Source organism: Mus caroli, unplaced genomic scaffold, assembly GCF_978045245.1.
Source record: "Mus caroli unplaced genomic scaffold, Mus_caroli_1 scaffold_14, whole genome shotgun sequence".
Classification (NCBI taxonomy): Eukaryota; Metazoa; Chordata; class Mammalia; order Rodentia; family Muridae; genus Mus; species Mus caroli.
In genome coordinates, this window is record NW_028227269.1 from 29,287,387 (window position 1) to 29,431,565 (window position 144,179).

Below are 144,179 nucleotides of genomic sequence, written 5' to 3' on the forward strand. Positions count from 1 at the left end.
GACTGACCCTTTATAAAGAGAGAGTTCACTGGCCAGGGGCAGGGGAACCAGCAGGACTTGTCTGCTACTGTAGCAAATGCCAGTCTCAGAAAAGAGGAGTTGTGGGCTGGAGAGATGGCACTGTGGTTAAGAGCACTGACTGCCCTTCCAGAGGTCATGAGTTAAATTCCCAGCAACCACATGGTGGCTCACAGCCATCTGTAATGGGATCTGATGCCCTCTTCTGGTGTGTCTGAAGATAGCAACAATGCACTCGTATACATAAAATAAATAAATCTTTAAAAAAAAAAAACAACACCAGTGTTAAAGAAAGGAAGGAAGGAAAAAAAGAGGAGTTGAATGTCACCTGCAACTTGGGTAGATGTAAACCAATATAAAACTATTGTCCATGGGCCCTAAAGGTTGAGCAAGGAGCATAGGTTGGCATTATATTACTCTTTTTCTTAACGTCTATAGACACCCATTGCAGAATTAAACCCTTTCAACTGTAGGGTACTTTCAACCCCTTCAGGCTGTGCAGCTAGCCCTTGGGAATCCCAAGCGTCTGCGGGGCCAAATACTGGAGAAACTGCATCGGGGCACGGGCTGATTTGGAGAATAATTAACACAGGTTTCTAAACTCCAAGAACAGCGAACTCTATGGTCTAATGATTATAAACTTCCCTAGGCCCAATTTCATTTCAGCTGAGTTAAAAACTGACCAATCAGCCGCTTAATCCCTTCTCCTTGTGATGGCTGGAAAGTAGTCACATCTGACTGGTCTAACAACTGACTTAAACTCCCTCATTCCAGGGTCAGACTAAGGAACGCTTTAAGGCAGTCGAGTTGGGCTCCTACAAAGGTTTGTTTGGGGTCTAGTCCCCAAGCTCTTTTTCCTTTCTAAGGTTCCCCCAGTGACAGAGACCCTCTGTTTACCCCCACTTAACCTTGCAGTGCTAAGAGAGGCTTCTTTAGAGCCCCGCCCCCATCTCCCCTCCCTGCGTGCTTAAGGTGGTTGCAGGATTCTGTTTGTAGTGTGGAGAAGGGTGTCTCATCAACAGTCTCCAACTTCCTGGCTGTGTCAACCCTTCCACCGTGAGATGGGAAAAGGAATTCAAGAAATTACCTGGGATCAGGTAACACAGGTTATTTTGTGTATATTTTAACAGAAGAGAATTCAGAGCCATAACCCCCTGGGTGCCAGAGACTATAGGTACGTCCCGAATAAATTCGTGCGCAAAGAATGTGCAGCCAGTGGTGTCCTTCCTATGAAATAGGAAGACACCACACATGTAGCACCCACCCACGCAAAGCTCTAGCTCTTTGATCCTGAGTCGTGGTGTAAGGATGCTTATAGGAGCTCCAGTTCCTAAGAGCCAGACAGGTTGACCCTCTTTCTAAGGGCTTAACCTAGCTCACCTCCCTCCAGCGCTTGTAGCCAGAGTTCCTAGCCTTGGGCACATTTCGTGACTCACTTCTTATAAACGTAGATGTGTGAGTCCGCGGTAGGTCCTACCGGCCCCCTTTGCCGGCCGATCTACACACCTACCTCCCGGATCAGCCCCGACGCATCCCTCCCCAACTTGCTCCACTTGGGAAGCGCGCCCAGAAACGGACCCGCAAGCCCACGCTGGGAACTCAAGTACCAATGCCCTACAGCTTCAGCAGACGCTGCCTTAAAACAAAAGAGGCGCCTGGGGAGGTGGGACCTGGACCTCAACCCCCACCCCTAGCCAACTTGCTGTCCTCCGCCCCCTCCGCCCCCGCTCTCCATGTGCGCATGAGCAGAGACGCCTCCCTCGGTTCCTCCCTAGGCGAAACTTTCTAATTCCCTTCTTTGGGCCGGTGGGCTGCCAGGAGCGGGTTGAGCGCTCGCCCAGTCGGGTGAGGAGAACAAAGTAGCTAAGCGACTTGACCCCCTTCCTGGGCCCAGCCCCCGCTTCCGTGGGAGCGGCAGGAAATGGAAGGGCCCCTCTCCTCTCTCCCAACATTTGCCTTTTCTCCCCGCTACCTCTCCAGAAAGGAAGACCCGAAGAAAAGACAGGCAGCTTGCCTGCTGCGTCCTCCTTCCCGTGTCGCGTCCCCTCGGCTGCGAGGACTGCACATGGGGCTGCTCCAGGTGTTCGCCTTTGGTGTCCTAGGTAACTCAATAAGGGTTGGGGGGAGGGGTGTGCTCCGGCGTTAGGGAAGAAAACCCCAAACCGGTTTGCCCCCGCTTTGAAGGCAGTCTTAGGGGGTCGGGGGAGAGAGAGTGGTTGGAAATGACGCCGTGAGATCGCCACCGCTCTCGCTTCGGTGGTGGCCAGGGACCGCGCACGCGGAGCTCCGCGGACCCGCATCCCCTGGGTTCTGCGCACAGAGCTCGCGCTCCTGCAGGTTTCCGAGGTGATCGCTCCAGGGCTTTGCACCTTTTACCAGTTAAACGCTGTTTCCCTACTGGGAAGGCAGGCTCCCTGGTGTGACTGGGCTGACTGCGGAGGGTCCTGGAAAAACCAATTACGCACAAAAGTGTCGGGGCCCAGAGCAGGCTTCGACTTGGGAACAGATTGGAGCCATGTGGCTTTAACTAACCATCCTTGTTTGTCTCGGGGTGGCACCATGAACAGTTGGGCCGGGTGCTTTGCTGGAATGGCGAAGCGTTGAAGCCACTACAGAGACACACCAGCCATCTCTAGCTCAGGGAAACAGCTTCTGTGGCAAACGCGATGCTTTACCCGGCGCGATCGCCGGTGACCCTGGCGCGTGCACGCGGACATATTTTTGTGTCCCCCCCCCCCACGCCCACAGATTAACCACACTCACACCGAGGATGCACTCACTGTCCTGTGCACGCGGGTTTTCATTAGCGGGTGTGCAGCGCGTGGCAGGGTTAACCTCACTGCGCCCTGGTCCAGACACTTCGAAGTGCCTGGGTCACTCAGTCCACCTTTCATAGAGGGGCAGATCAGAGTAGACAAAAGAGTCAGTTGGATTTTCTGGGTGCTGCGCTCAGCTGACTGCTAGTCAGACCTAATGACGAGTCTGAGTCTTTTTTTTTTTTTAATTTCATCCTTCTCTCTTTTCCTTGCCCCAGCTTTCCAGGCCTTTTCTGCGCCTCTCTCTCCACCGTGTTTTTTCTATGTAGTCTCCTTTCTTTTTAATCCTCTCTGTCTGCCCCTCCTGCTGTTTTTCTTTTGCCCTGGCTTGTCGGTTGCTTTCTTCTTCGTTCTTCCTAACCTTGTTGCTTTTCTCTTCTGTAGCCCTATGGGGCACCCGAGTGTGCGCTCAGGAACCGGAGTTCAGCTATGGCTGCGCGGAAGGCAGCTGCTACCCTGCCACTGGCGACCTTCTTATCGGCCGAGCGCAAAAGCTCTCAGTGACCTCGACATGTGGACTGCACAAGCCAGAGCCCTACTGTATTGTCAGCCACCTGCAGGTAAGACGCGAGTCTTGAGAATGCATTGTGGGCTGCATCCTCCTCCTGGCCGATCAAAGGGGCTTGCCCAGGAGACTCCACATCCTGCTGTCAATCCAGATAGGAAGTACAACCAGCAGAGGAGCCCCGGGATGAAGCCAGTAGCTCAGTCCCAACCTCCATTTGCACAGTCGCATCCGCCAAACATTTCCTGCCACCTAACACCACCATCAGTAGGGGAAGCCCGGGGCTGCAGATGAGCTTAGCCTCTGTCCTGTGCCCTGTACGGTCCCCTGTATTTTGTTTTGTTGTTATTTATACTGTTTGATCAAACCCTTTTGAAATTGTGTATTGAAGAAGGTTCAGTCCTCTTCTTGCATTGTTGATGTTGGGTTTTCCATCTTTGGCTTAAGTATAAGGACGCCCCAAGTGCTGAAGGCTTTCGAGGTGATTCAGTTATGATCCGACATACTTTCTTACTGAAAAATGCCCTGGTTGTCATGGCATCATCATAGTGGAAGACGGAAATGAAATTTCTGAGCTGCATATGCTTCTGAAAGTGGTCTCAGGTTTTAGATTTCATTGGTCATGTTTAGATAAGAGCTAAAGTGAGAAAAAAAGTCAGTCTTATCCCTCCACCACCCCTACCTCACTCTCCGGGGAAAATAAAAAGACGCTCGAAATGGAATGGGGCCTCTGACAGTAACAGGTGTTAGTCTGTGGGTGACCTGGGCTTTGCACATGTAATATAATGGCGTCACAACATGGCAAAGTGGATTCCACTCCTCTGCTTCCAGGTTTATACAGAGCTGTCTAGACTGCTTCCTCCTGATTAGAAGGGAGGCTATAATTAAACTTTTTTTTTTTTTTTTTTTTTTGTAGTTCTGGTAATTGTTCTTCAGAACAAGTTTCCTTGGCTACAAGTTAATGAAGGCAATTCATGTTACCTTTTCTAATGTTAGCATTTTAATTTCTCCTAAAACGTCTCACTAACATTTACTTCAGAGGTCAGGGTGCTCTCTCTGTCCGTGAGTCACCAGATCCTGAAATCAGCTTTGTCCACAGTGAAAACTTCACTTAAAAGCAAGGAGAGCCAAACTCCCGGGTTTGTATGGTTAGCTGTGACACTGTAGAATGCTGGTCTGAGATCTCAGGATCTCCCCTCTCTGTGAAACACTGAGGAGTAGAGAATGAAAACATGGTACTGTAGTTCCTGATCCCTTTGTACCCCAGCCCTGACTGCCCCAGGGGTCCTGCCCCATCCCCCATCCTCGAATTTTTTGGTGAGAAGTTAATTAAATAGATGCAAATGTTAAAGTACAGTCTATATTGGCATTGCATTATCTCTGACCAAATTCTGATTATAAGATGTGCATTGGTCTGTAGCTATTTCATGCTTAACATCATTTTTTGATGTAAAAATAATCTGTATTCTAGAAAATGTAGGCATAGAGCCAAGCTTCAAATGAGAACAGAAGTCCTAAGTGTTGTTTATGGTTCACTGTGACATGCTGTGAAGAGGAGAGATCTTACCCTCCAGTGGCTATGCTCTCATTTAGAAAAAAAGAAAAAAGAAAACAAGAAATGAATTTACTTCTATGGGAACCAAAGTCTGTCCTCATTCTAGCCTGTGCTCATGTGGGATCCTCAGAAGTGCCCTCCGTTCACGGTGATCCCAGCACAGGACTTCCTGCCCCAGATACTCTGAGCAGTTTGCAGGTCAGCCTGCTCCCTCTCCACCATCCTTGGAGAAAGCAGAAGCTAAGAACCTGGTCCTTCAGGATGCGGTTTTTCATCTATGGTTCCTGCCTCACGTAGGCTTTAGAAAATCAGGCAGACAGTTTTGGGTTTTGTTCTTGTTTTTGTTTTCCTTTCCTTTCCTTTTGCACTATGTCAGCAAAAACTCTCCGTTACCTCTTTTGCATGTGACTTCCGAGGAAGCTGCACACAGAGATCAAGATGTAAGCGGAGACATTTAATTTTGATTAAATTAGTAGCTTATGGAAACAATGCCCTATTTTACTCTTGATCTTCAGTTGCAAGAAAGGAAGAAATAGTTTTCTGGAGCATTTTGGACAGTTCAGTAAGTTTAAAAGTGAGAAATAGGCCATAATTTTTCCACATTCATCTTTCTTGAAGGTGGTCGTCTGTTTTCTGTTCTGTGGATTTAATGACTTTTTTTTTTAATGACATTGCTTCATGGACCCATGCTACTGTTGTGTTTTTAGGAGGACAAGAAATGCTTCATATGTGACTCCCAAGATCCTTATCATGAGACCCTCAATCCCGACAGCCATCTCATTGAGAATGTGGTCACAACATTTGCTCCAAACCGCCTTAAGATTTGGTGGCAATCTGAAAATGGTACGTGATGAGTGTGGGAGCAAGTTCCATGGAGTGTGTCTGGGAACTGGGAAGAAGGTCACATGGGTATTTGTGACTATGATTCGCTTCTTGGTTCTCTGATTAGAGCCCTTGACAGAATTACTGTCTGGAACACTCACCTTACTTAGTTAAATCTGACCCTCCATCCTGAAGTTCGTGACCTGTTAGGAAGCAGCCTTTGATGCTAGACCAAAGGAGTTTGCGTAGGCCTCACCCTGTGGGGGCTTCTGGGGAGTGTGTGTGTGCTGAAGGGAGTCAGGAGAGAGAGAGCATGGGAAGGCTACACACCTCAGGCCTGTCACCTTTTTTGTTGTTGTTACCAGTCCTCAAGGAAGAAGATGGATAACAACAACAAAAAAAAAATGCATAGCCCCTCCCCCACCTTCCAGCCACAGAAGATTCCTGAAACAACTGATCGTCCCATAAAATAAGAACTGTGACAAGACTGGGCAGCTTGTCTCCTTGTTTAGCAGGGATGTGAGTGTAGCCTAAGCAAATCAAACAGTCAGATATGGTAATGTTGCTAGAAAACCAAGGCTATGTGAAATCTAGGGAACAAAGGTACAGTTGGTGAACCGGTTACTTTAACTATGTAACTTGGATCTTAGTGGGTTTTTTTTTTTTTTTTTTTTTTTTGAACAACTTGTTGCTTTATATGAAACACAGGTTGGCTTCAAACTTGAAACCCTCCTACCTCAGTCTTAAAATTGGATTCCCAACCTGAGACTGCCATGCATGCTGGACTTCATTACATCCTCTTATTTTTTAAAATTATAGGAGCCCTTGTACTGAACGTAAGCTTCCATAAACAACCTGGAAACTTCTAGATCTGCCCATTAGGTGTCCTGTATCTTTGGCTGGCACTTGTCATTTTCCCACCCTGTTATGAGGAATTCCTTTATGGCTTTCAGTAACTGGCAGGTTTTGTTTTTTTTTTACAAGAACTCGGATTCTAGTCTAGTTTATTGGTCAGTCTTGAGACTCCTATTGGATACAAACTTTGCCTGAGAGAGAGATGGGCCCTCTGGAAGCATGTAGCTAACTTTTCAGAATTGGTAGTTTCTACAAGGGAGTGCACACCTGAGTCACAGAGGTCTGCAGAAACAGCTTCAGCCTTTTTGTGAGCAGAGTCTAGGCGCTCTTCCTGACCTCCCACGCTTTGGGGTGACCCCTGCAATGAAGTAGAAATACATTGCATTGCTTCTGGGACATTGGGAAGATGGCCCCATTTTAGCTAAGAAATGTTAAAATAGTTTTCGATGTGGTTAAAGGTTTTCTTAATGATGTCAGGAGTTCATTTGTTTCAATAGCTTTGAGGGGAACAAAAGGACCCAGATGCCAGAAAGATTTTGCAAACAGTGGAGCCTGAGCTCTGTCATAGAGAGAAGATGAGATTAGACAGATGGGGTTTGGCATCCAGAAAGTCACCCATTGTTACTCTACCTTGTCATCTGGGTTGTCTGATAGCTCACAATGGAAGACTCTGTGATTCTGACTTTATCTCCTTTCTGTGTGTTGGGTGGGAGCTGGGCGGTTAGAGGGTGAGGTTGAACCCAAGGCCTCGGGCTCAGGGCCTGGCCTGGAATCCCCAGTGACTTTTAACTCACTCTTAGATATGACAAGTCACACACCATAAAATAATCTTGGTCTCTTCTCTGTGGATTTTGTTTCTTCCCATAAATAAGAGGAAAACCTCAAACCACCCTACTTTATCAGGCTGTGAATCTGAAAGGAATGCGCTTTGGGGTCGCAGTCCCTTTGTTACAGGAATGTTGCTAGTCTTGCTTTGTGCTTTACCTGGTTTCATTATTTCTCTCTTAGTTCTGAACAAACGTCACAGGTTTTCAAAAGCCTAGAAGAGGAGAAACGTATAGTTGCTCAGCTAATACTTCACTCAAAAAGAACTGCCCAGCGTGGTTTTGTCCGGTTCTTTTTAGCGAGTTAGATAAGGCTCATTGCTATGATTGCCGTGTTTTTCTTTAGCATTCCAACTAACTCATATCCGTTCCAGTGACCACTTTTCCCCCCCTCAGTCGGCTTGGCCATTTTCCAGCAGGCAAGTTTATTTCAAAAGGTCCTACTGACTTCCTGAGAATATACCAGCTGTAGCATGATTCATTCTGACACATTCCTGTCTTCCAGACTTCTTTGCTTGGGAAGATGGACCCTGGGGGCATCTCCTTACAGGGACTGTAGAACTGTCCTCTTAACCCAGGGAGGCATCTTCGGGGTCTCTGGGGGGTTAAGGGGAGGAGTTTCTTCTCCCTGGAATTCCAGTGGCTTTTTTAGTGTGTTCAAGTGGGTCTCTGACCCTCAGGGCACCATGCGCCGTACAGCTTTGTTTGCGCAGGCTTTTCCCCTGGAAGGGGAGAAGTTTGTGTTTGTTCAGGGACAGGCTGATTTATCTGATGGGTTCTTGGCCTCAGAGGCAGAAGTGTATAGTGGAAGGTCGCTTGCACTAAGGATGAGTTTCCCTGACTTGGCACACGTCACCAGGTGTGATGCTAACCTGCTTTCTTTGCAGTCAGTTGGGGGCGGGGACGGACGTAATTATTTGTATTTCTTCTGTGTCTCTGCAGACTGACCCCCTATTGTGCACTGCAAGTGTGTGTCGGGGGAGGGGGTGCCTTTGGCTTGGAGGGTTGGGGGCAGTGGGTGTGGCTTCCTGAGCAAGCAGTATTGAGAGGGGCCTTCTGCCAGATGTCTGCGGCAGTGAACAGATCCAGTAAGCAGAACTCCGGAATGATTTGTGGGGAACTAAAGAAGTGCAAAGGACCCCCCCCCCAAGTCCCACCCTCACACTAATAACATCAACTCCAGTTTTAAGACACAAGGGGAATCTTGTATGAGGGTCTTGAGGACCATTTAAGAAGAGAGTCAGCTGTTCAGAGGTGTTCCCTGTTGGTCTTACCATTTCCTTTACTGCTTATGAAAATGCAGGTGTGGAGAACGTGACTATCCAACTGGACCTGGAAGCAGAGTTCCACTTCACTCATCTCATCATGACTTTCAAGGTAAAGGAAGCCCTGCTGCCTCGGATGCAGGCTCGAGAGCTCGGTGACTGCCACATCCAGAGACAATCTTTCTTATATGAGTTGGCCTAAATGAGAACTTAAATGTTAATTGTTGTCCTAATTTGGGATAATTGTGATGCTTTCAAAATAGGGACATGAGTAACTGCCCTTCTCACGTGCTAGCTTCATGTCAGTAAGTAGATACTTCATCCTAATTTATCTATAAACTTTTAATTAGAGACCCCTTTCTTTCTCCCATTGAGAAAGGCAGCACTTGACTCCCTTCCAAACCACAATAAAACATTTGCAGAGTACATCTCTGATCCTTCATGGTCATATTCTACGGCTGAATTTGGTAACTGAAAACGAAGTAATGTTTCAAGTCTTAGGTTCCAAGATTTTGCCAAAACTGTGGGACGAGTTTTACAGTTCCTAAAGAAAAATGCATGCCTTCTTGAATGCAGTTAGTTTTTTTTTCTCTCCATTTTTCTTTTCAAGATGTAGAATGACTCTAGGACTAGGGAATGTCTCTGTACAAAGTGCCTTTGTTTCTGAAGCAGCTGCCTGAAAATGACAGACTTCACATGGCTCAAAGTACATGTTGGCACACATAAAACTCATAATTTAATTATTGCTCCCCAGATGAAGATCACCTTTGGGTACTTTTCAGTTGGAGTTGGGGACTTGCTGGCATCCTCTCAGATTAGGAAAAGGGGCTGGGGATCAGTTTATCTTGCTGGCAAGGAACCATGGAAATCTCGCTTCTGTCTGGTACCCAAGTATGAGAAGCAGAGGAGGAGCAAGGGCAGGCGTGGGGGTCAGAATGCAACTCGGAGGGGCATCAAGCTCTGTGGTTCCCAGGCCTGTGTACCTCACCCCTTTGCTGTCCCCCAGTGGTCCACTGTGACTGATGGGGCAGGCAGGGTGATGGAGACACCAAATGCAGACAGTGGTTGGATAAGGGCTATTACTAGCTGATCAGGGACTCCTTGCTGCCTGCGGTCTCCTTTCATGGGCCACACTACACCTTAGTGGTTAAAATTAAACTCTGTCCCACATGAAGATGTCATTTTTATGTTTTGTGACCTTTAAAATATTTACAGTCCTCTTTATTGATGTTCGTGGCACCGTCTTACTTTGGAGAGAGCATCTGCTACACAGACGTGGATGGCTCTGAGTTCATTTACGTTCAAAATCCTTAGAGTGCATATTCTGTGGACTAGTGGGCCAGAGATGAGATTCTGTTCTACACCTAGGTGCTGAAGGTTAGTCTGAGAAGGTGCTGAGGTGTGGACTGTAGGTATAGGATGTGGACCTCAGCATGAGGGAGAAGGTTCATCCTTCCAGGTTCCAGCTTCTGTGAGACAGCAGAACCCACGCGTTTGCCATGCTCTGGGCCAGCTAGTCTGTTAGCTTGTATTGTGAGAAGACTTTTCCTGGGGAAACAAAACCCATTCATCTACTCCTACCCCAGATAGGAAACCCCTGACAGACCAAAGTACCCGTGCTGATGCTACCAGAGTCCAGCGCATTGGTGAGCCAGTGAGTTTTATTGGAGTTACAGGAATTGGTGGTATAACAGTTACTTATAGAAATGTGGGTGAGGGGTTACTTATAGGAGCAGAAATGACTCAGATAGTTGCAACTCCAAGGCCCACTACAGCATTGATGACAGCTCACAAAAGCTGGGAAACCTGGAACCCTCTGCATAGCCTGCAGGCCACTCAACAGGTTAGAGAGTGTCCTTTCTGTGTGCCTCGGTTGATCTAAACCTCTTTCAGGCAGCTCAGCTAATTACTGCTTGTCTCATAGTTGGTTTTGTCTGAGAGTTTTCTTTGCTGCTTGGCTTCCTCCTCTCAGCTTATATTTGGGACCTAGAGAATCTGGTCAGTTTCAGGGACTTCCTGGAGCTGTTTTGAGTTGTTTCCCTTCCTGCTCAAGGAGCTTCCTTCAGGATGGAATCTTTAGTTTAAATCTTGGGAGGAAAGTATTACATAACAGCCTGGCATAAGGAAAAAACTTCAGGAGCGGAGACCAATCGTACCCTTTACCTGGGCCAGGAGGGATGAGAAAGATTTCAGAGGGAAGATATAAAGGAAAACTGCCATTGGTCTGAGAACAGTGACACCTTTGCTGTGCTCTTTGGGCAAGACTTGTTCAATAAGTACTGCATCCATTTGTTTCAAGGTCAGGGAGGTGAAGAAAGTAAGTATGGAGAAGCAGGCCCCAGTCAGCAGGACCTTAACTCTTTGCTGAGGAGTGGAAACTTTATAGGCAGTAGGGAGCCACAGACTTGTTGGTCACAAAAATAATTTCGCAAGGAAATCAGACATGATGGCACAAAGCCCGAACTTCAGAAGTTGGGTCTCGGTGGGTTCAAGGCCAGTCTGATCTATATAGCAAGTTCCAGGCTAGACTGGTGTACTGGCTAGTTTTGTGTCAACTTGACACAGCTGGAGTTATCACAGAGAAAGGAGCTTCAATTGAGGAAATGCCTCCATGAGATCCAACTGTGGGGCATTTTCTCAATTAGTGATCAAGGGGGAGAGATTCCTTGTGGGTGGGACCATCTCTGGGCTGGTAATCTTGGTTCTATAAGAGAGCAGGCTGAGCAAGCCAGGGGAAGCAAGCCAGTAAAGAACATCCCTCCATGGCCTCTGCATCAGCTCCTGCTTCCTGACCTGCTTGAGTTCCAGTCCTGACTTCCTTGGTGATAAACAGCAATATGGAAGTGTAAGCCGAATAAACCCTTTCCTCCCCAACTTGCTTCTTGGTCATGATGTTTGTGCAGGAATAGAAACCATGACTAAGACAACTGGGATACATAACCACAACGTGTTTTGTTTTTGTTTATTTGTTTTTTTTTTGAGCTGTAGATTATAGAGCATTTTAAATTTCCAAATGTCAGAAGCTCACCGGTCCTTGGAACACTTTACTGTGTATCCACATTGCTTCTATGCCCCACAACTCTTTGCCCTGGCTGCTCTGCACTGCAGAGGAGACGAGGCCCCTACTTCCTGTGAATGGTTGCTTGGGTGCTTTAGAATCAGAGGCTGACCTTGAAGTGGAGAAAGCGCGGAGGCAGGTCAGGGGAAGGAAAGGGTTGTGTCCAAGATAGCCGGGAAGTCGAAGTCCTTAGGAAGATGTGGGTCTCCCTAGTAGTACTGTAAAGGAAAGCGGGGACAAAGATGAAGAGCTCATGTTTATCCTCAACCAAGCTGGCTCTGGAGGTGGCTGCTTACGAGGTGGATTGGGTTTTCTTAGGTTAGAAAAGCTTGTTTATGTGCATGTGCCAGTATGTGCCAGTATGTTTTTGTTATAGACAGATGTTTCCAGTCTCTTCTGTTTATTATGCATTCAGCGGTCCCTGTGCAGCCCAAGAAGGGGCCTGAGAAGGTTGGTGACTAAGTAAGGAGGTGGGAGTGGGGAGAGGCTTCCGTCCTTTAGGTGAAGTGTGTGGTTCCGGTTTCCAGCAGCTTCTTAACTCCACAGGAAGTTGGATGACTAGGCAGTGTCCCTTGGGATTTAGAAGTTTCCAGAAAGCGAGAGACAAGGCAGCAGAGCCAGGACAAGCAGGCTTCTGTGTGTTTCTTCTCTGCTGTCTAAGGATACAGAGATATCAGACTAGGTGTGCCCCGCCCAAGCCTCTTAAGCCTTCCCAACTGGGAGCGTGGCCTCATGGGATTGGTCATGCCTGCACACCTGCCATACCAGGTTCAGATGGTCAGAGCAGCTTCTCCATTCCCCTTCTAAAGTCCTTAGTCTACGATTCTCTGCAGTTTGATAAAAACATTGTCGTCTTCTGCCTTGCCTTCATCAGACAGGGTTATCAAGGATGCTAGCAGGTTATCAAGGACATTAGCGGAGTTTTGCTAGTTCCCAACATCAGGCTCTGCAAAAGCTCCGTCTGCCAAGCGATGATCTTATTTAATTCAGGAATTCATATTTACTTAAGCTCTGTTTTCTAGGCTGGCTGAACTTTCCTTTGACTTTTCTCCACGGCAATCTGGCTTCCTCTTCCTAAAGTGCGCACAGCATGTTCATGGCTGGGAAGCATCTGCCCATGGCCCATTTCCATCTGCAGTCTTTCTTATTTACTCTTGACTGTATCCTTCATGGCCTCCTGAAGTCTTCGGTGTGTTTTGAGGGGTTTGTCTTGTTCCTATTCCTCCCCAACCTTCTGCCTGATCGCTTTTCTGCTAGGCCACTGGCTGGGGAGGAGGAAGGTACGCATGTGTGAGCACACAGTCAGAGCTGAAGCGAAAGGTTCCTGTTCTTCCATGTCCAGCCTGTTGGGCATTTTCCTAGAGTGCTGGCCTTTCTCTTGCCATTGGCTTTGTTGGAGGGAATTCAAGTATTAAGTGATCACCATGACTTCCAAATCCACACCGCAAAGCTGAATGCCCATCACATATGACTGCCCTCAAACGAGGTTGAGAGGCTCGCTGCTCGCGCCATTTTCAACCGCCCCACCCGTGCTTTGGGGCCTATCTACTTTTCCTCTAAGATCTAATAGATAGAGTGTATGTAACTCAGTGCAGTGTGCTGTCACTAACAGGCCAGTAGACTTCATGGCTCTCTGTCCATGTTATACCTTTAGAGTGTGAGACCTTCTTCATCTTTTCTTTGGTTCCTCTGTTTCTTGTCATCTTCCATGTTTAATGACAGTGCTGTCAGAGTTATTTTCTATGTATAAGCTTTCATTTTGTTAGGTCCCATAAATCTTTTAGTGTTCTCACTTATATGGCAAAAAGGCAAAGAAAGTCTGTTAGCATGTCAAACAATAATGCCTCCCTATGCTGCACTGGGCATTGAACCTGGGCTGAATCCCCAGCCCTTGAGATCCAGTTTGATGCCATCTCTCTGAAATAGTCTCTGGGTTTTTGTTTTTCCTTTAAAACTACTTACTTTTGTGGTACAGTATGCATATCAGTATTCCCCATTCTTACGTGTACCACTCAGTGATGTTAGACGTACTCAGGGTATCGCAAGTCTATCACTGCTGTCAGTTTCCAGAACTTTGTCATCACCCTAGATAGGAACTTGAACTAGTCACTAAATAGTCACCCCTGTTGTCTCACCCTTCTTCCCCATGACCCCTTTCCGTTCCCATTTAAAATCCTAGGTGTTTCATATACATGAAATCATAATATTTGAAAATTTATATGACTTATTTCATTTAGCACAGTGCCTTCAAGGTCCTTGTATGTTATATGGTATCCCTTCCTTCTGCAGCTAAATAATAGTCTATTGTATTTATCACATTTAGTTCTTTAATTAATTTATCTACTTACTCACTTTATATCCCATTATACACCCCCTCCATCCAGCCCTACCACAGTTCCTCCCCCCTTTCTTCCCTCACCTTCTCCTCTGAGAAGGCAGAACTTCCCCCCCCCCCCATCACCCTCCCCATCCCCACCCTTGGCACATCAAGTCTCTATAGGACGAGGTGCATCCTCTCCCACTGAGGTCAGACAAGGCAGCCCAGTTGGGAAATGGGTTCCACAGGCAGGCAACAAGTTCAGGGAGAGCCCTATTCCAGTTGTTGGGGGACCCACATGAAGACCAAGCTGCACATCTGTTACCTATGGGGGGTGGGGCAGGAAATCTAGGTCCAGCCCATGCTTGCTCTTTGGTAGATGGTTCAGTCTCTGGGATCCTGCAAGGGTCCAGGTTTGTCAACTCTGTTGGTCTTCCTGTAGAGCCCCTGTCCCCTTCAGGTCCCTCAATCCTTCCCCCAACTCTTCCATAAGACTCCTGAGCTCCACCTAACATTTGGCTGAGGGTCTCTGTGCTTATTTCATCGGCTGCTGGGTGGAGCCCAGAGGACAGTTAAGCTCGGCTCACATTTTGTTCTTTACCAGCGAATAGGTGCTTGGGCTGTTGTGAGCAGTGCTGCTTGTTTTCTCACATTTCCTGTGATGGTGCTGTGGTGCTTGACATATTATTGTACAATGACTATGATTTTTACGTGTGTGTGTGTGTGTGTGTGTGTTCCTTATTAGGCTGTGTGTAGCATCTGGATGTTATATAAGCCACTGGCTGAAGCATCTATGGAATGATTAAATGAAGAAGTGAGAAAGCAGCATTCAGAATGAGTTCTCTCCTGGGCATGGTGGTTAATATACCCAAGTGTGTTTGCTACCAGGGCCTGTTTATTATCAGCTTCAAACAGAAACAGTTTGCTGATCTACCAGGCGGTTGCCACAAGTGCATCCTTTCAGGAAGAGCCTCCACAGAAATACCAACCACACAGAGTCAGCTTAGGCACACAGGAGTGACAAAAGGACAAAGTAGCAACCAGAAACACGGAATGAGACTCTCCTCCTGCTTTTAGACATTCCGCCCAGCTGCCATGCTGATCGAGCGGTCTTCTGACTTTGGGAAGACTTGGGGCGTGTACAGATACTTCGCCTACGACTGTGAGAGCTCGTTCCCAGGCATTTCAACTGGACCCATGAAGAAAGTGGATGACATCATCTGTGACTCTCGATATTCTGACATTGAGCCCTCGACAGAAGGAGAGGTTTGTATGCCTCTGATTAAGTTCTCTACTTCCTAGTCTGCTTTTTGATCATTGCAAAAATACCAACCCTCTTATCTATTTTTAGGTAATATTTCGTGCTTTAGATCCTGCTTTCAAAATTGAAGACCCTTATAGTCCAAGGATACAGAGTAAGTTTGTTTTGAAATACATACTTAGGTGGAAACAGTACTTACGGAGGGTCTCGTCCTACCCAGTGCTGTGTGGCCCGATATCTTGATACTCAGTCCTACATCCACCTAGATCTTCTTCCTTTCTTTGTGGTCTTCCAAAAAACCTACTTCAAAATACCAGTAATCAGTCTTCACTGATAAGAAACACATTTTGACTATGTCAGCAGAACTCCAAAAATCAGACTGACCGTACCACCTTCTGTTTTTGATGCTCGGTATATAAATTAGAGTACAGATTAAACTGCTGTAATCAAACACCCCCTAAATATAGCTTCTGGAATAAAACGGATGTTTCTTTTGCTTGTATGAAGTCAGCAGGAGGGATGTTTAATTGTATGTCTGTGGGTATTTTACCTGCATGTATGCGTACCATGTTCATGCCTCATGCTCTAGTAGGCCAGAGGAGGGCATCAGATCCCCTGGACATTGGAATTACAGAGAGTTGTAAGCCACTGTGTAGCCTGGAAATCAAACCCAGGTCCTCTGGAAGAGTGGCCAGTGTTTTTAACTACTTAGCCATCTCTCCAGCACTTGGAAGGATTCTCAAAGAAGAACTACAGCTCAGTTGCCATAGTTAGTTGCATTGTATAAAATACAAGATGCTATCCAGTTAGATTTGAGTGACAGATGAATAACATGTTCTTTTTTAGTACCCATGTAACATTTTAACTGGCACAAGTGTGCCCCATCTAGTATTTTATGGTTTTATGGTTAGTATGATTTTTTTTTTTATTGTGTGCTATTTAGGACTGACACTAAAACTGAGGGTTTATCATCAATTCTGTTTAACTGAGCATCCTTTATTACTTACTGAATCTGACAGTCCTAGCTATGAAACTGTACCTCTTCCTAGGATTGTCTACACTAGCAGAATTAGAACACCGTCGCAGCCCTCATTCTGATCTGTAGCGGTCAAAAATGAAGATAAGACTTGGAGGTTGTCATATCACTTCTGTGCATTGCTATAATTAGTCTCCTAGCTAGAGAACAGAAGATACTTGGGAAATATCTCTGGCAAGCTGGCCTGTGCTCTGCTAAAACTCTTGGCAAGAGCTCTTATCCTCAGGCGATGGGAAACAACCAATACTGAGAAAAATCCGAAGTGCCATCATGACGAGGAGATGTAGCAAGGTGAGGCCCATGTAGGCTTTTGATGGATGCAGAGTCGTGCGTACCAGGTGATGGGGCGATGGAATGGCAGGCGATTCTGGAGCTCATCTGATACAGGTCTTGGTTCAGGGGCTGGAGAGATGGCTCAGCCCTTGAAGGCCAGGCTCACAACAGTTTCTAGTTCAGTGTTCTCTGTGCTGTTCAGCAGTCGCTTGTTACTGCAGGACTACTTGTCAATCCATCTCAGGAAGCAGAATCAAACTCACTGGCTTTCAAGTCAGACCTAGGTTTAAACTGGGACTCTTGTCATAGTGTAGCTCCATGACCTGGTGCCTTAAAACTTTTCCATTCCCTCTTCCCCCATCTTGACCTGGTGGAGACAGAAATACCAACCTGAGGGCTGTTTGAAGGAAAACGAGCAGCCCAGTGTGCAGTTGGCTGAAGCTCTGGGTACTGGTGATGTTGACTCTGCCAACAGCTACAGCTTAGGGCTTGTGTTGAGACTGTCCTGTCAGAGTGAAAGCCATAGTGTCAGGGTGCCGGAGGGAGCTAGCCTCCCTTGTTCGGCCTTGCTATGAGGTTGCAATCAGTCGAGTAGAGACACATCTGGTTTTTGTTGGTCTTTGTCGGCTGTGTGCAGCCCTATTTTTAACCAAGGTCTCATGGAACTTCCACACTTGCAACATGGGAGATAAAAGTAGAAGAAAACCCAGGGGATGTTTACAGAGAAGTCTGCTTTCCAACTTACATTGACTTTAGTGTGGCCCAGACTATTCAGGGTCTATAGTTCATTCATTCATTCTGTTGTAAAACCAATTTTTAATGGCATGTCTGTGCCGTCTCTGAACAAGCCACGAGGCTGTTTCTTTAGGTCTCAAAAACCGGTAGTGAAAGATACCCATAGGGGGTAGATGGCTCAGTGGGTAAGAGCACCCGACTGCTCTTCCAAAGGTCCGGAGTTCAAATCCCAGCAACCACATGGTGGCTCACAACCATCCGTAACGAGATCTGACTCCCTCTTCTGGAGTGTCTGAAGACAGCTACAGTGTACTTACATATAATAAATAAATAAATCTTAAAAAAAAAAAAAAAAAAAAAGAAAGATACCCATATCGGCTCCAGGACAAATGGCACTGGAGTCCCTCACAGGGCTCACCTGCTCTGCAGGTGACTGAGGAATGTACTCGGTTCATGACCTTACGTTTCCCTGGCTTTTGTTGTTTGGTGGCATCTGGAGACCTGTTTCTAGGAAGTGCCCATGTTAGCTGATCACGCCTTTGATTTACTTAGTAATCAAGGGAACAGAATTTCTATCGTTGAGACCTTGGAGACTCACTTCAAAGTGATGTGCCTCTTAGAAGAGCAGGCAGCCTGAGGCTCTGTTGTTGTTCCTTATGTCGGGAGAGAGTGGGGAGCTCTTTCCTCCTTGGAGGACTCTATGAAGTTCAAGGGTTTCCAAATACTCCAGCTGCCCTCCACGTTTGTTTTGCAGCCTCTAGTCAATAGTACTCTCTGTGCAGGAGAGGTTTGCAGATGTTGCCATTCACAGCTGCCATTCAGAGCAAGATTGTGGGTTCTTTGTTTTGTATTTGATTTTTACAAAGAGCCTAAGTTTAATGCATGGACTCTCCCTTTCCAGCCCCAGCCATTTCTATAGTCTTCATTGTAAACTGTGCACGTGTTATAACTGTTTGACATGTTCATTTGGCGTCTGAAACAACCTGATGTACTGGGCTGCTACCATTCTGTCTTGTATCCTAAGTTGACAATATGCATTAGCACAAACACAAGTCAAGCTGGCAGGCGATTTCAGAATTCAGAGAGCAATGGGCAGATGGGCTGACCAGCTCCGGTGAGGTCCACTTCAGTAGGAGCTGCTTGGCTATTAAGGAAAAACCACCAGAGTAGCAGGTTGATTGGCCCTTGGTCTATTTAGTTATATAGAATGTGACCAACAGCTTCTCAAATAAGCTTCGACCTACAGACCTAGGGAGGAGGAGGAAAGCGTAAAAGAGGACAAACTGATTACTAAGAAACTGTTATGTAGAAGAAATAATTTGCCTGGCCACCTAGAACGAAGCCCCTTTGTCTTCATGTCGCTATACGGAATTAATAAATATGAAAGTGTTTTGCAAAAATATATAGACTACACTGTTGCTTAAAACTTGCTAGAAAGAGGCAGTCGTGAATTTGAGAGGGATCTGGGGAGACTAGGGAAAAGATGGGGTGAGGAAAGGGGAGAATAATAGAAATACAGTACACATATATAAGTAAAAAAAAAAAGTACTGTAAGACAAGCTTGGTTGAGACGTTCTTCTCCTACAAAGGGAGCTTTTCTCTATTGTTAAATCTGTTCTTGTAACTTGTATTTAAGTTGAAGGAACTTTCAAATAGCGTTTTCTCATTCAAAAATAAACACAACTGTTCCTGTTACAGTTAGAATTGGCACTCAGGATAAATATCTTTTTCTACCTGAAAATAATTTCTGACTTTGACAGCAAGGGCTGTGGGAGCCAGAAGGTATAGTAGTATTTTAGACCAAGGGGCGTTGGGTTCTGGAACTCCGTGGAGATTCTGGTGGCCTTCCCTGCCTCTGGAGGCTGTCACGCTGTGCTAAACCTTACAATCATCATCTAGTTCATTCAGGAGGGCGAAGTTTTCTTAGGCCTCTGCCATTTGTCCAGTCCTTCACCTAAAAGAAAGAACGTAGAATTGCTGCAGCATGCTTGCCTGTCTGATTAGACCTTTTCTCTTGGTGACCTCTGTAGATCTATTAAAAATCACCAACTTGAGAATCAAGTTTGTGAAACTGCACACCTTGGGAGATAACCTTTTGGACTCCAGAATGGAAATCAGAGAGAAGTACTATTACGCTGTTTATGATATGGTGGTTCGAGGGAACTGCTTCTGCTATGGCCACGCCAGCGAATGCGCCCCTGTGGATGGAGTCAATGAAGAAGTGGAAGGAATGGTAAGTGTCTGGGGAGAGCTTGTACTGGAGATCTGGAAGGCAAGGCAAAAAAACCAAAAAACCTGTCCTTAAGGCTGTCACAGTATTTTTTTTTAGGGGTTTTAATTTACCAAAATAGACTTTGCATTTTGCAACCTGTTGGTGGTTGAATGCAGATTTCCCTCTCTTGGAGAGTTGCTTAGGTTATGAGAACGTGTCCTGAGACTACTAGTTTCTTAGATCCTGAATTCGGTTTTGGAATCTATTGGGACAGGCTGACGGTTGTTGACGTATTTTATTTACCAAGGAGTAAAAAGCTGTCTAAATAACAATCTAGACTGTATTTCCAGTAAGAAAGATTAAAAACCACAAATATCCAGTCTTCATGCTAGCAAGAGCAAGGTGGCCTCAGCCCAGAGAGACTGGAAGTTGTAATAACCCCCGACCCAGAGCCATTAGAGATCAAATGGAGTTTTCTTTCTGTCCTCTCTGTAGACTTTCTTTCTTTGCCATTTTCATATTGTTTGCACATCAACTGTTTTGAAATGTGAGATTTCACTTCCTTGCCAACTGTTAGACGTGCTGCTAGTAACTGTTAACTGCCAACTGCTAGCAATGTGCTGCTAACACAACTACTAGGTTTTGTCTAGTGGTTGACAACAAACTAGAGTCCCCTGGAAAGAGTGAACCTCCATCAAGGGATTGCCTCATCAGATAGACCCGTAGGCAAGCCTGTGGGGCATTTTCTTGATTGATGGTTGATGTTCAGAGGGCCTAGCTCACTGTGGGAGGTGCCACCTATGGGCAGGTGATCTGAAGAAGGCAAGCTGAATGAGCCACGAGGATCAAGCAGCATGCCTTCATGAACTCTGCTTGAGTTCCTGACCTGACATCCCTCGGTGATAGACTGTGACTTGGAAATGTAAGCCAGATAAACCCTTTCCTTTTCCCAAGTTGGTTTTGGTCAGAACAACAGAGAAGTGAGCTATAGCAATTAGAGAATCAAGAGTATTGTACTCTAATCTACTTAAATGGCTGCCAGAAAAATTCCTCGAACCCTTGGGAATTTAATACCAGACAGAGTTCTGGAGCTTAGAGGACTCTGCCAACCTTGAAAGAGACCTAAAAGTTAGTGGTTAGTAAATGAGTAACTAGTGGTGGGCATCGAAACCTAGTCCCTACCTCTGCCTCAAGCACCTCCCCATAGTCTCAGAGCCTCTCTGGGTGACAAGTATACCTTGCTTATTTGCTATCTGTCTCTTCAAGACTTGTTAGTCTTTGTCCAAAAGGGTACAAGATCCAAACACTCTGCCCTTCTAAAACCTCTGCCTACCCCTTTCCTCCAGCTGAAAGTCTTCATGGGTAAACAAGTTGGCTTTTTAACAGCCTGGAGGGAGGGATGTGTTTCTAATCAGTACATCTTTCTGAGAATTCCAGACAGACTTGACTTTACAGCGTAACAAACCTTTGTGACCTGACACCAAGCCATTCTCAGATGCTGGGTGTCTTGTGTGGGCTGGGAGACTGTCTGCTCTTCAATTCAGCATGACGGCTGGCAAAGAAAGGATTTTGAACTCCACCTAAATGCACTCCTGTCAAGGCAGGTGCAGGAGAGGAGGGACCTGTCTGTCCTGTTCCCGAATTCCAGTCAGTAGAAATGAGGGTTAAGGTGGAGGGCTTATGTATGTGCGCGCTTGCTTGGTAGAAGTGACGTATTGATTCTTCACAGACTGCAAGGGTCTTAAGCACAACTTGCCACAAAAGGACATGCAGTAGTGTACCTTAGGTCTTAAAAAAAATTAATTTGTGTCTTTCTCATAGTTCCATCGCTTTACTTGAAGGAAAACAGATGGTAAATGGTTAAAAAAATGGTTTTATTTATGGTTAAGAAAAATTAAGAGCTGGGATTAAAGGGGAGAAAAAGCAGAAACCTTTCAAGGAAAATGACGGCTTGGCGCAGAGGAGCGCTCACATTCGTTAGAGCCTGTTCTCGCAGAGCAGTGCGTACTGAGTGCTCCACTAAGACTTACAGGTTTCTAGTACAGTAGCTTTCAGAGATTATTCTTAAATATTACTACACTTTGAAATCCCTTTATTCTGTGTGTATGTGTGTCCTCACACGTGTGCCACTGAGTTTGTATGGAGGTCAGAGCATAACCGGAAGGAGCCAGCTTCTATGTGGTACTAGGGTTCAAATGCGGGTATTCAGGGCAGTAGTTTTTGTTGTGGTAGTTGTTGTAATTCTTAAATAATTACTTGTAAATTATTTATTTTAGATTATAATTTATCTCACTTCACTCTTTCCTCCTTCTAAAACCTTCTCACTCTTAACTATGTAGCCTCTTTTTCATTAATTGTAGTTATATTTGTGAATGTGTGTATATGTATACATACACGTGTGTGTGTGTGTGTATGTATGTATGTATGTATCTATGTATGTATGTATATTCCTAAGTGTCTGAGTACAGCCTGCTCAGTCTGTATAATGTTAACTTGTCTGTGTGTTTTCAGGGCTGATCATTTGGTATTGGATAACCAATAAGTGTGTCCTTCCCTGGGGAAGACCAGTTTCTCCTGTTGTCAGCATTCCCTAGTTGCCTGCAGTCCTTTAAAAAGGGAATTCTTAAGTTGTTAATTTTGCTCATTCGATTCTTTGCATTGATATTCAGTTAAGTGCCCATTACATCATAGAAACTATCCTGGAAACAAGGATGATAGCCATCAACTTATATGGCTAGAACTTGCTCAGTTGGCGAAGGAGGATAAAGCCAGTCCTCACTGTGAGGAGGGCGTATGGTCTGCTGACTGTGGAGAAAGGGTGGCCATTCGTAGCTTCTGACTGGGCCCGTGCTGGTTGGTTAACTTCCCAGGTTCACGGGCACTGCATGTGCAGACACAACACCAAAGGCCTGAACTGTGAGCTGTGCATGGATTTCTACCACGATTTGCCATGGAGACCTGCTGAAGGCCGGAACAGCAACGCCTGCAAAAGTAAGTTGTCAGTGGGAGGGCTGCTGGAGGCCGGGGTTCCAGGCTCCGTTTCCTGGGGAGCTGCGGTCTGCAATTGCACTCTTTGCAGAAGGGAGGAGGATTGTGCCGTTCTCCTGGCTGTGTCTGTTCCAGAGCTATAATATGTATGCACTGAAGCCAAGTAAAAAAAATTAGTATGTTTGGCATTGACTCGGGGAAATGGCAACGGGGTGTTCATGACGTTATATCTGCCTTTAAGACAAGAGGACGACAGGGCAACTGAAAGGCAGATACGGTGCCTTTCATGCACTGAAGGCTTGGTCCCCAGCTGGTAGCACTATTGAGAAGTAATTGGGTCCCCAAACAATCACGCGATCAGTGGGGTAGCTCACTGATGGGTTCCTAGATGACTGGTTGACTAGGTTAGGCCCACTTGGAGGAGGTGCTTCTCAGAGGTGGGCCTTTGATGTTGCTTCTTGTTCCCAACCCTTTCTGATTGTTGTTCTGCTTCCTGGCTGCGGTTCCATGCCTTTCTGCCATCACATTGTGCCTTAGCGCAGAGCCAGCAGTGAGAGCTAGCCAGCTGTGGAATCTAACCTCTCAAAACTGTGACCCCAAGGAAGCCCTCCTTGAAGTCATATTCCTCAAGTGTTTTGTCACAGGGAGGGAAGAAGTCTGGCTCATTGTTAAGCTGCCCATGTGTCTGGAGTACAGGATATGTCACCTGCCTGTCACTGTCATCCCCCCCACATCCTGTCATAGTCTTCAAATACGAAACCCCTAAAGGCTTCTCTAGGAATACATCAACCTGCAGAGTAGAGAGGACGTCAATCAATTTCTACCCTGGGCGGGGCCAAAGCTACCTTCAGGGGAGTGGCATCCCTCCTAGCCAAGTAAATCAACATAAAGCAGGAGGGATCCATCAGACCATGGTCACTTGGCTGTGCTGTTTCAGATCTGTGGGAAAGCAGAAGCATCATAGAAGAAGATAGCAGGGTAAAGCAGGGAGACAGAGCTTTCAGAGGTCACCCCAAGGACCTACTCTCTCTAGCCAGACCACACCTCCTACTTCCCACCATCTTCCAGTAAGGCCTTTATGAGTCCATCAGGGGATTAAGCAACCCATGGACCAGGGCCTGCATGATCCCGTCATTTCCCAACCAAGTCTTTTACACATGAACCTCACTCATCCTGATTGGGGATTTTGTCCAAGAGTTTCCCGTTTATGATAACAGCATTTGTTTATTTATTTGGATTTTTGAGACAGGGTTTCTCTGTGTAGCGCTGCCTGTCTGCCCTGGCTGGTTACACTATAGATCACCCTGGCCCCAGACTCAGAGATCTACCAGCATCTGCCTCCCAAGTGCTAGGATAAAGAGTGTGAGTCACCACGGTCCAGCCTAGCAATATCTGATTATCATATAGAGTCCACGTTTTAAAAGTTGCTAACCTGATTTGAGGTCTCGGTCAGGATCAACGAGAAAGGCCAAGCCACACACACACACGCACACGCACACGCACACACACACACGCACACGCTCTGTTCAGTGAGCTTCCTTTCCGCCACATCTGCCCTGCATTGGTAGACAGGTTTTAAATTCTTGTTCTTGACTTTGGTCTTGTCACACAGAATGTAACTGCAACGAACATTCCAGCTCGTGTCACTTTGACATGGCAGTCTTCCTGGCTACTGGCAACGTCAGCGGGGGTGTGTGTGATAACTGTCAGCACAACACCATGGGGCGCAACTGTGAGCAGTGCAAACCGTTCTACTTCCAGCACCCTGAGAGGGACATCCGGGACCCCAATCTCTGTGAACGTACGTCGGGAAGCGCCGCCATTCTTGGGGCTTGTTTTCTTCACTTCTCACGGAGGGTAGTTTGTTGTTAGCATCCTTCTCTTGGAGCACAGGCTCTGAGCAGCGTAGCCTGTGTTGTAGCTAACTGCTGTTTGGGATACTGGGAGGGGCATTTTCTTGCTAGTTGGGTCTTCAGTTCTCTTGCACTGGATTTGGAAGGTAGAAGAGAGCATACGTGTTTGTGCAAAAGACAGCCTAATGTCTGGTGTGTGTAACCTGGACTTGTTCTTCCCAGCATGTACCTGTGACCCAGCTGGTTCTGAGAATGGCGGGATCTGTGACGGGTACACTGATTTTTCTGTGGGTCTCATTGCTGGTCAGTGTCGGTGCAAATTGCATGTGGAGGGAGAGCGCTGTGATGTGTGTAAAGAAGGCTTCTACGACTTAAGTGCTGAAGACCCGTATGGTTGTAAATGTAAGTCTGTGTGGGGAATTCTCTCAGGGATGCAGTTCCCATTGATGCTGCAATTCTAAGGCTAAACCTCAGCTTTGGACTAACTCACTCGGTTGGTGTTTCTTTGCTTCCTTTTGTTTTTTTCATATAGCATGTGCTTGCAATCCTCTGGGAACAATTCCTGGTGGGAATCCTTGTGATTCTGAGACTGGCTACTGCTACTGTAAGCGCCTGGTGACAGGACAGCGCTGTGACCAGTGCCTGGTAGGTAATCCTGATCTCTGCAGATGAGAAGGGAGTGACTCTGACATGTTTGTTTTGTTTTTGAGGTAGGGTCTCAGTATGTAGCCAAGTCTGGCTTTGAACCCACAATCCTCCCGACCCTGCCATCCAGGCCCTTGTATGTGCGTACCACCATACCTGGCAGATAAGGAATGTTTTTCCCATTTTTATTTTTTAACCCATCATTTTTACTTTTACATGTTAATGTTAAAAGACCCAAGGAGAAAAGTCAAAATGAGGGTTTCTAGTGAATCATTTGACAAACCGCAATGAATACTGCTTATGAAGACAAGTGAACAAGTTTGTCTTTTTTTTTTTTTAATTTTTAATGGCATTGCTAACAGCTGGGTAAGGACATGAGTTAGGACTTGTTAGCTTCTAACAGAAACATAGGTCAACTTACACTGTGAAAAGTGTTTCAGAGAGATGTCTCAGGAGCTAGTAAAAATGTAATATTCCTAACCTAGTAGCCTCACTTCTAAGGCTCCTCATGAGATCCTCAGAGAACTGGACAAAGGGGCATTCCTGATAGGCTCATTGCACCCTTATTAATTACGGCAGGAAACTGTAATCGATAGTGGGAAAATGCTTGCCTAAAGTTGGGGATTTCCATACAATGGGATATTCAGTTGTGGAAAATGACATTAATGCAAAGAAGTGTTTACTTCATTGCATTTACAAACAAAACAGACTCGAGGTGTGACTAACACTTTATGTAGGAAAAAATTTCATCAAGACAGACAAAAATCTGGAGGAAGCATACCAATAATACTGGCCATAATTGTTCTTTCTGCCAGAGCCATTTGAATGAGGAAAACTGATCCCCGTATGCTCACTCCGAGCCAGGCAGTCCTTTCTCTCACGTGGCACAAAGCTGAGTTTCTTTAGTAAGAATATTCCTACTCCGGGTCTGTTCCCTTGGTTGGAAGAAATACTTGGGCTAATCCAGGCAGGCTGCAGCTTGTTCTTTGCTGAGTCTCTTGTACAGTCAGAGGAGCCGTCCTTTACACGATTAATCTTCTGATCTGCAGCCGCAGCACTGGGGCTTAAGCAATGATTTGGATGGGTGTCGACCTTGTGACTGTGACCTTGGAGGGGCGTTGAACAATAGGTAAGTGGAACGTCATTTGAACTCTGACCCAGGCGCCAAGAGTTCAGGAAGTCTAAGGTTTTGTAGTCCTTTAAGAAAGTCCGATGCCGGGCGTGGTGGCGCACGCCTTTAATCCCAGCACTCGGGAGGCAGAGGCAGGCGGATTTCTGAGTTCGAGGCCAGCCTGGTCTACAAAGTGAGTGCCAGGACAGCCAGGGCTACACAGAGAAACCCTGTCTCGAAAAACCAAAAAAAAAAAAAAAAAAAAGAAAGTCCGTAAAGTTTGTTCATCTTTGGTTTGAGTACCTGCCAATCATTTTTCTTGATGATTTCCAGGGTCGGTTATAGGCTGGGAGAGTGAGTTTTGAAATCTTATATGTTGGCCCAGAGGTGGCTCAGTGGTTGCAGAGGACCCGATTTGGTTCCCAGCACCCGCATAACTGCCTATAATTCAAGCTCCAGGCTCCAGTGTCCTCTTCTGGCCTCCATGAGACCTGCACTCATATGTGCACGCACACACCTAGACACAACACACATATACATAACTAAAAACCTCAAAAAAGGATGATTTATTTATGTATTTATTTGCTGTGAACCATATTTAATAGAACTATGGAAATAGCATGAAGGTATGTTGATGTTAGAAATGTGGCATAAGTTTACATTTGAAGGTAGAATTAAGAAAGGCCCATGCAATAAAAGCAGAATATAATCAAATTAGCAACAAGTGTTTATTGATAGTCTCTGTTTCTTGTGATAGGACCAGTGGGTTTTTTTGGGGTTTTTTGTTTTTTGGAAGTTAAGTTCTATGTGTCATTTGCTTATTGTTTCATATCTTGTTTTTTTTTTAAATCTAGGAAATTTGTCTTGTTTTTTGTTTTGTTTTGTTTTGTTTTTAAATAACCCTGTTAGTCAGTTTTGTAGTTTTATTTCTACATATCTCTTAACGTATGGAAGCCATGCATGGCCACAGTTTACAGAAGAATGGTTTGGACAGTTCACAGAGCTGTAAACGGAAATGCAAACACATTTATTTCCTGTTCTCTTTTCCACGTTTCTCCTAGAAGCGCCACTATGAGCAGCTTCCTGTTGCTCCCTCAAACTTACTAGTAGAGTGGAGTATGCCTGTTGAAAATTAGTGTTGTTTTCTTCTCATTGGCTTTTGAATGTTAGGCTTTATCTGTTGTTGTTGTTGTTTTTTTTTCTTTTTCTTTTTTTCCGTGTGTATGTTGTGTGTATACATGTTTGTGGCAACCTGAGGTTTGACACCAGGAGTCTTCCATGAGCACTCTCCCACTCCATCTCCTGAGACGTATACTCCCAGTCAAACCCAGAGCTCACCTACATGGCTAGTGCCCTTAGCCAGCTTGCCCGGGATCCCCTGTCTCCCACTCAGGAGGCGAGGATCCCAGGTAGGTTGCCAAACACTGACATAGGTTCTGGAGATGCAAATTCATGTCCTCTTGCACAGGACGGAGCCCTGTGCTTCTGTTTTAATAGACAATTTCAAAGAGAAAACCAGCCTGTGATTTTCTACTTGCCTTTATTTTCATTGTGTCCACAAGTGTGCACACATGTGAAGGTCGGAAGACAATTGAGTGAGTTGAGTCTCTGACTCCAGTGTGGTGCTCAGGTCATCAGACAGGGTGGCATGTCCTTTAACCTATGGGACGATCATAGGTTAAACATGTTATCAGAAACTTGCAACGTTTCCATTTGTAAAACCTTTGTCTTACACTCATCCACATCTCTGTTTGCAATAGTGTTCGTATCTGTCAGGTGGGGAAACACTTGGTAATTTCCATCTTCCCTTTTTAAATGTGCTTCAGTGAAGCTCTCTGAAGACATGCCTTGATGAGTTATCAGTGACGAAACTGCTGAGCCGAACAGCATCCATGGTTTCATTTTCAGAGAGTGTCATATTATTCCAGACAGATTAAAGCAGCTGATTTCCCTTCTGTCTGTCAGAGAAGCACTGGCCCCCTGGCCCTAGCCTCCGCTAGTAGCAGCAATTGTTTTTCATTAATTTAATAGATGGAAAATAGATTCTCATTTGGTTGTGAGGATCTTTTCTTTTCTTTTTTTTTTTTTTTCTTTATAACTTAAATCGGTTCACAAGGTTTACACATTATTTTTAGTTCTTGAAATATGCTAGTGTTCTTGGAATTGATAAAACGTGTGAATCACTATGGAAATATATAATATGTGTTTAGCTGGTTGTTCTATGTCGTGGGAGTTGAGTTAACCACAGTTGAGTCCAAAAAGAACTCTGGTCTCTGTCACTGGATTAAACTCAACATCTGGCGGGGAGAGTGTGACTGCAGAGACAGATGTTTCCCTGTCGCCTCAGTCTTCCCTTAGAGAACTGCAACCTTTGTGTGCTCAAAAAACTTGACTCTCTGACAAGTTCATCTCCAACCTCATTGTCTGCTAGGAAAGCCTGAGACATGAGATCTCAAGAAGGTGTTCTCTGTGGCCTCTTTATTTGGGTTTGTTGTTTCAGAGTATACTGGGGATGCAGTATGGCCTATGGCCTCTAGAGTACTCTTTTCTTAGAAACTCCTGAGGGGAAGCAGCTGAGATGATTCGATTCCATAGCTGCAGGGAAGGAAGGCTCTGGTCCACCAGTGTGCAGTCCTGTCTCCTCCACTCACAGCTGTCAGCCCAAGTCCTTCCTGAACAGATAGAAGTGGCCACCATAATTCAGGAATGCCTGGTGTTCCTTTATCCTTCATGGTTTCTGTTTCCTTGCTTTTTTCTCTATTGCACATACACTTCTGGTCTTGGTCTTCACTCTGGCCCATCTCAAACACCAGAGTATGTTCATCAAAAAACTCTTAGTGAGGCCTTTAAAGCAGGTGGTCCCCTGAGCTAGCAAGAGTGTCGAGACTCACTGTTCTATTGGGGCAGGGTTGGGGGTGGGGTTCCGCCTTTATAGATAGATACCTTCCAGCTCCGCAGCCCTATGAAGTCCTGTGGCAGTCACTTTCAGGGTTCCTCCAAGAGGAGTTTTGAAGGAGTTGCTTAGGCTTGTCCCTTAAACTCTGCACATACGTGTGTAGGTCAGAAGATAAGAGGGCAGCCTTCAGTATGCTATGTCTCCCTCCACCATTAAGATCCCAGAAACGGATTTCAGATCAACAGGCACTCTACCCACTGGTCCATATGGCCAGCCGCCCCTCTCCCTTTTCTGTGGACACATAATCATACTGAATAAAGGTTGAGCGAGAGAACTTGAGAAGCAAAAGGATTTTAAGATGTAGTAACTATGTATATACTTCTTAGGTGAAGCATCTCTATGACTCAAACACCCTCAGGGTTACTTTAGCTAGGGGCAGAATCAAGTAAAAGAGGCTTTAAAACATCAGCTAGCCAAGTAGGATTTGAGTTGTACAGTAAAGACTTAGTCGTCCATGGCTAGTAAGTAATGTTGACAAATAACCTGAATTTTTAACTATTTTCAGAACTAAGATCTAATTGTTTTAAGTGATAGAACCAAAGCCAGGTTAATGAATTTTTGTCCAGACTGTTTGCTTTAATGAGTGAATAAGCATTAATGGCAGTGGTTGCTAGACAAACAGAACTTTAGAATATCTCTGTAACATCCTTCCAAATGTTCTAGGTTAAATGTTGGCCCTTGGGTCAGCCCTGGGCATCTGGCCTGTGGCCTGCTATGTCTTGGCAAGAGCTCAGAGCTATAGCTTCCGTCCTCCGTTGTGTCTTAGAAGGTGTATACTACTTTAAGCTCTTAACCTTCTCCTGATGTTCTTTTACATTTATTTATATTGCTTCGTGTCTCCCGTGGCACCAGCTCTGTGAGGCGTGCGGACGCTCCATCAGCAGGGGTGTGTGTGTGTGTGTGTGTGTGTGTTTGCTGAAATTTACCAACTGTGAAGCTAGAGCAGAGGTTACTAGATACTTCCTCAGCTCACTAAATAACTGCCATTTATCTAGCCTTTTGTTAGTTGCTATGAGGGATGGACACTAAGAGGTTTAGGGTAGCCTACCTTCCCGTTAGGAAGCATAGTTGCAGTGGAGGTGACACTACCCAGAAGAATGGGTAGTGTGGTCTCCCAGGTGAACCAGCTCTTGTTTGGAATCAATCGTGAAGGAGATGAAGGTGTTAAATACAGCTGTTGGCTCTTAACGAATGTTGTATTTAATACTTTAAAAGTTTTCATTGTTAATAGAGAAAAGCTGGACTTGAACTCTTCCTGTGCATTCATTTGTAACTGAAAGCAATTATGTTTCCATTAGAACTTTTAAATGTCTGCGTTTGTGAGAAATCTGTGCTAAATAATCTTAGCCTTGACCTATTGGGAACCCGAGAGGCTGTATTAGTTTTTGATTGCTGCCAGAACAAATAGCCACACTTTAGTGGCTGAAGACAACATAGATTATTTTGCGGCTGGGTGAGGCAGCTGTCTCTAGATTACGGGCACAAGAGGGTGTACTGCACTGCTTTTGAAGGACAATAGGGGCGAAGGTTTCCTGCTTATTCAGGTTTCGGGTGGTTTCCTTAAAGTTGCAGAGTGATCCTATTTTCTGCTGGATGTAACAGAAAGGCAAGGCTGTTCCCAGTCTCTAAAGGCATCCACATTCCATGATTCACAACCCCCTTCAAGCTCTTTCCTCAAAGCCATGACACCATAGCTTTCTAACCCACTTCTCTGAGCCCATGTAGCTGGACTGAGTCCACCTAGATAATCCATGACCGTGTCACATCTATTTCAGGCTTCCTGCCCTTCATCATATCTGCAACGTGCTTTTTTGCCAGCAGGTCCCTGGGAGGATAAACGTGGCTCAGAGCCTTCATTTTGTCTTATGTCATCTTTGTTACTGAGTCAACAAATAGACTCTATTTAGGTTACAGGAAAACTTGTCGTGGGAGTGTGAAAAACCATATAGTGTTTCTGACAGGTGATGTTTGTTTGTTTGTTTGTTTGTTTTAATATAGATTAGTAAAGAATTTGGATTTGGGAATGAGTTTTGAAAGCAGAATAAGGTTGATGGCCTTTTAGCTGGGAGGAAAAGGGTAAAGGTGGGGATTGGTGGGCCAGAGGGTAAAGGCTAAGGAGTGGGGAAGGGTGGGTCAGAGGGTAAAGGTTAAGGGGGTGGGAATGGGGGGTCAGAGAGTAAAAGTTAAGGGTCAAATTGTTCTACTTCTTTGCTCTCATTCACATCTTTCCCTTGCACATGAGAACCGTCGTCCTCCAAGCTTCAGGGCCACATATCTAGGAAGCCTCCCTTAATCTTCTCCATCAGACACCCAGAGTGCTTTGCTCCTGGCTACATCTTGTCTTAGTTAATTGCTTCATTGCTTCTCTTCCCAATTAAATTCTAAGTTGAGGAGTGAGACATTCCTCGCCGCTCCACCCCATATTATTTACCCATAAATAATGGCCTCACCCAGTGAACGCAGGGGTTGATTTAGAAGCAAATTAGAATGGAGTCAGAGCATGGGGCACCCATGCCAGCACACAGTTAGTTTCCAGGGACAATATTTGTTCAGTAAATATTTGCTGAAGAGTATGGGGAGTGTGGCTCGTCTGAAAGCACAGGGCCGTGCCAGGAAGACTAGCAGCTGTTCTACAGAGCATGGGCTGTGGAGCTGCAGCAAGCCAGGCAGACGCATCGTCCCCGGCATGACTAGGTGCAGAGAAACACTCGTGGGGCCTGCGGAGGCAGGGCCATGGGGAGGCGGGCTGTGTAGTGATTGATGGTTAGCACGGGAGAGCTAGGTGTAGGAAGATTTAGAATATGGTGATATTGTGGCCTAAGAGAGGAGGCTGCTAAGTGCAGGCACATCTTGAGATAAGACTTACATGTTTGGATTGAGAAAGAAGTGTTATCTCACACCACGAGAAAGGATTTAAGATTTGAGTGTTTAAGAAAGAAGGAGAAGGTGGTGCAAGTGAGGGAAGGAGCCGAGGCTGGAATTGCAGAAGTGGAATTTTAGCAGTTGGGCTCCTGAGCTGTAAGGATGAAGAACATCTGTGCAGAGACAGAGACAGCCTGGGGAGGCTCCGGAAACAGGAGTGTGGAATTGAAGCTCTGCTCGTCAGTAGCGGTGATTCCACTCTGTCACGAGTCTTGTGATCGACCACAGAGCTGCGAGAAGCAAGGTCTTTCTAGATCTTTCCTTGCAATCGTGTCTTCCTGGAATCGTTGTTCATTTAGAATTGTGCAGCCCAGAAACAGCCTCGTCTGTTCTCATTGCTTTTTTTTTTTTCTGATGAGAGTGGGAGCTAATTGCCTTTGGTGGTTCATGCGGTTCCTTGGGACACATCTGCAGCAGAGGAAGAGGGTCCATATGTATGCTGCAGTGTCTGGTGACTGGATTTCTGAAGAGTTGGTGGTGGCCAGAAGTGCTGGATCCTAATTAGAACAGGCTTTCCTTTCCTGGGAACTGGTTCTGTGGCTTTAAGAACTCCTAGTCCTTCGGGGTAATGACTTGTGGTGCAAGGGAGGGTGTCCACTGGCTGGTGACAGCTGGGTGAGATGTTTCAAGCAAGCTAGGGCCTGTTCGTTTGCTGGAGCTGCAGCTTGCCTGGGGCTTGAGGTCCTCTAGACTTTGGAGTGGGCTTAAGTAAGGCTATAAATCACATCTTGACTTTTACTGCAGTGGAAATGGATGCCTGAAGCCAGGTGTGGGATTCGGTCTGAAATCCCAGCAGTTAGGCTGAGGTAGGAAGATGATGGTGACTTCCAGACCAGCATGAACTATTTACTGAGACTCCCATCTTAAGGAAAATAAAACCAACAAGAGGATGCCTGTCTTTGGGTTTCACCTGACTTATAAAATACTAGTGTGGAAAGAATCAAAGAAATATAGAAAAAAAAAACAACGAAACAAAAAAAAGAAATATAGCAACGGAAAACATAAATACATCAGTTTATACAGATAAATTTATTATCTAAAATAATGATATATTGTAAGAATTTATCTACCTTAATCTCTATTTTTTTCTAACTTTCCTTCCTTCATTTGTCCACCCACTGGGCATACTCCCTGCACAGAGCACTAGGCTTGGGTGGATGTGGGCAGTTAGGGGTGAAAGCCCAGCCCCAGCCCTGATTTTTCCAGTCCAGCTGCTGGTTAGAGATCTGCTAATGATTAAGATAAGGGAGAGAAAAAGCACCCGGGTTTTATATGCAAGTAAGGAAGAATCACATTCTCAGAGCGAGTGGTAGGAGGAAACTAAGCCTTCTAGAAGTTGGTCTAGGCTCCGAGTAGGACCAGAAGGCTCAGTGCCTTCACTATAGGGAAGTGGCAGGCTTCGTTGTAAATAGTAAGCCTACAGAAGTAAGGCAGTGGCACGCAGAGAAAGCTTGAATTGTGCTGGGCACTGGAGGTCGGGAAATAAATACCACAGCAGGAAAGTTGAATCTGTAGACACTCTGCTAGGATAGAAAGGTCATCCAGGCTAAAGAGACAGCCCGAGCCAAGGGAGGAGTCACAGTCACTACTGCATTGAAAGTTGCAAGCCCTGCAGCTTGGTTGGTGAGGTCTGGGTTGACAAGGGCGAGATTTGAAGGTATAGCCCACCTGTGCAGTGTGTCAGGAAATTACATCCTTGGTGCCTCCTAGGAAGGCAGTGAGGGGTAGACGTGTGAAGGAGTTGTATTGAGGTTTGGTATTTGACAAGAATACCAATTAGAAAACTGGCCTTTGCTGACCGAGAGAACATAGCATGTCCAGTGGAGGGGAGGAACGCAGAAGTTGGTTCTTGGTGACTCAGTGTGGGGTGGGATGTCATCAGCCCAGTGGAGAACACAGGAGGGAGGGAGACCTCTTTGGATCCATTGTTCTAAGGAACTGCTGAGTCCAAGATGTCCATCAGGGAGTTGGGTATTCCGATCCGAGGTCACAAAAGGAATTGTAATTAAAAGCAGAAGTGGGCCTAGAAAGATGTCTGGGTGGTTAATAGCCCTGGCTGCTCTTCTAGAGGAGCTGGGTTCAGTTCCCACATGGCAGCTCACAGCTGTCTAAACTGCAGTCTCAGGGAATCCAATGCTCTCTGCTGGCCTTCTCCAGGACCGGGAATGCATGTGGTACGAACATACATGCAGGTAGAACATATGCATAAGATAAAGGAACAACAACAACAAAAAAGCAAAACAGCGTTTAAGATTCCAAAGCAAACAGTTTTGCAGTGTCTGCAGAAAGTGTTGACGTGGTGTAGCCGGAGCCTAAGGGAAGAGGGGAGAGTGAAAGTCCAGGCCGCAGAACACTCAGGATGATGTGTTAGTCAAATTTGGGATTTGCTTACAGATATTATTTTCCCCTGCATACCTTATTGTTTGAATGAAATATGAAAATATTGGCCCATGACAAGCCTAATAGTAAACACAGAAGGACTTATAGTGGGTTCGTCTGTGCCTACCGTAAGCCCTGATGAGCGCTTGCCTCCTCCTCAGCTGCTCCGAGGACTCCGGCCAGTGCTCCTGCCTGCCCCACATGATTGGGCGGCAGTGTAACGAGGTGGAGTCCGGTTACTACTTCACCACCCTGGACCACTACATCTACGAAGCCGAGGAAGCCAATCTGGGGCCTGTAAGTAGGGGAGCTTCCGGCAGCTTGGTGGAGAAGCACTTTGGGGGGGGGGAGGGCAGGCTGTCAGGGGATGCGCGTGCTTCATAAAGATGTCACTTAAGTGTTCTTTAGATCTTGTCAGCACAGAAATAAGGGTGAAGACATGCTGTGGTATTTAAATGTGAGTTGATCTGAAATTCACAAGGAGACTTTGGAGAGTTCTCTAATAAGCTTTTGGTTGGTGTGTCTATAAGAATAAGAATTTTCTATTCTTCTCTCTATTTGTGCTCCAGAGTAATTGTAGATCTGACATCCTTTAGACCCAGATATACTTTGCTTACCACCCAAAACTTTACTGATGTTAATGTATGTCTGGTCCTTACGCTTAACTGAAGCACAGCTGCCGTGGAGACTTTTTCCCCACATGACATGTTGACCTGATCATCCTCACAGCATGACTTCTGACTTGCAATAAGGAAGAAAGAAACTGCCAGAACTCTTAAAGACCTAGGCTGCCATCCCCTGATACTCTGTGTAGTCACCAGTTCCTGGGCTTGTTCGCAGGGAGTGCCTCTTGGTGAGGACTTGGTGGTGGCCATCTTTGTAGATGACCAGACACTGGTTCTATATAGTAACTGTGAATATTCTACCAGACTGAACTTATCATTAGGGAGGACTCACCAGCATATCACACTGCTTTTGTGTACTTGGCAAGAGGTAGGAGGAGAAAGAAGGGACTGCCCAGGACACTGCACTAGATGCTGGAGTATCTTACCACCTCCAGACATGCTCAGAAGCCAGTGCGGTTTTTCCCCTTTGTTTAGCCACTGGTATGTCATGGAAGGTACATCCCAGACTTTCGGCTTCCATCTCCAATGTTCCAAGATGACTCCAACAACAAATGTAAAAGCAAACCAATTACTTGTGTTTGTGAGAGGAAAGACTAACAAACCTAAAGACTTACTATCTTCAGGGAGTTTGCAGCTAGGAGACAGAAAGTAGGCATGGTTTTGAATCTTTAGACTTCGGCTGTGAGGTGTAGGTGAATTCCATTCCATACAAAGAATAACGAGTGTCCTCTTGTCCCCCAGGGAGTCGTTGTGGTGGAAAGGCAGTACATTCAGGACCGCATTCCTTCCTGGACAGGACCTGGCTTCGTCCGGGTGCCTGAAGGGGCTTATTTGGAGTTTTTCATTGACAACATACCGTATTCCATGGAGTATGAAATCCTGATTCGCTATGAGCCACAGGTGAAGAAAGCCATCAATATGCCTCATGGTTGGGGGGTGGGGGGGAGATTCAAGGGATTGTAACTAGAAAAACACTACTTCTGATAGCTTCTAGAACATTCTGTGAAGACAAGTTTGCATTGAAATAGATAACAGCCACTGTTTTCTCTAACCTCCTCCATGCAACTTTTTGAATCCAGCTTCTCATTCCACAGTCTCCTGTTAGGCCCTTAACCTGGCTGCTGAGTTAAGGAGGTAATGATGATGTATCAAAAGCTTTCCTCCCCCTGAGACATCGCTGCCCAATGACTATTCCCCCTAGTGTAGTAAAAGGCCAAAGGTGACATTATAACAGAAAAAAGTGGCACTGGGAGAGTCATGTACAGGGCTCGGGGCCAGAGCTTCTAGAATATTCCCTAAAGACCCAGATGCAGGGCAGGAGTGGGAATTCCCGATCTAGGCTTATTATGATGAGTGGGAATTTTTGTTAACTGGTTTTTGTTTAGTTTTGTGTTTTTCTTGAGAGACAGGGTCTTGCTTTGTAGCTGAGGCTAACCTTGAACTCAAATCCTGCCTCATTCTCTTGAGTGCTGGGATTAGAGATGTATACGAAGCTCAATAGCCCCCAAGGAGATTTTTGATCAACGGATCCAAAGGGAAGAAAGGAGATGTGAAGAGGGGTTTGCTGAGAATCACTCTTAGTGCCAGATACAGGAAATGGCCAGAGCTGCTCTTGGAGAAAGGACCAGGATCAGAAAAGGCTGTCTTGAGCAGGAAGTGGTCCTTACGTGAGCTTCACCGGGAGGAAGCTGGTGTTAGGTCCGCAGCTGGGTAGTAACAGAGGAAGCATAAGGGACAGAAGGAAAGCAAACTGTCTGTTTTCTAATGAAACTCAGTCACTGTGGAGAGGTCTTCCCAGTTGGACTGGCTGCAGTGGGCTAGCCCAGATACTCCTTTTAATTCTTTGTTTCCTGTTCTAGCTGCCAGACCACTGGGAGAAAGCTGTCATCACTGTACAGCGGCCGGGGAAGATTCCAGCCAGCAGCCGATGTGGTAACACGGTTCCCGATGATGACAACCAGGTGGTGTCCTTGTCACCGGGTTCAAGGTCAGTCGATGGGGTCTTAGAGACTGAGTCACTGGCTATGGAAGGCCCTCTGTTGGACGATCACCATAAGCTCTTGTTTTTTTTCTTCCTGTTGCTATTCTTGGGAGCTTAAACTTTGCTTTTTTTCCTTGTGTTTCTCCCTTGTCTGGGGGCAGATATGTTGTCCTCCCTCGCCCCGTGTGCTTTGAGAAGGGAATGAACTACACGGTGAGGTTGGAGCTGCCCCAGTATACGGCATCGGGCAGTGACGTGGAGAGCCCTTACACATTCATCGACTCGGTGAGTACCAGGCTCCTGTCAATCAGAGAGCCTAGTAGGAAGTGCCCAGCTGCCACCCCAGTATTGTGTGGAGGGACAGAGCTGGGCAGGGAGGCAGAATGGGCCCTCTCTGCCTCTAGAGCTTCTTTGTGTATAGCAATAGGGTGAAAGTTCAGATCCCATTTCCTGGTGAAAATCCTTGACCAGAACCCACCAGTCCTTGAATGTGAAAACCTACCAATTCCTGAGCATAAAAATCCTACCAATCCTCACCATGGAAATCTCTACCCTGGAAAACTCTCCCCTCCAAGTCCCTATATAAGCCTGTCTCCTACCCAGTTACCTGCTGCTTCTCCCCATAGCAGAGGCAGCCACCTTTTGGCTCCCACAGTACATCTCTTGAGTGAGGTACATTCTGCAGTATGACATTGGCTCCCAGCTGCCAGGATACCTTTTCCTTTAGAACTGTAATACCTCTCTATCAGAGACCCCTTTCCTTCAGAGTTGTGAAAAGCTTCCTCTGGGTAGCCTTTCCCTCTCAGAGCTAGAACACTTACAATAGGGTTCTACCTTTCTGGGTAGGTTGTGTTCAAACCACTTCCCCACAAATCGGTGAACCTCTTCAGCAACAGTTGTTTCAACTCCCCCCCAAGCAGTATGAAATCTGTCTCAGTATTTTCTGGGCAGAGTATTTATGACTGGGAAGGGTTCTCTAAGTCAGGAGTGTCATTAGCTTCTCTTCCCAGTGCAGAAGGCTGTTGTATGGTTTTGGCATGGGCACATCCATGGGGTCATTGTGTTATTCTCGTTCACTCGTAGCTTGTTCTCATGCCCTACTGTAAATCGCTGGACATCTTCACTGTTGGCGGCTCAGGCGACGGGGAGGTCACCAATAGTGCCTGGGAAACCTTCCAACGCTACAGGTGTCTGGAGAACAGCCGGAGTGTGGTAAAAACACCTATGACGGATGTCTGCAGAAACATTATCTTCAGCATCTCTGCCTTGATTCACCAGACGGGCCTTGGTAGGTATTGCTTGAGCCACTGCAGAGGCTACAGTTAGAGCGTAGTTACAGGGCCAGTGTTTCTGGCACCAGGAGGTACAGTGGGGTATACACCTGTATTTCCTGGGAGGCAGGTTGACGGACGTGAGATCTTAACCAAGTTTGTCTTTATTATTATAAATGTTTTAGTTGGCCTTTTAATCTCAGTACCCAAGACAGAGGCAGGCAGATATCCATGAGTTTAAAACCAGCCTGGGTCTGTATAACAAGTTCCATCCAGGACTTTATAGTAGATAGAACTTTGTTGTGAAAAATAAAATAACATGGAATCCACATTAAAGAAATTCACAAAGAGGGAAACGTGATGTGGTTTAGCATACACGCTGTTCTTGTAGAGGTCCCAAGTTCCATTCCCAGCACCCACTCCGGGTAGCTCACAGTCACCTGTAACTCCATTTCCCAGGCATCCAGCAGCCCTGCCTCCAGCAGCCCTGCCTCCATGGGCCCTAAACTCATGGTATTCTTAGCCATACCAACATACACATAATTAAAAATAATAAATCTTAAGTGTACACGTGAGAGGTGTTGTGTTTTATAAAAAGATAAGAGGGAAGGAATATGTTTAGTGTAGGTGCAGTAAGGTGTTGGGGAAGAGGGTGGCTCTGCCGTCCGTGCGAGGGCATCCCTTCCCTCTGAGGGATCAGCCACGTGATGGCATAGTATAGAATAGAGTTTATTCAGTGAATGGGAAAAGGGGAGTTGAGGTGGTAGAGACAGAGAAAGGCAGAGAGAGCGAGAGTAGAGGAGTAGAGGCTGGCCATGAGCGTGTGGAGAAGGGGGTGGGGGATGGAGAGAGAAGGGGAGCAGGAGCACGAGGTCAGAGCGAGAGAGAGAGAGAGAGAGAGAGAGAGAGAGAGAGAGAGAGAGAGAGAGAGGGAGGGAGGGAGGAGGGGGCGAGCAGCCTCTTTTACAGTGAGTCAGGCACACCTTGCTGTTGCCAGGTAACTGTGAGGCGAAGCCTCGACTAAATGCCAACAAGAGGTAACCAGACACACTGTATGAGGATGTAGCCTGTCTGTAGGCTATGAACATTGAGGACTGAGAGTCAGGGAAGCATCAGCTAATGGAAACTTTTCTCTAGGAAAGATCAGACCAGCTTCAAAGGTCACAGGAGTTTAATGTCATCAGAGAGTTGAGTTCTGGAGCTAAGGGGAGAAAACTGTAATGACTTCCTGCCTAGAAAAGTGCTTTGATCTGCCAGGGCAGCTGGTTTGTTCTCTCCCAGTCAGCACAGGGGTGATGTGTTTAAACCGAACTTTTCTGAGCCAGAGTAGAACAAGGGTCAGGGCGTGTTGAGGGAGAGACAGGGCCAGTTGCATTGAGGGACGGTGTTCTGCTCCTGCAGTCAGCCTAACTGCTCTCTTCCCTGCAGCTTGTGAATGTGACCCTCAGGGATCTCTGAGTTCCGTGTGTGACCCCAACGGTGGCCAGTGCCAGTGCCGTCCTAATGTGGTTGGAAGAACCTGCAACAGGTGTGCCCCGGGCACCTTTGGCTTTGGCCCCAACGGATGCAAACGTAGGTGTTATCGGAGACTTTGTAATGAATTCCGGTGATGGTCCCCGGGGGATTCCCTGGCTTTCAAAAGCAGAATTCTGCTCCGAACCGGATGGCATGAGCCCTGAGGCACAGTGAATGTGGCTGGGCACAGGTGAAGGCACGTCTGTCTAGCTCATGAGTTTTTGTGTGCTTTGTCTGCAGCTTGTGACTGCCATCTGCAAGGGTCTGCCAGTGCCTTCTGTGACGCGATCACTGGCCAGTGCCACTGTTTCCAGGGCATCTATGCTCGGCAATGTGACCGATGTCTCCCTGGGTATTGGGGCTTTCCCAGCTGCCAGCCCTGCCAGTGTAATGGCCATGCTCTAGACTGTGACACAGTGACAGGGGAGTGTCTGAGCTGTCAGGACTACACCACAGGCCACAACTGCGAAAGGTATGTGGGCACCACCTCGGCAAAGTCAAGATAATAGAGTAGGCATGGTGACTTGTGGGCAGAGGCAAGAGTATTGGGAGTTTGAGGCTATCCTAAGCTACATAATAAGGACTTGTCTCAGAAAGAGAAAAAAAAAAAGAGAATGACATCATCTTTGGCTAAGTAAACATTATCCTAGAAACCACAGAATTAATCTCCTGAAGACTCCAAATAGCGCTTTCATTTTTGACTACCCAGCATTTTCTAAAAGCTTACTCATTTATCCAGTACGTATGTGCATACCTGGTTGTGCCAAGCACTGCTTTGATGCTAGAGATTCAGCAAAGCACAGCCACCTACTGTCTGCCCTTTGGGAGTTGCCCTGCAATCCAGCCTTGGACCCAGGAAACCCCCACACTGGTGCTTTCTGGCTTGGATGAGAGTTGAGAAATCTTCTTGTCAAGTTTGGGTTAAAGCAGAAACCTCATCCAAGTTGGACTAGTCACGTTAAAAATGGCTTTGTTATTGAAAACATTATATGCACCCAGTTTCCTGGAGACATAAATTGTGCAAAGTAATGCAGGTCTCCTGTTGGCAAATGTTAATTTAATAATTACCATGGATACTAAACACCACCCTAGGTAGATTTTAAGACAAGGACGTGGGGTGTCCCTTCAGTGATGCAAGCAGTTTCTCTCAGTTCATTTGTAACATGTGAAAGTGCGTGCTGCCTTACATTGTCCGTTACAGACTGAGAAAGACTTACTAGGGCCTGCTTTATGGGGTAAGAGTTATTACCTGCCCAAAATAAAGATAAATAAATACCCTCTCCCTCAAAAAACTGGATGTGATATATTTGAAAGCTTCTAATATCTAACTTCTCTGCCCAGGTTTGGAACTCAGGGGTCACATCTGTAAAGAGCATTCCTATCAGCTGTGTTGGGTAAAAGCTAGATAGCAGCATGGCTTAAACTTGTGGCCATGAACTTGCTAACATAGTGTATCTCCTCTACTTCCCTCATTTATCATACTCATAAACAGGCTAAGGAGAATAAGCCATGTAAACAGAAACCGATGTCCTTAAGGCAAAGAGAACGTAAAGTCAGAGGCCCAGGGCAGGTAGTCAGGCTGTAGTACAGTGAGGTCCACGTGGAAAGTTACTTCTCTGAGGGACAGTCAAGGAGAGCGTCACACTAATTCAGGGGTGTCACCCTAAATGCATGGACTTGCAAGCATCTCCCACATCAGCCAACATCAGCATCACCAGGAATCTTGCTTGTCACAAGATTTGGTAGAGGAACCCAGCAAACCTGTTGAAACAAGTCTTTTGTGGGATTCTAACTAGAAGTTAAGAATGGTGGTTGTTCATGAAGAATCAGGTCCTCAAGCAGAAGAGAGTTTCTGAGCCTTTTCTTATGACTGGGCCATGGCTCATTGTGTCCTACACCCATGGCAGGTGCCTGGCTGGCTACTACGGTGATCCCATCATTGGGTCAGGAGACCACTGTCGCCCTTGCCCTTGTCCTGATGGTCCTGACAGTGGACGCCAGTTTGCCAGGAGCTGTTATCAAGACCCCGTCACTCTCCAGCTTGCGTGTGTTTGTGATCCTGGGTACATTGGTAAGTCATGCGCTTAAGAAGCAAAGAGGCAGGAGACAATGTGTCTTTGAGTTCACGGTTAGTGAGAGAAAGATGAAGAGCAAACCAGTTAAATTCACATAAGACTTAAGGGATTCACGACGATCTTGCCCTTTACCTGGTAGCACGTGGGGGCAGAGTCGGCCCTTGGATATAGAAGATAATGGAGTTAAAGCAACAGGATCACCAGCATTTGAACACATGACTCTCCTTAGGAATAATTTCTCACTTTTAAATACAAGTAAAATTAATTTCCTTTTAAATTTTTTCTTCTTATAACCTGACCTCTAGCAAATGTCTGGGAGCTATGAGGTGGCCCTGCGCTAGGCTAAAGAAAAGATCATATGGAGAATTGCCAAGAACAGGAAGGGTCATAGCTGAACACATCCTACCATGTATACTCCGTTATCTGAAGTCAGCCATTTGTGTGTGTGTGTGCGTGTGGGTGGGTGGGAGTGGGAGGGTCCTTTATTCTAGCCATGAAGCCGCTGATCGACTGCTAGATTGGCTTATGCACAGCTCGAGAAATACTTCATGCATGTATGTGATTTTAGGGTTTCTTAGGAAACTGGCTCAGCCCTGAGGAGCTCAGTTTCCTGGCTGTTCCCAAAGGATTCTTCCGTTTGTGTCTAATGCTTGGGTTAGGATTCTAACACCCAACTACACATACATGATCACATCTCTGTTTAGCTCCTAGCCTACTCCACCCAATATGACTAGAAGCTAAGGGTCTCCCACCCATTGGGCTGCAGCCTCTAAGGCTGCTATAGCAGTGTCGGGGAGCACAGAACACTTTTCTCTCACAGCGAGAAGCTGTCCCTCCTCACTGAGATCACAGACACAGGACTTAAAGGAGTGAGTCAGTACTTGGTTGCCCCAGGACTGAAATGCAGCGGACTATCTGAACATTTTGCTTGGTTTTATCTTCCCGTAGGCTCCAGATGTGATGACTGTGCCTCTGGATTTTTTGGCAATCCCTCAGACTTTGGGGGTTCATGTCAACCATGTCAGTGCCACCACAACATTGACACTACCGATCCAGAAGCCTGTGACAAGGAGACGGGACGATGCCTCAAGTGCCTGTACCACACGGAAGGGGACCATTGCCAGCTCTGCCAGTATGGGTACTACGGCGATGCTCTTCGGCAAGACTGTAGAAGTAAGACGCACACTACGGCGGTTCTCACCCCATCCCCCACCCCCTCCTCCTCTTATCAGGATTTTGTTGTTGGAGTGCTTATTTCACAGGGAGAAACCCTTGTTCAATGAGGCAAAATGACACATTCAACAGATGAAAGATGAGACTGAATTTTTTTTTTTTTAATCTCTAAATCCTCATTCTCTGAGCAAGACAAGTCTCAAGATGTGGCTCTGTGCCAGGGGAAATTGTGCCTGTCATCAAGATGAATGCCAGGCAATAGAGGGCATGGAGATGTGTTCTTCCCACGTGCTTGCCAACTGGGGGGTTCTTTAGACCTGGATTCCCACTGTGGGTGGCTTCGCCTCTCTCCTCAGGCAGAGACAGAAATAACAATGGTAAAAGCTTTCTTCCAGACCTTATTACCTCTGTCTTATCAGGAGATCAGCCAGGCTTTCTGGCTGCAAAGCCCACAGGCCTCTGTTTTTATTTATAAACGTGTGGAATGTTGGGGACTCGCAGGACTGGATTCCTTAAAGTCTTTTTAGCTGATAGAGTTTCTGGCTCCTGCTTCTGACATGATGCTGTGGCTGCTTCCTGCTAGGAGTTTAAAAATCACTGGATGTCTCAGTTTGCATTGGTGCGGTTTTATAATTTCCAGTTAAATTTTTAAATGACTCCCATTTGAGTCTGTGTGTCATGAAAACACACAAGCAAGCAAAGTCGGCCATAGCTTGTGCGAACATGTCCGCTGTCCGGGAAGTGCCAGATGCACAATGTGTATCATGAGAACTTCTAAAGGATGGTAATTTTAGTTTAGTTTTTTTTTTTTTTTTTAATTTTCATTTTTTTCTTGCATGTCAACATTGAGATTTAGGGAAGGAAAGGTCTTGGCTGTTTAGATGGAGCTAACCTCTGCGTGTTGTGTATTCGTGATGTGACCAGACTTGAATTTGATGATGCTGTTCTATTTCAGAGTGTGTCTGCAATTACCTGGGCACGGTGAAGGAACATTGTAATGGCTCTGACTGCCACTGTGACAAAGCCACTGGTCAGTGCTCGTGCCTTCCCAATGTGATCGGGCAGAACTGTGACCGGTGTGCGCCCAACACCTGGCAGCTGGCTAGCGGGACTGGCTGCGGGCCCTGCGATTGCAATGCTGCGCATTCCTTTGGGCCATCCTGCAACGAGGTGAGGGGCTGTGGCCAGGGGATGCCTCTGAGAGGCTCAGGTACAGCTAGCCCATCAGGTGACTCTGTTCCATTTGGAGGAAGGCCAGAGTGTAGACTGGCTGTTAGTCCTTGCTTGTCCTTCTTGGCTAAGGCAATACTGTTGTGCACAGAACCGTCATTTAACCCATTCATAGCATTTCAATACAGTGTCCAGCCATGGATGCAGACTCAAATGTCATTTCTTTCCCTATTTTGACCCCCAAATCAAATAGCTCTTATAGTCGCTCAGCTTGAAAGAAACTACATAGCCGCCGGGCGTGGTTGCCCACGCCTTTAATCCCAGCACTTGGGAGGCAGAGGCAGGCAGATTTCTGAGTTCGAAGCCAGCCTGGTCTACAAAGTGAGTTCCAGGACAGCCAGGGCTATACAGAGAAACCCTTTCTCAAAACCTCCTCCACCTCCCCCCCTCCCCCCAAAACAAGAAAGCAACTACATAGCCATTCTCAGGATTGCTGACCCAGGCTAACTTGCCCAGAGTGAGATAAGCCAGGGGTGGTGTAGGATTGATGTCAATCTCTGAAACTAAGGTTGAAGATGCAGAGATGCTACTGTGCCAGAGAATATTCCAAGCCCCTTGTAAGAGAACAGCTAGGAGGTGCTGGTGTGGCACCCTCCCCCGTCTACCCCCGTCTACATCACAGGCATCCAGGTTCCACTTCTGCCATGTAACTGGGTTGGGGCAAGTTACAACTGGCTTCTCCACGGAGACCTCCTGACAGGTCTGTGTTTGGACTGCAGTTCACAGGACAGTGCCAGTGCATGCCGGGCTTTGGAGGCCGAACCTGCAGCGAGTGCCAGGAGCTCTTCTGGGGAGACCCTGATGTGGAATGCCGAGGTGAGGCCAGGCTCCATACTGATGCTTTGGTTGGGTGGGCCTTAGGTCCACAGGGCTTTGGGTAGACTCTATAAAGTGTAGTCAAAATGACATCACACATTCGTGCTTTTTTTTTGAGAGGTGTGGCCAGAACTTTTAATCTAGCCTTGTGGATAAATGTGTGTACTAAACAGAGGATGTGCTCAATTCTTCAGCCCCACACCAAGGAGGCATTTGTCTTGGCACACAAACAGGCAGGGGCATGTGCACATCCTCTAGTGTACACAGACACTTTTGTTTGTTTGTTTTTGAGACAGGGTTTCTCTGTGTAGCCCTGGCTGTCCTGGAGCCCACTTTGTAGACCAGGCTGGCCTCAAACTCAGAAATCTGCCTGCCTCTACCTCCCAAGTGCTGGGAAACGGACACTTTTTATAGTCATTGTCAGCAAAGTGGAGCTATGTGGTCATGCCAGCCAATTGATTGTTTCTTTCTCTGAACGATGTACTGTGGGCGGCTTCCTTGATCATACATGTACAGATACGGTCATACATGTACAGATACAATTCCTCGTTAAGTTCAGCCTGTTACACAACTCAAGCAGACTCTGACAACAGGGTGCTAATACAGTGTTTACACCAGAGACTTGGGGTGGGGATGTGTTACAGAGCCTTGAGTTAAGTAGATATGGTTGGGGTTCCAAGTCTTAACTTTTGATGCGATTTAAACCCAGATTCTCATTTAGTCTGAGAGAAAGGGGACTTTTTGTAATATTTCTGCTGGGTGTGCCTGTAAATGCTAACACGTAGGAGTCTGAAGCAGAAAAGGCAGAAGTTCTGGGCCAGGCTGGTCAACATAGCAAGAGCCTCTCTTAAAAAGCAAAAGCAAACAAACAGCCCAACTACTAAACCCCATGAGCTAATTTTTATACTGTTACCGATGCTTTCACCAGGCAACTGATTTTATAAGCTGCTTAAACTATCTCCCATCCATCTCTCCCTTTTTCTTCCCTATTTTTAAGCATATCTTTGGGTAAACATTTCCTATGGTTCCTTACATTCTCCTTGGTATGTTTTTCTTGTAAGTCCTTGTTTAACTCAAAATATAAGAATAGCCTTTTCCTCTCTTGGCTATAATAACAAGAAATAAGAGGTCTCCAGTCTGTCGCTAGCTCATTCAGCAGCCGACAGAAGCTGGAGCCTTAGCAGCAGGAGAGGGAAATGGTGGCTGGGACCTGAACAAATTAAATTGCTTCTGCTTTTGATTTTTTCAGTGAGGCTTCGCAGGGGTTTGAATGGACATCTTAGGTCACCGTCTGTTTCACACAGGGATGATGTATTACACCCATCAATAAGTGCATTTCCAGTGATAGTTCTTGAATCCAGATGTGGTTTCCTAGGAAGGTTCGACTTTCCACTTCCATTAGAAGGGCCTGAAAGTTGTAGAACCAGCCACTTTAATGTGTCACCGGACGTACCTGCCCAGCCTCCTGTTCCCTGTGTATTTCCTTTTCCCCTTTAAGATAACCAGACTCATAAAGAAACTAGAAAGGTCATTATGCTGGGGTGGTCCCAGTGGCTACAGTGCACCAGGAAGGCAGACAAATGGAGTGATCCATGGCAGAGAGTGGGCTTATGGGGCCAGCTGCCTGATTTCAATTCATGTGGAGCCTCCGCATTAGGAGAAGAGAGTCCTGGCTCTTTTGCCTGCATGCACCTCTCTCAATATGGTTTTCATCTTCCTACTTCTCTAGTTCTGCATGGATATACACATCTTATACATGTATAGTTTTCAATATAATACACATAGAGTTTGCTTCTACAAGTTTGATCTCAGATCTTTCCACAATTTCACCCTGAGATTCCCACTCCTTCAGCCCAACATTAAAAAGTTTTCAAAGACTGATAGGACCTGAATGTAGAGATTCTATCTCTCCTTGCTTCCTCCTAAACCATACCATCCTTCCACCCTCTTTTTCAGATGTTTCCTGAAGTATTAAGGTGTAGGGTAAAAGTCCTTGATCTGCCTGTCTACATTTGGCAGTTTGGTTATAAAATGTCACACTTTCTTTAACATTAAGTTCTATACGGTTTCTCCTCAGTCTCTGAGACTAGACAGGGAAGGGGAGGGGGCTAGGAATTTGTAGAAGGGAGAACTTAGCTTGACCACCATGATGGCTTGGCTACTGCTAGACCTTAGTGTCCAGGAGCTGGAAAGTGTGTTCTAAAGAGCATAGGCCCCATTCAGGCAGGCCTTTAAACAAGAATCTGTTAGGCCCCCAATGCTGTTGAGACTCTGTGAAAAATGCTCAGACTTTACAAAGCCCCCAAAGAGAAGACTGGAAATTATAGGGTTGGGAAAGGGATTCATCGCTAGCCCTGGGGCTATGTGTGGCCTGGGCGGTAACAAGGCTGAGGACAGGGACTGCTACAGAGTAAGACATAGCTCAGGGTTCTGTTTGTACTGGAATGTTTGACAATAGGAGGACCCCAGAGGGCAGCAAGGACAAGAAGTGCCCCTGGGAGTTAAAAGCCACACTCTCTTGGAATTGTGTAATGAATCACCAGATATATTTTCAGTTGAAATGGTTTGTTGGAGGCCAAAAATACAGACTTTCTGCTGCCAAGAAACAGTGTGCTTATAGAAAGACTAAGGTCATAACCAAGTAGTCTCCTTATGGGAAAGAAATGTAGTTATGTGAAAGACAAATGCTCGGAGCTTCCAGCGTACAAATGGTTGAATGTTGCAATTGTCCAGGCAGCGTGGGGCTCTTGGCCTATTGTGCCAAGTCTGAACAAGCCCATCACTGTGCTGGGATGGAAAGTCTCATATAGCCAGTGCTGAACGAGCTGGTTCAGTCTACGGCCTGAAGCTTTGTTCCGTGCCCTGCAGGGGTTGGGGTCACAGGAGGAATCTTTCTGTCCATTCATAGATGGCAGAGGGAAGACCGCAGTGCCTGTGTAGGGCCACAGGCTCCCTGAAAGGTCAATGGCTTTCTGCTTGGCAGAAGTGCAATGTCAAGGCATAGGTGAGGGCTTGGGGTGGTGGGCTGGGGGACTCTGTACCTCAGCACTTGCCTCCCATATGGGAGGCCCCATTTCTCAATACCACACGAAAGAAAAGGAAAGGAAAGGAAAGAAAAGAAAAGAAAAGAGGGAAAGGGAAAGGAAAAGGGAAAAGAAAAGGAAAGAAAGAAATGCCATACGTTCCTTGCCTCCATATTCATCTTTAGAATGCCCACATTCTTTTCTTGGGGTTAACATTTCTTCCACAATGGCTCCCCTTCCTGCTCCGTCTGCTCTTTTGAGATAGGAATTCATGTAGGCCAGGCTGGCCTCGAATTCCTTACCCTCATGTTTTTTTTTTTTTTTTTAAAGATTTATTTATTTATTACATATAAGTACACTGTAGCTGTCTTCAGACACACCAGAAGAGGGAGTCAGATCTTGTTACGAATGGTTGTGAGCCACCATGTGGTTGCTGGGATTTGAACTAAGGACCTTTGGAAGAGCAGTCGGGTGCTCGTACCTGCTGAGCCATCTCACCAGCCCTTACCCTCATGTTTTGACTTCCCAAATACTAGAGTTACAGGCGTACACTGTCAAGCCTAGCCAATTGTCTTTTTATCGTTATTTCCATTGTGACTCAGGAAATCAGACTGCATTGGAGCTTTTAGAGAACTCTGACTTTAGTTAACAAAAAGTCCTATATAATCCTAATAACATTAATAAAGTTTTACCCTTGACAAAATAAGCCAGTTTAAGCCGAGTTAAAAGTATAAAAGCAGGTTTATTGGGGGCAGCTCTTGGGCGGGCTCACTGGTCTCAGAAAATGAGGCCAGGAAAATTACCGTGCAGACCGGAGAGAAAGACAGAGACAGCACGGCAGAGAAGAGGGGGTTGGGGGATCTGGAGTAGCCGGAGGGGCCTTTTATCCACAGCATGGATGACATGAGCAGTTGCTAGGTCCCTGAGAGCAGGCCAGTGGAGTTGGTTGTATACTGAGAAGGTTAGGTGTCCTTTGGAGCCTAACAGGCATGTGACCCACAGAGTGTGAGCTTTGTATTCGACTCCTGATAGGTTGTCTATGGTGCCTTTGATGTCCCAGTGCCCGTCTTGATAGTTGGGACAGGCAGGACCCAGCAAAGCCTAGCATGTGGACTCTCCCGTCTCCACTTAAAAGCTCGTGGAGAGAGGCAGGATGGGGGCCGAATCCACTGTCCTTCAGCTTTCGTTACAGAACTGAAGGTTTATTGCCAAGGCAGACAACAGGAAGGGACAGGAATGTCAGAAAAATGTAAGCTGCATCTAAGAGGATGAAAGTATTAAGATTTCCTTCCTATCAAAGCAGCTTTTAATATTTGGGGGCTGCTATGGCACACATAAAGTGAATGGAAAAAAAGGAAATAAAAAGGAAAGCACGCGAATGCACCAAGGTGTGGTGGAGGAGGAAGTTCATTTTAGATAAAAGGGAGCGCAGAGGCATAGACATCTGGAAGAGTCCATTGTGGTCATGACCCTGAGCCATGCAGGGAAAGGCAGGGAAGAAAAGAGAGAGGGAAACCAGGTTTGGCAGCCAGGAGGCCCAAGGTACCAAAGGGCGGATCACCAAGATGGCTGGGTTGTACGGGGAAGAGCCTGTGGGGGAAAGGCAGCAGAAAGTGGGGTGTGCCAGCCATATCCTGTGACATTAAGAACTGAGGGATGCAGGAAGAACCTGGAGGCCAGGTCCCCTGTGGTATGCCAAATGGGCACCTCAGCCATTTGTCCCAGATTTGAACCTAATAACAAGGAGGTCAGTGGATGATTCAGTCCTTCGGTCATGCCACTTCTGGTTATTAAACTTGTGGTCAGCCCTGTATTCCTGTCCTTTTAGTGAGATAGGAGTTTTTATGCAAACTCTTCGCAAGCAAGCCTTTGGCCTTGTGGCATGGTAGGAAGTTGGAGCCACAGATAACCCATGACCTCATTTTCACATTGCATCATTTCTGTGTTCAAAATCAGAGTTCAGTTTCCAAACACGAAGGTGAGCAGTCTTATTAGGTGTACAGTCAAAAGTGAGTGGGCTAGACCTGATGGTATATACTTGGAGGCAAAGACATGAGGCTAAGGAATTCAAGACCACTCTTCATTACATAATGAATTTAAACTATCCTGGGCTCCATGAGACCTTATGTCAAAGGGCACTTCTTCCTAAACCAGAAGCACTTAATGGGTTATTTGGGGAAAACGGGGCATGTAAATTTTCAGAGAATCTTTTTAGTACTGATCACTTTTTAGGTATATACATAGTTTTATGGATTACAACAAATAACCTGTGCAGATGAATGTAGCCTCCTCATCACTGCTGACAGATGTCAGGCTCAGAGGGTACGGAGCTTGCCCAGAGCCATGCCTCTGAGGAGGGCGGAACTAGGGCCCTTGCTCTTGCCTCGTGCCTGGCGTTCCTGTTGGCAGCTGGCAATGAAAGAGAGAAAATGACTGTCCTCGCCAGAGGGCAGGAACACCAGCCAGGTCATAGTGTGCCAGGAGAAGGACCCTAGGAGACAATTTTAGCTTGAGTCATGAGGACGTTCAGTTTCCCCAAATACTGAGAAGTCTTAATGCCAAGTTGGTGAGGGTGGACTCTGTTCAGTGGGCAGGGGAGACCCAGAGGAAAGGGGAGGCTGTGAGGAAGCAAGAACCTCACATGTATGTGTAAGCAACGGCCATGTAGGTGAATTCCCATTGTGAGCGCAGTGGGCTAGGGTTTCCTCTGGGTTTCAAAGGTACTGAAGTTGAGGCAATATTGTTTGTAAATTTACAGAAAAATATAAAAATCAGAATTTAAAAAAAACCCTTAGTGATAGAACAAAAACATATTTAGAAATAATAAGAGAGTTGGGGTTTTGTTGATGGTATTTACTAGTTTTTATTAATACATACATGATTAATACTTTTTGCATTTTTTTTAATAGTGGCCAGTTGGGCTTTACACACACACACTTCTCAAATGTAAGACAGATTACATCCTTTGGGCTGGGCAGGTTTTATTCCCGGAACATTGAAACCTTAGCCATGGCAGCAGCTAGCACGTCATCCAGGGCCATCCACCGCACGTTGTTTTGGCACATTCTCAGCAGCTTAGTCTTTCTCCCCGTGATAGCAGAGAGTGCTGCGGTAGTAGTTGTCAGCTAATACATGCTCTCAGCAGAGAACATGTGAGAGAGCATGCCATCTAAAACGTGTAGCAAAATCTGTGGAAAGCAAAAACCGCTAGATGACATTCCTTCTCATGGTGCAAAATGATCCTGGTTTTGTGGGCTGTGTGGGCTTCTCTCACTTCTTCAGTAGTGACAGGTGTGCAGTGGATACATACACAGTGCATCTGGGTTTCCTCTGTGGCCCCGCCCCTTGTCAAAGGAGAGGTAGCTGTTAACTGGTTATGGACAAAGTCAGCATGGCTGAAATAGCTACAGACAGCAGATACCTGTGCAGTCTAAATTCTCCCGTCAAGACTGTGGGCCACTGTAGTCGTTCTAAATGTGTCTTAAACTGTTTCATCCCGTACGTAGTACCACACAAGAGCAAGCAATCGACAGAGTTATTTTAAGAGTCAGACTTAAAGAGCAGTCGTTTGAGCAATAGCAGATCCTACCTAGAAGTGCAGAGCTCATCCGCTGTCTGCCACTTAGAGGACCATGTCTGCATGTTCCTCAAATAGGCTTTTGTGGTTTGCTTGTTTTTAAGAGCAGCCAGGTCAGATGTATCATAGGTGAGACCCCCTGCGACTAATTGACATGATACAGCCTATCTTTCATGCGTCATCACCTTCCATGAATCCACCTTCAGGTTTCTTTACATCATTCATCCTTTCTGGAGGAAAGGATGCCCTCTCTCCGGTGTCCAGTTTGTCATAAAGTACTCTTTGGAGCAGACACAAGTGTGTGCATGCATGTGGAAAGGGGCAACCTTCACTGCCCTCCCTCGGGCACTGTCCACCTTGTTTTTTGAGACAGGATTTCTCATTGGCCTGGAGCTCACCATCAGTCTCTAGGCGCTGCCATCTCTGCCTCCACGGACTGAGTTATAGCCTCTACCATCACTCTGGACTTTTTTTTTAGGGATCAAAAGTTGGACCCTCATGTTTATGCAGCAAGTATTTTACCTAATACACTTTCTCTCTGCCACCCTGGAGCACTTTTTTAAGCCTCTACAGAGAATCACACCTCTGTGTGGTGTGTATGGATTCTGTGTGGTTTTCTTTTAAAGGCCCTTAAAGGTATCCAGACAGGGGTAAAACTCAGATAATCTGAAATTTATCTTACAGGTGATCCGTTAGCATGTTTCATATGGTCCCCCCAACATCCTACATGGTGTAGTCTTTTCAAGAAAATTCAAAGAGGCAGCATGTATTCTTTCTACATACGGGAATAGAGATGTCCCATGTGCATCTCTAGCTGTGTTGGGAAATGCCAACCAATTTCTCTCTAAGGGCAAACTCCATTTACTAGGAGATCAGTCAACTGTTCAGAAACAAGAATTCTTAATGAAACCAGAGCCTGAAATGTCAACTGTTTGAATATAGCCATCATTTAGTGGGTATTTGGTGGTATCTCTGGCAGTTCCTCTCTTTGTTACTTAGTTTTTTGGACATCTGAGAAATACCCGTAACACTCTTATGTGTGCCTCTGGCCTGGGCTGTGACTTATTTACCATCAGCAAAGGACTTTCCCAGATGATATGCATCCTTGATGAGAAGTTGGATTTCTTGTAGACTAGGGGATGATGGTAGTCATCTGTTCATTGGTCTCTTCCTCTCTACTCAAGACTTTTGATACTGTAATTTAAACATTTTCTTCTTTACCCGCTCAGAATTAAAGCCACTAACTACTTTTTTCAGTAGAAACTTTCTGTTGGAGCAGCTGCACGGTCACCAGCCCATCCAAAAGCCACAGCTCATACGGTTCCTGTAAACACAAGGTCATTTTGCTTCTTGTGTTTTGTTTTACAGTTCTAGGCCGTTTTGAGCTTGGGAGACCACTGCGTGTTACCAAGTGAAATAAACTTGTTCTTAAACCTTAACAGCACCAGCTCTCTAGCCACAGTGTTATCTGAGCTCTTCCTGTTCACTTGAAAAGCTGACAGAGACTTGGCCAGGCCTTTCCCTGATTTCTCTGAGTTGTCACTACACATTCCCCTATAGTCTCCCACTGTGAACATGATGTAAAGTGAAGCTTGGCCTTTGTAGTCCTCTGTGACTTTAACATGCTGCTTGCCACCCCACCCCCACCCCGGGGGTGGCCTGGCTGGCCTGGAACTCAGCTATCTGTCTGGTGGGATTAAAGGTCTGTACCACCACGCTTGGCTGAAATCGCTTCTTAATCTTCCGAGGGAAGAGAAGCTCACAGAGTGACTCCGGCATGAGATGCTTTTTTGAGGAACAGAGAACAAATGGTCCACAGATCATTCACAGCTTCAGTGACTTCTGGCTTGATAAGTCACTGCCCTCCAAAAACAGTTCAAACAAAACAACAAAAAAAGTTCTTGCTAGAAAAGTTGTGACTGGGGGTTGTTGCTTTAATTTTGAAATCCTAAAGTTTTGTTCTAAAACATGGACACACCAAGGAAAAGTGTGCTTCACAGTCCTGACAGTTACTAGAATGTGCTAAGCTTTAAGCTTTTGAACAAGTTATTACTGGAAAATATACCAAAATAAGACCAAAACGAACACACACTCTCTTCCTGCCTTTATCCAGTGGAAATGTGATCAGGTACCTTGGAGCAGGAGACCACCAAACATGTAGGGACGGCAGGGACAAGGGAAGTGACTGAGACGAGTGAGTGAAGAGTTCTTGCTGTGTACCAGTGCCCCCACTAGCACTTCACAACTCTTCTTACAGATGTGGAAGCCCTGACTCCTTTCTAGGATTGAGTTCCCCCCCCCCCCACTTTTTGTCCTAGCTTCCTTTCCTTGCCCTAGGACATAAGGGGTTTGTGGAAAGACAAGATTTATAGCCTCCATCCATAATTGTTCTAACTGTGGCGCTGGGTTCCTTAACCTTGTTGTTAAAGGTGATAGACAGTTAAGTGAGCAATGTAAAGCCCCCGTGGCAAGTGTCAGTCAAACCCTTCAGGCTTAGGTTGGAGATAAGTGGCTGTCAGGACTGATCCTGGATGATGCTCCAGGAGAAAGCATTTAGGTGGCAAAGCAGAGCTATTGATGTAGCAAAGGTTGGGTTTTGTGCTTTGTCACAGAGGCACTGCCGCTTTAGCTGGCTATTTCTCATACTGATATGTAAACTGATAGGCGAAATGCCTCTTGAGTGCTTATAGGTGATGTTAGGAGCTCATTTGGTAAAGGCTATTGAACTCCCAAATATAAGTTAATGTTTTGCTTGGTGCCATGTAGAAAAATGCTTTAAGATAGTGTGCCTCTTCCCTGGGAGTCCATGCTCTGCCTAGGGAAACAAGAGGGAAAATTTGTCTTATGTTCACACCTTTACCCAGAATGGGCCAGGGATGCACGTAGAGACCCTTTGTTGTTCAAACTCTACCAATCCTGGGAAAAGGCAAGTACTGATGGGAAGATGGTTCTCACCTGTGGGTCAGAAGCCTAAGCAAGGGTGAGAGGCATTGGATTATAAGCAATTTCCGTCAGCTGTTGACCAGAAGTGGTAGTTTTCCCCTGTGCCAGGCAGGATTTTACCTTTTGCCATTTTTGCCTCTGGGTAAGGTACCAGCAACATCGAGCCAGTCATAGACAAACTGGCTTCCTGTGGTTCCCAAGATTCCCTGGGGTCACTTCTGACATTTTCATGAGTCCGTTGCTTATACTGTGAGGGTATTTAGTCACAGTGGCAGATACAAGGTGTATTGTCTGTAGTGGAAGCTTTTAAACCAGAGATTTTGATTTCTTCATATTTCCTTGAGATTTGGTTTTCTGTTGAGCTTCCCAAGCACAAGGTACTTTGCTTGGTGAGCAGGTGGCTTGATTAGCTAGGTGCCGGTCCTTTAGGATGTATCTTCTGGCAAAGGATGCAGTCTGAACCATCTAGGCCGCCTTGTTATATGGGAGCTCAGATTTGGAAGCAGAGGTGGGATGGAGGCCAAGATGGGCCCTGGAGATGCAGAGTACTAAATCATTTCCTGGCTGTGAGACTCTGAGCAGGTCATATAATGCCTCTACCTTGGTTTCTCCTTCACAGAAATAGTGTTTTGCCCAGACACAGGGATGGTGTGAAGGTTGAATAATGTTACACACATGTTACACATACGCAATGCTTGCCGCAAAATAAGTGGCTAGCAAGGCTTATCTACTGACTCTTTAAATTACCATTACTCTTAAGAAAGGGTCAGTGGGTTAGCATACTAGGGCAAGCCACTTGAAGCTCTAACAGTGATTTGGGGATATTAAATGCCAGATTTTGTCACTGGAGCTTGTGATGTCGTCAGTCAACTAGCATTTCTGTTTCCCTTCCAGCCTGTGATTGTGATCCCAGGGGCATTGAGACACCTCAGTGTGACCAGTCCACGGGCCAGTGTGTCTGTGTGGAGGGTGTAGAGGGTCCTCGCTGCGACAAGTGCACCAGAGGTTACTCGGGGGTCTTTCCTGACTGCACACCCTGCCACCAGTGCTTTGCTCTCTGGGATGCCATCATTGGTGAACTGACCAACAGGACCCACAAATTCCTGGAGAAAGCCAAGGCTCTGAAAATCAGTGGTGTGATTGGTCCCTACCGAGAGACCGTGGACTCTGTAGAGAAGAAAGTCAATGAGATAAAAGACATCCTGGCCCAGAGCCCAGCAGCGGAACCACTGAAAAACATTGGCATTCTCTTTGAGGAGGCAGAGTAAGTAGTTAATGAGCCAAAAATCACTCACGAAGGCTTTTCAGTATTTGAATAGCAAAGATTTCCTGGAGCGGTACGTCTGCTAGGTTTTCTAGTCTGTTACAGGCTTTGGGCCCCTTGTTTATCTACAGTGTTGGCTGTGAGCAGGGTAGATTGAGGCTCAGTGCTTGCAGCTGGACTGGACTTGAGGCAGAAGATCCATAGAGTCTCAGCTTTGCCATGTGTAAGGCTTTGAATTTGAGTGGCACATTGATTCCTCGCTCACCTAATGCCATTGCCCTACAGCGTAATGCAAGGATAACACACAGAAAAATTATACCCAAAATTGTCACTTTAAGTATTGCTACTCCCTGGGGAACTCGCATCACCACAAATAGGACACTCATTCCCAAATTATTTTTCTGTTGTCTCATGAAAAGCATCATTGATAACATCATGAAGTGTCTGTACGGAAACAGCTTCTTCACTGGGCTGTCTCTGGATAGTAATTTCTTTAATACTGCTTATTTTTACCAGTTGAAGCCCTGAAAGTACGTCAAGTCCTAGGTTTGCTCCAATCCAGTAAAAAATATTAAATGTATAGTAAAAATTGTTGATCTGTCCATGGATAGGCGGTAGGCACGTGCCTGCTATGGTGTTTACTTGTGGAGGACAGGACAGCTTGCATTGTCTTTTCCATCTACCGTGTGGGGATCAAACGAGGTCATCATCAGACTTAGCAGCAAATAGCTTTTTACCTGCTGAGCCATCTCACAGGCTCTAGATAGATAATGATAATTTTATTACTTGTTTGTTTATTTCATTGTTTTGAAGACAGGATTTCTTTGTGTAGACCAGCCTGGCCTCAAACTCAAGAGATCCTGCCTGCCTATGCTTCCCAAGTGCTGGGATTAAAGGCTTGTGCCACCACCGGCAGCCTGGACATTATTCTTAATTGTAATATTTTTGAGATCTGAAAAGAAATGAAAGCCTCTTTTGAATCAGTTCATTAATAAAAATGAAACTCTGGGGAAAAACCATCACCAGGAAAGCCACTGCGCATATTCAGTGCCACCAAATCCCGTAACCCTTTTTAGTGCCTGTTCTCTGTGTTGGGTCACTCGTGGCATCCTCTCAACTTAAGGAGCGTTAAATATGTGATGTGTGTCTGTATATTTGTGTGTCGGGGGCTTACTGCAGCTTCCTACATTCAGAGCTGGTAGCCTGCACTCACCCTTGTTCATTTTATATCAGAGGCTTAAACTCCCTCTCACCCCCCCCCCCCCCACACACACACACAAAGAGCTGAGGGTTCACTGGTATTTTTCTTCAGAGTATTTGAAGAAAAGGTGTTAGCTTCCGTTGTCTCTTTGGGAAGAAAACTGAAACACAGGAGTATAACTGAGCTAGTCTGAAGGTGGAGGGTGAGAGATTGTGCTCGTGGAGAACCCACAGGGAAGACTGACAGTTTGGGCCAGTTTTAGGTAAGCTTACTTTTCTTTCCACAGGAAATTAACCAAAGATGTCACAGAAAAGATGGCTCAGGTAGAAGTGAAATTATCTGATACAGCTTCACAGAGTAACAGCACAGCTGGAGAGCTCGACGCATTGCAGGCAGAAGCAGAGAGCCTTGACAAGACCGTGAAAGAGCTGGCAGAACAGCTGGAATTTATAAAAAACTCCGATATTCAGGGTGAGAAATCTCAAACCTGGATAATAAATGACCCTGTATCTACCCCCTTAATACTTTCTAAAAACAAACAAAAAAGTGTTCTAACAGTTTTAAATCTTTATTAATTGAGTCTTTGGCACAAGTGGGGCTTAAAGTTCTTGGTTTTCCAGTATGGGACTTGGGGACAAGACATAGTAGAGGCCCTACTGCATTAAAATGTGGTCTGTTTCTCAGTTTAACTCCCTGGCCTTAGCCTCTGTGGCTACTAAAATATTGTTAATTCTGCAAGTCCTTTTGCATCTGAGATTACTGCTTACTTAGTAACTCAAAAATATTTTAATAATCAATATTGCAGGCTATATCATACCCTCCCCCAAAAGCAAAGGTGACATACATTAATGACACAATTCCACATTATTCATTTTATAGGTCCCTATAGCCAAACTGTACTGTGTTCTTTATGTGTGTAATAATTGTTTGAATGGACCCAAGTAGATAAAGAGAAACAGTCACCTGGACATCTCCAGGCTGCCTGACACCAGGACTTAGATATTTGCCTAAATACAGAAATGGTGTGTGCATGATGGCTTGACTTCTTTCACACCAGTGCTTGACCAGGGGCTGATGGGACAGAAGAGATTTACTGTTCATAACAGGGAAACTCTACTTCCCCCCAGATTTTTTTTCCCTTGAATCCTAAAGCCTTACAGTATAAATCAGGGCTATAAAATACCAAAAATGGGCACTGTTTGGGGAGGACCCAGGGACAAGGAGGTTAACTGTGGGCAATTTCATTTCCTGCCCTAGGTGCCTTGGATAGCATCACCAAGTATTTCCAGATCTCTCTTGAGGCAGAGAAGCGGGTGAATGCCTCCACCACAGACCCCAACAGCACTGTGGAGCAGTCTGCCCTCACGAGAGACAGAGTAGAAGATCTGATGTTGGAGCGAGAGTCTCAGTTCAAGGAGAAGCAGGAGGAACAGGCACGCCTTCTGGATGAACTGGCCGGCAAACTGCAAAGTCTCGACCTGTCGGCTGCTGCAGAGATGGTGAGGCTTGGGGTTTGCTCTCATAAGCTGTGGGTTTTTTTTTTTAAAGAGACAGAGAAAACAGACACCTTCTGCCTTGCTCCAGTATTGCTGTTTGTAATCCTATAGGGGTGACTCCAGAGCTCAAGGTGCTGGGCTCCATTGTCGGTTAGCCATGATCAAGGCATAGGGAACAGAGCATGAGTCTGTCTCCCTGCCTGCTCCTGCCTCAACTGTTCCTCTGGGCAGCCCCTCCCCCACCTCCTGTATCTACTGAGGGACTTCTTACTGAAACTAGATCCTTTTTATACTGTGGCCTTCAAAACAAAACAAAAAAACAAGAAAAAAACCTTGCTTGTTCTGCTTTGAACTGCAACATCCAAGTGGAAGAATTCAAAATTGTTCCCGGGACAGAAGTTTTTTCCATCGGTGTTTGCTAAAATGTTCCTTTGTTCCAGTAATATTACCTGGTCAAGATTAAGGTCCGAGCTGGCCTCAAAGAGCAGATTAATTTCTTAGAAGCTTTTAAAAAGTAACTCTGGAGCCAGGTGAAATTGAGTAGTGAGTTTAATGAAAACCAGGCGGAAGGCCAAAGGGAAACCAAGCCAGGTTTCCCTGCGGTTTTCCTCTTCCTTTTCATGGGAGGAAACCTGAGACAACTGAGATATATTTTTATATATACACCAACATTATCTTCTAGTTTTTCTCAGCCTAGACAGAGGAATCTTTAAGAGTCAGGTGGGAAGAAAACCGGCAAAGACACTCATTTTATGGCCCTGGGCCCTAGGTACCTTGGATAGTGGCACCAAGTATTTCCAGGTCTCTCTCAAGGCCTAAGAGGGTGACTGCCTCCACCACAGAGCCCAGCAGCACCGGAGAGCAGCAATCCCCCTCCCTGTAGCAGCCATGTGTAGTGGAGACAGGAAAACCCTAACCATTCTGTACCTGCCACCGCCCCTCCTGCCCACGTCTGCAGTCAGAAACAGACAAAAGCATGTCACCTATCCTGAACTGGGGTCAGTTTTTTTGGACACCTGCACAAAGTTTGGGGGTTGGTATTATCTTCTGCTTTCAACAGAATGGATCTTAAAGAGTGGGTGGAAATGGGTGTGGGGTGGCAGCACCCTCTCTGTGCAGGCTTTTTTTTAAGACATGGCTTAGTGGGTTTTTTTTTTTTTTTCCCTCTCACTTTTTTTGTTTCAGTTATCCTGTGATTATTTCTGTGGGTTCTCCGCTGCCACCTTCTTGTGAACTGACTTTTTCCTCAGTACTTCCTGATCTTCACTGAGAAAAGCTCAGCTGTGCTGGCTCTCTGTTCTTGTTCGTGTTTGTTGAAACAGTGTGCTTGCCAGAGAGCTTGTAGAAAGCACTACTAAGACTTCTAAGTTCGCATCTTGAGTGGGCTCATTTTTTGCTGTAAAACATAGAAGATAATTACTCTAACATGCTTATGGGCTGTAAACCATTATTGTGGTTATTAATATATTTAGGATTATAGATACTTTACAAACATTTGAGCCAAAAGAGTTCACAGCATCTCTACTAAAAACGCTGTCTTTAAAATGATACTTTTATGTTGGGTGTATTCTGGTAACTGCTTTCCATTGCAGTAAATCCTGCTTGTCTCAGGATAGTATCCATAAAGTGCTAAATATAACTTAGTTCCTGCACAACCCTTTCCGTATCACACAGCATGCCTGTCATTTCCCTGTTTGCATCTGTATTCCATAGCCATGTGCTATGATCTTTAGGACGTTTCTGCTAAGGAAAAAGGACTGAGTGCTCGCTAGCTGGATGGGGTGGTTGAGGGAACTTGAAAAAGTTCTATTCCCCTTTGTTCACGCAGACTGTTCTTTCCCATCTGAAATGTTCTAGCGCTTTTCCTTACTCAGATCCTACCCTCCAGCTTCCCTGTCTGGATTAAATTCTCAGCTTTTCTCACTACACCTCCCCGACCGATGATGCAAGCTATGTCCAGGTTACATGCCAGCCAGCAGGCCATGATCACCAGAGCACTTGTTGCCCAGTCTAAACCAGCCAGGACGCTGAATTGGCAGAACTTGAGAAAGATATGTGTTTGGGTAGATGGTATTGGAGATTAAAGTTCAGTGGGAGCAAGCTGGGTGGTTCTCGCATCTCTGCGCACTCTCGATCCCTGTTCATGTTTGTTCAAACAAAGCAGCTCTTGTGTGCTGTACACTTTCTATATGTCCTGTCCACCTTCGTCCTCGGGCCACCCAGCCATTCTGTTGCGGACTTACCCGGAACCCCCGTTCCCGACCCTTGGCTTATTGCAGACCTGTGGGACGCCTCCAGGGGCTGACTGTTCCGAAAGTGAATGTGGCGGCCCCAACTGCAGAACTGACGAAGGAGAGAAGAAGTGTGGGGGGCCTGGCTGTGGTGGCCTGGTCACTGTGGCCCACAGTGCTTGGCAGAAAGCCATGGATTTTGACCGTGATGTCCTGAGTGCCCTGGCCGAAGTCGAACAGCTCTCCAAGATGGTGAGTCAGTGGGTGGGCTCAGGTTTTGCTGTTTGTTGGCTTGCAGTTGTAGGGAGGGTCTGAAAAGGAGTCAGTTCCACATGGCTGACTAAATTCACTGTCCAGTGTAAAGGCTGAGGTTTCTGTGTGGTCAAAAAGGTGATGGTGAGGTTCTTAATCACTTAGTCAGACTAGGAATTTGCTTTCTCTCCATGGGAGTAGCATGCATGTTAGGAGAAAGCAGCGTAAATCTTAGATATGCGTGAACATGTAATTATACTGCACAAAATTGAGCACGGTTCTAGAGTGACATTCCCCTCAGTCCACCAGCTGTTTTAGAGCCAAAACAGAGCTTTGAACACATTTCAAATGGTAGCCCTAAGAATATGGAACAGGGCTGTGCATGTTGAGTGCTTAAGTCTACATAAAAGCACCATACTTTAACAGACACATTTGCTTCTAAGTCTGTTGACATCAGCTTGTTTGACCTGCTTTAGAGAGAGAGCAAGCTGGTTTCATAGATGGCTTATTTATTCTTCATGTTTAGGTCTCTGAAGCAAAAGTGAGAGCAGATGAGGCGAAGCAGAATGCACAGGATGTCCTGTTAAAAACAAATGCTACCAAAGAAAAAGTGGACAAGAGCAACGAGGACCTGCGGAACCTCATCAAGCAGATCAGAAACTTCCTGACTGGTCAGTGGTGGCTCGGTTTTACTTGGGCTTTCAGACATTGGTTCCTGTGAGGTTCTGTTTGAGAGGCAAGAATTCCTGTCTGAGTTGTAGGTAAAATAAATTTCTGGCAAGAAATAAAGTAACAGAAGGAGTTCAGCTTGAAATAAAGCTGAACTTGTAAGTGCATGCCTGCAGGGCTGGTGAGATGGCTCAGTGGGTAAGAGCACCCGACTGCTCTTCCGAAGGTCCAGAGTTCAAATCCCAGCAACCACATGGTGGCTCACAACCATCCGTAACGAGATCTGGCACCCTTTTCTGGAGTGTCTGAAGACGGCTACAGTGTACTTACATACAATAAATAAATCTTTAAAAAAAAAAAAAAAAAAAAAAAAAAAGAAAGGCAGAAGCAGCATCAGTGATAAAAAGACTAGAGGAGACCTAGCCTGCCGTAAGGAAAACAATGTGTGTGTGCATGTACGTGTACAAAGGCGCCCAGAGATGCCAGAGGGATGTCAGATCCGCTGAAGCTGTCCAACTGAATGCTGAGCTCCAAACTCTGGCTCTCTGATAGGACAGTGAAGCTAAACCCTCTCTTTAGCTCTTCCTTTCTTGAAGTATATGTTGTGATTTACCTTCCAAATGTTCTGCAGGCACTGCCTCGGGGCTCCTAAGCAGCCTCTCTAGAAGTGAAGACATTTGCTCTGAAAACTGAATTAGAATTTCTGTCTTGAGGACCTTGAAGGCGGTGTTCCTTTGGCAATGCCCCCAAGGCAGAACCTAGCAGTTGGCATTTTCTGTGGAGAAATCTCTAGAATCTGGTTCAAATTTTAAGTTTTGATGATAGTGCACGTACAATCAATATGGATATTACTGGTGTAAGACACAGAAAACTCCCAACTGAATTAGAACTAAGAATTTATATCACGGCAGTCTCTAAATGGTCCATCCTTTCATCACAGCTATGAACTTTGTCTCTGTAACTCCTTCCCTGGGTGTTTTGTTCCCAATTCTAAGAAGGGGCACAGTGTCCACACTTTGGTCTTCATTCTTCTTGAGTTTCATGCGTTTAGCAAATTGTATCTCATATCTTGGGTATCCTAAGTTTTGGGCTAATATCCACTTATCAGTGAATACATATTGTGTGAGTTCTTTTGTGATTGTGTTACTTCACTCAAGATGATGCCCTCCAGGTCCATCCATTTGGCTAGGAATTTCATAAATTCATTCTTTTTAATAGCTGAGTAGTACTCCATTGTGTAAATGTACCATAAAAAAAAAAAAAAAAAAAAAGAATTTATATCACACTGGGCAGTGGTGGCGCACGCCTTTGATCCCAGCACTTGGGAGGCAGAGGCAGGTGGATTTCTGAGTTCGAGGCCAGCCTGGTCTACAGAGTGAGTTCCAGGGCAGCCAGGGCTACACAGAGAAACCCTGTCTTGAAAAAGAAACAAACAAACAAACAATTTATATCACATAACAAGTCCAAAAGTAGTGTAAGTTCATGGGACTGGGACTAGCTTACTTTGCCTCTTCCTCTTTTGCCAATATTAAGCCTATCAGCTTCATTCCTGAGACAGCCCCATCATAAGTTACAGTCTGACATGGTGACAGTGGCTGATGAGGAAGATGACCCCTCCCTCCCTACTCCTTTGCCAGCCCCTTTTTAGGAGGATAGAAACCTTTAGGCATTCCCATGCATCTTGGCCAGGAATGAGTCATGGTCCATACATAGATGGCACTGAAAGTGGAACGTGCCTATAGAAATTGGCAGACTAGTGATGATTTAGCGCTTATGATTTATTTTGCCTGACTTTCAGATAGATATTCTGTTGACAGAAAGTAGAAATGACTAATAAAAACTGTTTTCCAGTGACAACTGGAAACAAGATGTGGAAGCCCTGACGTAACCATATATTTTACCCCGCTTAAGTGCTCTGGGGTCCATATTTATGTTCTTAGTCAAAAAATGAAAACACCATGGAGAGATCTGCACTCCAGAGGTTTGCTGATGATGTTGTCTTGGCTCTTATAGCATTTAGTCCCTTCTAGAGTTCTCATAACTGGTAAGGAATATTGATACCCTTTTCCTTTTTGAGATAGGGTTTCTATGCAGTCCTAGTTATTCTCATTCACTTTGTAGACCAGGCTAGCCTTGGTCTGGGACGGTGTATATCAACCTCACTAAGTGTAAAGGTTTTTGTTCCCTTGCAGCCCCAGCTGTAAATGCTGGGCTCTTGTCTTCCATAACCTGAAACCACAGCTATACACATACAACATGCTGTCTGCCCTCTCTCCAGCCTAAAGCAAACTCTGCTGGCATCTACTTCTCCATGAGAGGGGCTTGTCTCTAGGTAGCAAGGGTGGCAGGTGCTTGCCATGCAGCTGCGTGAAGCAGCACTGTGGTGTTTGGTCTTTGCTTTTCACAGAGGACAGTGCTGATCTAGACAGCATTGAAGCAGTTGCCAATGAAGTACTGAAGATGGAGATGCCTAGCACGCCACAGCAGCTACAGAACCTAACGGAAGACATCCGGGAGCGAGTTGAAACCCTTTCTCAAGTCGAGGTTATTCTGCAGCAGAGTGCAGCTGACATTGCCAGAGCTGAGCTGTTGCTTGAGGAAGCTAAGAGAGCAAGGTATCTGAATATACACATGGCAATCCGGGGCGAGGGGTGGGTTAGATCTGCTGTAGCTAGCACCCTGTAAAAGCGACTTCTTTATCTGACAAAGGGCCTTTCAAATGGATATGCTTTCAAAGGAAATGCTGTTTTTCCAGTGGAAAAATGGTTTCATGTTAAAAGCAGTTGTTTATTCTTCTGCTCAGCAAAAGTGCAACAGATGTTAAAGTCACTGCAGACATGGTGAAGGAAGCATTAGAAGAAGCAGAAAAGGCCCAGGTTGCAGCAGAGGCGGCGATTAAACAAGCTGATGAGGATATCCAAGGAACCCAAAACCTGCTAACATCGGTAAGGCACTCGAGCTGGGCTGTATAGGGGGACACACATCAATTCCCTGTAACACTGAAAATTATTTTAACACTGCAAATTATCCCTTTAAATAAGTCAGAACTGTTTCTCTTGGCACAGGTGTTTTTCCCTCCTTTAAAATATGTCAGAAATTAAGCACTATTGCTTAAACAATTTTATTCATTTTAATTATTTACATTTTTTCCAAGTTAATGTTACACTTAAGAAACTGAGAATCTTTGGTCTGATTTACAAATGTTGTCCTGTGTCCCTACCAACATTAGCTTTGATAAATGTTTGCTAGTCAGTCAGTTTTGTGGAACATACCTATCCCTGAAGCTCATTTTTAAGGGAAACTAAGACAGTGTTGTCCTCCCAAGGAGACCAACTACAGGCATTCACCAGTTGCGCAGCTCTCTTTTCCTCTGGGATGACTTGCTATTTCTAGTACCCTGAGTCTTCACATCTTCGAGCTAATGCCCCATCACTGCCAGAATCTTAACACCAAGCTGACAGGACTGTCTGAAAAGATGGCTGAAGTTGCCAGTTTACTTTTCCACATAATTTGGAAATCCTCCTCACAGCTGGCTCACTTGTGAATGATCTTAAGCTAAACACAGCTGCGATCAGCAGAAAGTATGATGTGTGACGCAGAGTAACTGAAGCTGGGTAACTTCATCTCACCCAGCGCTTCTCAACATTCCTAATGCTACCCTTTAATATAGTTTGTGTTGTGGTGACCTTGAACCGTAGAATTATTTGTTGCTACTTCATAACTGTAGTTTTGCTAGTTATGAAAATATCTGACATGCAGCCCACTGGTTTAGAACCCCTCCTAAGCTGTCCCAATGCTGTCTGTGCTTCTGAGCTCATGCAGACGAGCATAGCAGCCTCTCTGCCCCTGAACTTGTACTAATGGAGTCTGGATGATTAACATTACACCTTTAGATTGAATCTGAAACGGCAGCTTCTGAGGAAACCCTGACCAACGCCTCCCAGCGCATCAGCAATCTTGAGAGGAACGTGGAGGAGCTTAAGCGTAAAGCTGCCCAGAACTCTGGGGAGGCAGAATATATTGAAAAAGTGGTATATTCTGTAAAACAGAACGCAGACGATGTTAAGAAGGTAAGTGGATCTTTGTAACTTCATAGCTAAGGTGATAAAACGGTAATTAAGTTTTTTTCTTTACCTTTCTTGACATTAATAAGATACAAACAGCCCAATGACCTATTTTAAAACAGAAGTCTTTTGGATAAATGAATAAAGAATGGAATATGGGAGGCTGGTGAGATGGCTCAGCAGGTAAGAGCACCCGGCTGCTCTTCCGAAGGTCCCGAGTTCAAATCCCAGCAACCACATGGTGGCTCACAACCATCCCTAACAAGATCTGACTCCCTCTTCTGGTGTGTCTGAAGACAGCTACAGTGTACTTACATATAATAAATAAATAAATCTTTTAAAAAAAAAAAGAATGGAATATGGGATAAAACTGTAAACATAGGCCCTTAGATCTCAACATGGGTATGAGTTTAGAAGAATGAATTATATCTGGGGTGGTACTCTAAAAGTATACACTAGTTATTTCTGTACTGTAGGTTCAGAGAGGGCTTTTTGACATAGCATTTAGCCACCCATTTGAGAATAATTTAAAGACAGGATGGGAAAAGCTTAAGAGTCCCTTACACAGAGTAGCTAGTAGGAAATCAGATTGGTACCTTTTCTCTCTCCTTAGAAGGTGATGTATTTAGCAAATTTATATTTCACATATATATTTCATTTCTAAATTTACTTCCAAAGACAGCTTTTTAAACTTGGAAGTGAAGTCAGGATTGTTAAATCTGTCATGTAACCTAATTCTGATTTCTTCCTACTGGAGAAGGAAAAAAAAAAAGTTGCCAGGCAGTGGTGGCGCATGCCTTTGATCCCAGCACTTGGGAGGCAGAAGCAGGCAGATTTCTGAGTTCAAGGCCAGCCAGGGCTACACAGACAGAAAGGAAAGGGGAGGGGAGGGGAGGAGGGAAGAAAGAAAAAACAAAGAAAGAAAAAGGAAGGAAGGAAAGAAAAGGAGGAAAAGTAATACACTTTATAGCTTCCCAAGTCTAACATAAAAACAATTTCAGTGCAATTGGGAATTGGGAAGACAGGCAACCTAAGAGAAACTCTTGCCAGGTCAGACTACGCTTCCCTGATCTTGCTTCTCTGCAGTCTGAAGGTACAAATCTCCAGACATTTTCATGGCACTGAAAAAAAATGACACTATAGAAAAATGTCAAAGCTCTAGAAGTGAATTTTTATAATCAGTTTGTACCTATTGGTCAACCCTGTGTTCTCTATATTGGGTGTGTGTGAGAGAGAGAGAGAGACCAGGCTGGCTCAAACTCAGATCTTCCGCCTGCTCCTTAAATCTGGAATGCCCAGATTTAAGTGTGTGCACAACGCATCACTTTGTTTTATGTGTATGCTACAGGAATTATAATTCCTAATTTTTCTTGCATTGTAAATTTTAAAAACAACTTAATATGAAGCCCAAGTACTTTGATATTCCTTAATCTAAGATGCTTGCTTGTCCAGAAAAAGCAACCTTCATCCAGGGCTCTTGGATGTTATTACTGACATACCCATTTTATCTTTCTGTCTTAAACTCTATCTGCAGACTCTAGATGGCGAACTTGATGAAAAGTATAAGAAGGTAGAAAGTTTAATTGCCCAAAAAACTGAAGAGTCAGCAGATGCCAGGAGGAAAGCTGAGCTGCTACAGAATGAAGCAAAAACACTCTTGGCTCAAGCCAACAGCAAGCTCCAGCTGTTGGAAGGTGGGTCTTTTCTTCCCACTGACGGTTTCTATAAAGGTGAAGGCTATAAGCAGTTCATACTTAACGTTACTTTTATTTCTCTCCACAGACTTAGAAAGAAAATATGAGGACAATCAAAAATACTTGGAAGATAAAGCTCAAGAATTAGTGCGACTGGAAGGAGAGGTCCGCTCCCTGCTTAAGGACATAAGTGAGAAAGTTGCGGTTTACAGCACCTGCTTATAACAGGAAGGGGCTGCAGAGGGGCTCAGTGACCAAAGTAAACCACATGCACAATCCGAGGCAGTCGTCTACAGATAACCCATCATCTATTTAATGTTTTTAACCACCTACTTTTGTATGGAGTTAAATAAAAGACATTGGTTTTGTATAAACATCCGATATGTCTCTTTTATTAAGTGTTACTGTCTCTGTGGAGATGGACTTGTGAAACGCTTTAGACAACACTAATTTCTCTTACGTGTGTGAACAAACTAAAAACACTCACCCATTTGTTAAGGTCAACAACGTTCCTCCGAAACTATATTCCTTTTAACACCCCCCACCCCGTGGGTATCCTAGGTAGAAGTTAAGTAGGGAGGATATGGGGCTGCTTGTGACATTTCTAAGAACCCCAGCTTCTACATTTTCCTTTAGAATGGGGCCAGGGTTAGTGATGGGCAAATTTTGGTGACTTAGGGCAGTGTAGTTTGGAAACTGTTCATGCCCATGGAGCAAAGCTACTCACACACACGACTCTTAGCTTTTATAGTATACTTTGGCTATATGCTAGGTTGTATCACGGACACAGCTAACTGAGGGGGGAACAGCCTGGCCTTTTTACACATTCTTAGATACCCGCCAAGCCCCAATACTCAACACAGGTGTAAATGAAGCTGACCAGAAATAAACAGCTATAATTAAAACATGGCAACTTCTAATCTAAAGCAATTACTTCTCCCTTTTACCTAAGAATCTGAGTACATACCAAGACGACCACACTGCTATGTTTGCAAAGACACTCCTCCTGTCTCTTTCCCACAAAGCCCTTCCTTTTTTATAGATAGTAAACTCAGTGACTAGGATCGCTCCTACAAGCTCCTTGCATATATCTCTATTCTCATACTTGATGAGAACCCTTCACTTGGACAACTGCTGGTTTTGTGTAGCTATATAACTAGGAGATTATAAAATTGTTTTACTATTTCTAAATTACAAACTTCCCAGAGAGGAGGGGGCACGCTTGAGACTTAAATCAACCATCACCCAACCTAAAATTGACATTTTAGATTAAAAAATACAGCCTTAACTTCCATTAATGACACATTAGCACATACAGCACCAACTCTCCTGTTAATTGCAAACTGGGAACAACAAAAAACCAAAAACCATAAAGGTACTGCAAATTAAACACCAACTTAGACTTGAGGCATAAGACAAAGGAACAATTTCAGCTGCAAAGTTAAAAACAGTTAAGAGTTGAGCCAATTTAACTGATTTTTAAAAATTGTAGACAGCCAGGCATGGTGGCGCGTGCTTTTAATCCCTGCACTTGGGAGGCAGAGAAAGGCGGATTTCTGAGTTTGAGGCCAGCCTGGTCTACAGAGTGAGTTCCAGGACAGCCAGGGTTATATAGAGAAACCCTGTCTCGAAAATTCCACCCCCCCCCCAAAAAAAATTGTAGAGAGAAGTAATTAAAGATTAGAAACAAGTAAAATCTTTGAACTACAATCGTGCAACAATATTAAAGCCTCTGAATGTCACTGATCTTTCATGTCTTTACAGATAATTAAATGTTTAGCCTGTACTTCACATAACAATACTCAGAGTCAATATTATTCCCACTTGGCTTAAAACTGTATCCTTTAAGTTGCAGTCAAGTGAATAACTTTTCTTTGTATATTTTTAAGTAGTTATCAATTTAGGAGGTACTCAATAAATCTGAAATGAAAAACTTAGATGTAACAAAGTACTAGTGTTTAGTTCATTGCCTTCGTTGAGATACTCAAGTCATTTTAACATTTAGACATTCAATAACATCAATAAATATAAACTGTAGCACTCTTAAAAAATGGCCATTTACTAAGATTAAAAACATAAAAAGATAAATAGACCATTTACTAAGCCAAGGAAATCCACATGGAAACTACACACACGAGCGCTTCCCTTCCCCCTCCTGAAGCACAGCTGGCTAAAGCACAGGTTAGTAGTCATCTGTACACACACGAGCGCTTCCCTTCCCCCTCCTGAAGCACAGCTGGCTAAAGCACAGGTTAGTAGTTATCTGTAAAGGAAATCAAAGGGCAGTGACCACACCAACACCTTAGAACTGTTGGACAGTGTGAACATTCAGTGCTGCAGACGTGACAATTCAAAATAAAAGGTAATCAGAGGTAGTGAGAATTAGAACAATCTTAATATACACTCAGAATAACCAGTAAATAAATATTTAAGACATGTTTATTTTGGTATCTTCATTCCCTGGTATAATCATGAGTCTCCATTTAATACTTCTGTAGACAAAAATCTTCATTTAGGTAACATGTATTTCTACCTCTTAAACTGCCAGGAATTTGGAAGTTAAATAAATGAGAGACAATCAGTTTTATTTACATAAGCTGTTTGTACATATTTGAATCTTGTTCTAGTCACTGACTCGTTTCCAATATGAAAACCAAATTTAAAGTAACTTTGCCAGTTTTCTTCAAGTTGTTCACACATATTCTCCAGCTCCTTCCTTGTCAACAGATTCACCTCCACTAAATTAGAGGTAAAATCTATTAGTGCTAATTCAGTGAAGTTGAATCTCGTAGACAGTATGAAAACAGGTCAAAAACTTTCCAGGATTCTTCTATATGTAGTTTTCTGTTTGCATTAATGCCCTGGAACAAGATACGTGACATATAGGTACATGGTTATCCCATTCTGTTCAAACCTACTAAAGACCTTCCACAAGTTTCATAATTTCATCCTGCAAATCCTTGGAACTGGAAGATTATCCTGTTCAAAAATGTAATGTTGACAAAAGCTTCCAGATTTTAAGAAAAACAATCTTCTAATTAAAAGTTGATTGGTTTTCCAAAAGCTGCAGCCAAGTTTGCTTCTCTAAAAGCCTCTGATAAGGTCTGCAAGGGAAAACAATTCACAATTAAACCTGGGTAGTTACAGATCAAAAGAACACGGGGGTAGCCATTAAGCCTGTGTGTATTGGTAATAATTACCGGATGCGCATGGCAGACTCGAGCTATATCTTCACAGGAAGCACCATATTCCAATGCCAGGGCCGCCTCATTCACCATTTCTCCAGCACCCTTGAAATGAAAAATTGTTTTTAAGGCAAAAGTAACTCCATGCTATGATTTAAAAAAAAAAAAAATCTGGCTTTTAGGCTTTCACAGTTTTTGTCTAAACCTCTATTATCACAACAGTTGAAGAAATCAGAAAAGTTTCCCAGTCAAGAAAACCCTAGGAGGGCTGGTGAGATGGCTCAGTGGGTAAGAGCACCCGACTGCTCCTCTGAAGTTCCGAAGTTCAAATCCCAGCAACCACATGGTGGCTCACAACCATCCCTAACAAGATCTGACTCCCTCTTCAGGTGTGTCTGAAGACAGCTACAGTGTACTTACATATAATAAATAAATAAATCTTAAAAAAAAAAAACAAAAAAACAAACAAAAAAAAAACCGTAGGAAAAAGTCTAACAAGAGAAAGTCTGACAGGAGAAAAGTCTGACAGGACAAAGTCTGACAGAAGAGAAGCTTGAGCTCTGAAGCCACTTTGCTATTTTTATGTGTGTATGCTTGTCTGAAAAACAGCACCTCTCCCACAATGCTGCCAAAGTAAATATGAACAGTAAGTTTTAAAGTCATAACAAGTGTCCCAGGAAGAACTGTTAACTTTACTGTTGTACCACACAGCAGGGAAATAGACTTCAGACTCAGTGATGTCTAAGTCTTTCCTCAGGAGGTGACAAAAGTCTGGAAGCAGAGTGGTTACACCAAGGGCACACTATGCACGTGTCCATGCCCCAAACTGCCTATCAAGCCTGGCCTACTAAGAAAAGGAGAGTGGGGCAGGAGAGATGGCACTGGCTGCTCTCGTAGAGGACCCAGGTTTGGCTCCCAGCAACCACATAGTAGCTCACAACTCTAGTCTCAGTGGATCCAAAGCTCTTTCCCAGCCTCTGTGGGCACTTTATGCACGTTGTGCACAAACATGAATGTAGGCAAACACCCATACACATAAAATAAAAATTTAAAAAGTTAATGAGCGAGGAAGAGCAGAAAGATGAGGTGAGAAAGGCAGGGAGGGCAGAGCACAGTGACAGCAGAGTCAGCAGGCTTCATCCCACCAGTCTGAGGTGTCAAACATCACTCGTGCACTAGTGGTGAACAGGCAGTATGCAAGTAGGTGATATGGCAGGCAAGACTGTGCAGGTGCTGCTGTGGTACCTTGCTAAGAGCAATGCACAAAACTCTCACTCACATTAGCAACAGCAGAATAGAGACAACAAGTGTACCAAATTCCATCTATGAAATGATTCCCAGAGACCTTACTGGGGCTCCTCCGACTGCGATACTTACTGGTCCTAGAATATGTGCTCCCAGAACTCTATCTGTTGACTTATGTCCAAGAATCTTCACCATGCCATCTGTGTCAGCATTTGTTTTAGCTCTGCTGTTTGCAGCAAAGGGGAATTTTCCAATTTTGAACTCAATACCCTGGGGAGAACATAAATGAGAGCATATATTAAGCATTCTATAAGTTTGTTCGCATTAGTGAAACCATCTCCCAAATGTTAAGAAAGAAAACCCCTGCAAGTAACTGTTCAGGGCACACAGAATAAAATTTAGTGTAGGAAGAAATGTAAGCAAATATAAATGCCATTTGGCTGTATTCCAAAGCCAAGTATACATAAGCTCTAATGTTCTACAGAGTTATTAAAGGCAAAGATAATGCTTTCTAGTCACTGGTGCCATTAGTTTAAGTCCCATGATGGAGTAAAACTGCCCATCCTTAGGATTACCTCTTCTTTCAACTGTTCTTCTGATTTGCCAACCCAAGCAACCTCGGGGTGTGTGTAAATCACTGATGGCACACAATTATAATCAATGTGCACAGCACCGCCTGCCATCCCTTCAACACAGATGATGCCTTCATCTTCTGCTTTGTGAGCCAACATTGGACCAGCAACCACATCTCCAATAGCATAGATACTACCAGGAAAAAGAAACTCACGTCAAAGGAAATTTAGTTATACCACAGAAGCACAGTCTAACTAGTAAATCACCAAAAGGTACAGTCAATCCAATCAGCTCTTTAGACACCAGAGCTAAATATCTAATCTTTGAGCCATAAAAATTCAATTACTTATATTTAATTTACACAGTCTTATTTTCAAAACAGTATCTAAAATAAATTTATAATTATTGAAAATGCCCAACACTCTCAAGCCTGAGAGAGATATGAGGATCACTAGAGTCTAGTTCAAGACTAGCCTAGACCACAGAGCAAAATTTCATCTCTAAATAAGATAGTTGAATAGCAAATAAAACATTTTCAACTAAGATATTAGTAACTAGAAAGGATTAATACAGTCTTTACTACTATCACTTTTACAACCTTGATCAAATTACTAGGGAAGAAATGCTAGGTATTTCTTTACAATATACCTGCCTCATCATGGGTCTGTTTTTATCTTTAGAGAGAGCCAAAAATATCATGCACATAACATTTTTAAAAAGAAAACATAGGTAATTATTCAACTTACTTTGGAATTTTAGTTTGAAATCTGTTATTGACTGGAATTCTACCTTTGGGATCTAGTTCAATTCCAAGTTCTTCTAGCCCCAAATTCTGAGTAAAGGGCCGCCGACCAATGCAAACCAAGAGTACATCACAAGTGATAACTTCAGCTTTACCGCCAGAAGCAGCTTCGACACTGAATAACAAACAGTGTTAACTGTAAACACATACCTGCATCAACAGCTGAAAGGAGCCATGACATTTCTAGTGTCTTTATTTCATTATACACACAAGTCATGCAAATTCTTAAAAGTTTATTCTTAAAATCTCATAAAACCAGGCAGTGTAACACAGAGGTAAGAACATAGTCTCATGGCTGAAGATGGAGCTTAGTGGTAGAAAACTTGCTTAGCATGCATGACATCTTTAGGGTTTTGTCCCCAGGACCTCAAAATAAACCAAAGATCTCAGAAAGATTCCATGTTCAAGCCTCTTACCAACTGTCTGATTGTGAAGTTACTTTGTTAAATTAGGTAAATATTTAATGAGTATCAGATACATGTTATTAATTTAAGTAAACCATCACCAAACTCCCCATGTTCTAACAATGCTAAATGAAAATTTCTAAACACAAGGGACTTTAAATTTTATGAATACATATATATAATGAAAATTATCACAAAGAAACTATCTGATTAAATTTTTTTTGCATCAACTAATTCATAAATTTTAACTGGCTAATTTGATGGGCAATACTGTGTACTACGAAGCGTTAAGATAATTCTGAGTTATAAAAAGTTTACACGACATTTACTAATCTGACGAGTACTTTTTGAGATAAGCAAGGATGATTTGCCAAAAACAAATGTATCATACTTACGACACATCAATTTTTCCATCTGACTTCTTGGTGGCACCAGTAACTTTTGTATTCAGTTTAAACTTAAATCCTTGCCTCTGAAGTATACGTTGAAAATTTTTTGATATCTCCATGTCAATTCCAATTCCACCCACATGACCCAAAAATTCAACTGCTGTCACATCTGCACCAAGTCTTTGCCAAACTGAACCCTAAAATTAATTTTTAAGAAAAGTAAATCACCTAAGTTTCTATAGCAACATTTACTAATGATCTCAAATATTGTAATATTTAGGGGAAGTTCTAGGGCTTAAAAGGAAACCCGTTTAGGATTATCTATTAGTTATCTATTCCACATTTACTTACTATAAGCCAGATCCATTGTGAATCATTAGGCATTTGTTACTAAACAATAAAATCTGGTGTCCCTGGGAACTTTACAATATGGTAGAGGAAGTCAACTGCCAATACATAAATTTCATGCTGGAGGATCATAAAGAGCTATAAGGAGGAGGAGAAAACAGATCCAGGGCCAGCTTAGATAGCATGACTGCACAAGGCTTCCTTCCGTCTATGTAACATTTACATGGGAGAGTGAAGGAAACCAACTATAGCACTGACTGAGAGAAGAGAGTCTAAGGCAGAGAAGAAGCACACAGGTCCTAAGATTAAAGAAGTATGATGTTAATCTTGCCCTGGCTTCAGCTGTAAAGCCAGGACCTGCCCTGAACCTGGATTAATGAATCTCTCAGCCTTCATCACAGCATCCTCTTTGTACAGTAGATGGTGACTAACACAGAAATACTGTACAGAAAAAACGAGAGGCTATGGTGCACCCAACTGTAAACGTATAGCACATCCCTTCCCCCAAGGCTCAACAATCATTGCAGAAATTAGGACAGGAAGATTGTAAGAGCCATCAAACATTCATAGCAAAACAGTATTTGCTGGCATGGCAGGGCACTGCAGACAAGGAACTCCTATCATGGTGGCTGTGCCTGCATGTATAAGACCTGTACAAGATTAAGACCACCATCATCTTCTCATGGACAGGGAGGGGCTGATAAAATCCCACCCCTAGATGAGAAGGTGCTGCAGAGGTTACGTTTTCTACAGGAATCCATGCTCCAAGAGATGGCCTTTGCCCATGCACACAGCACTAAAGGGACTCAGTGAGTTTAGAGGGAATACACGAAGGTGACAGGGCAAGTGGTGGGAGGGACAGAGGAAAATCTGGAGTGGAGAGAATGGAGGGTGGATGTTATGAAAATATAAGCGTGTAAGAAAGTCTCAATTAAAAAAAAGAAATCTGGGGCTGGAAAAATGGCTCAGCGGGTAAGAGTGCTGACTGCTCTTCCAGAGGTCCTAAGTTCAATTCCCAGCAACCACATGGTGGCTCACAACCATCTGTAATGGGATCTGATGCCCTCTTCTGGTGTGTCTGAGGATAATTACAATGTACTCACATACATAAAATAAATAAATAAATCTTTAAAAAAAAAAAGAAATCTGAATAAGCCATTAAAAAAAAGATAAAGCAGACGGTAGATGTAAATCCTGCACGAGACGGGAAAGAAAAGAAGGTGACTGGGTGTGTGTGCGTGTGTGTGTATGTGGGTGTGCATGTGCACATGCGCGTGTGCTCACAAGAAGGCTTTCTGACATAAATATAAGCATGTGTGTGCAAGAAAATGCACCTGAGAATGTGTGATACCCAGGTATAAACAGAGCATGTTCAACTATAAATCAAAAGGAAAATAAACAGAAACTCGGGTGGCAGAGGCAGGAAATCTGTTCAAGGCCAGACTAATCTACATAGCAAGTTCTAGGCCAGTCAGGGCTATAGGAGACCTTCTCTCAAAAAATAAGGGAGAGAATAGCAGGTAGAAAGCAGACCAAGTTTAAAGAAAGAAAAGAAACAAACACCACAGAACTGAGTCACTGAGAAGGCAGAAAAACACGTTATGAAGTACAAAGAAGAGGTGAAGATGTCACTCTTAGGGAAGACGTTACTCCCAGTAGCAGAAGAACAACAACAGGAGAACTGTGAGACAAAGTGCTTTCAAATCTGGAGCATGAGCACAAGGTGAGGAGTCCTGTCCAGCCCACGCTTTTTCCTGCCCGTTACTCAGGAAGTCATGTAAGGGTAGGAGAGACAGCGTGCCAGTAAGGTAGAGCACAAGAGAGGAAGTAAGCGGCCATGGCAGAGACTAGTACTCAGCTAGGGAAACAAAGGCTCTTCAGCCAGGCTGACACCAATCCAAAGGGTCTACTTTCCTGCAGGCGCAGATATCACCCTGGGGATCGCAGAGGAAGACTATTTTTCATATGTCAAGGGTTATCAGATAAAAAAGAGAGACCAGTTTCAATGCTCAGAAATGATGAGAAAACAAAGATGCAGACTATAAAACAAAGGGCATACTAAAGACTAATGATTTACCTAAATAAGTTATGTTAAAAGAAAAGGTGTGTCTGTTATTACTGGCAGTTTTAAGCAAAACTCAACGACTGACCTGATATGTTATACCAAAACAACAACAACCGCAACAAAACAAATAGAAGTAGGTTTTTTGTTTTGTTTTAAGACTCATTTTTATTTTACATAAATGGGTGATTGCCTGAATGGATGTCTGGGTACCACGTATATGCCCGGTGTCCTCAGAAGCAAGAAGAGGGCACAGATTCTCTAGAACTGGAGCAATAGATAGTTGAAAGTCACCATCTGGGTGCTGGGAACTGAACCAAGCTCTTCTGCAAGAGGTACTCTTGTGCTCTTAAGCACTGAGCCATCTCTCCCTTTTGAGATGACTGCCTAAAACCTTCCCAATCTTGTCCTTTTGAGTATGTGCTAAATAAATGTGATAAAATAGTATGTGCTGCTAACCATTAAGCTATCCCTCTAGCCTCCAAGAAGAGGTTCTAAGTCCCTTTCAATCACAGAGCAGCAAGAAAAGGAAAATCCAGGGGTCTGGAGAATTGACAAATGGGACCTCATAAAATTGCAAAGCTTCTGTAAGGCAAAAGACACCGTCAATAAGACAAAAAGGCCACCAACAGATTAGGAAAGGATCTTTACCAATCCTAAATCAGATATGGGACTAATATCCAATATATATAAAGAACTCAAGAAGATGAAATCCAGAAAATCAAATAACCCTACTAGAAAATGGGGTACATCAAAGGGCGTGGTGGCGCGCGCCTTTAATCCCAGCACTCAGGAGGCAGAGGCAGGCGGATTTCTGAGTTTGAGGCCAGCCTGGTCTACAAAGTGAGTTCCAGGACAGCCAGAGCTATACAGAGAAACCCTGTCTCAAAAAAACCAAAACAAAACAAAAATGGGGTACAGAGCTAAACAAAGAATTCTCACTGGAGGAATACTGAATGGCAGAGAAGCACCTGAAAAAATGTTCAACAACCTTAATCATCATGGAAATGCAAATCAAAACAACCCTGAGATTCCACCTCACACCAGTCAGAATGGCTAAGATCAAAAATACAGGTGAAAGCAGATGCTGGAGAGGATGTGGAGAAAGAGGAACACTCCTTCATTGTTGGTGGGATTGCAAGCTTGTACAACCACTCTGGAAATCAGTCTGGCGGTTCCTCAGAAAATTGGACATAGTACTACCAGAAGATTCAGCAATACCTCTTGTGGACATATACCCAGAAGATGTTCCAACTTGTAATAAGGACACATGCTCCACTATGTTCATAGCAGCCTTATTAATAAAAACCAGAAGCTGGAAAGAACCCAGATGTCCCTCAACAGAGGAATGGATACAGAAAATGTGGTACATTTACACAATGGAGTACTACTCAGCAATTAAAAACAATGAATTCATGAAATTCTTGGGCAAATGGATGGATCTGGAGGATATCATCCTGAGTGAGGTAACCCAATCACAAAAGAACACACATGATATGCACTCACTGATAAGGGGATATTAGCCCAGAAACTTAAAATACCCAAGATACAAGTGGAAAACACAAGAAAATCAAGAAGAAGGAAGACCAATGTGTGGATACTTCACTCCTTCTTAGAATGAGGAACAAAATATCCATGGAAGGAGTTATAGAGGCAAAGTTTGGAGCTGAGACAGAAGGAACAACCATCCAGAGACTGCCCCACCTGGGGATCCATTCCATATACAACCACCAAACCCAGACACTATTGCATATGCCAGCAAGATTTTGCTGACAAGACCCTGACATAGCTCTCTCTTGTGAGGCTATGCCAGTGCCTGGAAAATATAGAAGTGGATGCTCACAGTCATCTATTGGATAGAACACAGGGCCCCTAATGAAGGAGCTAGAGAAAGTACCCAAGGAGCTAAAGGGGTCTGCAACCCTATAGGTGGAACAACAGTATGAACTAACCAGTACCCCCAGAGCTGTGTCTCTAGCTGCATATGTAGCAGAGGATGGCCTAGTCGGCCATCACTGGGAGGAGAGGCCCTTGGTCTTGCGAAGATTATATGCCCCAGTACAGGGGAATGCCAGGGTTAGGAAGTGGGAGTGGGTGGGTTGTAGAGCAGGGTGGGGGGGAAGAAATAGGGGGCTTTGGGGATAGCATTTGAAATGTAAATGACGAAAATATCTAATAAAAAATTGCCTTAAAAAAGAAAAGGGAAGTCCTCCTTACCAGTTCCACACCAATCACTCCTGCCCCAATAACAACCAGCTTCTCGGGAACTTTTTTTAAGGATAAAGCTCCTGTAGACGACACTATAGTATCTTCATCGATCTATAAAGAGAGCAAAGCAACAATCACAATCACTTCTGAAAACCTAGTATGACATTATCTTGATGTCATCCAATAAAACTTTACATCATTTGTTTGCTTTGATGCTATCTATAGATATATCACAACTTCTTTAGCATTCAAAATGCTACTCTGAAATGTTATCACTTGACAGAGACAGTCTTACTATGTAGTCCTGGCTGCTAACCCTGCTAACCACTGACCCCATAACAATCTTCCTTTCCTGCCTCTGCCTCCCAAATGCTGGGATCACAGACACTCACCACCATGCCTGCTTACCTTTATGCTGAACTCAAATATATTATAAAGTGTTCTACATCTTATCATAATTACTACAAAATAATGAGAACTAACTCTGCAATGCTAAATGGTTGCCAAATTAGTGTTTCAGTCAGCATTGATAAACAGCATAAACTTATAAAAACCTGTTAGGTTGTAAGAGATGAATCAGAAAGCATAAATACCGTGATTCCAGGAAAAGGAGTAACTTCTGAGCCCGTAGCTACAAGGATGTTTTTGGTATCAATAACCTGAGTGCTGCCATCAGCTTTTGTAGCTGTAACTTGATTCTTGCCAGTTATCTTTCCAAATCCATTGACGTGAACAACCTTTATAAAGTAATATTTACAAATTCACAATGTTTCAATGTTTTTCTGATAGGAGTAACAGGAACAATACTCTAGGTAATACAGAACATAAAATTCCTTAAAAATATACAATACATGTAGCAGCAAAAAACACTATCTCAGAGATAGGTGTTTAAGGGTAGTGTAATTTTGGATTTTCTTTTGGTTTTTATTCTTTATAGGGTTTGGATTATAATAAATGTATTACATTAATTTTTCAATGTTTTAGTACTATTATAAATTAAATCAATATCCCACAGCAGGTCAAGATCATAAAACATGGCTATTAGCACAAAGCAATTATTTTATGTATATGTAAAATAAAACAGATCTGAGCACTGGACACCAACCTTATTTTGTTTGAATAAGTGAGCAATTCCCCCTGTTAATGCTTTTACTGCAGAATGCTTCTGCTCCATCATCTTCTCTAAATTCAAGCGAACTTCTGGTACTGTAATTTGTTAAATAAATCTTTTCATTATTTAAACTCTGGAAGCAATATGTGATAGTTCCCAAGATCTGAAAATATTCATCTTAATGTTGATAAAACTTTGTAAAAGATAGCATTAACTTCTAAAACTTAATGACTGTCATGACTACACCCAGCAAAGCCACATCAGGTCAAAATAACAGACCCTGTCAAGCACTGTTAAATGTGCATCTGTGCCAAAAATGCAGCCCAAAGCAGAAACATCCTATTTCACTGTGCACATCCTACAAATACTTTATGATGGTTATTAGTCTGGAAGATAGATAAAGTAAAAATGACAAAGTAGAACATCACCTGAAATTATAAATAAAAACAAAGGTTAAAACTTCATGAAACAAAAACAAGTATATATTTGAATATTCCAAAATATAAAAAAGCGTAATGAATTTAATCAACTAGGTTTTAAATTCATTTAACTCAGAACATTAAAGCAACAATGTAATTCAACTCAACAGAACTGCAGAGGTAAAGACATAGCAATCAGTCCATGAAGTCAACACATAGACAGACTCTTAGACATTTCTGACTGACAAAGGCCACCAAGCTAACAGGAAAAGCTTGCCTATCTATATTGCATGTTTCCTGACACTCCTATGTCTTCTAACATCAGGGTACTTTCACAGAGTGTGACATACCTGCTGTAACATACACACAGCATCTATACACTGAATGGACTGCCTACACAGCCTCTTTCAGAAACCTACTTCTGTGCAAAGGCATAGAAGCTGTGATGGTAGTCTGAACTAAACATTCTATGTAAATCTCTCCAAATTTCAAGATTTTTTTTATCTCAGTTATCCTTCAATAACTATCTGTTCACACACATCAGTATTTACCATAAAGGTCAAATACATATGGTACTAACTATAAAAGGTATACTTACTTTCAATTCCCCTAGATGCAAAATCTTTTCCATGGGCCATATGGTAATAATGAGAATTATTTAATAAAGCCTAAAAAAAGTAAGGCAAATTTACCAAATATGCATAAACAGGCTCTGTAACAAGAAAGCATGTACAAAATTACATTTCTATTTAAAATAGTACATACTACCATACAAATTCATCTTTCCTTCTCACACAATTAACCTAAGATAAATAATACTGACTAAAACGTCATAGACAAACAAGAATAAAAAACAAAACAAAGCTGCTATATTCTTTAAAAGTAAAACAATAAGAACACATTTCAAGGTGGCAGGTTAAAAGGGACCTGTTTTCACAGGCAAGAATTTTAAGAACAAAATTTTACTAATTATCTTTTCAGTAGCAATGGAAAGCTAAAGAGAAAACAAAAACAAAACCAGAACAAAAAAGTCTGGGACAGGAAGAACTTCCAGAATATATGACATTCAAGAGGGTGTCAGCAATAGAAGATTTACACAGAAAAAAAGTCGCATAAACATCTTCAGATTCCTTATAAGAACGGTATTAGACCACCAAGTTGGTCTCCATACATCTCTGCAGTCAGCAGCTAATAAAAAGCAATCTCTACAGCGTGCGAAACAAATGCTTACCTTTGAAGGAATACAACCAACGTTCAAGCATGTTCCACCTAGTGTCTCATTTTTCTCAATGCAGACTGTCTAAAATCAAAGAGAACATTATTTAATAACAGGTAACATGCATGTTTTATTTCACTAAGATTCCAAATATATGTCTTAATTGGTCTGTAAAGTAAGTTACTCAATCTGTGTTTCTTCAGACTCAAAGTACCCTCTGAGGGCCAATCCTGCAGATCCAAAGCTGCAGGAGCTCCATGACACAGGGCAACAACAGGATATCTGAGAGGAGTCTCAGTGAAAAGTCAGTATTGATGGTGTAGAAGCCAGAGGCTTAGAAGCAGACCGCTGATTCACTGCAACAAACATCTGCCAAGTAAAGCTGTGTGGACAGAAGGGTGGACTGTGGGACACTGGCACACAAGTAAAGCTGTGTGGACAGAAGGGTGGACTGTGGGACACTGGCACACAAGTAAAGATGTACAGACAGAAGGGTAGACTGTGGAACACTGGCACACAAGTAAAGATGTACAGACAGAAGGGTGGACTGTGGAACACTGGCACACAAGTAAAGATGTACAGACAGAAGGGTGGACTGTGGGACACTGGCACACAAGTAAAGCTGTGTGGACACAAGGTGGACTGTGGGACACTGGCACACTACATCTTCCACAGATGGTTTTTTTTATTCTTTTTTCAATTTCTTGGGGGGAGGGGGTTGCAAGGGCAGAAGAGGGAATGGAGAGATGAGTGGGATTGGGGTACATGATGTAAAATTCATTTAGAATCAATAAAAAGTTTTTGTTTTTTTTTTAAAAAAGAACCCTTTGAATTTTATCATCTGAATAATAGAAACTAGGCTAATTCTAGAGTGAGTTATTCTAAAAAGATTTTTGTCCAACATTACCACATTGTTTTACTGTTAACACTGTTATCTCAAATACATTTACAAACCCAAATGAAGTATTTCAGAAGAAAAATAGCTGGCTTTTCTATACCATGAGACTTCTACACTCAATAAAGCCCATCAGTATCAGGTTTACAAACAATCAATAGTTAAAAAGAATAATGTCCTGAACTTGAGAGGTGGCTCAGTTGGTTAAGAGAAGTAGCCACTCTTCTAAGGGACCTGGGTTCAATTCCCAGCATCCACACAGCAGTTCACAACTGTCTGTAACTCCAGTCCCAAAGGATCAGATGCCATCTTCTAGCCTCATGTGGGCACCACATGCGTACAGGGCACAAACATACATGAATGCATATAAAACATCCAAAGATAAAGATGTTTTTTTAAAAATATTTTAAAAATTATTTTCCATGTGTTTACCTGCAAAGTATTTTGTGACTAAAACCAGCTTGGTCCATAATAAAACAAAGCAACCTCTACTTCGGGTCTATCTTACCTTAAAGCCTAACTGGGCAGATTTGATGGCAGCAACATATCCTCCAGGGCCAGAACCTATCACTGTCACGTCAGCCTCAACTGTAACAAGAACAGATTGATATAAAATGGTAAATTACTAGCATTTACCAAAACACTCCAACTAATCAGCATGTTCAATATGCCATTATTTTGTTCCAAGATATCTGGTGTACTCTGATGCATCTAAAAATGGCACAACATTTGAGATCTCACTTTTATCTTGTAGTCATTATAAGATATGTAAATACAACTAAGTCCTAGGTTATGAACCCTATCTATATCCAGCTGCTACTTACTGGTTATTGTAGGCCAGATGACATAACTCCCCTTTAACATGAGGAGGGCAAGGATGACATAAGAGGTTCAGATATAAACTGACTAGCCTCAACTATCTAGTTATTGACTCTACCTCTGGTATTCTTCTATTTAATACAATCACATTCTTTAGTTTCAACCTTCATATATTAAAATCACAAAAAAAGCAAAGCTTTCAACCATTAATGAGGTGACCTTAGGTGAGTAATTTGACCTGCTTCATTTTAACCCCTCATCTGCAAATTAACCACACACACACACACACACACACATACACACACCCCTTCCTTTATAGTGATAATACAGAATGTTGAGGGCTGAAAATGGTTTAAACTGTCACTAGCCTTAATCTCCAAGTTATTTTGCAAATGTCTCCCATAAATATGATATACTCACTCTTATTCCAAAGTGCTCATCATCTGAAATCTTAAATTGAAACAATTCACTTTCTGAACATAATCTCAAAAATGTTTAGTCTTTAAGAACAAAAGAAGGATTTAAACAATTCTATTTAATAACTATAGAACCTTAGTTGTATATGATATAAGTTCAAATAATAACTATACCACTCAAATTCTTTTTTTTTAAAGATTTATTTATTTATTTTATGTATATGAGTACTGTAGCTGCCTTCAGACACACCAGAAGAGGGCATTGGATCCCATTACAGATGGTTGTGAGCCACCGTGTGGTTGCTGGGAATTGAACTCAGGACGCCTGGAAAAGCAGCAGTCAGTGCTCTTAACTGCTGAGCTATCTCTCCAGCTCCCACAACTCAAATTCTTAAGTAAAAAAAAAAAATTTCAGTTATTTGAGCACCAATACAACATATGAATAATAGTGATGATGTCTATAGTCCAAAGTTGTTAATGACCACAGAAAATACATGTCAAGAACCTAAGGTGCTGGGTACATACTAAGCACTCAGTAAATGTGGCTTTCTTTCTTAGATCTGCCTCCCACATTCTCTTAGGCCAGACTTTAGAGAATGAGCATCTAGCCTCAGTCCCATTCTGACAGCAGCCTATATTACTACCCCTTGTGCCAGATCTGACAAGCAGCTCAGATCTAAATTTCTCAGTCTTCATTAATCCCCCTGTCTGTTACTCAAACAACTCCACCTTGCTAGGTATAGCACCTACATCTTTTCAGTATTTCTCTAATCTCATCTCCCACCCCATTCTGTACATCCATTAATACCAAGCTTCAGTAGTCACTTACATGCATAGAATTAGCTAGCCTACATATACACACTGTTTCATTATCTAGAACTACATACTGACAGCATGCATTTCACAGTCCAAACACTAAGCTCTTGGAACATATAGTCACAATAATTACCCTGCCTCTTATAATCTGATTAGAGAAAAATAAAAAATTACCATAAAGTCCAACCAGTAACCACAATATTTAAAATAAACTTAACCCTATGATGGCTCTGCTTAAAACACCTTACTGACTCCAAACTTCCTATCTGAGAAATCAACTCTCAAACTTCGATGTGTCAGCACTATGACTTTTTTAGTAGTTTAGATAGACTCTGCTTCTTTCTATATTACAACAGTCACCCATTTCCATATATCCCTCTTCAGACAATGTCTGGGTTTCTTTTCTTGTTGATGTGACAAAACACAGTAACTTAAAAAAGAGTTTATTTGGGATCGATCACAGTTCAAGATACTTTAAATCCATCATGACAGGGGACACCAGGAGCTTGAAGAAGCTGGGGACATCACATCCATAAACAGCGATCTCAGCTCACTTTCTCTAGTCCCTGCCCACGTAGTAGTCCCCTCCACAGTTAAAATGAATTTTCCCAATCAAGTAATGTAATTAAGTATCTTCAAAGGCTAATCTAACCTCATGGGTAAGTCCCCAGACTTTTCTCCTAGGTGATGCCAGATGCAGGCAAGTTGACAATTAACAACAGTCATTACATATATAAACAAAAAATCCTCAAGAAAGAATTATGTAACCATTCCCTATGCACATACAGAGTTCATAGATCCCTATCCTTAGCCACTGGACTGTTTACCATGATTACAAGTATCTGTTAGATATCTGTCTTCCTCAGGAGGACTGTGAAATACAGAGAAGCTTAATTGTGTCTGTTTAGATCACTGTTAATAACTTAGCACAAAGATTAAATACTTATTGAGATACTGAATATAATAAAACAGTGAATGAAAATATGATGTAACTGCAACGAATCTGTGCCTGCTACAAGTGAACTACACGTCCTTATCAACAGGAACAGGACCTCACACAGCCTGATGAAGTTGCTTTATAAGAATAGTCAAACATCTCTTAGGCGTTGAAACAGACATCCTATACAAGATTTGATTTCCTCAAGCTGGTCAACCACTGGTCAATACACTTCTACGAAATCAGAATAAAAACAGTGGGCCAAGTGTCAAAAGGATTCTCCTACTTCTCTAAGAACTTCTCTATTCACAACACAGGAAGGCTAACAGAGAAGTGTGGCCAAAGCAGGACAGACACGAGAACTTAAGACTGTCTGGAACAAAACTAGGCCCTGCATGTGTCAGAGAAGAGTACTGGCGTTTTAGCTGGTACTACTCTGTCTGGTGACCATGCTGAACATTCTGTGATACAGTAACTGAAACACACAGGACTGCAGTTTTCTTTTATTCAGTAAGCATGCAGTGAGGACCAACTGTGCCATCTTAGGTACTAAAGAAAAATCAGTCTTTGCCCCAGTAAAGCTTCTATTTTTGAGAGGAAAATCTATTAAGTAAATAATTCAGCTTCATGTAAGTGTATAAAATTACTATTTCATCTATCCTAAAATATACTAATTTTATACTTATAATTTGACAATGTCAAGAGACACCCCCCCCCCAGCCCCTTGATTAAAGGTTACTGTCTCTTAGTTTGTTTTTTTGTTGCTGTGATCAACATCATGACTAAAAGCAACTTAGGGAAGCCAAGACAGGAAGGAACCTAAAGGCAGGAACTTAAGCAGAAGGCCTAGAAAAATGCTGCTTACTGGCTTGCTCAGCTTGCTTTCTTTTATAGCCAAGGCCTACCTGCTACAGTGGATTGGACCCTTCCACTACACACATGCCCACAGGCCAATCTGATGGGAAGAATTTCTCAAATCAAAGTCCCTTTTCCCTGGCAACTCTAGTTTGTGTCAAGTAGACAAGAACTAACCAGCATGGACTCACTCCATAAAATCTAAGTGCCTGTGCAAGGACTAAAATAGGAGGCTCTGATTACACCATAACATTCTGTTACATGATATCCAAGGCTATCCTCTCATCTCCATACCTGCACTGTGGCATGCACACATCCTAACACAGATCAAAATTAAAGAATACTTTTTTTTTTTTTTGGTTTTTCGAGACAGGGTTTCTCTGTGTAGCCCTGGCTGTCCCAGAACTCACTTTGTAGACCAGGCTGGCCTCGAACTCAGAAATCCACCTGCCTCTGCCTCCCACGTGCTGGGATTAAAGGCGTGCACCACCACTGTCCGGCAATAAAAATACTCTTAAATACAAATTTTAATGGGCTCAGTAAATGTATCACTTCAATACTTTTTGTAAGTCAAACACCTTACCAAAAACCCATTTATCCCATTCCAAGTGCTTATAAAAAAACCAAAACACCTATTTTTTATAGAAAATTCAAAACTTCAAGAAAGCATTAAGAAGGAAATTATACACCCCACAGCTCCCTTCTCTGTATATAATGGTAGTCTTAAAGAATTTCATTCAAGAATTCAAAAATCATCATCACAGCTCTGAAAGAACCAACACAATCTGACCCAATAGACAAAATTAATTCTTAAAAGCTGTAATACATAAAAATGCTCAACTTAAAACCCACCTGCAGTTCTCCATCACCAGTGGAGTAAAATCCACACTGTCTGCCTAGAAAGACTTCCGTGCTGGGATCCCTCGACCTCTCTGATCTTATTCCTTGGGTTTTGCACAGCCATCTAGTCGTCTTGCTTTTCCTGGAGGTTCCCGAATTAAGATCCATCTGAGGCCTTTCTCACTGAGGCAGCTTTTCATCGCCTCACTCCCTCCACCTCCTCGGAAGGCTTTCCTGACGTCCTCTCCCAGACTCCTAGTAACCTGCTTTAGTTTCAGTCTCTTCTCCAAACACTTAGAACACTTATGGACTGTTCACCTTAAGAACCAACCGGCTTGGCCATGTTTACCTCTCGTAGCATACAGGGTGTACAGACAACAGTAAACAAGCACACAGATTAACTCTAACACTACAAGTCACTCTAACATTCACTTTCCTCAGCTAGTCGGATTGAAAACTGCTGTTATCAGGTACTTACTTGGTTGGTCTGCATAAGTTCTTAAAGGAACTGAAGAAACTCCTTGTAGGCCATGAGATATTCGATTGAAATGGCCTTTCTAGAATAGAAAAAAAAAAAGACAAAAGAAATTTTCCTGTTAAGTAAAATATAATTTTTAAAACCGGTTGGCAAAATAGCCCGCTGGCTAAAGGCTCCTGCCACCAAGGGTGACTTCCCAAGTTTAATCCGTGGGAACTATATGGTGGCAGAGACCTGACTCCCAGAAGCTGTCTTCTGGCATCCTTTCATGTACTCTATGTTGCCACGCTCATGCCCACAGGCATGCGCACAAGTAATACATGTAATTTAAAAGGTCGACAACTGTATCAAGCACTAATATTAATGGACTTTCTGTGCTGCAAACAAGTATCCTACCAATTTCACTTTTTTGTCCATAATATTAAACTTTCACAATCTTACCTTGCCAGGTCTGCTTTATTATCATGAACATTCAATGAACCATTTCATATTAAATCTAATAAAAATATATTCAATGGCTTACAGTTTTATTAAAACTTCAGAAAGCATTGTTAATTTCATTGCCAAGGATCAGTTTAGTATTCTAATTAAAATCCCGAAACTCTGAATTCAGGCATTTAAGTATTTCAATGACATTCATTTCATCTGCTTCCTAACAAATCTACTTAACAGTCTGTAATCACTTATAAGATCTATAAAGATGTTCTTAAGCCACCAACTGGACTAGGAAAATGTACCAACAACGCAGTGGCCTCACATTCTGGAAGTCCCACAAATTGCATCATAATCTCACTCTCTCTAAGCAGTGTGACTACCATTTCCTAAGACCAGGGCCACATAAAGAAAGCACACTTCCAGCTCCTATCACAGCGAGTAAGCAATGGACAGCAGCGACAATATACTCTGATGCAGCAAGGTTTTTTACTTGAAGACAACTTCTGCACCTGAGATCAAGACATGCCAACCAAAGAGGAGCAAAGAACTGTCTGTACTGAGAGACACAGCTCACCTTCTCCCTAAAACAGTGACATTTTGCGTGTTACATTAACTTTTAAGGACACGGACGGCTCAGCTGTGAAGAGTCTCATTTCTGTATTGTCCCTAAAGTTGTCATGCTACCCTGCCACTAGGCCTCATACATTCAATTTGGCCGCAGTCAATTGGCAGGTGAAATGGGAAAGTTGTTTGGACGACATACCGCTGCAATTAAAACTATAAGCCCCAGGGCCTGACTGATGGCAGAGTGCACTAGTTTAGAGACGTGAATGAAAACAGATCCTTGGAGGAGGAACTCGCGGGACGGTGTGTTGGAGCTGACCATGTCTGGGCCAGTCGGGCCTCAAGGTTACTTCCCTGCCGTAGGTGCGTAGGCCACCCCCCGGGGCATTAGGATGAGGCGAAAGGTAGGAAGGGGCAGGCCGCGCGTGGCAAGGGTCATTTACTCGTCCCCGAACCTGGGTGAAGGCCCAGGCCCCTCGACCCGAGTCCGGATCGTGTGGGGCTGCGGGCAGTCATTCCGCAGCAGGGCCCTCCCTAGCCCGGGCTCGCGCTGCCCGCTGCCTCGGGAGGCCGCACTGAACCGGCATAGAGGCGGGGCCGCGGCGGTTCCCGACGGCAGGCCGCGTCCGGGCCCACAAACTGGCGTCTAAGTGCTCGTGGTCCAGCATCCTCCCCGCGCAGGCCGCCCTCACCTTGGCCAAGGAGCGGTACACACGGCTCCAACTCTGCATCGTCCCTCGGTCCCGTCCCTCCAACCAGGGGTTTTCACCTCCGCTGAACGCCTGGTAAGACTTATCCAAGGTCTCCCCACCCTGCGCCTGCGCAACATATACGTCATCGCCGAGGAGCAGCGCGATTGGCCCGAGAGGTAGAGGCTTTCCGGTCGCTTCGTCGTGCGCTGTCGTGAAGGGCGCCGCGCTTTGTGGCAGCTGGGGAATTGGAGAACTGTTGCCCAAATGACTGGAGTACAGTTGCAAATTATCCTTTAAAGACGAACTAGATAAATAAAAATATTGCTTCTTCAGTAAAGCCCACAGAAAGTAAAGTTTAAATAGGAAAGGAAGAAAAGTTTGACAACTTGACAAGCTCATGGTTGTGCTAGACATTCGTGGGCAGTAGGCTTTATCTAGCTTTACAAAAGCCGTATGAAGTGTTTGCATTTTCTGGATGGAGCCCTGAGAGGTTAAACAAAGAAAGCAAAGGAGAGATAACTGCAGCCCTTCGAACAAAGGCTTTGGTTTTAACGGCTGGTTTACAATCTCTGTTCTCAAAGGCAATGGAAAGGATAGGCTTGAACCTTTCTTCACCAACATCCTGTTGTGAAAACTGCGCTAACAAGAAGTATAGAAAACAAACTCCCTTCTATTTTTGTATTTTGAAAGCACGCCTCCCTTGTAGAAGAAACTAGAAGGGTTGAGATGGTGGGTGAGGTGTTTGGTTTTCATTGAGAGTGCACCTAAAACATTGCTAACTGTTGTCTATAAGATTGAGCACAGAGCCGGGCGTGGTGGCACACGCCTTTAATCCCAGCACTCCGGAGGCAGAGGCAGGTGGATTTCTGAGTTCGAGGCCAGCCTGGTCTCTGGTCTACAACGTAGAGTTCCAGGACAGCCAGAGCTCCCTATCTCCAAAAAAACAAAAACCAAAAAAAAAAAAAAAAGATCACAGAGATTTAAGGTCTGATACTACTTTGTAATAACAGTCTCTAGTTTAAACCTTAACTCTACACTTCTCAAAAGTTTACAGCCCAGGCACTGTACTGAACTCCATTTAGAAGGAAAAAGACATGAATAAATGATTTTTTTAATGTTATGACGAAAGCTAGCTGTTACCAAATAGTAATTACCACCACAACCCCAAATTTTGTTTTCTTGAGAGAGTGTCTCATGTGCCCCAGGCTGGCTTCAAACTCAATATAGGGCTTAGAATGACCTTGAATTTATAGTCCTCCTGCCTTCATCTCCTGAGTGCTGGAATTACAGGTGCCCACCACCATGTGTTGCTGATTGCTGGGAACGAAACCCAGAGCTTCTAGTATGCCAGGCAAGCATTCTGCCACCTGAGTTACATCTTAAGCCCTTGTTTTTCCCTTTCATAAGATAAGAGATTGTTCAGCTGGACAAATAGGTATTCAGAATAGCACTGTCTTTTCCAGGTTCTGTACAGCTAAAGGTAGACGTATGATCAAATACTGGCCAATGATCTCCATTTATTGCATGTTAAATCACTTCTGATAATCTTTGATGGAATAACTCTCATTGTAGTGTATTTAAACCAATTCCAAAGTTTGATACTTTTCCAATTAAAAAGTAAACTCAATTTCACCTCTCTTGAATATGGACCAACCTTAGGCAAATGTTTCTTCTAATGAATAGAATGCAGCAAAAGTGATATTGGGTGACTCTCAGGCTAGGGACAGAAGCCCTCTCCTCCTCCTCCTCCTCCTCCTCCTCCTCCTCCTCCTCCTTCTGTTCCTCTTCCTCCTTCTCCTCCTCCTCCTTCTGTTCCTCTTCCTTCTGTTACTCCTCCTCCTGTTCCTCCCTCTCCTCCTCTCCTCCCTCATCTTTCTCTCCTCACTTCTCTCTCCTTTCTCCCCCTTTCCCTCTGCCCTCCCTCTTATCTCTTTTCCTCTTTTTCTTCCTCCTCCTTTTCTCTTCTTCCTCTTGTTTCTCCTCTCTGCTCTCATCTTTCTCTCATCCATCTCTCTCTCTCCTCTCTCCTCTCTTCCCCTCTGCCTACCTCCCTCTTGTCCTCCTCTTTCCTCTTTCATTCTTACTCCTTCTCTCCTTTCTCCCTAACCCCTATCTCTGTAGGCAGTTTCTAACCTACCTTTCAATTGTCATATTTATGATCAAGATAAACATTTTCATTGTTTTAGCCACTAAGCCTTTTGGGACAGTTTGTTGCACAGCAGTGGATAGATTAAGCCCTAACATGCTCCCAACAGTCAGTGTAATTACAGCTGACTTTCCTTACCATTGTGCATCTACTTACTCTCACCCTTTTCTTTGGTGCTATTAAAATATCTCTTTGTGGTGCCATTACCATTGCCGCTATTCATTATGAAAGCAATGTTCATCCCCCACAGATGTTGCCATTCTGCCACCAAAGCAGAACGGACTATGCAAATTTAGTTTACATAGAGACACAGCTTCCCAGAATAATGACTCAGGAATTAATTTCTCTCATATAAAAGTCTAAACTGGTATTTCTGGCAGATATCACCCGTGAAGAAGTCCTTTAACGTCTCTTTACTTTTGGCTCTGCCTTTATCAAGATTCTGCCTGGAATTTCTTGTCTCTAGATGGTGGTCCTAGTCCCTGGGACCATATAGCTCTGTAGCTTTACCTGATTCTAATGGACTTTTAGAATTACTAATTTGGGGGTTGGTTGACTTTATGTCCTTATTCTCTCACTGGCTTCCTGCAACTAAAACCGTTCCCCGCTTTTCTCTATTAAGAGGTGACTTTTGTATCTCAAAACCTAAATTATAAGGTGAGCTATTTTATGACTGGTGGTGAGTGAAACCAAGTACAAAGATCAGTGGGACATGGGCCTCACAGAGACTGAACCACCAACAAAAGAGCATACATGGTCTGGACCTAGGCTCCCTACACATGCATAGCAGATGCTCCTGCTTGTTCTTCATGTGGGTTTCCTAACAATTAGAGCAGGGGCTATCTCTGGCCCTGTTGCCTACCTTTGGATCCCTTTCCCATAGCCAGGCTGCCTTGTCTGGCTCAGTGGGAGAGGATGTGCTTAGTTCTGCTGAGACGTGATAGACCAAGGTGGGTTGGTACCTAGTGCATCTAAGCTCTAGGCCTGTGCTTCCAGTAACTTCTTCATTGACTTGTCTAGTTGGCATTCCAAATTCAGTGACCTCAGCTTGTGGCCATTCCCCTGAGGAAAATAGGATGGAGGAGTCGGGGAAGAACTGGCAGGGTGAGATTGGGAGGAGAGTAGGGAGGGGCTTCAATTGTGCTGTAAAGTGAATTAATTAACGAGGAAGAATCCAGGCATGGCTGTGCTAATAGGAGTGGGTGGTGGAGACTGGAGAATCATTGAAGATTCCTAGTGACCAGCCTAACTCCAGGTTCAGTGAGAAGTCCTGTCTGAATGGAATAAGGCAGAGAGTGATAGAACAGGACACTCAGCATCCTCCTCTGACCTGTGTGTGGGCACCCATACACATGCTTGTACCACATTTACACACCTACAGGAAGAAAGACAAAGGGGAGATTTTTCTTAAGCACTAAGATAGAAAGTTTGTTGATATTCGGGTCATGTGATATTTACAGGAAGAGATGAATAAAGATAACACTTAAAGGGGGGCTTATAAAGGAGGGTGAAAGAGGTGGCTTCCTTAGCACAGTGCTAGGCTCAGAGAAAGTCCCACCTGCTACTTGTTCAATTATTTTTAACTGTTTTTTGCTGAACAGATAAGATGGCACTGGGTGGAAGCTACACATCATCAGAACAGTGCTGAAAACTGTTAAGTTACCTTACTGTGTAGCCTTTAATAGATGCTCCCCACTGCCTTACTAGGTTTTTGGTTTTCTGGAACAGGGTTCAGTTATGTGGGGTTAGCTGGCCTCAAACTCACATGTAGTCCCAGCCGGCTGTTAGCTTGTGACCTTTCTTCCTCAGCCTCCCAGTGCTGAGGTTACAGATGTGTGCTACAGCATCCTGGTAATGACCCCTCTTAATGTTTACTTTTTTTTTTAAAGTAAGCTAAGATGTTGGAGATTGGGATTATTTTAATCTTCTCTTGTGTCAGTATTAGCTGTTTTTTACAGATGCCCTGAGGGAGCCAGCCATAGAGCAATCGCTGTCACTGACTCCCGAAACACAACTGTGGCTCCTACAGGTACTGTCACACACACAGCTGTGTCAAATAGCAAGTGGTGATTTTTTTCGTTTCCTTCACCAGCAGTTTTCACCCAGGGCAGAGTGGGAGATTTCTCTTGGCAGCAGAGCAGACCCATCTGGCTATCAACGTGGATCATCACTCCCCTTCTGATGTTAGGCCTAATAAAGGACTTCTCTGGAGTGTTCTGTTCTTGCCTACTTTTGATCTTCTTCCTTAGTGAATCAGGGTGAGGGAGTGACAGGAAAAACGAGAATGATAACAGGCAGTGGTGGAGACAGGCAGAGGTTACAGTGCCAGCTGTGGTGGGAGGCAGCTGACAAGCTCCAGAGAGCAGCCAGGATGGAAACATAACAGGAGCTGAGGCAGGTGGCAAAGGGTGGTGGGAGTGACCAGTGCAGAAATAAAAGGCCGAAGAAAGATAAAGGGCTGTGTGAAAAGAGAAGAGAGAGTGCAGGCCATGGGGGCTGGAAGAGTTCCAGAGAGCTGCTGGGCCTCAAGAGACCCAGGCTCAGCACACTGCTATTAATGATTGAGGATGGCAAAACCCTGAATCTAGCACCTGTAACACTTGCTGTCATAGGGCTGAGGGTCCCAGCACCCCAGGGTGACACAAGAGTACCCTGCTGTAGGGTACTGCTGACTGCTACCACCACACCACATCTGCCTGCAGCTAGGGATCACGGGGCTGACAGTGTGGAGCACCAGTGGGCAACTACATAATAAAACAATAAGACTCCAAGTCTCTAAGTTCAGAGGTGCACAAGACTTTGGCATAATGCCTGAGGAAATATTGGCCCCTAACTCTTAGGATCTATAAGCCTCTGGGTCTAGCCATCAGGCCTCTAGGCCCTGGGCACTTAAGAGCCTAGCATTCCCAACATTGGAACAGCTTCTTACTCCTCCCACAATTCTTTTTGTGTGTGTGTGTGTGTGTGTATAGAATAGAGTTTATTTAGGATATGGGGAAGGGAGTTAAGAGAGTAGTAGAGGCAGAGAGAAGGAGAGAGTAGAGAAGTAGAGGCCAGCCGTGACCACGTGGAGAGAGAGGGGAAGGGGAAAGGGAAGGAGTGGTGGCTCACGCCTTTAGTCCCAGCACTCGGGAGGCAGAGGCAGGCAGATTTCTGAGTTCGAGGCCAGCCTGGTCTACAGAGTGAGTTCCAGGACAGCCAGGGCTACACAGAGAAACCCTGTCTCGAAAAAAAGAGAGAGAGAGAGAGAGAGAGAGAGAGAGAGAGAGAGAGAGAGAGAGAGAGAGAGAAGGGGCCAAGCAGCCCCTTTTATAGCTCCCACAATTCTTATCTATATAGAAGAGAAACACCCAAGCCAGCTACAAGGCCTTGAAAGGCTGTAACACAAGCTTCACTGGGCAAAGACAGAACAGGAGATGCCCACATTGTGGAACTTGAGGAATCCTCAAAATGACCCTTGACCCAAAATAGTTCTACTCCACCCAATCTTGCCCTTAATTCCTGTCTTGAAATCGTCCCATTAGAGTCATTCCTATTATTCCTTTTCCAAATGTTCTCTCTTAAGTCCCGGGGGTGGCTCCAAGTTCCACTTTGGGGAAAGGAGTCAGATAGAATATGAGCATCTGCTGAGCAGATGTGCTGAGCGCTCTGCCAGAGGGTTTTTATTCTTTCTCTATTTATTTAGTTTTTTGTGTAATGGCTTATCAGTGGATTTTCTTCTGGGTAGTTGACCAAGGAAATGAGATCTGGCTGAGTGAAGGACTAGTTCTGGGCTTAGGATGGGAGGAATGGGCAAAGCAAATGTCAGCTGTACATCAGGTAAATGGCACAAACATAAAGAAAATAAGGAGCCAGACAGGAGGTCAAAGAAAGCTGGATTGGTGAAGTGCCCTGCCTTGGGCAGCCCTGTGTCTTGAGCATGAATTCCAATAACACCACACCTGGCTTTCACACGTGTGCTAAGGACCTGAATTCATGTTCCCAGCCCCATATTTGAGTGTTTTCTATTGGAACCACTTCCACTACTGGTGGAATTCATTACTAACCCCACTACGAAGCTCGGCTGGCCATCGCTAGTTCTCAGTATCCCCAGCAGGTGAAGCAGGCACAAAATCGTAGCTCTGCCAATCAAAGCTGAGGAGACGGCTGAGTGGTGAGAGCAGTCACTGCACAGATGTGGGGATCTGAGCTTAAATCCCCAAACCCACACTAAAAAGCCAGGCCTGGTCCCTCACACATCTGTATCCTCGGCACTGTTGATGCACATAGACAAGACCATCACTGGGGCTTGCTGGGCTGAGCCTAGCTCCAGAGTCAGTGAGAGAGCCTGTCAGAAGGTCAAAAAGAGCAATGGAACAGGCTGCTTGATGTCCTTCATGTCTCTAGTCTTCATGGCTGTGTGTAGACACACCACACACTCACACACCACTCATGCACAAAAAATTAAGGGAGTAAAAGAGTGGTATGGTATGAAGGAATCAGGCCAACTTAGACCTCATGCGGACAGCAGCAGAAATCCTAGGGCAAGGGGCTCCATGTGGCAAGAACAGTAATGGCTTATCCAAACTTCCTACGGAAAACCTCACAGGACATTCAGCTTCTGCCAGTGTGCTGAGGCCTACTTCTCAGGTCTTCACGTTGATTCTATAGCTATTGGATACCCCCACGTACCAATAAATCATTCCCTTTGTTCATAAGTGAATGTGAAATGATCTCTCGGGAAGTCATTTGCAACCCAGAATTCTGATGGGCATGCTACCACTTATTGAAAAGCTACCGTATAACAAACATTAAGTGAAATACTGCTCTTAAAATAATAACTGCAAGGCAGGTATGACTTAACCTTGCTTTATAGGAGAGGAAAAAGAAGCCCAGTGAACTTTTAAATCATACCCAAGGTTGTTGGTCAGTAAAGGTCAGACTACACTGTATCTGCTCCAGCTCTTTCAACAAGTTACACTCTGGTTCCTCACGCCAGACACATTTCTAGTTGCTAAGCAACAGAGTCGCCTGGATTCCTTTGGGGGCACATGCACATGCATGTGGAGGCCAGAGGTTAATATCTGGTATCTCTCTCCATCACTATCTCTTTTATGTTTTGATACAGGGGCTCTCACTGACCCTGGAGTTCACCACTGAGTGTGTGAGCTCTCCTAACTGTAGCACAGGTTTATCATGGTTAAATATCCCTCAGCTCCTTTGAGCAAAACAACAAACAAACAAACAAACAAACATCAGAAGACCAGGTCCGGTGGTTTTCAGACTAATTGCCACCTAACCCATTGTTCTGTACATCTCTGGCTTTATTATACATCATCTCTTAAGCATTCCCCTTTTCCTGAGATATTTCTCTTTCTTAGATTTTTTTAAAGGAAAATTTGTATCAAAAATGATAATCTGAGCGGTGGTGATTGGTTGACCGAATCCGATGTAAACAGTCTAAGCCTGGAAGTGGGAATTTAGCCAAAAGCTAAACCTCCGAGGCACTCACCTCCCGGGAGGTGGCAGTCTTCCTCCACCTTGTGTTTACCTTCTTGCCGCTGAAGGGAAAGAGGAAGCTTCAAAGAGGAAAGCCTGTGTGTTGGTGTTGGGACAGGATCACCATAAGGCTTCAAAATAATTCCAGAATCAAAGACATTAGGCTACTGGTCTGCACAGTGACCCTGGTGCCGACACCATCAACCCATCACTTCTGGTAATAAAGTAGGAGACTTCTGCTTTTATAAGATTAAGCTGCTATTTGAAGCTCTCGAGCCTGATAAGTGATTAATGCCAACATCATAGCCAGGGTTTCAGCTTCCAAGCACGGCCAATTTTTTTTTTTTTTTGGGTGGAATTTGAAGCAACACAATTACACTGTTGGTCGGCTCAGTCAATTGAAAGAGAGCCAATCTGACGACCCCCTCAGCCAAGCGGAGATAAGAGGAACTGGGGAACTGAAGTGTGTCTCTCTCGCCATTTCCTGCCAGCTTAAGAAGGATTGCCTCTTCACAGTCTTTGTCCTGGCAGAATTAAAGCTCTCCAAGTGGAAAAGGCACTTGAGGGTAAATACCTTGAAAATGTGTGTGATTTTCCCCATCCAATATCCTTCATCTGATGTTCCAATGAAGTGGTTCTCCCTAGCCACCGAAACACTGCAAGGAAAAATGAAGTTAAATTAATCAAAACATTAGGGTCACATAAGTAAATAAATGGATGTTGAGGCTGGGAGATCATTGTTACGCACAGGATTAATGGAACTAGAGATAATGTAGAAAAATGGAAGCATCAGAAAAACTAGAGGAGGCTGGAGAGGCGGCTCAGTGATTGAGAGTACTTGATGCTCCTGCAAAGCATCCCATTGCCAGCACCAGCATGGCAGACAACGACTGTCTGTAACTCTAGTTCCAGAGGATCTGACATTCTGATCTCTGTGGACATGCCATGCACTTGGTACCCGTACATGAACACATACAAAATGCTCATACGAATGATGGTGGCGGTGATGATGGTGATGACGGTGATGGTGATGATCATCTCTAAAGGAGAAAAATTATTATGTTCTTGACATGACAGGGTTTAAAGAGGAACAAAGGAGCATGTTTGAAAGGTAACTAGATGTAACTAGATGTAACTGGATGTAACTAGATTAAATGGAGGCAATGTCAGAGCTATAACTACTGTAGAAACACCACTATTCTTGGGGCTATTAAGTGGGTTTTCTAACGTAGAACTTCTGAATGACCGGTCGTAACTGAAAGTGGGGGTTTGGATTGCAGGTGATTGCCACCACGCCCAGACCTTTATGTGGGTGTTAGGACCCAAATTCAGTTCCTCGTGCTTGCTCAGCAAGGACTTCACCGAGTGTTCCATTTCACCCAGTCCCTTTGATGTCGATGTCTCTGAAGGAACTTCAGAATTTCCTCAGCATGTCTAACTAAATATATTCCTGTTTAATTATCTTCTGTCAGTGCACTAGCCAATTATTTATTTTTTAATTTTTAAAGGTGTACTCATCATACTTTATATGAGTAGACGTCTTGCCTGCATGTGTATGTATGTGCACTGTGCCTGTTAGGCTCCCTGCAACTGGAGTTATGAATGGTTGTAAGCCACCCTATGGGTGCTGGGACTTAAACAAGAGTCGCTGCAAGACCATTAAGTACTCTGAGCCTCTGAAATATCTCTCCAGCCCTGCCAGTTCATTTTTTAGCTTATCTTTTTGCTTCGTTTTGTAGGTTGGTTGGTTTGTTTATTTATTTAGAGATGGAGACTTACTATGTAGCCATAGCTGGTCTGTTCACTACATAGAACAGGCTGGCCTCAGATCTGAGTAGTCTGCTTGCCTCTGTCTTTCAAATGCTGGGATCACAGGTGTGAGCCAGCATGCCTTTTTTTTTTTTTTTTTTTTGAGTTTGTCTTTTAAGAAGGCAATTATAACCTGCCCGGAAACAATGAAGTTCTAACCCACAGTAGTAAGTAACAGAGCAGCATGTAGTAGCCAGGGTGTGTACAGTACTACACAGAGTGTTGGGAAGAATTTGCAATTGTGTTGCTCTTTTTACCCTTTGGAGAGTAATTTAAAATATACTTCAAAGATACAAACGAGCATAATGGTCCCCCTGCACCTCTTGTCCAGTGTCAACAGTGACTCCATTGTGGCCAGTATTTCTTCATCTTGTCACTTTTGGGGGAAATTCCAGTCATCAAACCCTTCATCCACAAGTAGTTCAGGTTACAACTACAAAGAGGAGAGTTTTGAACCAGACTTATAAAAAAATAAATTTAATGAGACAGTGTGTAAATTTTAAGATTTGTTTTATAATAACATCACAATGTTCTTCAAATATACCAAGCAGTGTCTTCACAAGCCACAGAGGTGAGAGTGCCATCCAGTACTTAATGGCTGAAGAAAGCTTGGGATGTAAGAGAATCTTCTCCATTTGTGTTCTTTTAAAGAAGTGGAAAATACGCAGAAACAGGAATACTTGCAGTGTGTAGCTGACTGACATGAAAGGTGGGTTTGAAGGATAGCGAGTCTGATGTAACACACAGGGAGAAAACCCTGGAGGGACACCGGTAAGATGATCCACAGTAACCCCATGAAGATTTCCTAGGCTCGGTGATGCATTAAAATTCCAAAAAGAAAGTCACTTCAAGAACCTGTGAAAGAAGACTGCTCGAAACGTCCAGGGCTCACAAACGCCCAGCGTCCTTTTTGTTTATATGGTTGTGATATAATATGACCAGCAGAGGGCAGCAGTGCAGCAGTAACAGCAGCATCTGTGTAACCCTGGCTCCGCCCAGTACCAATCCCGCCTTCATTCCTGACAGCTCACACCTGCCATCAGGCCTTTCTCCTCTGACCACTCCAAAGGTGAGTTTGGAAGCACAGAGGAGTAAAGGTGTCTCAGGGATACTGTTTCTCAGAGGATGTCTCATCCCACCCTCCAGTGGATTGTGGCTGAAAACTCAGTTAAAATGATAGGTTTTGCTGTCTCGGAAATGTTGATTACATGTTAAAATAATAACACTGTATTTAATTGGTTAAAAAATCAATCTCAGCCGGGCGTGGTGGCGCACGTCTTTAATCCCAGCACTCAGGAGGCAGAGGCAGGCGAATTTCTGAGTTCGAGGCCAGCCTGGTCTACAAAGTGAGTTCCAGGACAGCCAGGGCTATACAGAGAAACCCTGTCTCGAAAAACCAAAAAAAAAAAAAAAAAAAAATCAATCTCTCTCTTGCACACATTCACACACACACACACACACACACACACACACACATCTTGCTGTGTAGCCTTCTCATAATCCTCCTGCCTAAGCCTCCCAAACGCTGTGTAGTGATTACATGTGTGAAAACACACCCATGACCCCATTCCTTTTTTACTTTTTAAAAAACACATGACTGTTAGAATATAATTTATATATGTTGCCTTTATCTGTCTGCACGTCAGTGGCTATCACTTTATCTGTATTGGTCATCTCTGCTCTGAAAACTACGGATGAGGTAGGCTGACTTCATGACAGGCTTCAAATTGGCAGTTCAGGAGACGAGGCCTAAATCTTTGTTACTACGAACTGGGCAAGTCTGGGCAAGTCCAGGCCCTGCCCCCTGGCCTGATGCAAGGACAAAGGGTCAGCAGCAGTTTCCAGACTTTCTCAGCAACAGTTTCCAGTCCTCCACCCCCACCCCAGCAATGGGTTCTGGAATGTCTCTAGAGATAGAGCCAACGATTAAGATAGAGGTTACCTACCCCTCCCCAGAATTCCCCTAGTGTGCTTTAAGTCTGGACTGGAAGCTTACTGGGGCACCTCCATCATGGTAGATGGTAGACCCCAGCATGCAGATGTCTGCAGAATAAAACACTCTTTGCTTTTGCATACTATTTGAGTCTGGGGTATGATTCTTTGGTGAGTCATGGACCCTTACATGGGTAGGGCTTGTTAGTTCACAGACTTACATCACAGGAAGGAGGGGGGGAGGAGAAGGAAGAGGAGGAGGAGGGGGGAAAGGAGAAGGAAGAGGAGGAGAAAGAGGAGAAGGAGGAGGAAGAGGAGGAGAAGAAGACTTTAGATGCTCGAGTGGACACAGAGATAAGACATTGCACTGTTTTACTCGAAGTACATTAGAATAGATCAAATAAAAAGGAAATTAGAGCCAATCAAAATAAAGAAGCAGCTTCGAAATGACTCAGAGCCCTCAAGGAAGCCATGCTTGTGCTTGGTTCTACCCCTGCATGCTTCAGGTCTAACTAGCTAACATATATTGTTTTGCACACAAAAAAATTGGGGGGTGGGGTGGGCGTGAAATCTCTATTAGCTTCAACAAAAGACTTCTGACTAGTACTCCTTGGCATTGATGGAGTGGCAAACAAATAGTTAAAAACAGAGGAAGCGAGGCTGGCAAACAAATAGTTAAAAACAGAGGCACCGAGGCTAGGAAACAAATAGTTAAAAACAGAGGCACCGAGGCTGGGAAACAAATAGTTAAAAACAGAGGAAGCGAGGCTGGGAAACAAATAGTTAAAAACAGAGGAAGCGAGGCTGGGAAACAAATAGTTAAAAACAGAGGCAGCAAGGCTGGGAAACAAATAGTTAAAAACAGAGGAAGCGAGGCTGGGAAACAAATAGTTAAAAACAGAGGAAGCGAGGCTGGGAAACAAATAGTTAAAAACAGAGGAAGCGAGGCTGGGAAAAGGCTTAGCTGGTAAAGGGCATGGGGACCTCAGTTTCAATCTCCAGCATCCAAGTAAATAAACCTCACTACCGCAGCACACACCGTAATCCCAGCATAGGGAGGTAGAGGGAGCTCCCTGTCCTGCCAAAATAAGCAAAACAAACGAGTTGTAGGTTCAGCGAGAGATTCCCGTCCCCTTCCTGAAGAAGACATTTGACACCAACCTCTGGCTTCCCTATACACCCACACACACATGCGCCTGCACGCACACATATTCATAAATAAGGAAATTATTGTTCAAATGGATGAAAGCTAAGTGGCAAGGATACATTAACATGCTATTTGGTGATAAAAAGAAAGATCAGCTAAGTTTTGCTCCAAGAAAGAAGCGGGCATCCTGTGGTTGTTTGATTGTCTTGGGTAGCCCTGGAATGTTCGCTCTGCCTGTTTCTCTGGCTTGGAATCAACAAGAAAGAGTATTTCCTTATCTCTCTCACTCAAGAGGATTGCTTTTCAGAGTTTCTCTTATCTTAAAAGGAGGAGTTCTTGAAGTACCTAAATCACAGAGTGTTGAGTGTTTGAACTATGTTAACGTCTATGAAATCAGAGAAGAGACTGTGCGACCATTCGACCATTCGACCACGCAAGGTAAAGGTCAGTGCTTGAGTCACTAAGGAGTAAATAAGAGAAAACTGATCATGTTCTCAGCTTCCTGGCTCGGGATCCTTAGACTTAGGAAAGACTAGAAGAGTCGACACAGTGGGGGCAGGTGTCTGGTTTGAGGCTCACAAGCTGTTTTTTTATTCTCTTAGTGGATGAGGGTACTCCCAAAGCGTCTCTTGTCACTTCCTTTTCCTACCAACAATATGACTTCATGAAACCCTCGGGCTCTGGAGCTCACCAGGCAAGAGCTGGATACCAGTCTCCACCTCATCTGCTGTGGATGCGCTTCCCAATCTCCCAGAATGCTCAGCCACGGCTCCACTCAAAGCAGCTCCTCGCACAACAGTGGTGTTTGGATGCAGGGTCCACGAAGCCAGTCTACTTTGTAGCGAAGCACCCAAAGCTCATTGCTTTATGGATATCTGTGTGCGGGAGAATAAACACGCCACACAGGCAGAGCTCTTCTTCCTCCTCCATGTACCCATTGCATTCATCTTCCTCCTCCATTTTCTATTGATAGCCAGTTCTTCTCAAGTCTCTTCAAGCTCAGTGATGGGAATACTTACCCTTGTCCCTGGTGTACCTTAACCACTGCCCTTATTTCCCACAACTCTTCTCCAGGCCAGCCAGTCCTATGTGTTTGCCTCCTTGAAACCTGCCCTCTTTCTCAGATGACCACTGGTTTCATACATGAAGCCCTGTCCCCTGAGTTACCTACTGTCTTTTGTTTCCTAATTCTGCCTTCTGAGTGTCAGTCCGCTTTAGTGGGCTTGTCTAATCCTTGTTATGCAGGTTGGGCATTTTTTGTTTTTTGGTTTTTTTTTTGTTTGTTTGTTTGTTTGTTTTGTTTTTTGTTTTTTTTTATCAACTTGACTCAAGGGTTCTATGGGAAGAGGGAACTTGGACTGAGAAAATGTATTCATCAGATTGGCCTGTAGGCAAGTCTGTGGGCATTTTCTTGGTAGGTGATCCAATGTGGAAAGATCCAGCCCACTATGGGCAGTGCCATCTCTGGGTAGGTGGTCCTGAGGTATATAAGAGAGAAGGCTGAGAAGTCACAAGAAGCAAGCCAGTGTGTGGCTTCCTTCACAGTCTTTGCTGCTTGAGTTCTTGCCTCCAGGTTCCTGCCTTGAGTTCTTGCCCTGATTTTCCTGTGGTGGACTGTGACCTGGGAGTTGTAAGATAAGTCCTTTTCTTCCCCCTGGTTGCTCTTTGTCATGCTGTTTATTAAAGCAATAGAATGCAAACTAGAACACTAGTCCGCTGCCCAAGTCAATGAACTTAGTTATAAAGAGATATTCTAGCTCACTAACAATCACAAAAATGGGTGAGATATTGTTCATGTACCATATAAGATTATCAAAGATCCAAAAGACACAGAATCTTGGAAAACATGTTACTCTGTTCTCACTCAATATTGGCATAATCAAACTGCTCTGACTTTTTTTTTCTTAAAGATTTATTTAGTTATATGAGTACACTGTAGCTGTTTTCAGACACATCAGAAGAGGGCATTTATTGGATCCCATTAGAGATGGTTGTGAGCCACCATGTGGTTGCTGGGATTTGAATGCAGGACCTCTGAAAGAGCATCAGTGAGCCATCTTTCCAGCCCCTGCTCTGACCTCTTTAACGAACAGATTGACATCAGCGTCTTCACCACCATGTAAATTACCCAGCAACTAGATGTTTCCTCATCTATACTAGCAAGATACTTTCTCTGCTGTGAAAAATTATAAAGATACAATGTCTCACTGAAGTTGCAAAGGCAAAGTGTCTTCAAGTTATGACAAAATACATTATGCAAACATTATATCTATCATGCAAACATTATATCTATCATGTTGAAAAATGGAAAATAAGTCAAGGCACAGAACATCACGCATGCAAACAGTTCATTGGCGTGTCACTATATCAGCCATAAATACACAAACATTTATAAAGGTTATTTACAAAAACATTCCTTTAAAATGTCATTTAGAAAAAAATTTTTTGACAAAATGATGTAAAAAAATATTAGAATAGTCATAAACATGAAAAACACTTCTTAGGTATGCGGGGCTAAGTCATTGAAATCTAATAGGACCAAAATAACCAAAGCTTTGAGATTACTATGAAGGAAAAATACCGTAAGCATCATCAAGAGGCAAATGAAAACCAGGAAAAATATTTACTAGTATATGTGAGAGAGGCTTACTGTTACTATTCAAAGGGCACTTAGAAAAGAGTTAAAGAGAAGCCCGAGTTGGTGGGTGGGCAGTAAAGTAGACAGTTCACATAGGACAAACTATGTAAATTATACTTAAATATAATAATAAACATGTTAATATATTAATAAACAAGTATTAATGTATTATATAATAATTATAGTATACAAAATTATACATATAATTTTATAAAATTATATATGTGTGTGGGTATATATATATATATATATATATAGTCAGAAATACACAAACCCCCTACCAAGCCCCACAAAATATACCACAGATTCAAGTGGATGCATTGGGACTTATTTAACCCCCAGAACCAGCCTGCTGCTTTTTGTGTTATATGTGTTACTTACATAAGGTGATATATGTGTTACTTATATAAGGTGATATATGTGTTACTTATATAAGTACTATTTCTCTATCTTACAGACAAGAGAGTTGTACTCTGCGGAGTCCTTCATAGCCTTGGTGGGGCAGAATAACAAGGTTTCTGTCTCTGGGACAGGAAGAGCTGGCGGGGGCCTCCACAAGTGTTGATGGCTGCTGTGAGCATAAGGCCTATTTGTATAATACTGTACATATTTTCATGTTCCTTGGAGGAACGTTCTTCCTGTTAATGTTTATAACTCCATGCTATCAGAAACAGCATGAGTCCAGGAGATAAAGGAGTGCTTAATGTCTCAGCAAAATAGTAAACGCTGAATCCTTCAGGACAGCCCTTAAGGCTATGGAAAAGAACTCTAAAAACATGAGTTTGAAGATATATAATTTTTCCAACTATGCAAAAAATTAAGGACGCAGTATGAATTACACACGGGACTTCACTAATCTAAAGGAACAGAGGCAGCTACCTAATGAACAAGCTTGTCAGAAAGATACAAAGGCAAGTAGACTCCTGAGTTCAAGGTTAGCCTGGAACACAAGCATCCAGGCCCAGGTGTGGTAGAAACAGTCATTTCAGGACAGGGTCCCACCCAGCTAGTTTAGCATCTTTGCTTAGCAAAGGCAGACAGATCTTCAGATTCTTTTAAATGTTAAAAGAAAATGTGTGCTTGCAGTCTCCTAAGAATTAAGGGGCTGGGATCACTGGTGGGATGCTGATTCCTAGGGTATTCAGAAGGAAACCTGGAATAATAACTGAATTGGTATGTAAAGGAAAAGCTGGAGTTTTGGTCTGCATGAGATGAGCTAGCAGAAAGTGATAGCAGTTCTGTAGAATTTCCTCTAGCGAGAGCGGAGCTATCTGAAGATCTCTGGAGGGCAAAAACAACTCTTCAAGAATATTTTCTAACAGGATTTCTGATTTTAGTCAGAAAATCCATTGAGAGTGAACGCGGCTCTGTTAGAATTTTTCTAACAGGTCAGAAATACCAAGAATCACTTACAGGGTGGATACAGCTTTTTAAGAAAGTTTTCTAGCAGCTCTCCAGAGAAGGTAGTCTGAATTTTTTTTCTGGCTTTCTGATTTTGATTGGAAAATCCAAGAATTACTTTTAGAATTTTTCTAACAGACCTTGGTTAGAAGAGCCAATATATATGTATATTTTTATATAGAAGCTTTTCTGATTTTGGCCAGAAAACCCATGAGCTATCCAGATAAATTTTAGAATTTTTACTAGTAGAGAGAGCTGTCTCAACCAGAGAGTTCTTAAAATAGCAAGAAAAATCTGTCTCGAGCAGAACACACACACACACACACACACACACACACACAGAGAGAGAGAGAGAGAGAGAGAATTTGACTACACCCCGTCTCTCAGTCCCTCAGCAGTAACCCCTCTTCAAGCAGAGGCTGGTCCTTGGCAGAAGTCCAAGCAGTCACCTTGCTTGGCTGTCACTTGTCACAGTAAGAGATGGAGCAGGAGAAGCAGGCACTGCTGTTTCAGAGCACCTGTCAGTGTGTCTGAATATAGGCCGGCAGCAGCACCTCCAGTGCTGCCCAAGCTACATGCTCACCCATCCACTCTGATCCCCAAGGAAGCAGTGCCTTTCTTCCTTCCCCAACACTCTCCTCTATCTTTCTGTTCATTCCCACATGCAAACATACACATATATGCAGATGCATATACACACATATACACACATACACACATATACACATACACACATATACATATACACACATACACACATATACATACATACACAGACATATACATATACACACATACATACACATACTCATAGACACATACATACAAACCTTATGTTGGCAAACAAATGAGGAGGTCTTGCTTCATTCTTATTTGGGTTTCAGGCCAAATGTTATCTCTATGGAGGCCTTCTTTGATGCTTCTAGGGGTGTCCCTATTTTATCTATGTATGTGTGGTTTCTTTTGCTTGTTTTTGTTTTTGTTTTGCTTTACTTTTGAGACAGGGTCTTTCTATGTAATCCTGTTGGCTTGGGATTCTCTGTGTAGACTGAGCTGGCTTCACACTCATAGAGGTGCACCCGCTTCAGTCTACTGAACCTGTGATTACAGGCATGTACCGCCACACTCGACTGTTCTGTGTTTTATCAATCCTGTCTTCCAAGCCATTGGTCTTCTCCTATAATTATCTCGCTGATTTGTTTGTATTCTTTTATTTCATCGAGTTAGAAAGCTTCCGCTGATTCTCAGAAAGCTGGGATCTTGTTTGCTCTACCCCCAGAGCACAGAACAGTGCACAGAATAGAATACTTGATAAATACTTTCTGAGTAATGGGGCTGACTAAGTGGCTCAAAAGGCAAAGGCTCCTGTGGTGCTAGCTCGTGCCCAGAGTTCAGTCCCTGGGAGCCACATAAAGGTACTAGGAGAAAACTGACTTCACAAAATTGTTCTCTGATCAGACACACATCATGTCCCCATATATGACACCATGCTCATATACACACAATAAAAATAGCTTCTCTCTCTCTCTCTCTCATCAAAGATTCATTCTTTAATCACTTTTATCACTCCTCCCTCTTACCCCCCCTCCCATATTCCTTCTCTTTGGTTTAAAAAAAAAAACACAAATTCAATCAGATGAATTTGAAACTGCTCCAACTGGAAGAGATGCAGCTTCTCTAGAAAGAGAACACACAAGCCAGAAAAGGTCAGAGATTATAAGTTATATAAGAAATATCATAACATATATAACAGTATTTACTGAAGGCTTCATATGTTCTTAAAATAGGATCAACAAACTCTAATCCCCTTATTACTCTCCCATTACACACCTAGACACACAAACACTTATGAGCAAACACAACAGTGTTTAAAAGACATGTTTTAAATTTTTCTTCTTCTCGTGAATCAATCTTGACTGAAGAGTATTCAAAACAAATTAGAAATTTATGAGTTTTGGCCAAAGAAAGTCCAACATGGGTTTGGCTCAGGATATAGAAAACAAACTGACTGCCACTGGGCCAGCCCCAGTCCATACAGTTGCTTTGCCAAAAATCTTCTAAAAAATTCTTTTTAAATTGCATTTTCAACAGCAGCTGTCAGCCTGAGCTAAGCAACCCTGTTCCCATTGAGAGTCGCTGTCCTTGGGAATCTGACCCTAGACAGATCTCAAGAGGCAGTTGTCTTCAGTCAGTTCCATCCCTGGCTCTATCCCTGAAAATCTGCAAATTTGATATAGCTGCAGTAAACCAGAATTTGAGAACTGCTCCTTTAACATCTCATTAAAGTCTGCATGTTTTTCTGTAATGTAGTCCCATGCACAGTGAATAAATATAATAAAAATTTAAATAAAAATTACTGAGATTATGAAACTTCAAATAAAGGAAAAGGTTTATTAGAGAACAGGGTAAGTGAAGTGGAAACTTAAGGGTTCTCTGGAGAGTTGGTTGGGCGGTGTTTTGCTGGGGCAAACACATGAATGAACATTTTGTTAAAGTGGACACAGGTGTGAAGGGCTAAGGCAGACTCATGAAGGAACTTTTCACTGAAGCAGACATAGGAGCAAGGATGTGCTGCTAAAGCAAGCACATGAAAGAACACAAGATGAAGGATTCTTTACTAACAACACACATGTTTTCATCTGCCTTTCATTGTGTAGTTGAGCTGCACCACCAAGTTTACAAGGCACCAAAAGTCTTCTGGTGGTGTTCTGAAGTTTGTTGCAGCTTCCAAGGACTTGGGCTGATTGGATACTTTGCCGAGGCAAGACTGGTGTGATGTTTGGAGGATATAAATAGGATTCCACGGAGTGATGATACAGATAGCTACACTGTGGGTCTCAAGGCTTTGCTGATCTTTGCTTCCCTGAGAGAGGCACAGTCTCTCCTGGTGTCCCTCTGGGTCCCTCCTGCTCACTTGAGCCAAGGCTGAGGCCAGGCTGTCTCTGCTAGGTTGTACCACCTCTGCTGATTTGTGCTCGCTCTCCCAACTCTATCGAACTGGACTGTTGGTGTATCAATGAAGTGTTTGCAAGTGCATCAAGCTGTGGCTGCCTGCTAACCTGTGAACTGAGCTGCCGATTTCCAAACAGCACAGACAGGAGTTGCTCTAAAGAACCTTTCAAAAAAAGGTCCACTGCTCCCGTATCCTTTCTTTTCCACTATCCCTGGTGGGTGGTGGGCTACAAGGAAAGTTAAAGCATTTAAAAACCATCATTAAAAATAAAGTTTGAAAAAAATTAAAGTTACAGGTAAGGAGATTAAAATTGTAGGCAAAGAATTGAAATAATTGTTAAATTTAACCTAAAAATTATAAGTAAAAATATTTATGGCCGGGCGTGGTGGCACACGCTTTTAATCCCAGCACTCGAGAGGCAGAGGCAGGCGGATTTCTGAGTTCAAGGCCAGCCTGGTCTACAAAGTGAGTTCCACGACAGCCAGGGCTACACAGAGAAACCCTGTCTCGAAAAACCTAATATATACGTATATACATATATATGTATGTATGTATATAAAGAAAAACCGTATGTTTACAGAATCCAGTAAGGAAATCATGCTTATACTTAACAAGGTAAGAAAAATGAATGCAGTTGAGGTATAAATGATATGTCCATCCTAAGATTAAATCTCACAATCACAAAAATACATGCAGTGGTAGTGTTGTGTTAGGAAATGTTCATAAACTCCAAAAGACCACCAAGGAGTCAATTCCGATGTAATCGTATCAGGTCTCTTTATTTAAGTTTGAGCTTGGGTCATGCCACTGTCTCTGACACAGAAGAACGGGAGAGGGCCCTGAGCCCAGTTTTAGGCAAACATTTATAGAGGCAAGAAGGGGGTATCTAGCCTGGTACACATTTGATTAGGAGGCCATCAATTGCTTAGTAGCCGGGAGCCAAACTATAAGCTTAACTTCTGGGGTTTTTTGTTTTTGTTTTTTTCCTGATTAGTGGTTGTTAGGAAGTGAAGTGCCAGGGGTAGGCTTGTAACTTGGGAGTGTAGATTTGTTGGGGAATAACCTGGAATCTGGTGTTAGACTTTTGCCTTTTAGAGGGGAGACAGGTCAGAGGGACCCAACTTTCCCTAGGATATTAGAGCTGAGGATATAGCACAATTGGTAATGTATAATTATGATTGTTGCAGGTTAAGACAGAATCATTATAAATAGTGTGTAATGCTTTATTTTTTCCTCCAAATAAAATAAGTTGTGGGTGGACTGGGCAGAGTTTGACTCTTTGACTGACAGTTGTCAGACCCTTCCTTTGCACCCAGCCACTTTGACAGCAGTGCTGGTGGCTGATCCACTCTTGTTTAGATGACGAGCCGGAGTCTCGTTATGACAGCCAGGCTTTCAAAGGATCCTAGAAGCCTTTCAGAAACTACCTTCCAGCTACAAGGAACACTGTTACCTTGGCTGCAAGGGCTATGACTCCTCCTTCAGGAGACCTTGCAGTCGTGAAGACTCTGGGTGATTGGTACCTTCACTGCCTTTAGAAGACCTCACGGCTGGAAGACAAACCTTGATGAAGCTGCTCACCCCACAGCCACTCTCATTCAGGTGGAGGAGGTGAGAGGCTCAGGTGACTCAGTGGGGGAATTTGTGATTGGTTCTATAATAAGAGTCTGTACTGAAGGGTGTGCAGATTGAGTGGGAAGATGGAGGGAGCAGCTACCACAGGGCACGTCTCTAGGTTGCTAGGGACACCCCCTTTGTACAGGTCCTGCCTTTCCTAGGCACTGCTAGTTACCAGCTTATACGCAACCAGAAGACACCCACTGACCAGAAAATGTTAGTGGATCAACTTCTATAGTTAAACACACACGCGTGCGTGCTCTCTCTCGCTCTCTCTCTCACACACACAATCATAATATATAGTAAATGTGTTCAAGATACTGTTTACAGCCACATCTTGGCAAAGACAAAGCAGGATGAAAGAGCTTGAAGGTTAGAAAGGACATGGTTTTTTCTTTCCTGCCCCTCAGCTTTTGAGATAGGATATTAATGTGTAGTCTAGGCTGGCTTTGGACCCATGAGCCTCCTCCCCGATGGGATTACAGTCATTACCACCACAGGGCTATAGGCAAAGAATACCTCACCTGAACAAATTTATATTATATATCCATTTGTTTTGTGGTTTTGGGTTTTTTTTTGTTTTTGTTTTAGATTTAAAATATTATTCCCTATGGATTATGAAAGCTATCAAGGTTTAAAATGTCACCTTTGTCACACTCTGACAGCAGCTCTTAGCATTTTGCCTAAAATCAGTAACTATGGCAAGAGAATTTTCCAACTACAGTTTACCACATAAATCATATAGGGGCAGCTAGCCACTTACACAGGAGCAGCCCCTGCGGCACTGTGTGCACAGCCTCATCTAGTGAAGTAGGCTGCCATGATGTTAAGATGAGTTTCCCTAGTAACTGCAGCCACTGGCCAATCGGAGCTATTCTGCTCTTGCATACTACTAGAAAGACCAATGGGTTGTCTTTCCAAACACCTTCTGTAGCTTCTCTCTTTCCCCAGTAAAACCCCAGCCTTCCTCACCCAACCTGTGCTTGTATCCCAAGTTAAATAGTACCCTTCCTTTGCTCCAGATGTAAATTCCTTTGAGAGTCAACTCTGCGGGTTTTTTGGATGTTGACTGGTTATGGACCTCTATTCTTGCAAAGCAAGGCTAATTGACTCACTCGGGCACTGTTCTCGCAGGAGCAATTAAAATAATAATTAATGGATTACTGTTAGGGCAATACCTTTCAGTTCCCAAAGCACTTTCATGCACATTACCTCGTTCTAACCCAGAACCAAGCCAGCACATTAGTATATTTCATTTTGTAAGTGAGAGGATGCATCCTCGGTTAAAAAGTACATTGTGGACTCAGGGTTCCGCCAGGTCCACTCTGTTTACCCCATCCCTTGAAAAGGGCAATTTTCTACTTCAAATTTGGATTAACATACTATCCAATACATACTACTGGAGTGGGTGTTAATTATGCATTTTACATACAGGTTATTGGAGTGTCACCCAACCCTTTTAGAGTCCCATGAGCAACTATGCTTTTCTTGCTATACATTGAACATCCTGCATACAGAATTATTTTGTTGTTGATGGACGCAAAAACTCTGTTTTATTGGAGAAAGTGAAAATCATTTGAAGCTGTTTCTCCATCTCATGGGCCCTGCTCTGTTTTGGGTTTTGACTTTATTGGTGGATACCTTACAAGATCTAGGAATCCTGATCTCAGCTAATGACTAGATCTTGTGTGCTTTGTGATGGACCTGCTAGAATCTGAGCATTAAGCATGGACACCTGACAGATAGTCTTTCAATCCTAATGGTATAAAATAGAATAGAGCAGCCAGATTTCTCTTCTGTTAGTTTAAGACACTTGACAGTACTTTTGAATTATCCCTGCCACATCTAACAGGAAAGAGGCCTCCCTCCCCCTTCTTCACTAGGGAATCTCAACTTGTTTATACATTGGAACAAATATTACACATGTGGAAAAAATGCCAATACAAATTGTGACTTGCTTCACTAAGTACCTGGACATAGACAGTTTTGAAACTTTGATATAATTGCTACCAATAACCAAAGTGCTGCATTAAGCATCTGACATCTGGGTATTATCATGATACTTCTTTTCCCTTAAGCACACACACAACTGGAATTTTTGGCTACTTTACTGGGTTCTTATACCTATCACCCTTTCCCACTCCAATCCCTTCTGACCCCTCAATACTAGATAGGCAAGAAAGAAGGTTAGAGGGGAAAGGGAACATAGATCTCTTTAGACCTTTTCCTGCTGATTAGGGCCATTGAATTCCTTGGGGCAAGTCTAATGTTAGTTGTCAGGATATCTCCAACCAGTAACCAGCAACCAGCAGCCAGCAAGCAGCCAGCAGCCAGCAGCCAGCAGCCAGCAGCCAGCAGCCAGCAGCCAGCAGCCAGCAGCCAGCAACCAGCAACCTACAATCAGCAACCAGCAGCCAGCAGCCAGCAACCAGCAACCTACAATCAGCAACCAGCAACCTACAATCAGCAATCAGCAACCAGCAACCAGCAACCAGCAACCAGCAATCAGCAACCAGCAACCTACAATCAGCAATCAGCAACCAGCAACCTACAATCAGCAATCAGCAAAAGCGTCAGGAGGAGGCAGCAGGGACCAGCAGCAACTAGCAGGGCTCTGACATTTTTATACCCTCTCAAGAGTCCCAGAATTCCAAATGAAAACTATCTTCAGCGAGCAGAATCACGCCCCTGCCAGAGCACAAGAAAAATCACAGTTAGCTGCTATAGATAATCTGAAGCAGCCCCCATCCACATTCCACACCTGGAATTAAAACAAAAACTCACATAACATTTCTATGTTTTTAAAGAAATCAAAATTCTCACTACACACACACACACACACACACACACACACACACTTCTGATTAAAATTCTAAAGGCCAGTACCCACCCTCGATGATGCTGAGTTCTGGCCTCCAGCTGAGAAGGAGCTCAGGGGCCTCTCAATAAAACACTAGCTTTTGTCTGACTTCTGTAAGTTGTCAGACCTAGGCGATAATTTGGGTCTTTTTATATTTCTGTTTTATTGTTCTGTGGTTGGTTGTTTGTTCACTGTTTAAGCCAGATTGACCTGGAACTTGAAGCCATCCTCACTGCTCAGTCTCCCAAATCTTCCAACTTTCAAGGTATAAAGTTTACTCAGAATTTAAAGCATATTTTCAACCAATAACAATTTCTGCACTTCAAGATGTGCCAAATAACATAGCCTGAAACTGCTTGCTTTCAGGTACCTGAATGCAATCAAACTGAAATCTTAATCAGCTTGTATAAACAGCCCTATGTGCGCCATCCCTGCACGGGGCTAGGAGGATTGTGCCATACTGGGCTCTTTTGACTCCAACATAAAAGCTGATACAGGGGTAACTTATACCTGAGGTTTTTACCAAAGTCTCTGATTTTAAGGAAAACAAAACAAGTTTCTACTCCACTCAGTGGATGATATCAACTATTTAGCACTGAATTTAAACAGCAAATTGTCAGTAACCCCCTTCTCTAGACAAACAGATACCAGTCATTCATAGGTCAGATGATTATGTTTCAAAGAATTCACAGACCAGTATAGAAAACGGTCATGAACAATCACCACATTGGGAGCTGGAGCAGTGAAAGGACTCCATATAATGGGGTACATGGAGGAGCAACCCTAACTTGGGCCAGGCAGCTAGAGAAAGAGGCCAGAAGACAGGAGAGGAGTGAGGCCAGAGGTTTATCTTCCTTGTGCTAAAAGTTTGTGTTTAACTTTTGGAAAGAATTCTTGGAGCCAAGTGGTGGATCTATTCAGCAAACACATGTTGGCTGATGCTTGCCATGACCCCATCATTGTTCTCAGTGTTCCTGCACGAATAAATCATTCGATCTTTGCAACAACTCTCTAGGCAGGGGCTCTTATCACTCCTGCTTTCCACACAAGGAAGTAAGCACACAGAGATTAGGCAACTCTCTTGAGTTGTATGGCTATTAAAAATCAAAGCCAAGATGTAGAAGTCAAAGACATGGCTCCAAGGTTGCCACACTTTGTCATTATGGTATACAGACTCAGGGAGATGGACCGAAAGGAAGGTGAGTTGCCACCTGGAAGGTTTATGCAAGCATACAGCAGAAATGGATAGGAGATACGTCTAAGATGAAATAGACAGGATCGTTGAGCCAGAAACAACAGTATATACCCATAACCCAAGCGCTTGAGAAGTTGAAATCAGGAGTTCAGTGCCATCCTTAGCCATATCTCAAGTCCAGGGACAACTTGAGTTATGTGAGATCTGGTCTCAAAACAAAAACAAACCAAAACAATAAAAACCAATCAATCAACCAAACAACTAGACAAATAAAAACAGAAGAAAAAAAGATAAAAGGTTGACATTCATACCTTGATTTCCAGCATGAAGAACTAGGTAAACTATGCAGCTTTTAGCTGAATTTGAGTATATACAGATACAAGTTTCAGATGCACATACCAAAAATGAAGACAAAAATGGAAATACTTATAAAACAGCATTTATATTTCAGACACTGTAAATAGTTACTTTGCTAAATTCTTATAGTTTAAACTGTGGGTACTAAGAATGCAGTGCTGAGGGTCAGAGACCTTCCATGGGGTCACACAGCACAGTGGACATGTGTAGGTTTGGGCAGCAAGCCTCTTAGGAGGCCATTGGTTTTGTCTCCCATATTATACAGCTGTTGGAGTGTCTCATCCCTGCCTTCTGTGAAGATTTCAGAGGAACGGCATCCTTCTCTTGAGGACTTGGGTGTAGCCCAGAGGTAAACAGGATGACCAGAGCTGGTTTTGCTTGCTTAAAGCTTAGACACGTGGTGAGTGTTAACACCAAAATCCCAACCAGTGCTAATCCTTGCCCATGGCACCCTGCAGCCTCCATAGCTTCCCACCCTCAGAAAGTGTGTACATGCAGCCGATGGCTCACCTTGGGTTTAATAGGAAACCTTTTCTATAAACCACTGGGTGCCTATTCCAGGGGCAGTGAAAGTCTTTGACAGACAATCAAATCAAATCAGGTTTATGAGATATAATATGAAATATAATATGAGATATACATGAAATTTTATACTGTTTAATGAATTGTTCCTATGATTTTTTTTCACAGACATACAGTCAGGAAATAGCCATCAAAATGAGCTGTAGGGTTGAGGATATGGCTAAGCTGTGGAGTGCTTGCTTAGCACATAGCCTGGGTTCAATCCCTTTTACAAAAATCCTAAACAAAACGAGTCTTCAGGCATAGCTCCATCACCAAAGAATTCCCTCTTGCTATCCCTTTAGATGGTTATACTTAACCCTACCAGCCTGGTAGCTGCTGCTTGGTGAGGCCCAGATATTTTACCTGTCCCAGAACACCACGCAAGTGGAATTTTACACTGTGTGGTTTTTACTCAGCAGAATTCAACTGAGAGTCCTTCGTAGATTTCACAATCATTAATTCATTAATCTCATCATTTTACTGAGTGCTAAATTTGTTGTCAGATAGTCAATAACTATTTATTAGGCTTGACACTGTCCCAGGTACTGAGGCTACAGCAGTAATTAGAAGAACCTGAGTCCAGCCTTTAATGAGTAATATCACAGTGTAGGGATGAGGGGCTTGGGGAGGAGCAGATGGGGTGATAAGCGCATAAATAGATGTTTTTCAATTTAATTTCAAGAACTGATAAGTGTGGAACAGCTCTGATAGATGGGATAGAGTAGGGGGGGGGGCTGAGGGAACTGGCTTACCTAGAACGGCTTGTTAAAGGGCTCTCCCAAGAAGAGATGAGGCTTGAAACCAGATGATGGGTAAAACCAAGCATGCCAAGATCTGGGCAAAAAGACAACAGAAGAAGGAACAGTGAGTACCAAGGCCAACAGGAGCCAAGATTAGTGTGTGCAAGAAACAGAGAGAAGGCTAAAGGAACTGGAGTGCCTTCTACCAGAAGCAAGTCACTCAGAAGGTCCAGACAAGGAGCCCAGTAAGGTAGGTCTGATAGGCCAGAGCTGGAGAATGAGTTCTGAGCTGTTTATAAGGGGGAAACTTTGAGGGTTTTAGATCAGAAAGTTATATAATCTGATCTTTGTCTTATAAAAGTTTCTCTGCTATCTGGTGGATGGAATGAATGTTCGAGACACAAGGAGGTGGCTTAAGACACAGACAGAGGGACCTGGGTATGTAGTTTACTTAGTAGACAGCTTGCCTGGCATGCTTAAAGACCTGGACTCAAAACTCTAGCACAACATAAATCCAGCATTGTGGCCATGTCTGTAATCCTAGGATTCGGGAGGTGGAGTCAGGAAGACCAGAAGTTCAAAGTCATCCTCAGCTATATACCAAGGCCAGTCTGGAACACACAAGACCCTATCTAAAGGAAGAGGAGGAGGAGGAGACGACAAGAGCAGTTCAAGGTAGGAAAGAATGACCTGATGATTCATGCCTGTAATCTCAGCCCTCTAGAGAATGAAGAATTCCAGGCTAGCCTGGGCTACATAATGAGGCACAAAATCAATGGAGACAGGAAGATGTGTCTGGACCCTTCCTCGGCAGTCACTATACAGCTATGGTGACTTGACCAGGATGGTAGCAGCTCAGATAGTAAGCAATGCCCAAATGTAATATTTTCATGATACTGTAAGAACAAAAGGAAAAACCAGCTCAAATAAACAAACGCTAGCATTAATTTATACAAAGATTTCATTTTACCAATTTTATTAGTGTGAGTCCAAGAAAACACACCAAAGTTCAAAACTATATTAAAAACACAAACTAGGTCAGTGCCTAATCTGTACAGTGCAGGTGAGCTGGGGACAGAACCCCAGGGGAACTGCTTAGCCTTAGGGCACATCCTGTACCATTAGCCAACATAAGCTTGTGGTTCACCTTGCCTCTACTTTTTGCTGTAGAACAGAAAGCAATGAACACACACATGCGCGCACGCATGCTCACGCACGCGCGCACACACATCTAGATGCCCTCAAGTGATACCGAAAAGTAAAGAGCTTGAATGTCGGTTAATAAAAAAGACAGAAAAGGGCTCGTCTCCGTGTGAATACCTGGTCAAAGTCATGCTATACCACTCTTCTGAACTTTATGGTCTAGCTCTGGGAAGCATTATGCAATCAATTCACAAACCGTGCTGAGTGTCTAACCAGAGCAAACTACAGCCAATCCCTGCTTCCCTCTGGCCTTCAGCTTTTCCGCCCAGACGTGCTCCCTTCTGCTGGGACATTAAGGCTCATGTGAAAGATACCTGGCGCCGAGCTCTAAGATTATCATTTTGATCATCTGACAGCTGCTTTTCCAGCCAGTCCAGCCTCCCTTGTAAACACAGGTCTGTTCTAAGGACATGAAGGAGTGCATCTTAATGAAGTGTTCCGATCTTCTAGCTGTTCAGAACGTTGTTTGTTTCAAAACAGCTAACCAGTACTTCAACCACACACACCCCTGCCTTCTCCTAGACCACCAACAGGTCAGACCGGAAGAACAGCTGATAACGCTTTCCTTGCTCTCTGCTATCCCACCTCCACCCTACCTCACTTCCTGTTTACATTTTGGTTTTCTTGTTTCCTAGTACTGAAGATCAAGTCAGAGCCTTGTGAGTGCCCAGCAGGTGTACTATCCCTGGGCTACATCCGGAGCTCTGCTTTTATTTGCTGTAGCTTTGCTTGGTTTTGTTTTGATTTGTTTTGAGGCGGCACCTCCAGCCCCAGTGAACCTGAGACTCCTAATATAGCCAAGGATAACCTTGACTTTCTGAGACTTCCTGAGTAGTGAGATTACAAGTGTGCACCACCATGACAATTTATACAGTGCCAGGAGCTGCACCTTGGGCTTTGTGGATATCTACCAACTGAGCTACCCATTTGGCCATTCTTACTTTGTTTTTAAGATAGCACTCTCTCTGATCCATTTTGCCTTCACCTCTGCAGGAATATCATACACACTGTTGGAAAGGGGTTGACTCTGAACAGGAGTAGGGTATGTTGTGTGTCATGTTTGTATTTGCTCAGCCCGTAGCAAGAGAGGAGAGATGGAGAGCAGAGCAGTGCCCAGGAGAAGCCACCTCTTCTCTCCATGAATTTACTCCAGGGATGTGACCGGTCATGCTCCAAAGGTCCCTCTGTAGGCTAGGAGACCAGAAAATACTTCTCAGAGAAGAAAGCAAACGAACAGCTAGAAAAAGGATGGAGAGAAAACCAGGCCGCTTCCTGAGCTGTCTAGACAAGGATGGTCTCTCTATGCCCCAACCCTGGTGCCCCAGCCATAAAATAAGTGTAGGCTACTGAGAGCTCATTCACGGTCCAGCCTTGGTTCCTTCTGGAAAGGCTGCACACCTTAATGAGCTCTTTTAAAAGGCAACGTGAAGTTCCTATCGTCTACTGATCTGAAGCTATTCATCATTCTTCTGAAAGAGTGTATTTGGCATAATAGTGGAACATGGGGCAGGAGAGGAGGAAGGGAGGAAAAGGAAAGAAAGACAGGGAAGAGGAAAAGAGAAGGCAAAGGGAAAATGGAGAAGATGAGGAAAAGGAGGAGAATAGTGGGGGGGGGAGGTGTTATGTGTGTGTGTTTATGTCTGTGTGTGGAAGTTGTATATGTGTGTATGTGTGTATATGTGTGTGCATGTGTATATATGTGTGTATTTATGTGTGTATGCATGTGTATATATGTGTGTGTGCATGTGTATATATGTGTGTATGTATGTGGGGTGTTTGAGTGTTGCCAAGCCTGGAACCTGGGGCCTTGTGCCTGACAAACAAGGGTTCTACAACTGAACTGTAGGAAGAATTAATTGATAAAGTGAGATAGTACCTGTTTTTGCTCATGCCACCCCAGTCAAAATTATTCTGGGGACCACCAACAGAGTGTCAGACCTGAAGAAGAGTTGTTGACTTTCATGAGCTCTCTGTACACACACATATGTTTATTAATGTTTTCATTTGTTTATTATCTTTGTGCCATTGAAATAACATAAGGCAACTCCCAGCACACAGTCACTGCTAGTAAATGCTGCTTTTATTATCACTATATTACGTCTAGTGTTAGTGCTGTTGCTACTCGTGTCTTCTTCTCTGTCCTTAACAGTCTCAGAGTCTAGAAAGAGAATGCGTGAGTGAACCGTGATTCACAACAATATAGTCAGTGCTGGGCCAGACCAGATGGGACTTCTGAGGGAATCCAGGACAGTGGCACTAGATAGGGGTGGGCAGGGGAAGGTGCTGCTTCTGCAGATAAGAAGAGGAGCTTTGAAGAACAACTAGAAATTGGCCATGTCCACCAGCTACCGTCTTTATTGCCAATGTCAGCAGCAGACTCTGAGCATTTTAACACACAGAGATGGTGTGGAGGGAATTGTAAGCGGCCGCAGCATTTCTGGGAAAGCTGGAGTGCTCCATCAAAGAAAACATTACCAGTATGTGAGGGTGCTGATGATGACATGATATCATAGACTGCTACTCTCCCTTTTCCCTGCCAGGACCAAAAGGGGCATTTCTCTGAGCTGCTTCTTGGTAATCAGTACTTCCCAGTTTGGTACCCAAGCTCCTGGAGCTGAAGGCTCAAGCCGAGATCTTGTCCACATCTTAGCTGGCAAACTGAGGACTACATTACATCTCTTCAACTTCTGTACAGAACAGTATAGTCCCCTAGCAAGGCTTACAAGGCAAGGCATGTCCTCCCTCATAGAAAGAAGGCAGAGTCTTTTGCTTTGGGTGTAGCAGGAAGGAAAATGGCAGAAAAATAGGCACTGACAAGATCAGATCTCTGAAACATATTACCAGAGACTACCTTCTCTCTGGAATGGGGTGTTGATGTGGCTTGGGCCTCCTCTTGGCAGTCTTCATTTTCCATTCCACATTTCTGTGTCTTAAGTCAGAGCCATCTTTCCTGTACTACCACTTTTACAAAGTCAGTTCTAGGCTATAAATTCTTATATCTGAGGAAAATAAAGACACAAACATGTGGAAATGAAACAGCCAGGAGCACTGACATTGTCTTTGTTCCAACACAACTAAACTCTTAGCTAGGATCCTATCTTCACTGTTATATGAGCATTGCGCTACACTACAGAGACAAAACTTTTTTTAAAAAAATATTTATTTATTCATTTATGTATATGAGTACACTGTTGCTATCTTCAGACACACCAGAATAGGGCACCGGATTCCTGTTATAGGTGGTTGTGAGCCACCATGTGGTTTCTGGGAATTGAACTCAGGACCTCTGGAAGAGCAGTCAGTACTCTTAACCTCTGAGTCATCTCTCCAGCCCCAACTGACAAACTTTTAAAAGTAGATATCCTTTTAGATTCCAAACCTATAGGAGAAGAGAGTGCCATATAAGATGTTTTGGTAGATGTCACGAAGCCTTGTGAAGGTATGGTGCCCCGCTGGTGAATGCAGAGCTGGTGGTCTGATGGAGTCTTTAGAAACAGCAAGGAAGTTTTCAGCCATGTTAAGTTCTCTGGCTCTTTGGTTCCAAGAAACCATGAGAATAGATCATGTGTAGTGAAAGCAACACTATTCAGGTCCTGGAGCAGCCACAGCCACAAATGCTGCTGTCTGTGGCGCAAGGGAGAAAGGACAAAGGAGAGAGTACATCTCTGCCCTTACGGAGGTTAGGAAGAAAGAACTGAATAATTCACTTAGACCAGCTTCTCCTTCTAACTCGACTCCAGTCCCCTACATCTCCCACCATCCCTGCCCACAGAACCAACCACCACAGCATTCACTGTATAATTGTCCCAGTTCCCTAATTCAAGAGGAGCTGATGTCCGGAGGTACCGGGTTGATAAGCACAGGGATAGGACAGGCACCCCCCCCCAACCCAATGACACACTTCAGTGGACACTGCCTGTGCCCACTAGGCCTTTTCCCACATTTGCTAATGGTTGGAACAGATAATAGCACTGCAGTAAGTGTGGGTGATTCTTATGAGCTCTGGGCAGCAAGGGTGCCTGTGGTGAGGTTGGGTTGGGGTAGGGCGATTAAGCCTCTTGGAAATGAATTCATTTGTGAGCTCTCACAGAAGCTTGCAATGAGAATACTTTGGGGAGCTACACAGCTACATCTTTCTCCCAAGGTTGACACTCTTAAGAATTTTAAAGGATTTAAATTTTAAGACACTGAGTAGAGTTCTTTGTGCCTTCATCTCTTGGACTACTCAGCCAATCAAGCTAGCTGAGCTTTCACAATGCAACACCAGCGAATCACCTGGTTCCTATGTAAATAACCACATTCACTGGAAAAATATCAGAGGGGCACTTGGAAGTTTGCCGATGGGCAGCTCGAAAAGCCAACCACAAGCATGGGTAGACAGACGTGTGCATCGTAATCTGTGCCTCTCATCCTTTGGGTGGAGGACAGAGTGGGCTTATGGCGATCTCTGTCCTGTCAACACACAGTTCAGTGACCATGGGAGAACTCAGCGGATGGCATATTTATACAGCCGCAGTTTAGTAGACACTGTCACAGTCACATGACCAGAGTCTCCCTACCCCGACCTCCATTTTTTTTCTTTCTTTCTTTTTCTGTCCCAGCAGCATAAGAGTCATCGTTTCACTTTGAAACACTTTGGTTGAGCCTGAGCAACATGCACTGGAGCCATTTAGAGATGAGGTAGTCTCTGAACATCTGTTCATATTGTGAAATTATTTTAAAAAAATGTTTATTTGGGGCTAGATGATGGCTCATTCATTAAAGTGGACAAACATAAGGAAGGGCCTTAATTTATATCTAAGGCACCCACGTTAATTGCTGGTTGTGGGAGCCCTTGCCTACAATATCAACACCGGGAGGTGGAAACAGGAGGGCTTGCTGGCCCAGTGTTTATTTGGGGATTGGTCTAGTAAACAACACTGGTGAACCTACAAAACATCATGCTAAAAAAAAATAGTAAGGTGGATCCAACAGAACAGTCCGTATGGTCCCAGCTCCTCAGAGTGGTCCCGTTTCTAGAAACACAAAGTCACATGGCAATTATCAGCAGCTGATGGCGGGGAAGGGAAGACCCACAGGCATAGTTTCATAAGTGGTTTGTGCTAGCCACAATGGAAATGCTATGGACAGTGTTCATAGCAATGAAGAGCTACTTAATGTCTCTGTGAGGGCACACTCAGAATCAGGGAAAATGGGAAAACCTTCCATATATAATATAAACAAAATATAAACAAAATAGAATTGAATTTCAGGAATAAAGGGTCTTATCCACTGACATTTTTTTTCTGACTTTTTTCTATAAACCAAGTTGTTTTTAAATTTGTTTGTTTGTATTTGCTCTTTTCTGTCTCTAGAATCTGCTCAGCTGTCACTTAGCGTAATTAGCTTCTACTTGACATTCAGCTGAAGTTTCTCCATCTTCTACCTGTATCCGTTTGCCATACTCACCTATTTATCCTCCACCTGTCCCTATCACGTCAGCTTCCAGGGAAGTTGCGTAATTAGCTTCTACTTGACATTCAGCTGAAGTTTCTCCATCTTCTACCTGTATCCCTTTGCCATACTCACCTATTTATCCTCCACCTGTCTCTATCACGTCAGCTTCCAGGGAAGTTCCATCCTTGATCTGACCTTACTAAGTTGGTACCCCAAAGCATCAGTTGGAAGAACAAATGTATGAATCTACTAATGACTCCAAAACTGTAAGCAGAACATATTTAACACCAGGGCCACAGACTCGGGGGTGGGGGCAGAGGAGTGGGCTACGTCTCTGTTATCTTGAAGGTGCATCCTTAGACTCTTTCCTCCTCAACATCTTCCCCCTCCCATTCTTTGAAGCCTTAGTTCCAGTTTAACATCAATTAAATGAGTAATAGCTGAATATCTGAGCGTAAACCTCACCCACGTCAAAGTCCATTGGATCCACACCTGTTCCACTGCCCTGCCCACACTGGAGAGGTCAGGCAGAAGTTGGAAGGAAGTGACTGAAAGGTGACAAAGTTACATATTCCATTTCCTTGGGGGTGACTTCCGATGGGAATGTCCTTCCACATGAGGACATCTTGTTAGTCATCAACTGGAATAAGGCTCAATTCTGAGATAAGCTTAGGGTAGAAATCTCAGGGAGGAAAGACTGGAATCCAACTGAACTCTATCCTTAGTCCAGCATCTTCCCAGGCTCAGTGATGTTCAGCATGAGCATGGTCACATCCTCCATATAAACCAGATGATTAAACCAGATGATTATAATCCACAGGCATTGTGGGCAAGGTTGAAGACAGATCTGACATGCCATACAGGACAAGCAGTGTGCTGGTGAATAAGGAGCAACATGCATTTCTGATAATATTCATTTCACTTCAAATGTTCACTCACTTCTTTAACTAGAGAAAACAACTCCTCTCTAGCCAGCCAGAATGCAAATACAGGTTTATCGGTGCATGAGGCATCAGGAAAACATAAATTTAACTCTTAGAAAAAAATCACCCAAGGTACAGACTAGAGGAAGGATCAGGTAACAAAACCTTTAATATTATTCTTCAGCCTATAGAAATGGCCCGAGAGAAAAGAAAAAAAAACACAGGTTTCCAATGGTTTGGCTCTGATGTGAGATTACTTCATGAGTTTGTGCCGCCTGCCTGCCCTTCCCAGAGCCAGGACCTTACTTCTTTCCCCCCTCTTGTTTGTCTGTGAGCAGTTGCTGTGACGATCTAGAAGATGCAACTCCTGCTTGGCTACCGAGATCAGAGCAAAAGGCAACCTAACGGTTTGTCTGCTGTTAATGAGTGTCGCTCACACTCCTGGAGTCTCCTCTCATTTGGGCAGCTAGGGATGGACATTCTCTAACAGTGGCTGTCCAAGACGTCTCACACATAACACCAATGGAATGCCCCACAACGTGTTTCACACTGTTAAACACGTAGCATAAGGTTGTACAGAGAGAGGGCTGTGTGGAGAGAGAGAGGTGTGTGCAGAAACGCTACCATCAAGACAATAAATATGTCTCAGCCTGAGGCATGACAGGATACTTCATGACTTTTGTTTCTGTCTTCCTAAGGGAAGAGGGACAGAAAACAAATTAACTCACATTTAAGTTTTGCATAGCTTAAGTGACCAATTACTTTGCCTTTCAATCATTATTTTTCAGGGAATATGTCAAGTGTTTCTATGATTGGGTTAGATCAGAAATATAATACATTTTCCCTTATTCGAACATTTTCTAGTACAAGTTGTTGAGCAGAAGACTAATTTATTATGGGTATTTAACCACTTTCCCTCACATCATGTCTTACCATGTAGCCCAGGCTGGCCTTTAAGTTCAACCTTCCTGCCTCTGTCTTTGAAGTGCTGGAATTACAGCTGTACACCACCATGCCTATCTTCCATTCTCGTCTTTTGATTACTACATAGGTAGATATAGGAGTGTATATGTGAGTCTGTGTGAGTGTGTGTATGTGTTTTGTGAGGGTATGTATGAGTGTGTATATGTGAGTGTGTGTGTAACTTTACAGATGGACAGAAGTGATTGAAGTTAGATTATGTGGAGTTGTTAAAAAGGGCCCAATTAAATTGAAGACAGGAAAAAAAGAGTGGGTTAAAAAGACAAGAAGACACACCCTACTGAGGCTGGCTATAAAGATGAAAGGGGCCACAAACCAAGAAATGTAGGGGCTTCTAGAAGCTGGAAAATGCAGGAAAAAAAATGGATGTGCCCTGAGACTCCAAGAAGGAACATAGCTCTTTCAGGACCAGCCTGTTGGATCAAGTACGGCCAGGTATGTCAGACTCTGACATGCAAAAACTGTACGACCACAAATGCACCCTGCTTTCAGCAGCTGAGTTTGTGTAATCTGCACATTGGAGATAGACAACATGTCAGGGAAGCAGCACAAGCCTCCAATTCCAGCCCCCAGGCTTGTGGCAATCTCTTCAAGTCCTACCTCATTGAATCCTGAACCAGTTCTCCAGAAGAACATGTAAAAGGTGACCAAACCTAACCCGACCCCATGACCCTGTTAGAGTTGGCAGGAGTGAGACCTATGTTCCAATCCCCTGACTCCCAAGCCCGTCTGTGCACACCCTGTAGCTGTTTGTTCACTATTGAAGACATCAGGACAGCTGCTAGTACCTTCAAGGTCATAACCTGGCCAAGATTGTCTGGGGTTGGCCAAAGGGAGAAGTAGAAGATTTTGTATCACCCCACTTATTCTCAAGTTATGGTCAAGTTATAATTTCTCCTACTGTGATTCTTGGCATTATATTCACTACCCATATCCAGACAGTAAAGAATATCATTCATAAGTGAATGTTATAAACTCAGCAAATCAATATGGAAGAGAAAATGAAGCTCAATGCCTTATATTTATGCTAACTGCTAATTGGAATTTTCATGCATTGATAGTGGGACTGTAAATGATACATAGTATTACTAAAGATAGTTTCTTACAAAGTTAAATATATAATATCATATGATCAGCAACCTCATTTCTAAGTGTTTAGCCTACAAAACCAAAATGTATATTCTGGGACACACATATACACAGATGTGCTAACACATATACGCACACTGTATACACATGAATAAATGCACACTAGATTCACACACACACACACACACCATGCATGGCAACATGGACAATAGCTATATTCCTCAAAGCCCATAAGCAGTAAGTACCATGAGATCCAGCTGGGGCTGATACAAACTGTGGAATACTACTCAGTAATAAAAGTAGTAGTCTACTGATACACACAGTATACATGAACTCTAATGCACTGGGGGGAAAACAACCCAGAGACTGTAAAAGCATTATGTAGCCAGGTGTGGTGAGGCATGGCTATAATTTCAGCACTTGGAGGGCTGGGGCAAGAGGGTCATGAGTTTACGGCCAACCTAGTTGCATAGTGAGAGTATGTCTTAAACAAACAAAAATTGCAGGTAGCATTATGTCATTACATAAGGTTCTTATAAACAGCAGCCACCACAGAGCCAGGAAACAAGTGAGCTACCAGCAGCTTGGGGAAAGGGAAGAGTCAATGATCCCAGGATCGATCACTCTTGTCTTGGTTGTGGTGGCCGCTACATAACTGTCCATGGTAAATCTCAGCCTTCTGCCCTGGTCATGAACTTTATTGTGTATAATTACACCCAATTCATCTAACTCAAAATACGTGTTATCCTCTCCTCAAAGGATAAAGGAAAATACCCTTGGCTCCTGCAGACAATTTGACATCCCATCTGACTAGATGACCAAAGGACGTTACCCACCCTCGCTTTTTTGACTGACCAGACACCACCCTCCTGGCTCTCCTGTAACTCTAGACACAATAGCACATCATACGAGACCCGCCACCACAGGGCATGCTCTTCTCCTGCCTGGGCAGCCTGGAATGCCTTTGCTTAAAGTCGCCTCCCATAAGAGATGCTCCCTGACTCCGTGGCTATATGCAGGTCCCACTGCTCTCTGCCTCTATGCCCTGGCCATTTGTCTCACTAATCCTGATCTTGAATGTTTTATCACACACTCTGACAGACCTGCTTGTTGCCTGCTTTTTCCTGGTGAGAGAAACACTGCAGGAGCCGGTGCCAATCTTATCCTGTTCCCTATGGCTCCCCCAATACCTAGAGTGGGACTAGGTGTTCACTAAGGAGACCAGGGGCCTTGTTGTATGCTAAAAGATTGAATCAGAGATGTTTGATATCACCCAGCATTGTAATTATCTTGAAAAGCAGCAGTTATTTATCACTTGGTCACAGACACAGTGATATTGCCTGAAGCTGAATTCTAACAAACCCAAGTAGTATAAAACAGAAGGCACACAAATACAGTTCTCTGAATCGAAAGAGCTGGGCTGAGCTCCATCGGAACGGGTGGAACCAAGTCATGTTCGTTGTCCTCTGGAACATAATGGTGACCTGCGCTCCTTCACAATACCTTTGCCCCATGTCATGCTGCAGAATGAACACAAACACCTCTAAATCAGAAAGGAATTGGTTTTGGTCCATGTATGATGCAATGAGGTATCATGGCCAGTAAATTATTAATTAATAAGTTAAACCTTTTCCTAATGAAAATGTGATTAAAAATGATTTTCTGCTTAATCCATAGTCCAAGACTCAATTATCGATTTCTTTCCTGGTAATGGCAGGCTAAATGTTAAAATTGTAGACTTATATATTAACTAGATTTATCCCTTTTATTAAAGGTAAAAAGTTATGTTGTAGGGACCATCTGACTGTCTCTAGCCCAGAATCCTCTAGTCCATAGACCATCTATCTGTTATAATGGGGTCCTTGTACCTGGAACACTCATCCGTCCCAATAGCCCCATAGCTTACTGAAAGCACCTACCTCAAGACTTGGCTCTAGGGAGACTATGTTACTAGTTTCATCCCTGATCACTCAACAAACAGTCACATAATCATCTTCCCCAACCTGGTTTCTGCATCCTTCTCTCCTGATTTACACAAAGCATTTGTCTTCATCTGCCACCCTGTGAAAGCAATGTACCTCTTTATCGAATGACTCCCCTCACTAGACTCTAAACTCAAGGACAACTGAGGTTTTTCTTATAACTCTTTTATTTACTGTTATAATTCCATGGCTTAAACCAGCGCCTAACACATAGTAGCTGATCAATTGGTATAAACTTATATCACTCAGTGTAGCGACCACTTAATAGTAAGTTAATGACAATAATCCTGTGAAGCCTCAGATCCTTTCTAGACAGCACACACCTGTTTCTCAGCTGCGGTTGATACATGGTAGCACATGGCCGCACAGGTTTAAGAGCATCCTAGCATTTATTGGATGGTTACAGTCCTTGAGTAGTAAATGCACTGGGCATTCTCCTAAAATTCTCAGTACAAACTAAGCTAGTACTGGGTAAATAGAAAGACACTGTCTTGGGTATCAGGGCTCACTGGTGTTAGGCAAGTTGTTCAACACTCAGAGCCTCAGTGGCATCACTGCACAATGGGGAGTTGGCAGGACAGTCTCTGATGATGGTAGAGTGGGCAGTTGGTAGGACATTCTCTGATTGTGGTAGCGCCTTAGCAAAGTGAGGATGCCCTATCATTTCATTTGGATTACCTTATGTTTTGGGTTCAGTGGCAGAAACTGACCAACTAACTATAAGTAATATGTCAGTATGCCTGTTTTTTTTTTTTAAAGGTTAAGGGAGACTATAGGGAGTCTCTGGATTTATCCTGAAAGAACAATTTCCAATAAACCATGAAAAAGAGAATTTCAGACAGAGTATAGGTGTGCCGATTTGATTTGTTGTTTGGGGAATAGTGTTCCTTTTGAAATTTGCTAAATTTCAGAATGATCCAGAGAAAAATAATTGTATGCTCAAGAGAATTACTGACTGCATGTGGCACCTGAGTTAATGTCTTGCTCTTCTACTGTGTGCCTGGCACTCCACAGATAGGTGGCTATCCTCAGCTACCTGACTGCATCTACAGCTACAAGCTTTCAGATAGGTGACATCAAAGAAGTTTACAATCCATTATTGTCCTGTTGCAGAGCTGAGAAGCACAGGGCACCTAGGAGGAACCTCTTCCCACCCTTAATAAACCCATGGGGTGGTCTCAACATTGATAGGAGAATTGTCTCCCATCCTGAAGAATCCAGTCAGTACTGCCCCTATATGTCCAACAAGGTCTACATTCCTTCCCTTTGTGTCATGGCAAACTCACCTTTCTCCCGTGTTACACCAAGGCTGGCAGTTGGTTTATATGGGGAGGAGTAATGTATGGTAGCAGTTGGAGTGTGTTTTGAATCATGCATGTCATTGTACCTGGTTGTTAAAAAAATCTCATAGAAGCTTTCCTGAGTGTTGGCTTTGAGGTTGGCTTATGCACTCTTGTCTAGATCAATCTGTGTTTCATGAGGATTGTACCTGGTGTGGGTCTGTCATATGTATCTTTGACCTTTATTAATGTTCCACAGGACAGTTATAGCCAACATCTTTAAAGCTAACCCATGAGAGGTCCTTTAAAAATAAACTATATCTACTGCAGATCTCTAACACTGCCTATGGGAGAATTTTCTCCCCTTTCTCTCCTTCCTTCCCTTCCCTTCCCCCCTCCCCAATACCATGTGTGCGCGTGTGCGTGTGCGTGTGCGCGTGTGTGTGTGTGTGTGTGTGCACCCTAGGGGCTGAGACTATGAGTTCCTGCCACTATACTAGGCTGTTTTTTAAATTGCTAACAAGCTTCTTATCTTTCTGTATATATATGTATCTGTGTATATATATGTATATACATATATATATGTAATGTAAGTGTATGTGCATAAATAATCTAGAGAGAGAATATATATGCATATATATGTGTATATATATATATACACACACATAGAGGAAATAAGCAACTAGCAAGACTTTATTGTATATTTCAAATAAGCAGGAGAGAGAGTTCTGCATGTTACAAACACAGAGAAATGACAAGTTCTTGTGTTAAAGGACATAAGCATCCTCCTGATTTCATCACTGCACATTGCATACATATCAGAATACCACACTGGGCTCTCAGGATATGTATGCAATCATTTCAGATAAAAAATTTCAATATCTTCTTAAAGAATAAACTGAAATTACTTTAAGTGATGGGAGAGAAAAGATACGAGGTACTTAAAACTGAAAAACGGAAGAAAGTAAGTTAAGATTGAGAGATAGTGTGGAAGAAGGGTGTGTGGGTGGAGTAAGTGGGAACCGGTCAGGAGGGACCAATGGGTGCAGGGTCTCAGAACGAGGTGTGGTCTGGCATAAGGTTTTTGAGATGAAGAGGAGGCCCAGTAAGGCCGAAACTGGGATGCTTAATGCAGAGTGGAGTAACCATGTCTGAAGGGCCAGGGAAGGAAACAAGCCCTTCAGAATCGCACCCTCAGCCCGCAAGCTTCCATCACAAGTGACCCCCTCGGACGCTTTGGGCATTGGAGAACCTGGTAAGACAGAGGTGTCTCCTTTCTGCCCCCTTTCTTCATGGCAACACCACTCTTTCTCCTACAAATAGCATTCTGGCCCTGGGTTCCTAATCTTGCAAAGACCAAGAAAGAATATGGGATACAGAAATAGGAAGATGTACATGATATGTGCATGTGTATGTGTTATATACTGGTGCACATGTTCATGAATGCGCACCAGTGCATATGGAGGCCAGAGGTGACAGCAGCTGACTCTCCTCCTCATTATTTGAGGAGCCCATGGATTTGTCCAGACTGCTCAATGAGCTCTGAGTGGGGATCAGGTTGTTTCCACTTCTCCCAATAAGGGTGTCATCTGTCTCCACTTCCAACCCCCAGCACCAGTGCTTCAGGTGCTTGCCACTGAGCTGGTTTTTTACCTGGTTGCTAGGGACCCAAATTTTAGTTCTTGTGCTTGCTCAGTAAGTGCTTTGCACACTGAGACATGTCCCCAGAACATACAGGAGATTTGGGGATTTTGTGATTGTTTTTGACACAGGGTCTCTTTATGTAGCTCTTGCTGTGTTAGAACTCACTATGTAGAGTTGACTCTCCCGAAACTCACAGAGATCCACCTGCCTCTGCCTCTCAAGTACTGGGATTAAAGCTGTGTGTTGGTATACCCAGCAAAGGGGGCATTTTTATGTATAAATGGAAGTATTAGTTCGATTCCAATGAAAAGCAATTTAAAACTATTTGGAATAAAACTGCATTGCTAGCAATCTTTCTCTTGCAAATAAAATCTGCTCTGGCACCACTGCCTACCACCTGAATCACTCCCTTTCTGCTCCCCTAGACTCCCACATCCCCAACAAATATCATGTTCCTTCACTGTCTATATCTTATCTCCAGAGGTGAGGTCAGAAGCCAATGTAGAAGTTGGTGTGCCCTACTCAGGTCAAAGGCCCCTTTGAGCTTTGATCTTCTCCTGAATTTTGGTAACCTGGTAAAAGACACACCCAGATAAGAAGCAGAGTGAGCTTTGAAGGAGAAGAGATGCTCCTCCCCAGGTGAGGCTCTTCATAGACCAAGACGTGGCAGCTACATAGGAGCTGCCTAGCAGTTCTACCGTGGCCACACTCTGGTTTGAGCTCAGCAAGTTTACATCTCCTCCCTGGCCTGGAAAATGTTCCTCACATCCCTCCGGTTGTTCAGGCATGCACATGGTAGGTGGAAGAGGCCAATACTTGATGAGAAAGCTTCAATAGCTGTTTGAATAGCTGTGTTGATCGTGCCAAGTGGCCTTGACAACATCGCATAGAGGATATCCCAGCACTTGGCAAAACACTAACAGGGATAATAGTGCCCCAGTCAAGACCACAAGATTCACCCTCCTGTGAATCTCTCTTGTGCAATGGGGAGAGACATCTCTCCTGCAAGATGTTGTAGGTGAGTAGAAGAGTTTCTCCATTGCCTTCTTGTATTTGGCTTTCCCCCTGAGCTACTGAGAAGAAGAGCAATGGTTTATTGTCTGCTTGCCTATCATAAGCTTGGGAGACCACTGTATCTCTTGGAACAATCCCCTTAATCCTCAGAGCAACCCCACGAGTCTGGCATCAGCACCTACTGTTTAAGAGATGAGGAAAGACAAGGCAAGGGAAAAGGAATGAAACGTGGGTGATTTATACCCCTGGAAGGTGGTCAAGGTATTCGGTGCTTACACTTCTGGACACCAGAGAGGATCTGCCAGATGCCACAGTTTGTTAGAGACCCCTGAGTAAAGCACTGGAAAGTAAATATGAAACCTGAGGAGGCAATAGGTGACTTGTGGAGTTGGGGGGTGGTGGCACATGCCTTTAATCCCAGCACTCTGGAGGCACATGATCTCTGTGAGTTTGAGGCCAGCATGGACAGCCAAGGCTACAAGGAAAAACTCTAACTTGAACCCCCCCCCCAAAAAAAAGTGATCCCTGGCTGGGCAGATCTGACTGCTGCCTGTTATGGGGGTGAGGAAAGTCACACACAGACAGATTTTCCTCACTTGTCCATTGATATATCTTCAGAGGACTAAACCTGCCCATTTTTTCTTATGAGTTGAAATGACTCTCTTTCTCAACCCCAGGAATTCAGATGGTTTCATGCATCTAACGAGTTGTGGAAAGGTGAATATATGTGCACAGTGAATATATGTGCATGTGTCTTATAAATGTGTGGTTAGGAAAGGAGCTAAAATACTTCATTCTTGGGTAAGGTCAAGCCCAAGGTGTTACATACACTAAGCATATGCTTCCGAGAATGTTCTTTCTAAAGTCAGTCTCACGATGTAGTTCAGGTCACCTTGAGCCCACTGTGTGATTCTCCCACCTCCATCTCCTGAGTGCTGGAAATACAAGCACGCACCATACCTGACTTGCTTCACTTTAAGAATTTAATGTTCGGCACTGGAATCACATGCAACAAAGAAGATGAATGGTCTGGGGAATTTCCATATCAGGTTTTTACCAGCAGTGACTTTCATCTCCACTTATTTAGACCTCTCTTTTTGGAGTACTGTTTAAGGTCTCATGCTATATAGAATGTAAAAACTTAACCTCCAGAGAGCGGTGAGCTTTTAAAGCTGTTGTGCAATTAACTCTAAATTCAGTGAAGCATTTGTAAACACTCTTCAAAATGCCTTGAAAAAGAATCTCAACCCATTGGCTTGGCAAGAGCCAAGTGAACTGAGGCCACATCAGGGGATCAGAATTGGCTCCAGTGGGCTTTCAGGTGCCCATACACGGAGGAAGTAGATAAAGGCCCATCATTCTACCATTCCTCCACCCGAGGAGCTTGGAGGAGAGCCACCAGCTATGCTCTCTATGGCAGGCATTGTACTAGGAGAGTCTGCAAATATTTTTCAAGTTAATTGTTACAACCGTATAGCTAATAGCTAACGTTATTAAGCAAAAATGGCCCAACCAGTTCTCAAGAACCAACTCATTTACTAGGACATCTTGATAGAGGCCATTGTTTCACCCATTTTAAAACAGGAAGAAACCAGATCAGAGAGAGGTTGCATGACCTGCTGGAGGTTGTGCAGCTGTTATGTAGCAAAATCCGTGTTTAAACACAGCTCTAGGAATGTAGATCATTGCCTGCCACTTCTCAGAAGGAGGCAAAAAAGCTCAGATATTGTGTTGTTCAAGGACACACACCTAGGATGGGCAGAGCCCAGGTTTATCTGACATTCACATACTTGTCTCCAACTATATCTCTCCATCCCTTCCTTTTGTGATTACCAAACTGTATTTATCCCACTTTTAGAAACAAATTCTTTCTTCTCCTATTTTCTTTTACTTTTCCTTGATTTCACCTTTGTCCTTTCCTTCCCTTTTCTCTTTTTTTTCCTTTGTCTTACTTTTGCTCCTCATTTTCATTCCTTTGTCCCACCTCTTTGGCTCATGCCTTGAGTCTGTCTGTAGCACTAAGAACATAACAAAAGCTCAAGAGGTTAATGAGATATGATGCCCATTAATTTAAGCAGACGTCTATAGCTTCACAGTAATTGCCAATCTGATTGGGATCCGGATCATGACCAGAGAACGGTTATCTCACAAAACGATGATGAATTAGCCCAACAGCTAGATAAAGGGACACTTGATTTTCATTACAGTCAACCAATTTATCAGATCATTAATTTCTCACTGGATTAATTGTTTCATGATTTGATAAAGGGTTTGGCTATTGACGTGGTTATTCAGATTTACCAATTGTGTGGCTGGATCCTTAGATGGGACTTCAGGCAGCCAGCGAACATAGAAATGTAGGCTGCCAAGAAAGTCTCCAATTTGTTGGTCTGGGAACAATACAATTCCCAAGAGCTCAAAAGTCTCTCAAATAAAGGAATGTTAGAAAAGTCATCAGCATACAAGACTCCAGAATACTCTCGGCTCTGTAATGATTTGGAGACCTTATGCTGTCTGTAAACCTTCTCCCCGAGATCTGGTGGTGCTCAGGGTATAATCTTCATCTTGTTTTTAATCTATTCGCCTTCCCTTTTCCTTTATGCCTCCAACTCCCATCTCTTGCTGACATTTCCCACTTTCAGCAGATATTTCTAATTATGTTTCTGAAAGCAGAACTTGTTTATCCCATGCATATCTTTACTCCAACAAGAATTAAATGATTTGACTTTCCTTTCCCCCTCCCCATAATTCTATTCATGGTATCTTTCAATCTCTATATGTTTAAATCTCTTCTACAGCCCCTGTAGGAGATGGAGTTACAAACCCCTTTATGAACTAACCAGTACCCCCCAGAGCTCGTGTCTCTAGCTGCATATGTAGCAGAAGATGGCCTAATCAGCCATCACTGGGAAGAGAGGACCCTAGGTCTTGCAAACTTTATATGCCTCACTACAGGGGAACACCAGGGCCAAGAAGTGGGAGTGGGTAGGTAGGGGAGAAGGGGGGGCGGTATAGGGAACTTTCGGGATAGCATTTGAAATGTAAATAAAGAAAATATCTAATAAAATTTTTAAAAAATCATTAAAAAAAAACCCTCCTTTGTGTTCCAAGGCAATGTCTTCTGTCCTTCCCATTGCCACTTCAGTTTGGCATCTCTGACTAGGTTATTGCCACAGCCTTCTCAGTATCCTGGATGGAAGATGTATCGGCTTCCTGTTCACATTCCCACATAGTCACCAAGCTTCTTGAGTTTTCTTGAAACTCAGTTTCTGGCAGCTGAGCTTCAGGCCCCTATTCAGACTGTTGTAGAAATTCACTTTCTACAAATCAAACATCCCTTTATTTCCATAAATGTCTTTTTACTTAGAAAACAAAGACAGAGCATATCACCACAACATCCAAGACCTTTCACAGTCTGGTCAGAATTGATTCTCAACTTCCATAGTTTCTACTGTTCTTCCCAATCTATGTGACTTTCCAGCTGTTCCCAGATGGGCCATTCCCATAACTGTTTCCCTTCATATGCATCGTTGCTTTGTGGGAATGATCTCCATGTGTGTGTGGCCTCCAGTGTTACCTGAAAGATGATTGTTTCCAAGTTCAGCTCAGTGTCCCTGCTCTAAGACATCTTCTCAGACTCTTCCCAGTGAGTGCTTCCTCTGCCACTGTCCATCACCGTGGTTCTTTTGACCAGGGGTGGTGTTTTGCAAAGATTTAGTTATTTCTACCACTGTCGTATTCGTTTCCTGTGGCCACTGTAATACACTGGATGGCTTACAACAATGGAACACTATTCTCTCACAATTCTGGAGGCAGTAACTGTAGAATCAGGCTCACTGGGCTAATTTTAAGATGGTGACAGGGTCATATTCTCTCCAGACCAGTCTTCCCCCAGCTTCTAGTGGCTGTCGTCATGCTTTCCTCTGTGGATATCCCTGCAATAATCTACTTCTCTCTCTCTCTCTCTCTCTCTCTCTCTCTCTCTCTCTCTCTCTCTCTCTCTCTCTCTCTGTGTGTGTGTGTGTGTGTGTGTGTTACACCTGTACATGTAAAATATTGCTCTGCCTCATTCCTGGATGCATGAGATAGCATTTAGGGCCCACCTGGATAAAGTAATATAATCTCTTCCCCCATCTTAAGATCCTCTATCACATCTGTAAAAGACTTTTTCCAAATAATGGTGACACAGGTTCTAAGAAAGGGTGAGGATCTGATATTTTAGGAGCCACCATTCTGTACCCTATATTCTCCCATTTGGGGCCCCCTCAATGGCAGGGATTGTGTTCTATTCATTTTAAGACCCAACATTTACAGTAATAGTCACTCGACAAATGTTGAATGGAGTATTGGGAAATAAATAAACAGAATAAATAAACTGAACTCGCTTGTCTGGCAAATATTGGCAAAACAGTAAGCACTCATCAAACATTCATTTGAGGAATTTATTGATCGTTTTTTATGTACTAGATAATGCACTGGGACAGGAAGTACAACAGCAGCACAGAAACAGTCATGTCATTTAAAGGGGGCACACATATACAAGTACATGATCACATCTCATGATAAACATGAAGAAATAAAAGCGCAAAGATCCTGGAGAGAGAATAAAATAGGGCAGGTCAAGGAAGGCCTCTTTGTGGAAGTATTCTTACGATTCAAGAGCAGAAGGATGAAGACACAATTGTCCCAGGCAGAGGGATCTACATATGCATCAGCTTTAGGGAAGGAAAGAGCTTGGTGAGTTCAAGATAGCAAGAAGGCCAGAGAGGCTTGAGTGCAAGGAATCTAAGGGGCAGGGGAGGGAACACTGGGCATAGAATGGAGGCTTTGTGGTCATGTTAAAGGTATTGGATTTATGGTTCAAATGGCAGGAACTGATATTCCTATGACTCTAGTGTTAATTTTAGAAGACTGCTCTGGCTGTTAGTGAGGAATGGCCACAGCAGGAATCCAGATGAGAGTTAATAAGGGTTTGGACTGATCTTGTAGGGGTGGATAGGGAAAGCAGAAACATGGCGGGTAAAAGAGCTTCATATGCTAAATTAGAGGTTCTTCTTCTAAAGGTTAAACCCTCATACCCAGCCGTGCTGTCTGGTCGGAGAAGAGAAAGTACAAAAGTCACGGGAATATACATGGACCATTTGTGATCTGACATCTGGCAAGGGTGCCATAGCTTCAGACGAGGCAAGACGCCTCTTTTAAACAAACCTGGTTCGAACACCTAGAAAACTACTGGCAAGGAAATTTTAAAAAGTCCTCTACTTTAGACCATATACAAAAATTCAGTCAAAATGGAACGAATAGCAAAAATCATACAAGCTTAGAATGAAGCTGAAGCCTTGTGACCTTGGACTTGACAATCAGATTTTAGGTATGAAACCAAAGGGCTAAGCAGCAGAAGGAACATAGAGTAGCTGGAGTATGTCTTCAAACTACACACTGAGAGAAAATACATATCTAACAAGGGCCTTGAATACCAAACAACAACGACAATGACAACAAAAGATCTTCTAATTTAGGAACAAAAATGAAAATGTTTCAACAACAAAAGGGCAATGGGCTTGAATAAATATTTTCCAAAGAAGATACACAAATAAAAAATAAGGAAGGAAGGAAGGTTGGCATGGTGATGCATGTCTATAATTCTCCAAGCAGGGAAGCTGAACCCAAGTGTGGTGAGTTTGGGGCTAGCCTGGACTACATGGAAAATAAGTAAAGGAAAAGAAAAACTGTTCAACATCCGATCAGAATCTCACTGATGAATTACTTCATACTAACTAGGATTGTTGCAATTAATTCCCCTGAAGTAGAAAATGGTAAGTGTTGGCGTGATGGAGAGATATTGGAACCTTTATGCATTGCTGATGGAACTGAAAATGATTTTGTCACTATATTAAAAAATTTAGCAGTTTCTAGAAAAGTTAAATAGAATTATAAAATAAAGCACTTCTTGGCACAGGTACACAAACCACACAGGAATTATAAATAAGTTAACAAAAAAAAATAAATATCCATAGTAGTGTTGCCCATAGTGATCAAAAAGTATAAACACCTGAATAACCACCATATGATAAACAGTTAACCAATTATGAAGTACATACAACACAATATCATTCAGATCAGAAGGGGAATGAACTTCTGATACATTCCATAACACGGATGAATCTTAAACACCCTGCTAAACATGAAAGAAGCCAGATAAAAGGTCACATTACATCATTTCAGTAAAATGAAATACCCTGAAGAAATGAGCTCATCGATGCAGAAAGCGAATTAATGTTGGCAGGAGCTATGGACAGGAGAAATGGAAAGTAATTGGATGTAAGATGTCCTTTGAGTGTGGCGAAAATGTTTGAGGCTCAGACGTAAACGATGGGTGTGCGATGCTATGAATGCCCTGGATGTGGGTGTGCGATGCTATGAATGCCCTGGATGTCACTGGGTTATTGTGGAAATGGTTACACTTTTGCTACATTTGTTTTGTCTGAATGTTTTAAATTTTCTTCTTCCTATTTGTTTACTTATTTATTTATACATTCACTTTGCAACCTGATCAATGCACCTCTGAGAGGGTAGAGGCTCCTTCACAGACCCTCCCTCCACACCCCTTCCCTTTTCCTCCTTGAGAGTAGAGCCACTTCCCTGTTCCCTCCAACCTGATACATCAAGTCTCTGCAGGGCTAGACTTAAGCATCTTATCCCACTGAGGCCAGACAATATCCAGGAAATAGATTTAGGGACAGCCCCTGTTCCAGCTGTTGAGAAACCCTCATGAAGATGGAGCTTTGTCTGAATGGTGGGGTTTGTTTGTTTGCTTTTTTTTTCTTTTTACTAATATACTAAGATGGCATTTGAAGTCCTGAGTTTTTTATGGCATTGTCATAAATACATTATTCCTGATCCTCTCCCTTCCCTTCCCTTCCCTTCCCTTCCCTTCCCTTCCCTTCCCTTCCCTTCCCTTCCCTTCCCTTCCCTTCCCTTCCCTTCCCCACTGTCTTCTCCTAAATCCTGGCCCCTCCTCTGGTCCCCTGCCTCCCTTCATCTGGATGTTTTTAGCATCAATTAAGTAGAGTTTTGGGTAGAGTCAGATCAAAGAGACAGTGCTGCCAACTCCCTCCTTTCTTGTTGTATATGTGTATATATAAGCCGGCTTCTCCAAGATTTTAAGATGAGGCATAAGGCCCAAAAGAATGCTGCTGTGTTTCAATGTAAACAAAAGGATCTTTATAAAATGTTTTGTTTTGGGTTCTCGGATTTCTAGTTCTACAGAGAGAAAATGACACCGCAAAATGACATGTGAGTGATACTAGAAGAGAATAAAGAACAAAATATGGAAGTAGATACATATAAATATGTGTTGATTGGACAGAAAAAAATGAGATGTAATATTCCCAAACCAACAGGCAATGGGCTAGCAGGAAGGGGCAATGGGCCTGACTCTGTTGCCAAGTCAAAGCTTCACTGTGTATGGGGTTGAAGGTCCCAGAGGGAGAGCACTGGATGGGAAGAGGGCTGGGCTCTGGAGATGGGTGCTTATTTGATTCTAATTACATAATTTTCTCCAGTGTCAAAGTCAGACCTACTTCGTCAAAAAAAATTAAGGATAACTTATTATTTACTGAGCACATGGAGAGGTAGCAGGACATAAGCAAGATGTTGGTGCAACCTGAGCCACACTTGCCAGGAACCTCTTAACTCATTGTTTCTGGTTCAGCCACAACAGATGGAGCTAACCATGTTGGAAGAAGTTCTTGATAATGAGAGCCACGATGTCAAGCACATACAATCCAGGCACCATGCTAAGCATTCTATACCCAATATTTCCTTTTGCCCTTTTGAATGTCCTTTGGGGCATCTTGGCATACAAGTCCTCAAGCTCATTGCACAAGAGAGAGATTGGAGCAGGAAGAGTGAGTTTCTGGCTCAGGTTCTCTGTGGTCCAGACTGGAAGTGCATGGTATTGCTCTAGATACAGCTTCTCATACCACTTCACTCTACACTTACTGACTTTCAAGGGCTTTAGATTTTCCTTTGGTCATTTAAGAGAAAATGAAAAGATATAGTAAGGAAAGAGACTAAAGTATCTTTTTTCATTGAGCTGGTGGGAGGGGGTGAGTAAGACAGTATTGCATGGCCCAGGCTGGCTTTAAACTCATGTAGTTGAGATGACTTTGAACTTTTGATTCTCCTGCCTCCACTCTTGGAGAGCTGACACTGCCACACCCACCTTTTCTCATGTACTTATTTGTTTTGAGATAGGATCTCATTGTGTTGTCCAAGATGGCTGCAAACTCACGGTAACCCTCCCCTTCCAAGTGCTGAAATTATAGGCACAAGGTGTCATGCTCAGATTTTTTTTTATCTTAAAGATTCCTTTAAAACTTCCACCAAACTTTTAAAAATACACATTTTAAGTATTATCAGTATATAACCCAAAGAATAAAATGAAAACATGAGTTAATGATGATATAAAAAAAATAAAAGGATAAATAAACAGAAGACTATCTCTTCTGTGCATAAGGATGCCAGTGAACCACTGTAGAAAGTGAGAGAAATAGAATATTACCCGTGTAACTCCAAACGAGAGTTGTTACAGGTAAGAGCCATGAAGGGCTTAGTTGATAAAAAGTTTGAGAAATAAAACATTAGCACAGTGACCAAGCAGAACTCTTCAAAAGTCACAGGTAGGAGAAACTGTCACAGTCTGAATGAGACGAAGGAGACCTGAGAATTAAGCACATGTCATCCTAACTAGATCCTGGGACAGTAAAGGACAACACTAGAAAAACAGGTAAAATCTGAGCTTGACAATGTAACTTTAATTGGGTGGCAGTCCTTCAGTCATTGACAATGCGACCCAGAAGGGAAGCTGGGTAGAGTATGAACTCTTGTTTAACTTGTGCAGCTCTTAATGACAATATTATCTCTTTTAAAATTAGAAAATAATAATCATGAGGTTAATTGGATAGTTCAGTAGAATACAAATTACAGGCCGTGGCAAATAACCTCTGACTATTTCATGGGTTTGGCTAAAGATAATATTTTTATTATCTCATGGAACTCATTTGCACCCCAACCCTTCATTGCATTGACCAAAAACAAAAACAAAAAACAAGCAAACAAAACCCCCACAGTTTACTTCCCAAAGTGCATGGCCCCAGTTTTGAGATTGAGAGAAACATCAGAAAAAAAAAGAAGTTCCAACAGAAGGATGTTCAACAGTTCAAAGGTCTTGGAGACAGTTACCTTTATGTTCAACTTGATGATGCTGCAATGCCCAACTGTTTAACCAAACACTAACAGTGTGTCATTGTGAAGGTGCTTTATAGATGTAGTTAGCATCTATGATAGGTTTCCTAAAGGCAACCACCCTCACATACGTGGGTGGGGCCTCATGCAATCAGTTGGAAGTGTTAAAGCAAAAGCTGAGGTTTTCCCTGGTAAAAAAAAAAATACTGCCTCTGAAAGGGCTGCAATACAAAAGGGTTACATCATCAACCACACCAGCCTCCTGTGGCAGGATGAGTCAAACACAGGGCTTGCAGCAGCAGCTCCTTCCTGTCTATTCTAGCCTAGACTCAAACCATACCAGTACTTCCTTAAAAGAAATAGACAGATAAACAGAAGATAGAGATGTAGATAGATAGATGATAGAGAGATAGATAGATAGATAGATAGATAGATAGATAGATAGATACATACATAGGTACATAGATACATAGATACATAGATGATACATAGATACATAGATACACAGATAGATACATAGATACGTTGATACATAGATACATAGGTACATAGATACATAGATAAATAGGTACATAGGTACATAGGTACATAGATACATAGGTACATAGGTACATAGGTACATAGATACATAGGTACATAGATACATAGGTACATAGGTACATAGATACATAGGTACATAGATACATAGGTACATAGGTACATAGGTACATAGATACATAGGTACATAGATACATAGGTACATAGGTACATAGATACATAGATACATAGGTACATAGGTACATAGATACATAGGTACATAGATACATAGGTACATAGATACATAGGTACATAGATACATAGGTACATAGGTACATAGGTACATAGGTACATAGATACATAGGTACATAGGTACATAGATACATAGGTACATAGATACATAGGTACATAGGTACATAGATACATAGGTACATAGATACATAGGTACATAGGTACATAGGTACATAGGTACATAGATACATAGATACATAGATACATAGGTACATAGGTACATAGGTACATAGATACATAGGTACATAGGTACATAGGTACATAGGTACATAGATACATAGGTACATAGATACATAGGTACATAGGTACATAGATACATAGGTACATAGGTACATAGGTACATAGGTACATAGATACATAGGTACATAGGTACATAGATACATAGGTACATAGATACATAGGTACTAGGTACATAGGTACATAGGTACATAGGTACATAGATACATAGATACATAGATACATAGGTACATAGGTACATAGGTACATAGATACATAGATACATAGGTACATAGGTACATAGGTACATAGGTACATAGATACATAGATACATAGGTACATAGGTACATAGATACATAGGTACATAGATACATAGGTACATAGATACATAGGTACATAGATACATAGATACATAAATACATAGGTACATAGATACATAGATATATAGAATGATTCTCCTCTACTGGTTTTGCCTCTCTGGAGAACATTGACTAACACTCTTGAAAAAGAGAAAAGTCTCAGAAGTGGTAACAGCCAAGAAGATCCCACAAAAATGTGACAAATGAATGTAATGTGGGATCCTGGGTTGAGACCCTGGGATAGAAAAAAGATGTTCAATAAAACTAGAAAGTTGGAAGAGAATATGAATTCTGGCTAATAATAATGTACCTTTATTACTTATTATCCAAAATAACTGACTCACTTAAGATGTTGTCACCAGGAAAGTTATATGGGAAGTCTCTGTTAAAAAAGTGTAATTTTTCCATAAGCCTGAATGATTTGAAATTAAAATTGTGTTAGTTAAATAAGTACAAAATAAACCTTTCCCAAGGAACTAAAGTCTTCGTTCAAACTTTGCAGGGTCTGACTAGGTTACAGCTACCGTGCACTCATGTTAGTTAGTCAATGTAACTTTACAGGTAGGTAACTATTACTCAGGTTATTCGGGTGTTTAGACCCCCTTTAACAGATCACTGATGCAAAGTTACAAGGAAAATGTATTTGATGTTTGTGACCCAAAGACTCTTCAGTGTGTACTTCTGAATTTTCTCCCTAGAGAATAACCACTGTTCTTTGGAACTGTGTCATTATGATCAAAGGAGTCTGAAGGTCACGGGCATTGGGGGGGCAGGTGAAATTCCAATGCTAGTGCTCATAAACAGGTTCCCTCGGTCCCAGGCCTGCTCATGCATGGACCTGACTTCTGCTGCTGCCTTTGACTGGAATAGCAGGCCCAAGGAGCTGCAAAGAGACCCTGTGGTGTCACAATGTCCAAAACACTTATTCATTTAGCCTAATGCAGAAAAAACCATGTGAGCCTTACTATAGGTGACTTACTATACTCTCCATGTTATGAATATACATTTGGATACCCAAAGCACAAGCCTATGCTAGTTACAGAATCATAAAGCCGGTTGCAGACCAGTTTGGGGGAAATTTGAGAAAGCTATCAGCTAAACCATGTAAAAATCTGAATTTCCATGAAAGACCCGCAGTGGTGAAGCTGCCTTTGTGCTATGTATAGAAACACATTTCTTCAAAAGAGTCGTAGGCACCTTCATACTTGGTGGCCAAGCTGGACTCACAATGAATGATCCCTTGGTTCCCCCCCCCCTCTCCCTCTCCTTTCCTTCCTCCTTTCTCGCCTCTCTCTCTAGTCCTCCTTCTCAATCTATCTTCTCCAAAGAGAAGGATGGTTAACTCTACCTGATAAAGGAAACCTTGTGCACAGCCTGGGAAAGTTGGAAGAAACTTGATAGGGAGCAAAATGCTGATGAAGAAATTCAGAAAAATCATTGGGTGATTTTGCTCACAGAACCAACTTGGTTCAATTCATTCCCCAACACAGGCTGATTATCTAATTCCCCAGAACATAATGGGTGGCGTGATTAGTGTGTGTGTTCAAATCACAAGTGTTAAATCAGACAAGACATAAATGAGACTGGCAGGCCTGTGATAAAATATGTTAATAAAATAATAATTGTATCTACAAAACACCCACCGTTGACTGAGAGCTGTTCTCTATTTATATAATTAGCTTTTAATACCGTTACAGCAAGTCTATAAGCTAGTGTGCTTTCTATGTGTAATAAAAGAACGTACTAGAGCCTAGAGAAGTTACATCTGCTGGGGACACCAACTGGTCTAGGTTGGATTCATGTCACAGGTAACCTTATTAAACTCAGAGAGTGCCTCTGTTTGGTTTTTTGTTTTGTTTTGTTTTCATGTATTTGTTTCTATGTTGAAGGCATTTTCTTCTAGCTATGTACAGCCTTCTCTCTAAAGTTGTCGAAGGTGTGCT

General features: G+C 43.5%; 2 protein-coding genes across 4 annotated transcripts; one reads left to right on the forward strand and one right to left on the reverse strand.

Annotated features, from left to right (window-relative positions):
• The first annotated feature begins 823 nt into the window (after positions 1 to 823).
• Lamb1 (laminin subunit beta 1) lies at positions 824 to 67,885 on the forward strand. Of its 3 annotated transcripts, none has more exons than XM_029484614.1 (34): positions 824 to 841; positions 1,999 to 2,120; positions 3,219 to 3,394; positions 5,602 to 5,737; positions 8,699 to 8,772; positions 15,113 to 15,301; positions 15,387 to 15,450; positions 19,371 to 19,573; positions 22,423 to 22,543; positions 24,153 to 24,341; positions 24,616 to 24,795; positions 24,926 to 25,038; positions 26,088 to 26,167; positions 34,568 to 34,703; positions 35,774 to 35,932; positions 36,892 to 37,019; positions 37,175 to 37,298; positions 38,097 to 38,301; positions 39,713 to 39,856; positions 40,040 to 40,271; positions 41,707 to 41,870; positions 42,823 to 43,047; positions 44,003 to 44,217; positions 44,997 to 45,093; positions 55,531 to 55,900; positions 57,388 to 57,572; positions 58,359 to 58,600; positions 60,877 to 61,080; positions 61,607 to 61,751; positions 64,157 to 64,364; positions 64,553 to 64,694; positions 65,643 to 65,819; positions 67,348 to 67,507; positions 67,596 to 67,885. In XM_029484614.1, the coding sequence occupies exons 2-34, from the start codon at positions 2,084 to 2,086 to the stop codon at positions 67,730 to 67,732; spliced, it is 5,361 nt and encodes a 1,786-aa protein (XP_029340474.1). In that variant the 5' UTR covers positions 824 to 841; positions 1,999 to 2,083; the 3' UTR covers positions 67,733 to 67,885. The 3 variants fall into 3 exon arrangements, with proteins under 3 accessions (XP_029340474.1, XP_021034770.1, XP_021034769.1); XM_021179111.2 differs by lacking the exon at positions 824 to 841 and adding an exon at positions 1,782 to 1,863; XM_021179110.3 differs by lacking the exon at positions 824 to 841 and having other exon boundaries at positions 1,797 to 2,120.
• A 1,931-nt stretch (positions 67,886 to 69,816) lies between these two features.
• On the reverse strand, positions 69,817 to 89,341 carry Dld (dihydrolipoamide dehydrogenase). The gene is made up of 14 exons (XM_021179066.3): positions 89,217 to 89,341; positions 87,526 to 87,604; positions 82,873 to 82,952; positions 81,485 to 81,553; positions 80,852 to 80,921; positions 79,829 to 79,929; positions 79,317 to 79,460; positions 78,733 to 78,834; positions 74,112 to 74,302; positions 73,257 to 73,427; positions 72,513 to 72,702; positions 72,070 to 72,207; positions 70,708 to 70,797; positions 69,817 to 70,611 (listed from the first exon to the last, which is right to left on the reverse strand). The coding sequence occupies exons 1-14, from the start codon at positions 89,253 to 89,255 to the stop codon at positions 70,546 to 70,548; spliced, it is 1,530 nt and encodes a 509-aa protein (XP_021034725.1). The 5' UTR covers positions 89,256 to 89,341; the 3' UTR covers positions 69,817 to 70,545.
• Between the last annotated feature and the right edge of the window lie 54,838 nt (positions 89,342 to 144,179).

Bases quoted from the DNA above. Each gene is read 5' to 3' on its own strand.
- Lamb1 (XM_021179110.3), top strand. From the start codon at position 1,940: ATGGAAGGGCCCCTCTCCTCTCTCCCAACATTTGCCTTTTCTCCCCGC. The intron at 24,342-24,615 runs GTACGTCGGGAA...TGTTCTTCCCAG, and splicing joins GGACCCCAATCTCTGTGAAC to CATGTACCTGTGACCCAGCT. The intron at 37,020-37,174 runs GTCAGTCGATGG...GTCTGGGGGCAG, and splicing joins TCCTTGTCACCGGGTTCAAG to ATATGTTGTCCTCCCTCGCC.
- Dld (XM_021179066.3), bottom strand. From the start codon at position 89,255: ATGCAGAGTTGGAGCCGTGTGTACCGCTCCTTGGCCAAG. The intron at 78,835-79,316 runs GTATTTATGCTT...CTCTCTTTATAG, and splicing joins CTCCTTTTCCTGGAATCACG to ATCGATGAAGATACTATAGT. The intron at 74,303-78,732 runs GTAAGGAGGACT...AATTAATTTTAG, and splicing joins GAGTGATTGGTGTGGAACTG to GGTTCAGTTTGGCAAAGACT.